The sequence below is a fragment of the Vidua macroura genome, chromosome Z (assembly GCF_024509145.1).
Source record: "Vidua macroura isolate BioBank_ID:100142 chromosome Z, ASM2450914v1, whole genome shotgun sequence".
NCBI classification, from domain to species: Eukaryota; Metazoa; Chordata; class Aves; order Passeriformes; family Viduidae; genus Vidua; species Vidua macroura.
The window spans coordinates 72,339,748-72,480,493 of NC_071611.1; the positions used below are offsets into that span (position 1 = coordinate 72,339,748).

Consider the following 140,746-nt stretch of genomic DNA (forward strand, 5'->3'; position numbering starts at 1 on the left):
GCAGCACATCAGCATCTGCTGTCGATTTGGTTGCATCAGAAGGGAAGAGGAAAGTAACCAGTTCAGAAACCTAACCAGTTCAGAAACCTGCCATTTTGGCCTCCAGCCGTGCCTGACATTTTTCACTTGATTTTTGAACAATGTTGGAGCTCTGTCTCTGAAGAAAAGGAATTTTTCAGTGGAATGGCTGGATGTGTGATAAATATCCTTCAAAATGGAGATTGAATCTTCCTAGTTTCAATTTTATAGAAAAAAGAAAAAAGAAAAAAAAGAGAATGGAAAAGGAAGAGGAAGAGAAAAGGGAAAAGAAAAAAAGAAAAAGTGAGAGAAAAAGGGAAAGGAAGAGGAAAAGGAAGAGAAAATAAAAAGAAAAAAAAGGAAAAGGAAAAAGGAAAAAAAGAAAGAAAAAAAGAAAAAGAATAAAAAGAAAAAGGAGGAAAAACCACCAAAGCAATGCCCAAGCAAGTTCTGCTTGCTTTTCCCTTCATTTACCACAGCACATCAATTTTCCTCCAAACTGTAGCATCTTTTCCCAATCCTGTGGGTCTTCAAAACTTTCAGGCTTTCAAATCATCTGTACATTGTTCAGTCTTGCGTGTGGGTGGCCTGGATAAGTTTAGGATGTGTTTTTCTCCGACTGCAGTTAGAATTGTACACTAAACTCCTGGCTGTTTCTGGGTACTTTAACAAGTTGATGAGCTTGCAGCCGGGTGCCCGGGGCTGGGATCCAACGTGGGCGGTTGACGCCGGTGCTGTGTTCCTTTACCACAGGAGCAGGGCCACCCCTGGCTTGCACAGTTCTAAGGACAGTGAGGACTCCAGCTCCCCACCATGTCCAGTGGCTGAGCTCAGCTGCAGAGAGACAGGATAAAACCCTCTTTGTGACCTCTGGGGGCGTGGGAAAAGCGAAGGAATTTTTCCTCTGGGTTGAAGAAGAAAGTAACAAAGTCTCTTTGGTCACCATCTTTTTCAGTGCCACCAGCACAGAGCTGTGACTATTGTGGTGGGCATTTTGATGGAGACTCCCAGGCCTCCTTCCATTGTTATTTCAGTCTATTTTAGATGGATTCTGCATCTGCATTTTTTTCAAGAGGAGAAAAAAACAAAAAACAAAAAAAAAAAACCTTGATGATTTTTGTTTCATGGAAGCTGTGCTAAAGGGACCAACAAGCACAGCAAAGATTCCTTTCATGTAATAATCCTTGGAAATAGTATGGATAGAACAAACTCCCCCTTCCAAATAGCCTGTCAGGCTGGTGCAAATCCTCAGAGAAGCAAAACGTGCTTTTGCTGATGTAGTTCCCACTAACTAGGTCAGTCAATGAAATCAGCTGCCAAGGCAAGATCTGCTGAATGCTGGAAAAGCTGTGGCTGCATCGGGGTTTGGGTTTTTGGTTGGTAAAGGAAAGTCATCTCTGGGTCTCTGCCAGGGCAGTTTCTGCAGAGTGGAGCTTAAACAATGGGATCTGGGAGAGCAGCTAAAGATGGGAAAGAAGCAGCTGGAGCCTTATGTTTCCTTTCTCCCCAGCCTCAACTCCTGATAGACATACGAGGGACACCAAAGCTGCAGCAGCCCAACTGATTCTCACCTTGCCTGCGTGACTTCCTGAGCTGCTGCCTGCTGAGAAACGAGGCACGGCGCTGGTCTGCCAAGGAGCTCCTGCAGGTAAAATGCAAAGGGGCTGCAGGTGAAAGAGTGTCTGAGGGATGGGCTCCTCCTCCACTGAGGTCCAAGGCATCAGATGAGCCCCCGTTCCTCCTCACCTCCACTCTTGGTGCTGTTCAAATGAAAACGGTGAGGAATTCTAGTCTGGGCTGGGCTGGGCTGGCAGGGCCCTGTGAAGGTCATCTGGTCCAAGTGTCCTGCAAAGAGCAGGGAGAGATCAGGTTGTTCAGAGCCCCTTCCCACTTGACCTGGAATGTTTGCCCTATCCCTACCCAGGATGGGGCACCTACCAGCTCTAAGGACAACCTGTGCCAGTGTGGCACCATGCTCCAAGTAAACAAGTTCTTCCTTAGACCTAATCTGACTCAATCCCCATTTTATATTATAAATATTATCCCACGTCCTATTGCAACGGAGCCTGTTAAAAAAGGTATTTCTTACTTCCTGAGAATCCCCTTTGAAGTACTGGAACTCAGCAATGAAGTCTCCCTGGGGCCAGTTCTCCTCCAGGCTGAATAGCTCCAGGTCTCTCAGCCTGTCCTCAGAAGAGAGGTGCTCTGTCCTCTGTTTCTGTCACCCTGTTTTGTAATTTGGTGGGGTGCTTCTTTTTATCGAATGGCAAAGGAACTGAAGTAGAGCAATGCAGGGTACAGAGCCATGAAATGGTGGTGGAGGAACCCAAGGAAGCCAGTCCTGGCAGAGCAGTCTGGAGAGATTTGGCTGTGGGCAGGAGGGCTGTGGGGGGCTCACTGTGAGCCTCTGAGGGGCCCTGGTTTGTGCCCCCCACCCCACCCTTAGAGGTTTCTGGCACGCAGACAGGGGCAGCTGAGAGGGACTTGTCCCAGCCCCATCTGCTGCCTGGCACGCTCAGGCAGAGGGGAACTGGCCCAGGCTTACTGCCAGGCTGTGTGGCAGAGAGGGAACTGCAGCAGCCAGCGCCACTCGGCTGGCCCTGCTGGGAAGGAAGGTGCCATCCAGCACAGGAGAGGCAGGGCATGGAAAGGTAGACACTGCTCTGTCTCCCTGTGGAAATTAGCACGGTGCCTGTCTCTCAAAGACAGGGACCTATGTGGGTCATTGGAGTTTCCTGAAAGGAAGAAACCCCAGGGACAGAAAGCACCATTTCTAGAGCACTGGCAGGGCAAAAATCCCAGCTAGATGAAGACAACACAATAAAGAGATGAATGGGATTCTGGGCCAGGTTTGCCTGTGATGGCAAGGTCCTGCACATAAAAGATGGAGGTGCAGATGGTCCCATTGGTCCTCTTTCTGCATCTTTCTAGGAGCCAGAGGAATCTTCTGAAATACTGAGCTTGGAAAGTCACGGTTCATTGGTTTTTCTTGTTTTTTTTTTTCTTTGGGCAGCATCCATTTGTAACACTTGCTGAGCCTGCGTCCAGCCTGGTGCCACTGATTGTTTCAGTGAAGAAGAGGAAGGAGACAAGAATGTGATAATCACATCAGGACCATTACCATTGACTTAGAGTAGGATTGTAGGTTAGGGTTAGGGTTAGGGTTATGATTAGGGTTAGGGTTAGGGTTAGGGTTATGATTAGGGTTAGGTTTAGGTTTAGGATTAGAGTTAGGGTTAGGGTTAGGGTTAGGGTAAAGTTAGGGTAGGATTGTCTAATCGGACTTGGAACAGTAGGATTGGAAATGAATAAAGTTTCTGAAACCACACCTCACCTTGAAGATTCCCTTCTTTCTCACTCTGTGAATACTCTCGAGATTTTCTTATGAATTGTCTGTTGTTTCCAAAAGGTGGAAAGTGATGTGGTAAATAACAGGGCCAGGAGACCTTGTGCTCCTTTCTTGATTTAGGCCTTTATTTAAAGAAGCAGCCTAAGGGGGCCGGGGTACGGGGTTCGCGCCGCCGCCGCTACTCCCTGGTGAGTCGACGTCCCAGAGGAGGGGTAGACGATCCTGTCAATTATGGCAGGGTCAGAGTCTCCACCCTCGGAGGATACGTCCAGAGACTCGATTATGGCTCGTTGGTCTAAGGTGGTGACTCGGTTCGGACCTCTCTCAGGTTACGACGACCAGCTTTAGGGATGTTGAAAGCCTTTTCTCCTCCTTTGAGACTTTCCTGTCCTGGGGATGTGGATTGTCGAACAGGTCCCACTTTGGTTTGTGATTTAGATCCATGTTTAGTCCTCTGCTGGGGTCCGGTACTCAATATGCAGCCCGCGCAAGGCCTCCTGGGAATCCGGAAGTCGTCTCAGGGAGCAGCGGCTAACTTGCCCGACGCCGTGGAGGGGACAAGGAGGGTTCAGTTTACCAGGAACAGGGGTACCAAAACTAGAAGAATACAACTGGAGCAAGGACCGGGGATAAGGACAGATGCATCGGGTAAGGAGAATACAAACAGGGGTGGAACCAGTGAATACATTCAAGCGAACTTTCGAACTACGAAATAAACAGACAAGAGGTTAACACACAAACCAACTGTTAAATCTTAGATTTATTCATAACAATCCCCCCTCTTTTACTTTGACCGGGCATGAGCCCGCGTCAATTAGCTGTTTCTGGCTCCTGATAGTAAAACTCCCTCAGTCTTTGGTATTTGTCGTACACTTCCCTGGCTGTCATTCTTTCGGTGCCCTCTAACCTCATCATTTTAGCCTTCTTGTTCCTTTTTCCTGAGGAGATGTCTAGAGAAGTGGGAATTATACTGCCTGATTGAATTGCAGATGCAACTATTTTCATCAGACATGGTATAAGACAGGGAAGGAATAGCAGCCCGGCTAACCCCGCTACTGCAATAAATGCCACCTTCTTCCACCAACTACTCTTCCATGACCAAAAATTATCCCACCAGTCTGTGTTAACAAGCGGAGTCCACTCCTGTGTTCCAACATAGGCAATTTTCCTTATCTCTTTAGATATGTTACGAATTACTTCACTTCTATCATCTATTTCAAGGCAACACTCTGTGGTGTTAAACTTTCCACATATTCCTCCCTCATCCGCTAGCAGATAGTCCACAGCCAGTCTTATCTGATAGACGACTGTGCGAGTTTGGGAAAGTTGGTCACTAACATGGTCTAAGGCTAGAGCAGTTCTATTTGAAATGGTTTCTATTACCGCTTGGAGTCTGATTATACGGTTTAACATGTATATAGGGGTCCGATACCCCCCACGAGCCATCCTGTGCCCAAGTAGCAGGTCCATAAGTCTTAATGATCTCCTCAGGAGTCCATGTTTTTCCCTTCCATTTCTGAGTTCCTCCCAATTCTATTAGGCTTCTTTTTCCCCTTTTCGAAGATGTTTTCAGATTATCATACAACGGAACTCCTAACCCGGGACCTGCTTCTTTGGGGAGTAGGAAAAAAGATGGCTTTATGATCCCTATGGTGCAACTGCCTGTCCAATCCCCTGGTAGATGAGTGTAAGCGGCTTTCCCACAAATCCAAAAAAGATCTCCCGGAGCCTTCCAGAACCCTTCCCCAATTTCATGTGGGAATTCCCAAAACTTCGATATAGATCTCGTTCCCCAAAAAGGGTTCATTCCTTTATCTGCACATTCAAACAAGTTGTAACCCTCATTATATACACACCCCCTTTCCCTTTTACTTATACTCCAATACCGGTTTGGTTCCTGAGGAACCCAACGCATGATGAATGGCGTTCCTTTTGTTATTAAATACCGCTTACAGGCCATCCGTCCCACTGGGGTGCGGAACTTGTTTCCCGTTCGTAAAATGCACTCTTCTCCAATCACGCTGTTCTTTAATTCCCACCTCTCCTTTCTCCTGTACTCTGGGGTCAATTGTTCCTCCTCTATCTGTTTGATCTCCAAAATATCTCTTGGTTTGAGACTTATGCCTTCCCAAGGCCACACATCTGACATCTGTGTGCTCCCACAAACCCAGCATCGAGTTATATTCAACTCCTTGCTGATCTTTTCTACCAAATCAATGAATAAGTTCTTCCCGCCTAGATCTTCCCATTCCTTATTACTAGTTTCCATATTCACCTTCTTTTCTTTAATCATGTCTACTTCCCCTTCACTTATATCTTTTTTCTCAAAGCATAACCAGTTTTGTCCCATCTTTCATGGGACAATTTCCTAGGAGTCTTTGCCTAAAAGAGGCCGTATTCCTCGTAATCCAGTAGACCTTCCCTCCCTCGTTACAGGTTTCCAATTGGGACTGATTATAACAGGAAGGACTCAAATTGGTATGTACTCTTACTAAAGACTCCAAGTTTTCCCCATCATACAAGGGATGGTAGCACTTAATACAGGAGTCTATTCCTCCTGTACTAGAGAGGCCCAAAACCATAATTAGCATCACTTTCATAAAGGGCCGTCCCACTTTCCTCAGGAGTCCGGTAGGAGTCATTCTCCTTTGACCTCCCCCGGTCTTGCCTCCTGGGATTCCCTTTCGCGTCTTCACTGCACGGGGGCACTGAGTCTTAAGGTCTTTAAACCTTGTCCTTCCTGTCTCCCTCCCCTCTTCCCCGTTTTGGAATTTGTTATTCCTAAGGGGTAATTGTCCCAGGAAAGATAGGTCTCGTACAGAAATAGAGCTATCCTCTAAGGGGGTCTAAGGTAACAGTTTCAACACATCCAGAAGACTTACAACTTATTCACCTGTAATGGTTACACCGTACCCATACCATGCAAACAACAAAACTGTTACCGGTACAGTTTAGCAACTGTATCAGTTCTTGGGAGTTTTCTTTAATTTCACCTTTAGGGCTCCAGTGGGTATGGCAGTCCAGGCTGGGGCACTGTCTGTTGATTCAGCCTCTTCCCTTGGAGGTTCCACAGGTCCTTTTACTCTGGAAATGTGCGTCCACCCTTTTTCCTTGGTCCTGACAGCTGTGTGTGTGGTAAGTAGGACTTGAAATGGTCCTTCAAATCGTGGGGTAAGAGGAGTAGTAGTCCAAGATCTAATTAGAACCCAATTTCCGGGACTGATGCTATGAGTGCTTACTTCTAACGGAGGAGTCTGGGGGAGATATCCCTTTTTCCTGAGTTCCTCTAGTGTTTTTAGGATTGTTTCTAAGTATCTCCGGGATGCTTCCTCTCCCTCTACATGTTGTGCAGTACTGTAAGGGGAGATTAGAAATGGAAGACCAGACAACATCTCATAAGGAGACACTCCCAGGTCTGCTCTGGGTTGAGTTCAAATCCGGAGTAATGCAAGAGGGAGACACTTTACCCAGTCTAAACCGGTTTCTAAAACCAATTTGGTGAGTGCCATCTTGATAGTCTTGTTCATCCTTTCTACCCTGCCAGAGCTTTGGGGATGCCATGGAGTATGTAACCTCCATTTAATTCCCAGAGCTTCAGTAGTGTCCTGAAGAATACGAGCTGTGAAATGGGGGCCCTGATCGGAATCAATATTATTAATTAGCCCATACCGGGGGACGATATTTTCTAATAAAATTTTTACTGCCGTCCCCGAGGTCTCATTTTGGGTGGGAAAAGCTTCCGGCCAATGAGTTAGATGGTCTACAATCACCAGGAGGTGTTTATATCCTCTTGCTGGGGGCATTTCTGTGAAGTCAATCTGCACATTTTGGAATGGTCGTTCAGCCAATTTTCTTCCTCCCGGTATTGGTTTTCTCATCACTTTTTGGTTTACTTTCTGACATGTTATACAACCTTGTGTTATTGCCCGGGCTATGTCGTATATTCCTACACATACATACTCTCTCAAAAATTGATCACACAGTCCCTGAGTCCCCCAGTGAGTAAGTTGGTGTATCTCAGCTAGAACTCTCCGTGCTAGAGCTTTACATATAAATTTCCTCCCATCTGGAAGAACCCACTCCCCTTGGGGCCCTTGTTGCAGGTTTAGTTCTTGTATCTCGCTCTGAGAATATCATGGGTTCCCCTAAGGCATCCCCTCCCCCATCAATACTAGTAGTAGCCGTTAATTTTAGAACTCTAACGGGTTCCTTTGGGTCTTGGGCCACTTTTTTCGCAACTAGGTCGGCCACTCGGTTCCCCCTCACTTCTAGGGTGTTACCTCTTTGATGCCCCCTCACATGGACTACTGCAATTTCTTCAGGTTTTAATAATGCCTCTAAGATGGATTTGACCATTTCCTGATGAGCTAAATCTTTGCCTTTTGAGTTCAGGTAGCCCCTTTCCTCCCAGATTTTTCCAAAGGTATGGACAATACCAAAGGCATACCGAGAATCGGTGTAAATTGTTCCACACTTCCCGTCTAGAAGCTCTAATCCTCTCCTCAGAGCATACACTTCACATAATTGGGCAGACCAATGTGCTGGTAGTTTTCCTTTCTCTTGGACCTCTAGATCTTTCTCATCCGATACTTTTATCACCGCATATCCTGACATTCGCTTCCCATTCACTACTCTTGATGAACCATCGCAAAAATATATTTCTCCTTGTCTGAGGGGTGTGTCACCTAAATCTGCTCTGACTTTTGTCTGTAAACTAATAGCTTCCACACAACAATGTTCCAAACCTGGGGCTGGTTCTCCGTTCAGAAATTGGGCTGGATTTATTAATTTGGTGGTAACTAATTCTAGATGTTCTGAGCTCATCAACATAATTTCATACTTTAATACTCGGGCATCGGAGAGCCACCTGTGTGCCCCCTGGCTAAGGATGCCCTTAATATCATGCGGAGTATATACTCTTATTCTTCCTTGAAATGTCAATTTCTGGGCCTCCTCAACTATAAGAGCTGTTGCAGCTATAGCCTGGAGGCATGTGGGCCATCCTCTGGCCACAGGATCTAGGAGTTTTGATAAATAAGCAATAGGCTTCTTGTGACTGGCCCATTCTTGAGTTAAAGCTCCATGTGCTATTCCTTCTTCTGCATTAACGAATAAATGGAATTCCTTCTTTAAATCGGGCAACCCAAGGACTGGTGCCGTGATAAGGGCTCCCTTGAGTCTTTCCAACCTTTCATCATCTTCTCTTGTCCATTCTATGGGGTCCGAGAGAACCAGCTTTTCATATAGAAATTTGACATTCCGGGTGTAATTTTCCAACCATAATTTGCAATAGCCAAATAAGCCTAATAATTTCCTGATGTCTCTTTTTGTTTTTGGGGGCGGAATTGATACAATCCCTGAGATCCTTTCAGGGTTCAGCTTTTTGTACCCGTGTCCGATCATGTGTCCCAGGTATATCACCTGAGGTTCCACAAACTGTAATTTGTCTTTTGATACTTTCAGTCCAATTCTCCCTAAATAGTTTAGTAATTCAATACTGGTTCTCCGAACTTGCTCCCGGTCCTTCCCCGAGATTAAGAGATCATCCACATATTGGAGTATCTGTACTCCCTCCTCGGGGGTGAAGTTCTCTAGAACCTTTTCCAGAGCCTGCCCAAACAGGTTAGGAGATTCACAAAAGCCCTGTGGCAACCGAGTCCACCTTAGTTGCATCCTCCTGTTTCCCTCCAGGTTTTCCCACTGAAAAGCAAACCAGTCCCTACATTCCTAATGGACAGGCCCAAAATGCATCCTTCAGATCTATGGTTGTGAACCATGCGTGGTGGTGAGAGATCTTACTTAGAAGGGTATAAGGATCTGGTACCGTAGGGTGTCTTGCTATAGTTCTTTTGTTGACCTCCCGGAGATCTTGTACTAAACGATATTTCCCTTCAGCCTTCCGGATTGCCAAAATAGGGGTATTATGTGGTGACATACACGGTTCTAAAATACCTTCGTCTAGCAAAGATTGGACAATGGGCTCTAAACCCCTTTTGTTCTCTAACGACAAGCGATATTGTTTGACCTGTATAGGAGGTCCTTCTGTCATCTGTACCTTTAAAGGGGGAATATCCAACTGTCCATATTTTCCCTTTTCAGCCCAAACCTCTTGACTTATTTCCCCCAAATCTATTTCAGTCAACCTCAGCATTTTAACCACCATCCTTCCCCCTTGAGGAATTATTCCTATACCTAACTGGACCTGGAGGTCTCTACCTAGCAGATTAGTATCTAACTCAGGGAGATAGACCAAGTCCACCCGACCCACCCGGGAATTCCCTTTTATTAGTATTTTTTTCAAAACTGGTGCCGAAAAGGGCCTACCCTCTGCCCCCACAACTTCACAAGTCTCAATTCCCATGGTTACTCCCAATGGAACTTGGTTAATACTAGAACGATCTGCACCAGTATCAACTAAAAACTCAAACTCTTGGAAATAGGGACCTACTTCTAAAGTTATCAAGGGCTCCATAGAATGGTGCATGAGGTCCCCTAACACATAGAGCCCCCGACACCCCTAGTCCTGTCCTCTTAATATTTTTTCCAGGGCCTCCTGCTCTCTCATGATGGCTTCATCTCGAGAGGCTTTTTTGCAATCCCTCTTAAAATGCCCCACCTCTCCACAATAATAACATCTTAAATCCTTGGACCGCCTGGGCCTCACTCGCCAAGCTGCCGCCTGACCTTTGTTAAGGGACATTTTCCCACCAGGTGGATTAGGGTTTTCCTTTCCTTCAGCCATTTCTTTCCCTACCCCCACGCTTTCTCTTGCCACTGCAATCATCATCCGTGCTTTGCTCTTGGCTTTCTCTTCTTCTCTACGCAAGTACACTCTTAAAGCCTCTCTTAACAAGTCATTGATTCCTTTTTCCTGCCAGTCTTCCAGTCTCTCTAGCTTTCTCCTAATGTCTGGCCATGCCTTGGATACAAACTGAACTTTTAGCAAAACCTGGCCCTCCTGGCTCTCGGGATCTATGTTTGAATATTGCTGAAAGTTCTTTTTCAACCGACCTAGCCAAGCAGCAGGGGTCTCATCCCTCTCTTGACAACAATCAAACGCCAGCTTAGAGTTGGTTCCCTTGGGGACCGCCTCTTTTATTCCTCTGATTATCAGAGTCCGATACTCTTCCATATTTCTCCTTCCTTGCGCCTGGTTGGGGTTCCAGCCTGGATCTTCTACAGGTAATTTACGGTCTGCAGGAACCCCAGTTTGATTCTCCCTTTCCCAAATTCTCATGGCAGCGGCCTGGACCAACTTCACTTCCTCGGGACTAAATAATATCTTTAAGATGGAGGTGAGCTCCCCCCAAGTATAAATATTAGGGCCGAGAAACTGGTCAAGTTGTTGCGATACCCCTACTGGGTCCTCTACTAGATTGCCCATTTCTCTTTTAAAGCCTCTTACCTCCGAGGAAGTGAGAGGTGCATTTACATATCCTACCCCCCCAAAAACTCCCCCCATCGGTACCTCTCTCAAGGGAAATAACCTATCTGCCCGCATAGTTCGAGATCTTGTGTTACAATACGGGCCCTCATCTAGCCTCTCTTGTGGGGTCTTATTATGAGGTGTAGAGGTTTGCCAATCCTCGGCTCCAATGGAATTATCCACCAAAGAGTGAGATTCCCCCCACTGATGAGGAGGCTTAGGGACCACCTTTGGTGACGGAGATACAAACATAGGGGTAGCAATTTTTGCTAACGGGTGTTCAGGATATACTAGAGAACTCAGGGTGCTTGGGGAAGAAGTAGGGATAGCGAGGGAGTCAGGGAGTTGGGATGGGGCAGAGATGGAAATCTGGGGCTGAGGGGCTTGCAAGGCACTGGAGGCATTAAGGACGGGGGTCTGTAGGGGCGACTGGATAGGGGTTAAGGGGATTACAGCCGCTGATGGGGTAGCAAGTGGGGGAGGCAGAGGAGACAACACCTGAGATGGAGGAGAATGTACTGAGACAAGAGGTTGTGGAAGGGGAGTCTGAGGAGTTGGAGAAGTAATTGAGGGCGATAGGTCAGACGAGGAGCTGATAGTTTGAGACAGGGAGGCTTGCGACACGGAGATAGAGTCAGGAGAAGAAGTAGGTAAGGGAGGAAGGGTTGGAGGAGGAGGGAGCAGTATAGAAGTAAAGTTTGGTGGAGGGGGTAATGGGATTGGAGTAAGTGGTGGTGGTATGGGTTCTGGGGGACCTATAGGGTGAAGAGGAGGCGGCAAGTGGTCTAGGGGATCCCATGGTCTACTCTTTCCTTCCTGTTCCCTGTCTGACTCCTCCTTGCATTCTTTTAACTTACAGATCCTAACAGACTTCCTCCCAGTCTTTTCTTGTCCCCAACAGGCAGCATATACCAGTTGTTCCTCATCTGGCTCGGGTCGACTGCGCAAATGCTGCATTAACTGGGCACACATCCAGGCATCCTCTGATCCGAACCACGGCCACTCAATATCTAACTTTGGCCAGATTTCCATACAAAGATAGATCATTTTAAGTTTATCCAAATCCCGGGTTGCCTTGTTTATTGCCCAGTCATCTAACATTCTCCCGAGGGGGCTGTTCGGGGGAATGTTCTTAACTCTCTTGGCCTTTCTACCACGGGAGCTTCCCTTGCTAGTACATTGACCCATTCTGAGGGTTTTACCGGAAAGACTCTTAACAGGCCTTGCCCAACCACAAACCAATTAACGGACCACACCAGTTAGACCAGACTAATTCACCCGCACAAACTATTACCTAATCTATCCAAATAAAACAAAAACTGTAGTCTCCCTTAATCCTTACTGCGCTCGACTCACACTTCCCCAGGGTCCCGAGCGCCCGGGTTAGCCTGAGGCCTGCAGGTCAACACACTAACAAGCTATCCTCCACCTGCCCGAAGGAACACCCTTCACACCACGCGCACACCTAGGGTCTGCAGGTCAACACCCCACGACTGTAAAACCCTTCTACCTGCCCAGAGGGTTGGACTGCGCTCGACTCACACTCCCCCAGGGTCCCGAGCGCCCGGGTTAGCCTGGGGTCTGCAGGTCAACTCACCGCCACTTAGAACCCTTCTACCTGCCCAGAGGGTCGGACAAACTAAACCAAACGCACACCTAAGAGAATAGGAGAACCACACCAACTAAAATAAAACCTAGGGGTCCCTCCCCACACTTTCTTCTTCCGATTGGGTTCCAACGGCCAACCCCTAGGGCGGGGAAGTTTTTGGAGTGAGGTCCTAGCAGGCTAATCCCTCCCTCAGTCCTTGACTCCCCCTTTCCCAGAAACCCAGAGCCTGGTCCCAACGGGGTAGCGCTATCCCCTTCCAGCACTCCTGGGTCCTGACCTAGAGGCCGGGTTCTAGCAGAGATCTCGGGGGCCCTCCCTGGCCCCTACTCCCTCCCCGTACCTCCCGTGAGGCTAGGTCCTAGCGGGGCCCGGGTCGTCCCTCCCTCAACCTCACAACGTAATCAGGGGAAGCTAATGTGCTAACCCCTGAGGGAGACGTCTCACTCGCTTCACCGGGCCTGTATTAGGCCTCTCTCGCTTCCCCCCGTTCCCAGCCGGCCCCCTTGCGGGAGTCCGGAACCGCGGTACTAGGGTTCCTCACTCGCCTCGGGGGTCCGAGCTGCCGGCCCCCGTCTCACTCACACACACACTCACTCGCCTCCCGTATCCCGCCGCCGGGGGTCTTACCAATCCGGCGCTCTTCAGCCATCGACTCTCCCCGTAGGCTGGTCCTTGCCGTCCGGATGTGGCCAGCTGACCACCGAAGGTCCGAGGCGGATGGCCAGTCCTCCTAGGTCCTCGTGGGCGTGGCCAATCCCGGACAAAGCCCCCAATTGTGGTAAATAACAGGGCCAGGAGACCTTGTGCTCCTTTCTTGATTTAGGCCTTTATTTAAAGAAGCAGCCTAAGGGGGCCGGGGTACGGGGTTTGCGCCGCCGCCGCTACTCCCTGGTGAGTCGACGTCCCAGAGGAGGGGTAGACGATCCTGTCAATTATGGCAGGGTCAGAGTCTCCACCCTCGGAGAATACGTCCAGAGACTCGATTATGGCTCGTTGGTCTAAGGTGGTGACTCGGTTCGGACCTCTCTCAGGTTACGACGACCAGCTTTAGGGATGTTGAAAGCCTTTTCTCCTCCTTTGAGACTTTCCTGTCCTGGGGATGTGGATTGTCGAACAGGTCCCACTTTGGTTTGTGATTTAGATCCATGTTTAGTCCTCTGCTGGGGTCCGGTACTCAATATGCAGCCCGCGCAAGGCCTCCTGGGAATCCGGAAGTCGTCTCAGGGAGCAGCGGCTAACTTGCCCGACGCCGTGGAGGGGACAAGGAGGGTTCAGTTTACCAGGAAAAGGGGTACCAAAACTAGAAGAATACAACTGGAGCAAGGACCGGGGATAAGGACAGATGCATCGGGTAAGGAGAATACAAACAGGGGTGGAACCAGTGAATACATTCAAGCGAACTTTCGAACTACGAAATAAACAGACAAGAGGTTAACACACAAACCAACTGTTAAATCTTAGATTTATTCATAACAGTGACACTTATGGAGTCTTTGGCACAGTGTGAAAGTGGGGAAGGCTCTTCATTCATCTTCTCCAGACCACACTGCCTTTGGAATACGGCCCACTGGTCTGTTTTTGCCCAGCTGTGGTACTTCTATCTGAGGCAGAAAGGGCAATGACATTTGCAGGAAAAACCAAAGGGGGAGTGGGGAAGCCAAACCATCCTGTGCTGATGCAGGCCTTCAGCTGTGACTCCAGAGCACTTGGGCGCTTGCCACTTGGATTTGTATCCCTAAGTGCAATGTCTTTGGCTGGAGGAGAGCCTTGCTCAGCTGAGAAAGCAGAAAGATCAGAGGGGGTGCTCTGAAAGGTCTCCAGCGGTGCAGAGCTGTCAGCGACTGTGAGGTGAGAGCGGGCCCGGCCTTGCCCGGGCTGGAGCCGCAGCAGAGCCCCGGCAGAGCCCGGAGCAGCCTGAGCCTCGGCAGAGGCAGGCTGCCAGGAGGCCCTTGTAGCTGCAGGAGGCAGCAGCCCGGCCCTGCGTGCCTCTTCCTGGCCCCGGGTGCATCCTCCGCTCTCAGAGGCCAAGCGGCAGCTGGCTGCTGCCGAGGGGAAGCGGAGCCCTGCTGGGCACAGCCCAGCCTGGAGGCATTGGCCGTCTGGAGTCTGCCCCGGGCGAGAGAAAGGGGAAGGGCAGCCGAGGGCCGGTGGCCTGGCTGAGCATTCCTACTCTTCTGCCGGCTGCCCTGTGACTCCTGGGAAAGGTTAGCAATATGTGCAGCACTCTGGGCACCGGGGGAGGGAGCCGGGCTGCTGGGCAGGCTGGAGCCCAGGGCAGCGTCCTTCAGGCACGGCACTTCTGCCAGGGGAGCCGAGGCCAGCGGGAGGCAGTGACAGCTTGTCAGCTCCCGTCTGCAGGAGCCGGTGCCTCACACAGCTCTGGGAGGAAGCGCCTGCAGTCCTGCAGTTCTGCACTGAGCCAGAGCAAAGGTGGGAAATGCAGAGTGTTTTGCAGAAATACTCAGGGCCAGCAGGCCAGCCTGCTTTGTGCTGTCTGGCGCACAGCAAGCGCTGTGCAACGCAGCTCTGAGCTGCTGGGAGAGAGGGAACTGGGGACGTGCCTGAGGGTTTTGCTTGAGTAGTCAACTGATTGGGAAGAGAGCAGAATAATTGCAGTTGGCAATCTGTGTTTTCTTCATTAATTTCTGAAAGAAAGTCACAATGTGTTGTGGGTATTGTCAAAGAAAAGCCTTATAAAAAAAATCAGGCTTTGCTCTGCTAAAAATGACCAGCTGGCCTGTTATGTCTTCTACATACAGCTAGCTAACTTCCCATGTGAAAAATCATAAAAATGACTGCAGTTATTACAGTTTGCATCTGGAATAAACAAGAAATCTGTCCCATGAGAGTCCACAAAGGAAAAATGTAAACACCTGAGTAAAAGAGAGAGTCTTAGCACTTCCACACAAAAACACCTTCTCAGCAATGAATTGTGTGGCAAGAAAACAAGCAGGCAATTGGAGTTGAACATGAGGTCTGTGAGAATGGTATATAAATGAGTTATGTGAATAAAGAGTTGGCTTTCCCTGCACGAAGAAACTGAATCCCGTCTACTTTATTGACACAGCAATGTGGTTTCACTCAGCAAGAGCAGTTGCAGGGTGTATTGATGAAAGGCTTGTGTTTGATTCCCAGAATGGGAAGGAGAGGCGCTAAGTGTAACAAATAGGGCTTAGTCTTGTGAATTCCTTTAGCTTTAACAGGCAGCACTGAACCCTGTATTGCCCCATTGCCGTGCTTAATGTGTGCAAGTGGCTGTTTTAGCCTTGAGAATAAAGAGAGCGGTCCTGCTAAGAAGGTAGCTGGAATGCATTCAAAGGGAAGGAAGTGTTTTTAGGAGGCTCTTGACCAGCAATGGAGAATTTGAGGAATGGAATATTTCCCAAACGCCTGAGTCAGGAACTGGAGTCGTGTCCAAGGCCCTGCCATATTTGATCCATCTTTGAGCAGGTTGACAAGACAATGAAGAAAAGTGTATTGTTTAATGGATGGTGTTATGGACAAATTCAACTGGGGAGGCCAGTTATAGATAAATCAATTAAGAAGAATTTATTAAGCAAGTGGTAATGAGCAAAACACAGCGCTGGGTGGACCGAGAGTCTCTGCTCTACCACGGCGTGCCCTCCCCCCTTGCTGTTTTTGTTTTTATAGTCCATTTTTTTTTTCTTCTTTCCAGTTGACGTATTTTCTCTCAATGCACTCTGTGCCTGTGCAATTGGTTGCTAGGGGGTCTTTTTTTTCTGCCCTTGGTGGTCGTAGGGATGAAGGCTCCTCATCTTCCTTGCAGATTGTCCTTGGCCTAAAAGTTAACTTGTATATAATTAGTTACACAGTCTTCTATGCTACTTGCATCTGCACAATTCTTAAGCAGGATACTTGCTGTTCCCTCAGCCCACCCCCCCCCTCCTTCTCCTCCCACATCTTGAAATTCCCTACTCAGTTCAAATTCTTATTTCCTTCAATGCTCGTTTTGATGAAGGAAGACCTTTTTATTTATTACAGGTGGGAACATGATCCTTGAAAGAGAAACAATGTATTGGTCAATGGGTGGGCAGTTAAGGTTTGAAAGGGGAACAATGCATAAGGGAGCTGTTGTTGGCATGGGGTCGGTATCGTGAGCCACCGCGGCTTCATCTCACGCGCCGGCCATGTGTGAGCTGATGCTGTAACTGGGAAAATTCCGCTCCTGCGCAGGAGATATAAGGCCTGGTTCTGGGCTGGAGGGGTGAGAAGGACGAGATGCACACCCTTTTGATCCAGGGGAGGTCCTGGAAGTGCACTGCCTACCTGCCCCCCCCACACCAAGCACCACGCTCCATCTCCCTCTCCTGCTCAGCGGATTTTTGGGAATCCAGGGGTTGGTATGTATTATTTGACACTGGAACTAATGGAATAAATTTGCTTTGCAAGCCCAGTTGTGTCTTAGATTATTTTGTGCATGAGTCTCCTCCTGAACCTGTGGCAATGACCACCAGGGACCTACAGGATACTCCTACCCTCCTGTCAATCAATTCTGAGAAATGATTTAAATATGTCAAAGAATTGGGAGTAATGTTTAGCCTGTGAGTTTCAGCAAAGTATTGACTCTGTCTTAGTTGCATGCATACAAACTAGTAAGTGAGATTGCTGGGTGTGCAGGTGCTAGGGAAGTGATTCCCTATGCACCGAGTACTGAAATAAACAAATGCCTCCTTTCTAAGCCTGAGCTGGCAGCAGGGATCAGGCCCTGCTTGGTAACTTTCATTTTGGCAACTTCTGTGAACAGGTCAGAAAGGTCAAAATGAAACCTTTTCCAGCTATTCCCCTCTGCTTCATCTTTTTAGGCACCAGAACTCTGTGCCACAGGTGGCTTGGCTGTGTGCAGAGCAATGCAGCCCCCACAAACCCCTTGATTTCCCCACAAGCTGCCATGCCTTGTTCCCAGGTGTGCCCAGCTCTGCCAGCAGAAAGAGCCCGCAGCGCAGTGGGCACCGTGCCCTGCCCAGCCAGGGCTCTCTGGCACAGAGCAGCAGCAGCAGCTCCAGCGCCTTTCAACCCACTCCTGCCTTGGCTTCTCCAGGGACACAGAAGCCTCTGGAAATCAGCATCGCCAGTCGCATTCCAGCTTGGAGCAGCTCCTGCGGGCAGGCAGATGCTGCCAGTTTGACTGCTTCCAAAGGGGAATAAAGGCAGCGATGTACATGCTCAGGAGCCCTGGGCATATCCAGTAAAGGTGTAAATATGTAGGAGATTTGTGAGGAATTATTTCAGCTGTTATGCCAACAGTGCCTTCTCTCCTGGTTCTGTGTGTTCTAGATGAGTAATGTAACAGTTGGCTCTCCCAATTAAGAGGTAGATAGTATGTGGATGTTACAATGTATAGTGATGTTATTGTAATATATCCTCCCATAGCCTTATTTGCCCTCCCCCTTGTAACAGCCTTGGTAGTCAGGGCTTTTGGGGAGGGCCGGCTTGTGACCAGGAGGCGCGGTGTAACAACACCTGACCTCCAATCAAGATGTAAGAAAGTAATCTCCACCAGTGGACAGCAGAGAAAGAGTTGACTGATAAAACTTTGGAGGGGCTAAGGGTATAAAAGGCAGAGCATCTGTTTTGTAGATGAGCTGCTCGTAATGGTCATAGAGACTCCCAGTGCTGCAATTTTTCCTTATTCAGTCCTTTGTTAAGGTTTATTAAACCTTTAACATTTTAAAAGTGAGGGTCATTTCTCAGATGTGCAGTGCTTTGGGCTATTCTCTTGGTCAGCTTTCCTTTGCTTGGGTCCCATCTCAGCGCTTCGTTGGGGTACAGGCTGTAGGTGCTTGGTGCGCTCTTGGAGATACTCTTGGATCCCTTGAACAGCAGGGTTTGGCCCACAAAGGGAATTTGTGCTACTTTATGACAGAGGAGAACTTCCCAGGCTATTTAGCGTTTGCTGTACAGATGGTTGGTTATTGCTTTGCATCAATTCACAGGCCAATATAGAGGGTTTGCATTGTGATGTCAGGGCATGGTTGCCATGCAGTCATGGTGACATCAGAAGGTTGCTGTGGTGCACAAAAGGCCTCAGCGTCAGAGCAGCCCTAGGCCTTGCTCAGTGCAGGATGCTCAGTGCATCCTCCTGGTTGAGGCACATGTCAGTGGGCAGCTGCACACTGACAAGAGCCTTGTTTTTTCTCGTGTTGGAGTGAATCTGCGCAGCAGTGCTACAATGATTGAGCAATTTGCTGCTGCATTTGTCACTGTTTACGGCGTTTCTTATTCCGCCTATTACCTGACTAACCTGGCACGTAAGTAGAGGTTTTCCCTGGGTGTAACCGAACCTAGCTTTTGTATGTCTTCCTGCTCTTAGTGACTGAGTTATTTTGAAACAGAAGGAGCATTAGGGTGCCACTGGTTTGGGAAAGCTCCTGTCAAGAGGTTCAGCTAAAAAGGGGGTGTCTGTAGGCACAGGGGCAGCATTTGCAAGGGAACCTGCAGGGGTTCTAGTCCTTCCACGGGAGAATCTGAGGCAGCAGAGTCTGTCATTTCCTCAGATTGCTGGGACAAGCAAGACAGCTTTGAAAATATAAACTGGAGAACTCCTTGGAAGGCCTTCTAAAAACTCTGCAGTTGTTCCCAGAATTCAGGGAAAGCTTCTTTCTTTCTACATTTTGTCATGAAAGGATTTGACTGCCTAACTTGACCCTTGACTGAGTGCTAAAATAGTGATTCCCTTTGCAATGAAATGCTAACTCCAAAGCAGTGAGTATCTGCTCCTGAACCCTGGAGCTGCTGCTGTGCTGCGTCACAATAGAGCTGCCACAGCTCAGTGGAATTTTGGGGAAGCTTTTCTGGGCAACTGTTTCCAGCAAGTTAATGAGAATTAGTGCATACAACTGATTAAAAAAAAAAAAACAACAACGTACTGGAAGGAGAGGATTTTAAAAGATGTGTAATGTGTTTGGTAGAACAGGAGCATTGAGTGTGAAAGAACAATTTGCATATTCTTGATCATGTTTATATTAATTTACTGGCTAAACAGGCCAAAGTGTAGGCACGACCAAGAATACGGTCCTGATCTCTTGCTGGTTGTGTGAATGAACTGTGTCTCCTGGAGGGATGTTGTGAAGTGGAAAATACTCTCTCTTTGCAATTCTTGTTCTGTGGGATTCACCAGCCCAGGCAGTTTTCTGACAGCATCTGCTTCATTTTTCCTTGCCCACTACAGGTCACCTGAAGCATGTATTCAGCGGTGCTGATGCTAAGGTGAGTGAGCAAGGAACATTTCATGTTGGTGGTGTTTAGGTATTGTAGAGAAAGCTGTGAGCTTAGCCAGAACAAGTAGACTGTTCAGGGCCAGCCATGCAGGCCAAAAGAAAATCCATTTTCATTCCCTCAACAACAAACACCAAGGCAAATCTGGATATTTCCTAATTTCCATCTCAGAGCCTTGAAGTCTTACAAACTAAGATTTGCAGAGAGAATATTGTTTGCTAACACCAAACACGGATGAACACCTAATAAACAGCAATTTCCTATAGAGTTCAATTAGCCCATTTTCATAAAGCCACAATGACTTAGATTTTATTCGTATCACACATCAGGAAACTTCCTAAAAAGATGCGGTTGTACAACAAGAAGGACAATTTAAAATTGTGGATACTGTATTTAAAGTCAAAGGGGCAACTTTGTGGTGGGGGAGCTGTGTGGGCCCAAAGGACCCAGGGGTGCCGGTCAAGAGCAGCTGAAGGTGGGCCAGCACATGCCAGGGAGCCAAGAAGGCCAAGGGTGTCCTGGCCTGTGTCAGCAAGAGTGGGGCAGCAGGAGCAGGGCAGTGAGCGTCCCCCTGGGCTGGGCAGCGCTGCGGCCACAGCTGGGAGTGCTGTGCCCAGTTGTGGGCCCCTGTGAAGCAGAAAGTCCTTGAGGGGCTGGAGCGTGTGCAGAGGAGGACACGGGAGCTGGGGAAGGCTGTGGAGCGCAAGGCCAAGGAGGAGGTGCTGAGGGAGCTTTAGCCTGGACAACGGGAGGCTCGTCAGGGCCCTTCAGGCACACTTCCATAGATCCATAGAGGACAGCGCTCACCCCAAGGCCTGCTTCCCTGCCAAACATCCCCGCTCTGCATGCAAGGGCTTTAGCCACCTGAGGAGGTGACACTTCCAATTTGTGGTTTCTTGGCTTGCTAGGAGGAGAAGCCCTGCTCATTTTCTCTCTTCCCAGCAAGCAAAGATGTTTCTGCTCAGGATTTCCTGCCCTTTCCGTGCACGGGATGGGATTCTGATCCACTTTTAGTTTTCCATGTCTGCCGCAGCAATAGCAAAGGCCTTGCTGGCTATTTCCTACTTTTCCATTTCACAGCTTTCAAGAGCTAAAAGCTCCCTTGTGCAGAGGCACTGTGCCTTGCAGATAGCAGCCAGGGAGGACTATCAAATTCCTAGGCAAACAGAGTTCTCTTGAATTAGCCCATTTCAATCTGGCCGGAGTGACTTAGAATGCCATTGCTAAGAATGCTGATGATTTCTCCTTCAAAGAGGTGGTTGTAGATGCCAGGAGAAAGGAGGTTCTAAACGATAGGTAACGGCCTGTCTCTCATGCTTCTCTCTTGTCACAGATAACCGAAGAAGCAGCAGTCTCTGCCCTGGCTCCCTCTGCTCCTGGAGAAGAAGCCAAAGAGGAGCAAAAGGAGCAAGACGACCACAAGCCTGCAGCTGTGGTCACAGCAGAGCCTGATGCTTCCAAGGGAGTAAGTGCCAGTTGTGGGTGGTGCTGTCTTTAGTGCAAGGCAGAGCTGCAAGTTTCTGAGCAGCCAGCACTTGCTGTTGCTGGCTGAGGATGCTGAGTGCTGGAATCCCGCAGGACGCGGCCATTTCCTGCAGGCAGGGACAGCTAGAAATTGGCCTTTGGCCTGTCACCTTGAGGCACCCAAGAGCTGGGGGCTGCGGCTCAGCTTCTGCCTGCTTGGCTCAGTGAAGCTCTGTCTCTGGGCTTCTGCAGGGCCGTGGCCAAGGGCACAGGTGCTCGTGCTGGAGGTCACAGGGCTTTCTTTAGTTGTTTTCCCTTTCTGCAAAGGTGTGTTTGGCTTGTGGAAGTGTTCTGCAGTTTTCTGCAGCAGTTCTTCACTTGTACACTCTCTTTTGGCTTTTGATAAGCTGCAAGGAGATGATTGCATTGTCCATGAAGCTGGGGTAGGCCATTCTTGTGGGGTGAGGCCAAAGAAAGCAAGTGCCTCGTAGGGAAGGCTTCTTGCTAGGCAAAAAGCAGAAGGGGCAAGTTTCTTTGGTTGCCTTTTGGGATGAAGCCTGCAGCTTTGGAAATGGCATTAGTGCCTCGGGTGGGGGTGAAGCTGCAAGTCCTTGACTGCTGTCTTGTGTTGCTGAGCAGAGGAAGGACATCTTGGAATTGTGGCTGCTGTCTTTGAAGTCAAAGGGGCAAGTTTGTGGTGGGGGAGCTGCGTGGGCCCAAAGGACCCAGGGGTGCCGGTCAAGAGCAGCTGAAGGTGGGCCAGCACATGCCAGGGAGCCAGGAAGGCCAAGGGTGTCCTGGCCTGTGTCAGCAAGAGTGGGGCAGCAGGAGCAGGGCAGGGAGCGTCCCCCTGGGCTGGGCAGCGCTGCGGCCACAGCTGGGAGTGCTGTGCCCAGTTGTGGGCCCCTGTGAAGCAGAAAGTCCTTGAGGGGCTGGAACGTGTGCAGAGGAGGACACGGGAGCTGGGGAAGGCTGTGGAGCGCAAGGCCAAGGAGGAGGTGCTGAGGGAGCTTTAGCCTGGACAACGGGAGGCTCGTCAGGGCCCTTCAGGCACACTTCCATAGATCCATAGAGGACAGCGCTCACCCCAAGGTCTGCTTCCCTGCCAAACATCCCCGCTCTGCATCCATGTGCTTTAGCCACCTGAGGAGGTGACACTTCCAATTTGTGGTTTCTTGGCTTGCTTGGAGGAGAAGCCCTGCTCATTTTCTCTCTTCCCAGCAAGCAAAGATGCTTCTGCACAAGCTTTCCTGCCCTTTTCCTGCACCAAATGGGATTCTGATCCACTTTTAGTTTTCCATGTCTGCCGCAGCAATAGCAAAGGCGTTGCTGGCTATTTCCTACTTTTCCATTTCACAGCTTTCAAGAGCTAAAAGCTCCCTTGTGCAGAGGCACTGTGCCTTGCAGATAGCAGCCAGGGAGGACTATCAAATTCCTAGGCAAACAGAGTTCTCTTGAATTAGCCCATTTTAATTTGGCCGGAGTGACTTAAAATGCCATTGCTAAGAATGCTGATGATTTCTCCTTCAAAGAGGTGGTTGTAGATGCCAGGAGAAAGGAGGTTCTAAACGATAGGTAACGGCCTGTCCCTCATGTTTCTCTCTTGCCACAGATGACAGAAGCAGCAGCAGTCTCTGCCCCGGTTCCCTCTGCTCCTGGAGAAGAAGCCAAAGAGGAGCAAAAGGAGCAAGACGACCACGAGCCTGCAGCTGTGGTCACAGCAGAGCCTGATGCTTCCAAGAGAGTAAGTGCCAGTTGTGGGTGGTGCTGTCTTTAGTGCAAGGCAGAGCTGCAAGTTTCTGAGCAGCCAGCACTTGCTGTTGCTGGCTGAGGATGCTGAGTGCTGGACTCCTGCAGGACGCGGCCATTTCCTGCAGGCAGGGAGAGCTAGAAATTGGCCTTTGGCCTGTCACCTTGAGGCACCCAAGAGCTGGGGGCTGCGGCTCAGCTTCTGCCTGCTTGGCTCAGTGAAGCTCTGTCTCTGGGCTTCTGCAGGGCCGTGGCCAAGGGCACAGGTGCTCGTGCTGGAGGTCACAGGGCTTTCTTTAGTTGTTTTCCCTTTCTGCAAAGGTGTGTTTGGCTTGTGGAAGTGTTCTGCAGTTTTCTGCAGCAGTTCTTCACTTGTACACTCTCTTTTGGCTTTTGATAAGCTGCAAGGAGATGATTGCGTTGTCCATGAAGCTGGGGTAGGCCATTCTTGTGGGGTGAGGCCAAAGCAAGCAAGTGCCTCGTAGGGAAGGCTTCTTGCCAGGCAAAAAGCAGAAGGGGCAAGTTTCTGTGGATGCGTTTTGGGATGAAGCCTGCAGCTTTGGAAATGGCATTAGTGCCTCGGGTGGGGGTGAAGCTGCAAGTCCTTGACTGCTGTCTTGTGTTGCTGAGCAGAGGAAGGACATCTTGGAATTGTGGCTGCTGTCTTTGAAGTCAAAGGGGCAAGTTTGTGGTGGGGGAGCTGCGTGGGCCCAAAGGACCCAGGGGTGCCGGTCAAGAGCAGCTGAAGGTGGGCCAGCACATGCCAGGGAGCCAGGAAGGCCAAGGGTGTCCTGGCCTGTGTCAGCAAGAGTGGGGCAGCAGGAGCAGGGCAGGGAGCGTCCCCCTGGGCTGGGCAGCGCTGCGGCCACAGCTGGGAGTGCTGTGCCCAGTTGTGGGCCCCTGTGAAGCAGAAAGTCCTTGAGGGGCTGGAACGTGTGCAGAGGAGGACACGGGAGCTGGGGAAGGCTGTGGAGCGCAAGGCCAAGGAGGAGGTGCTGAGGGAGCTTTAGCCTGGACAACGGGAGGCTCGTCAGGGCCCTTCAGGCACACTTCCATAGATCCATAGAGGACAGCGCTCACCCCAAGGTCTGCTTCCCTGCCAAACATCCCCGCTCTGCATCCATGTGCTTTAGCCACCTGAGGAGGTGACACTTCCAATTTGTGGTTTCTTGGCTTGCTTGGAGGAGAAGCCCTGCTCATTTTCTCTCTTCCCAGCAAGCAAAGATGCTTCTGCACAAGCTTTCCTGCCCTTTTCCTGCACCAAATGGGATTCTGATCCACTTTTAGTTTTCCATGTCTGCCGCAGCAATAGCAAAGGCGTTGCTGGCTATTTCCTACTTTTCCATTTCACAGCTTTCAAGAGCTAAAAGCTCCCTTGTGCAGAGGCACTGTGCCTTGCAGATAGCAGCCAGGGAGGACTATCAAATTCCTAGGCAAACAGAGTTCTCTTGAATTAGCCCATTTTAATTTGGCCGGAGTGACTTAAAATGCCATTGCTAAGAATGCTGATGATTTCTCCTTCAAAGAGGTGGTTGTAGATGCCAGGAGAAAGGAGGTTCTAAACGATAGGTAACGGCCTGTCCCTCATGTTTCTCTCTTGCCACAGATGACAGAAGCAGCAGCAGTCTCTGCCCCGGTTCCCTCTGCTCCTGGAGAAGAAGCCAAAGAGGAGCAAAAGGAGCAAGACGACCACGAGCCTGCAGCTGTGGTCACAGCAGAGCCTGATGCTTCCAAGAGAGTAAGTGCCAGTTGTGGGTGGTGCTGTCTTTAGTGCAAGGCAGAGCTGCAAGTTTCTGAGCAGCCAGCACTTGCTGTTGCTGGCTGAGGATGCTGAGTGCTGGACTCCTGCAGGACGCGGCCATTTCCTGCAGGCAGGGAGAGCTAGAAATTGGCCTTTGGCCTGTCACCTTGAGGCACCCAAGAGCTGGGGGCTGCGGCTCAGCTTCTGCCTGCTTGGCTCAGTGAAGCTCTGTCTCTGGGCTTCTGCAGGGCCGTGGCCAAGGGCACAGGTGCTCGTGCTGGAGGTCACAGGGCTTTCTTTAGTTGTTTTCCCTTTCTGCAAAGGTGTGTTTGGCTTGTGGAAGTGTTCTGCAGTTTTCTGCAGCAGTTCTTCACTTGTACACTCTCTTTTGGCTTTTGATAAGCTGCAAGGAGATGATTGCGTTGTCCATGAAGCTGGGGTAGGCCATTCTTGTGGGGTGAGGCCAAAGCAAGCAAGTGCCTCGTAGGGAAGGCTTCTTGCCAGGCAAAAAGCAGAAGGGGCAAGTTTCTGTGGATGCGTTTTGGGATGAAGCCTGCAGCTTTGGAAATGGCATTAGTGCCTCGCGTGGGGGTGAAGCTGCAAGTCCTTGACTGCTGTCTTGTGTTGCTGAGCAGAGGAAGGACATCTTGGAATTGTGGCTGCTGTCTTTGAAGTCAAAGGGGCAAGTTTGTGGTGGGGGAGCTGCGTGGGCCCAAAGGACCCAGGGGTGCCGGTCAAGAGCAGCTGAAGGTGGGCCAGCGCGTGGCCAGGGAGCCAGGAAGGCCAAGGGTGTCCTGGCCTGTGTCAGCAAGAGTGGGGCAGCAGGAGCAGGGCAGGGAGCGTCCCCCTGGGCTGGGCAGCGCTGCGGCCACAGCTGGGAGTGCTGTGCCCAGTTGTGGGCCCCTGTGAAGCAGAAAGTCCTTGAGGGGCTGGAGCGTGTGCAGAGGAGGACACGGGAGCTGGGGAAGGCTGTGGAGCGCAAGGCCAAGGAGGAGGTGCTGAGGGAGCTTTAGCCTGGACAACGGGAGGCTCGTCAGGGCCCTTCAGGCACACTTCCATAGATCCATAGAGGACAGCGCTCACCCCAAGGTCTGCTTCCCTGCCAAACATCCCCGCTCTGCATCCATGTGCTTTAGCCACCTGAGGAGGTGACACTTCCAATTTGTGGTTTCTTGGCTTGCTTGGAGGAGAAGCCCTGCTGATTTTCTCTCTTCCCAGCAAGCAAAGATGCTTCTGCACAAGCTTTCCTGCCCTTTTCCTGCACCGGATGGGATTCTGATCCACTTTTACTTTTCCATGTCTGCCGCAGCAATAGCAAAGGCCTTGCTGGCTATTTCCTACTTTTCCATTTCACAGCTTTCAAGAGCTAAAAGCTCCCTTGTGCAGAGGCACTGTGCCTTGCAGATAGCAGCCAGGGAGGACTATCAAATTCCTAGGCAAACAGAGTTCTCTTGAATTAGCCCATTTTAATCTGGCCGGAGTGACTTAGAATGCCATTGCTAAGAATGCTGATGATTTCTCCTTCAAAGAGGTGGTTGTAGATGCCAGGAGAAAGGAGGTTCTAAACGATAGGTAACGGCCTGTCCCTCATGTTTCTCTCTTGCCACAGATGACAGAAGCAGCAGCAGTCTCTGCCCCGGTTCCCTCTGCTCCTGGAGAAGAAGCCAAAGAGGAGCAAAAGGAGCAAGACAACCACAAGCCTGCAGCTGTGGTCACAGCAGAGCCTGATGCTTCCAAGGGAGTAAGTGCCAGTTGTGGGTGGTGCTGTCTTTAGTGCAAGGCAGAGCTGCAAGTTTCTGAGCAGCCAGCACTTGCTGTTGCTGGCTGAGGATGCTGAGTGCTGGACTCCTGCAGGACGCGGCCATTTCCTGCAGGCAGGGAGAGCTAGAAATTGGCCTTTGGCCTGTCACCTTGAGGCACCCAAGAGCTGGGGGCTGCGGCTCAGCTTCTGCCTGCTTGGCTCAGTGAAGCTCTGTCTCTGGGCTTCTGCAGGGCCGTGGCCAAGGGCACAGGTGCTCGTGCTGGAGGTCACAGGGCTTTCTTTAGTTGTTTTCCCTTTCTGCAAAGGTGTGTTTGGCTTGTGGAAGTGTTCTGCAGTTTTCTGCAGCAGTTCTTCACTTGTACACTCTCTTTTGGCTTTTGATAAGCTGCAAGGAGATGATTGCGTTGTCCATGAAGCTGGGGTAGGCCATTCTTGTGGGGTGAGGCCAAAGCAAGCAAGTGCCTCGTAGGGAAGGCTTCTTGCCAGGCAAAAAGCAGAAGGGGCAAGTTTCTGTGGATGCGTTTTGGGATGAAGCCTGCAGCTTTGGAAATGGCATTAGTGCCTCGCGTGGGGGTGAAGCTGCAAGTCCTTGACTGCTGTCTTGTGTTGCTGAGCAGAGGAAGGACATCTTGGAATTGTGGCTGCTGTCTTTGAAGTCAAAGGGGCAAGTTTGTGGTGGGGGAGATGCGTGGGCCCAAAGGACCCAGGGGTGCCGGTCAAGAGCAGCTGAAGGTGGGCCAGCGCGTGGCCAGGGAGCCAGGAAGACCAAGGGTGTCCTGGCCTGTGTCAGCAAGAGTGGGGCAGCAGGAGCAGGGCAGTGAGCGTCCCCCTGGGCTGGGCAGCGCTGCGGCCACAGCTGGGAGTGCTGTGCCCAGTTGTGGGCCCCTGTGAAGCAGAAAGTCCTTGAGGGGCTGGAGCGTGTGCAGAGGAGGACACGGGAGCTGGGGAAGGCTGTGGAGCGCAAGGCCAAGGAGGAGGTGCTGAGGGAGCTTTAGCCTGGACAACGGGAGGCTCGTCAGGGCCCTTCAGGCACACTTCCATAGATCCATAGAGGACAGCGCTCACCCCAAGGTCTGCTTCCCTGCCAAACATCCCCGCTCTGCATCCATGTGCTTTAGCCACCTGAGGAGGTGACACTTCCAATTTGTGGTTTCTTGGCTTGCTTGGAGGAGAAGCCCTGCTGATTTTCTCTCTTCCCAGCAAGCAAAGATGCTTCTGCACAAGCTTTCCTGCCCTTTTCCTGCACCAAATGGGATTCTGATCCACTTTTAGTTTTCCATGTCTGCCGCAGCAATAGCAAAGGCCTTGCTGGCTATTTCCTACTTTTCCATTTCACAGCTTTCAAGAGCTAAAAGCTCCCTTGTGCAGAGGCACTGTGCCTTGCAGATAGCAGCCAGGGAGGACTATCAAATTCCTAGGCAAACAGAGTTCTCTTGAATTAGCCCATTTTAATCTGGCCAGAGTGACTTAGAATGCCATTGCTAAGAATGCTGATGATTTCTCCTTCAAAGAGGTGGTTGTAGATGCCAGGAGAAAGGAGGTTCTAAACGATAGGTAACGGCCTGTCCCTCATGTTTCTCTCTTGCCACAGATGACAGAAGCAGCAGCAGTCTCTGCCCCGGTTCCCTCTGCTCCTGGAGAAGAAGCCAAAGAGGAGCAAAAGGAGCAAGACAACCACAAGCCTGCAGCTGTGGTCACAGCAGAGCATGATGCTTCCAAGAGAGTAAGTGCCAGTTGTGGGTGGTGCTGTCTTTAGTGCAAGGCAGAGCTGCAAGTTTCTGAGCAGCCAGCACTTGCTGTTGCTGGCTGAGGATGCTGAGTGCTGGACTCCTGCAGGACGCGGCCATTTCCTGCAGGCAGGGAGAGCTAGAAATTGGCCTTTGGCCTGTCACCTTGAGGCACCCAAGAGCTGGGGGCTGCGGCTCAGCTTCTGCCTGCTTGGCTCAGTGAAGCTCTGTCTCTGGGCTTCTGCAGGGCCGTGGCCAAGGGCACAGGTGCTCGTGCTGGAGGTCACAGGGCTTTCTTTAGTTGTTTTCCCTTTCTGCAAAGGTGTGTTTGGCTTGTGGAAGTGTTCTGCAGTTTTCTGCAGCAGTTCTTCACTTGTACACTCTCTTTTGGCTTTTGATAAGCTGCAAGGAGATGATTGCGTTGTCCATGAAGCTGGGGTAGGCCATTCTTGTGGGGTGAGGCCAAAGGAAGCAAGTGCCTCGTAGGGAAGGCTTCTTGCCAGGCAAAAAGCAGAAGGGGCAAGTTTCTGTGGATGCGTTTTGGGATGAAGCCTGCAGCTTTGGAAATGGCATTAGTGCCTCGCGTGGGGGTGAAGCTGCAAGTCCTTGACTGCTGTCTTGTGTTGCTGAGCAGAGGAAGGACATCTTGGAATTGTGGCTGCTGTCTTTGAAGTCAAAGGGGCAAGTTTGTGGTGGGGGAGCTGCGTGGGCCCAAAGGACCCAGGGGTGCCGGTCAAGAGCAGCTGAAGGTGGGCCAGCGCGTGGCCAGGGAGCCAGGAAGGCCAAGGGTGTCCTGGCCTGTGTCAGCAAGAGTGGGGCAGCAGGAGCAGGGCAGTGAGCGTCCCCCTGGGCTGGGCAGCGCTGCGGCCACAGCTGGGAGTGCTGTGCCCAGTTGTGGGCCCCTGTGAAGCAGAAAGTCCTTGAGGGGCTGGAGCGTGTGCAGAGGAGGACACGGGAGCTGGGGAAGGCTGTGGAGTGCAAGGCCAAGGAGGAGGTGCTGAGGGAGCTTTAGCCTGGACAACGGGAGGCTCGTCAGGGCCCTTCAGGCACACTTCCATAGATCCATAGAGGACAGCGCTCACCCCAAGGTCTGCTTCCCTGCCAAACATCCCCGCTCTGCATCCATGTGCTTTAGCCACCTGAGGAGGTGACACTTCCAATTTGTGGTTTCTTGGCTTGCTTGGAGGAGAAGCCCTGCTGATTTTCTCTCTTCCCAGCAAGCAAAGATGCTTCTGCACAAGCTTTCCTGCCCTTTTCCTGCACCGGATGGGATTCTGATCCACTTTTACTTTTCCATGTCTGCCGCAGCAATAGCAAAGGCCTTGCTGGCTATTTCCTACTTTTCCATTTCACAGCTTTCAAGAGCTAAAAGCTCCCTTGTGCAGAGGCACTGTGCCTTGCAGATAGCAGCCAGGGAGGACTATCAAATTCCTAGGCAAACAGAGTTCTCTTGAATTAGCCCATTTTAATCTGGCCGGAGTGACTTAGAATGCCATTGCTAAGAATGCTGATGATTTCTCCTTCAAAGAGGTGGTTGTAGATGCCAGGAGAAAGGAGGTTCTAAACGATAGGTAACGGCCTGTCCCTCATGTTTCTCTCTTGCCACAGATGACAGAAGCAGCAGCAGTCTCTGCCCCGGTTCCCTCTGCTCCTGGAGAAGAAGCCAAAGAGGAGCAAAAGGAGCAAGACAACCACAAGCCTGCAGCTGTGGTCACAGCAGAGCCTGATGGTTCCAAGAGAGTAAGTGCCAGTTGTGGGTGGTGCTGTCTTTAGTGCAAGGCAGAGCTGCAAGTTTCTGAGCAGCCAGCACTTGCTGTTGCTGGCTGAGGATGCTGAGTGCTGGACTCCTGCAGGACGCGGCCATTTCCTGCAGGCAGGGAGAGCTAGAAATTGGCCTTTGGCCTGTCACCTTGAGGCACCCAAGAGCTGGGGGCTGCGGCTCAGCTTCTGCCTGCTTGGCTCAGTGAAGCTCTGTCTCTGGGCTTCTGCAGGGCCGTGGCCAAGGGCACAGGTGCTCGTGCTGGAGGTCACAGGGCTTTCTTTAGTTGTTTTCCCTTTCTGCAAAGGTGTGTTTGGCTTGTGGAAGTGTTCTGCAGTTTTCTGCAGCAGTTCTTCACTTGTACACTCTCTTTTGGCTTTTGATAAGCTGCAAGGAGATGATTGCGTTGTCCATGAAGCTGGGGTAGGCCATTCTTGTGGGGTGAGGCCAAAGGAAGCAAGTGCCTCGTAGGGAAGGCTTCTTGCCAGGCAAAAAGCAGAAGGGGCAAGTTTCTGTGGATGCGTTTTGGGATGAAGCCTGCAGCTTTGGAAATGGCATTAGTGCCTCGCGTGGGGGTGAAGCTGCAAGTCCTTGACTGCTGTCTTGTGTTGCTGAGCAGAGGAAGGACATCTTGGAATTGTGGCTGCTGTCTTTGAAGTCAAAGGGGCAAGTTTGTGGTGGGGGAGCTGCGTGGGCCCAAAGGACCCAGGGGTGCCGGTCAAGAGCAGCTGAAGGTGGGCCAGCGCGTGGCCAGGGAGCCAGGAAGGCCAAGGGTGTCCTGGCCTGTGTCAGCAAGAGTGGGGCAGCAGGAGCAGGGCAGGGAGCGTCCCCCTGGGCTGGGCAGCGCTGCGGCCACAGCTGGGAGTGCTGTGCCCAGTTGTGGGCCCCTGTGAAGCAGAAAGTCCTTGAGGGGCTGGAGCGTGTGCAGAGGAGGACACGGGAGCTGGGGAAGGCTGTGGAGCGCAAGGCCAAGGAGGAGGTGCTGAGGGAGCTTTAGCCTGGACAACGGGAGGCTCGTCAGGGCCCTTCAGGCACACTTCCATAGATCCATAGAGGACAGCGCTCACCCCAAGGTCTGCTTCCCTGCCAAACATCCCCGCTCTGCATCCATGTGCTTTAGCCACCTGAGGAGGTGACACTTCCAATTTGTGGTTTCTTGGCTTGCTTGGAGGAGAAGCCCTGCTGATTTTCTCTCTTCCCAGCAAGCAAAGATGCTTCTGCACAAGCTTTCCTGCCCTTTTCCTGCACCAAATGGGATTCTGATCCACTTTTAGTTTTCCATGTCTGCCGCAGCAATAGCAAAGGCCTTGCTGGCTATTTCCTACTTTTCCATTTCACAGCTTTCAAGAGCTAAAAGCTCCCTTGTGCAGAGGCACTGTGCCTTGCAGATAGCAGCCAGGGAGGACTATCAAATTCCTAGGCAAACAGAGTTCTCTTGAATTAGCCCATTTTAATCTGGCCAGAGTGACTTAGAATGCCATTGCTAAGAATGCTGATGATTTCTCCTTCAAAGAGGTGGTTGTAGATGCCAGGAGAAAGGAGGTTCTAAACGATAGGTAACGGCCTGTCCCTCATGTTTCTCTCTTGCCACAGATGACAGAAGCAGCAGCAGTCTCTGCCCCGGTTCCCTCTGCTCCTGGAGAAGAAGCCAAAGAGGAGCAAAAGGAGCAAGACAACCACAAGCCTGCAGCTGTGGTCACAGCAGAGCATGATGCTTCCAAGAGAGTAAGTGCCAGTTGTGGGTGGTGCTGTCTTTAGTGCAAGGCAGAGCTGCAAGTTTCTGAGCAGCCAGCACTTGCTGTTGCTGGCTGAGGATGCTGAGTGCTGGACTCCTGCAGGACGCGGCCATTTCCTGCAGGCAGGGAGAGCTAGAAATTGGCCTTTGGCCTGTCACCTTGAGGCACCCAAGAGCTGGGGGCTGCGGCTCAGCTTCTGCCTGCTTGGCTCAGTGAAGCTCTGTCTCTGGGCTTCTGCAGGGCCGTGGCCAAGGGCACAGGTGCTCGTGCTGGAGGTCACAGGGCTTTCTTTAGTTGTTTTCCCTTTCTGCAAAGGTGTGTTTGGCTTGTGGAAGTGTTCTGCAGTTTTCTGCAGCAGTTCTTCACTTGTACACTCTCTTTTGGCTTTTGATAAGCTGCAAGGAGATGATTGCGTTGTCCATGAAGCTGGGGTAGGCCATTCTTGTGGGGTGAGGCCAAAGGAAGCAAGTGCCTCGTAGGGAAGGCTTCTTGCCAGGCAAAAAGCAGAAGGGGCAAGTTTCTGTGGATGCGTTTTGGGATGAAGCCTGCAGCTTTGGAAATGGCATTAGTGCCTCGCGTGGGGGTGAAGCTGCAAGTCCTTGACTGCTGTCTTGTGTTGCTGAGCAGAGGAAGGACATCTTGGAATTGTGGCTGCTGTCTTTGAAGTCAAAGGGGCAAGTTTGTGGTGGGGGAGCTGCGTGGGCCCAAAGGACCCAGGGGTGCCGGTCAAGAGCAGCTGAAGGTGGGCCAGCGCGTGGCCAGGGAGCCAGGAAGGCCAAGGGTATCCTGGCCTGTGTCAGCAAGAGTGGGGCAGCAGGAGCAGGGCAGTGAGCGTCCCCCTGGGCTGGGCAGCGCTGCGGCCACAGCTGGGAGTGCTGTGCCCAGTTGTGGGCCCCTGTGAAGCAGAAAGTCCTTGAGGGGCTGGAGCGTGTGCAGAGGAGGACACGGGAGCTGGGGAAGGCTGTGGAGTGCAAGGCCAAGGAGGAGGTGCTGAGGGAGCTTTAGCCTGGACAACGGGAGGCTCGTCAGGGCCCTTCAGGCACACTTCCATAGATCCATAGAGGACAGCGCTCACCCCAAGGTCTGCTTCCCTGCCAAACATCCCCGCTCTGCATGCAAGGGCTTTAGCCACCTGAGGAGGTGACACTTCCAATTTGTGGTTTCTTGGCTTGCTTGGAGGAGAAGCCCTGCTCATTTTCTCTCTTCCCAGCACGCAAAGATGCTTCTGCACAAGCTTTCCTGCCCTTTTCCTGCACCGGATGGGATTCTGATCCACTTTTACTTTTCCATGTCTGCCGCAGCAATAGCAAAGGCCTTGCTGGCTATTTCCTACTTTTCCATTTCACAGCTTTCAAGAGCTAAAAGCTCCCTTGTGCAGAGGCACTGTGCCTTGCAGATAGCAGCCAGGGAGGACTATCAAATTCCTAGGCAAACAGAGTTCTCTTGAATTAGCCCATTTTAATCTGGCCAGAGTGACTTAGAATGCCATTGCTAAGAATGCTGATGATTTCTCCTTCAAAGAGGTGGTTGTAGATGCCAGGAGAAAGGAGGTTCTAAACGATAGGTAACGGCCTGTCCCTCATGTTTCTCTCTTGCCACAGATGACAGAAGCAGCAGCAGTCTCTGCCCCGGTTCCCTCTGCTCCTGGAGAAGAAGCCAAAGAGGAGCAAAAGGAGCAAGACAACCACAAGCCTGCAGCTGTGGTCACAGCAGAGCCTGATGGTTCCAAGAGAGTAAGTGCCAGTTGTGGGTGGTGCTGTCTTTAGTGCAAGGCAGAGCTGCAAGTTTCTGAGCAGCCAGCACTTGCTGTTGCTGGCTGAGGATGCTGAGTGCTGGAATCCCGCAGGACGCGGCCATTTCCTGCAGGCAGGGACAGCTAGAAATTGGCCTTTGGCCTGTCACCTTGAGGCACCCAAGAGCTGGGGGCTGCGGCTCAGCTTCTGCCTGCTTGGCTCAGTGAAGCTCTGTCTCTGGGCTTCTGCAGGGCCGTGGCCAAGGGCACAGGTGCTCGTGCTGGAGGTCACAGGGCTTTCTTTAGTTGTTTTCCCTTTCTGCAAAGGTGTGTTTGGCTTGTGGAAGTGTTCTGCAGTTTTCTGCAGCAGTTCTTCACTTGTACACTCTCTTTTGGCTTTTGATAAGCTGCAAGGAGATGATTGCGTTGTCCATGAAGCTGGGGTAGGCCATTCTTGTGGGGTGAGGCCAAAGGAAGCAAGTGCCTCGTAGGGAAGGCTTCTTGCTAGGCAAAAAGCAGAAGGGGCAAGTTTCTGTGGATGCGTTTTGGGATGAAGCCTGCAGCTTTGGAAATGGCATTAGTGCCTCGCGTGGGGGTGAAGCTGCAAGTCCTTGACTGCTGTCTTGTGTTGCTGAGCAGAGGAAGGACATCTTGGAATTGTGGCTGCTGTCTTTGAAGTCAAAGGGGCAAGTTTGTGGTGGGGGAGCTGCGTGGGCCCAAAGGACCCAGGGGTGCCGGTCAAGAGCAGCTGAAGGTGGGCCAGCGCGTGGCCAGGGAGCCAGGAAGGCCAAGGGTATCCTGGCCTGTGTCAGCAAGAGTGGGGCAGCAGGAGCAGGGCAGGGAGCCTCCCCCTGGGCTGGGCAGCGCTGCGGCCACAGCTGGGAGTGCTGTGCCCAGTTGTGGGCCCCTGTGAAGCAGAAAGTCCTTGAGGGGCTGGAGCGTGTGCAGAGGAGGACACGGGAGCTGGGGAAGGCTGTGGAGCGCAAGGCCAAGGAGGAGGTGCTGAGGGAGCTTTAGCCTGGACAACGGGAGGCTCGTCAGGGCCCTTCAGGCACACTTCCATAGATCCATAGAGGACAGCGCTCACCCCAAGGTCTGCTTCCCTGCCAAACATCCCCGCTCTGCATCCATGTGCTTTAGCCACCTGAGGAGGTGACACTTCCAATTTGTGGTTTCTTGTCTTGCTTGGAGGAGAAGCCCTGCTGATTTTCTCTCTTCCCAGCAAGCAAAGATGCTTCTGCACAAGCTTTCCTGCCCTTTTCCTGCACCAAATGGGATTCTGATCCACTTTTAGTTTTCCATGTCTGCCGCAGCAATAGCAAAGGCCTTGCTGGCTATTTCCTACTTTTCCATTTCACAGCTTTCAAGAGCTAAAAGCTCCCTTGTGCAGAGGCACTGTGCCTTGCAGATAGCAGCCAGGGAGGACTATCAAATTCCTAGGCAAACAGAGTTCTCTTGAATTAGCCCATTTTAATCTGGCCAGAGTGACTTAGAATGCCATTGCTAAGAATGCTGATGATTTCTCCTTCAAAGAGGTGGTTGTAGATGCCAGGAGAAAGGAGGTTCTAAACGATAGGTAACGGCCTGTCCCTCATGTTTCTCTCTTGCCACAGATGACAGAAGCAGCAGCAGTCTCTGCCCCGGTTCCCTCTGCTCCTGGAGAAGAAGCCAAAGAGGAGCAAAAGGAGCAAGACAACCACAAGCCTGCAGCTGTGGTCACAGCAGAGCCTGATGGTTCCAAGGGAGTAAGTGCCAGTTGTGGGTGGTGCTGTCTTTAGTGCAAGGCAGAGCTGCAAGTTTCTGAGCAGCCAGCACTTGCTGTTGCTGGCTGAGGATGCTGAGTGCTGGACTCCTGCAGGACGCGGCCATTTCCTGCAGGCAGGGAGAGCTAGAAATTGGCCTTTGGCCTGTCACCTTGAGGCACCCAAGAGCTGGGGGCTGCGGCTCAGCTTCTGCCTGCTTGGCTCAGTGAAGCTCTGTCTCTGGGCTTCTGCAGGGCCGTGGCCAAGGGCACAGGTGCTCGTGCTGGAGGTCACAGGGCTTTCTTTAGTTGTTTTCCCTTTCTGCAAAGGTGTGTTTGGCTTGTGGAAGTGTTCTGCAGTTTTCTGCAGCAGTTCTTCACTTGTACACTCTCTTTTGGCTTTTGATAAGCTGCAAGGAGATGATTGCGTTGTCCATGAAGCTGGGGTAGGCCATTCTTGTGGGGTGAGGCCAAAGGAAGCAAGTGACTCGTAGGGAAGGCTTCTTGCTAGGCAAAAAGCAGAAGGGGCAAGTTTCTGTGGATGCGTTTTGGGATGAAGCCTGCAGCTTTGGAAATGGCATTAGTGCCTCGCGTGGGGGTGAAGCTGCAAGTCCTTGACTGCTGTCTTGTGTTGCTGAGCAGAGGAAGGACATCTTGGAATTGTGGCTGCTGTCTTTGAAGTCAAAGGGGCAAGTTTGTGGTGGGGGAGCTGCGTGGGCCCAAAGGACCCAGGGGTGCCGGTCAAGAGCAGCTGAAGGTGGGCCAGCGCGTGGCCAGGGAGCCAGGAAGGCCAAGGGTGTCCTGGCCTGTGTCAGCAAGAGTGGGGCAGCAGGAGCAGGGCAGTGAGCGTCCCCCTGGGCTGGGCAGCGCTGCGGCCACAGCTGGGAGTGCTGTGCCCAGTTGTGGGCCCCTGTGAAGCAGAAAGTCCTTGAGGGGCTGGAGCGTGTGCAGAGGAGGACACGGGAGCTGGGGAAGGCTGTGGAGTGCAAGGCCAAGGAGGAGGTGCTGAGGGAGCTTTAGCCTGGACAACGGGAGGCTCGTCAGGGCCCTTCAGGCACACTTCCATAGATCCATAGAGGACAGCGCTCACCCCAAGGCCTGCTTCCCTGCCAAACATCCCCGCTCTGCATGCAAGGGCTTTAGCCACCTGAGGAGGTGACACTTCCAATTTGTGGTTTCTTGGCTTGCTTGGAGGAGAAGCCCTGCTCATTTTCTCTCTTCCCAGCACGCAAAGATGCTTCTGCACAAGCTTTCCTGCCCTTTTCCTGCACCAAATGGGATTCTGATCCACTTTTACTTTTCCATGTCTGCCGCAGCAATAGCAAAGGCCTTGCTGGCTATTTCCTACTTTTCCATTTCACAGCTTTCAAGAGCTAAAAGCTCCCTTGTGCAGAGGCACTGTGCCTTGCAGATAGCAGCCAGGGAGGACTATCAAATTCCTAGGCAAACAGAGTTCTCTTGAATTAGCCCATTTTAATCTGGCCAGAGTGACTTAGAATGCCATTGCTAAGAATGCTGATGATTTCTCCTTCAAAGAGGTGGTTGTAGATGCCAGGAGAAAGGAGGTTCTAAACGATAGGTAACGGCCTGTCCCTCATGTTTCTCTCTTGCCACAGATGACAGAAGCAGCAGCAGTCTCTGCCCCGGTTCCCTCTGCTCCTGGAGAAGAAGCCAAAGAGGAGCAAAAGGAGCAAGACGACCACAAGCCTGCAGCTGTGGTCACAGCAGAGCCTGATGCTTCCAAGAGAGTAAGTGCCAGTTGTGGGTGGTGCTGTCTTTAGTGCAAGGCAGAGCTGCAAGTTTCTGAGCAGCCAGCACTTGCTGTTGCTGGCTGAGGATGCTGAGTGCTGGAATCCCGCAGGACGCGGCCATTTCCTGCAGGCAGGGACAGCTAGAAATTGGCCTTTGGCCTGTCACCTTCAGGCACCCAAGAGCTGGGGGCTGCGGCTCAGCTTCTGCCTGCTTGGCTCAGTGAAGCTCTGTCTCTGGGCTTCTGCAGGGCCGTGGCCAAGGGCACAGGTGCTCGTGCTGGAGGTCACAGGGCTTTCTTTAGTTGTTTTCCCTTTCTGCAAAGGTGTGTTTGGCTTGTGGAAGTGTTCTGCAGTTTTCTGCAGCAGTTCTTCACTTGTACACTCTCTTTTGGCTTTTGATAAGCTGCAAGGAGATGATTGCGTTGTCCATGAAGCTGGGGTAGGCCATTCTTGTGGGGTGAGGCCAAAGGAAGCAAGTGCCTCGTAGGGAAGGCTTCTTGCCAGGCAAAAAGCAGAAGGGGCAAGTTTCTGTGGATGCGTTTTGGGATGAAGCCTGCAGCTTTGGAAATGGCATTAGTGCCTCGCGTGGGGGTGAAGCTGCAAGTCCTTGACTGCTGTCTTGTGTTGCTGAGCAGAGGAAGGACATCTTGGAATTGTGGCTGCTGTCTTTGAAGTCAAAGGGGCAAGTTTGTGGTGGGGGAGCTGCGTGGGCCCAAAGGACCCAGGGGTGCCGGTCAAGAGCAGCTGAAGGTGGGCCAGCGCGTGGCCAGGGAGCCAGGAAGGCCAAGGGTGTCCTGGCCTGTGTCAGCAAGAGTGGGGCAGCAGGAGCAGGGCAGGGAGCGTCCCCCTGGGCTGGGCAGCGCTGCGGCCACAGCTGGGAGTGCTGTGCCCAGTTGTGGGCCCCTGTGAAGCAGAAAGTCCTTGAGGGGCTGGAGCGTGTGCAGAGGAGGACACGGGAGCTGGGGAAGGCTGTGGAGTGCAAGGCCAAGGAGGAGGTGCTGAGGGAGCTTTAGCCTGGACAACGGGAGGCTCGTCAGGGCCCTTCAGGCACACTTCCATAGATCCATAGAGGACAGCGCTCACCCCAAGGTCTGCTTCCCTGCCAAACATCCCCGCTCTGCATCCATGTGCTTTAGCCACCTGAGGAGGTGACACTTCCAATTTGTGGTTTCTTGGCTTGCTTGGAGGAGAAGCCCTGCTGATTTTCTCTCTTCCCAGCAAGCAAAGATGCTTCTGCACAAGCTTTCCTGCCCTTTTCCTGCACCAAATGGGATTCTGATCCACTTTTAGTTTTCCATGTCTGCCGCAGCAATAGCAAAGGCCTTGCTGGCTATTTCCTACTTTTCCATTTCACAGCTTTCAAGAGCTAAAAGCTCCCTTGTGCAGAGGCACTGTGCCTTGCAGATAGCAGCCAGGGAGGACTATCAAATTCCTAGGCAAACAGAGTTCTCTTGAATTAGCCCATTTTAATCTGGCCAGAGTGACTTAGAATGCCATTGCTAAGAATGCTGATGATTTCTCCTTCAAAGAGGTGGTTGTAGATGCCAGGAGAAAGGAGGTTCTAAACGATAGGTAACGGCCTGTCCCTCATGTTTCTCTCTTGCCACAGATGACAGAAGCAGCAGCAGTCTCTGCCCCGGTTCCCTCTGCTCCTGGAGAAGAAGCCAAAGAGGAGCAAAAGGAGCAAGACGACCACAAGCCTGCAGCTGTGGTCACAGCAGAGCCTGATGCTTCCAAGAGAGTAAGTGCCAGTTGTGGGTGGTGCTGTCTTTAGTGCAAGGCAGAGCTGCAAGTTTCTGAGCAGCCAGCACTTGCTGTTGCTGGCTGAGGATGCTGAGTGCTGGACTCCTGCAGGACGCGGCCATTTCCTGCAGGCAGGGACAGCTAGAAATTGGCCTTTGGCCTGTCACCTTGAGGCACCCAAGAGCTGGGGGCTGCGGCTCAGCTTCTGCCTGCTTGGCTCAGTGAAGCTCTGTCTCTGGGCTTCTGCAGGGCCGTGGCCAAGGGCACAGGTGCTCGTGCTGGAGGTCACAGGGCTTTCTTTAGTTGTTTTCCCTTTCTGCAAAGGTGTGTTTGGCTTGTGGAAGTGTTCTGCAGTTTTCTGCAGCAGTTCTTCACTTGTACACTCTCTTTTGGCTTTTGATAAGCTGCAAGGAGATGATTGCGTTGTCCATGAAGCTGGGGTAGGCCATTCTTGTGGGGTGAGGCCAAAGGAAGCAAGTGCCTCGTAGGGAAGGCTTCTTGCTAGGCAAAAAGCAGAAGGGGCAAGTTTCTGTGGATGCGTTTTGGGATGAAGCCTGCAGCTTTGGAAATGGCATTAGTGCCTCGCGTGGGGGTGAAGCTGCAAGTCCTTGACTGCTGTCTTGTGTTGCTGAGCAGAGGAAGGACATCTTGGAATTGTGGCTGCTGTCTTTGAAGTCAAAGGGGCAAGTTTGTGGTGGGGGAGCTGCGTGGGCCCAAAGGACCCAGGGGTGCCGGTCAAGAGCAGCTGAAGGTGGGCCAGCGCGTGGCCAGGGAGCCAGGAAGGCCAAGGGTGTCCTGGCCTGTGTCAGCAAGAGTGGGGCAGCAGGAGCAGGGCAGTGAGCGTCCCCCTGGGCTGGGCAGCGCTGCGGCCACAGCTGGGAGTGCTGTGCCCAGTTGTGGGCCCCTGTGAAGCAGAAAGTCCTTGAGGGGCTGGAGCGTGTGCAGAGGAGGACACGGGAGCTGGGGAAGGCTGTGGAGTGCAAGGCCAAGGAGGAGGTGCTGAGGGAGCTTTAGCCTGGACAACGGGAGGCTCGTCAGGGCCCTTCAGGCACACTTCCATAGATCCATAGAGGACAGCGCTCACCCCAAGGTCTGCTTCCCTGCCAAACATCCCCGCTCTGCATGCAAGGGCTTTAGCCACCTGAGGAGGTGACACTTCCAATTTGTGGTTTCTTGGCTTGCTTGGAGGAGAAGCCCTGCTCATTTTCTCTCTTCCCAGCACGCAAAGATGCTTCTGCACAAGCTTTCCTGCCCTTTTCCTGCACCAAATGGGATTCTGATCCACTTTTACTTTTCCATGTCTGCCGCAGCAATAGCAAAGGCCTTGCTGGCTATTTCCTACTTTTCCATTTCACAGCTTTCAAGAGCTAAAAGCTCCCTTGTGCAGAGGCACTGTGCCTTGCAGATAGCAGCCAGGGAGGACTATCAAATTCCTAGGCAAACAGAGTTCTCTTGAATTAGCCCATTTTAATCTGGCCGGAGTGACTTAGAATGCCATTGCTAAGAATGCTGATGATTTCTCCTTCAAAGAGGTGGTTGTAGATGCCAGGAGAAAGGAGGTTCTAAACGATAGGTAACGGCCTGTCCCTCATGTTTCTCTCTTGCCACAGATGACAGAAGCAGCAGCAGTCTCTGCCCCGGTTCCCTCTGCTCCTGGAGAAGAAGCCAAAGAGGAGCAAAAGGAGCAAGACGACCACAAGCCTGCAGCTGTGGTCACAGCAGAGCCTGATGCTTCCAAGAGAGTAAGTGCCAGTTGTGGGTGGTGCTGTCTTTAGTGCAAGGCAGAGCTGCAAGTTTCTGAGCAGCCAGCACTTGCTGTTGCTGGCTGAGGATGCTGAGTGCTGGACTCCTGCAGGACGCGGCCATTTCCTGCAGGCAGGGAGAGCTAGAAATTGGCCTTTGGCCTGTCACCTTGAGGCACCCAAGAGCTGGGGGCTGCGGCTCAGCTTCTGCCTGCTTGGCTCAGTGAAGCTCTGTCTCTGGGCTTCTGCAGGGCCGTGGCCAAGGGCACAGGTGCTCGTGCTGGAGGTCACAGGGCTTTCTTTAGTTGTTTTCCCTTTCTGCAAAGGTGTGTTTGGCTTGTGGAAGTGTTCTGCAGTTTTCTGCAGCAGTTCTTCACTTGTACACTCTCTTTTGGCTTTTGATAAGCTGCAAGGAGATGATTGCGTTGTCCATGAAGCTGGGGTAGGCCATTCTTGTGGGGTGAGGCCAAAGCAAGCAAGTGCCTCGTAGGGAAGGCTTCTTGCCAGGCAAAAAGCAGAAGGGGCAAGTTTCTGTGGATGCGTTTTGGGATGAAGCCTGCAGCTTTGGAAATGGCATTAGTGCCTCGCGTGGGGGTGAAGCTGCAAGTCCTTGACTGCTGTCTTGTGTTGCTGAGCAGAGGAAGGACATCTTGGAATTGTGGCTGCTGTCTTTGAAGTCAAAGGGGCAAGTTTGTGGTGGGGGAGATGCGTGGGCCCAAAGGACCCAGGGGTGCCGGTCAAGAGCAGCTGAAGGTGGGCCAGCGCGTGGCCAGGGAGCCAGGAAGGCCAAGGGTATCCTGGCCTGTGTCAGCAAGAGTGGGGCAGCAGGAGCAGGGCAGGGAGCGTCCCCCTGGGCTGGGCAGCGCTGCGGCCACAGCTGGGAGTGCTGTGCCCAGTTGTGGGCCCCTGTGAAGCAGAAAGTCCTTGAGGGGCTGGAGCGTGTGCAGAGGAGGACACGGGAGCTGGGGAAGGCTGTGGAGCGCAAGGCCAAGGAGGAGGTGCTGAGGGAGCTTTAGCCTGGACAACGGGAGGCTCGTCAGGGCCCTTCAGGCACACTTCCATAGATCCATAGAGGACAGCGCTCACCCCAAGGTCTGCTTCCCTGCCAAACATCCGCGCTCTGCATCCATGTGCTTTAGCCACCTGAGGAGGTGACACTTCCAATTTGTGGTTTCTTGGCTTGCTTGGAGGAGAAGCCCTGCTGATTTTCTCTCTTCCCAGCAAGCAAAGATGCTTCTGCACAAGCTTTCCTGCCCTTTTCCTGCACCAAATGGGATTCTGATCCACTTTTAGTTTTCCATGTCTGCCGCAGCAATAGCAAAGGCCTTGCTGGCTATTTCCTACTTTTCCATTTCACAGCTTTCAAGAGCTAAAAGCTCCCTTGTGCAGAGGCACTGTGCCTTGCAGATAGCAGCCAGGGAGGACTATCAAATTCCTAGGCAAACAGAGTTCTCTTGAATTAGCCCATTTTAATCTGGCTGGAGTGACTTAGAATGCCATTGCTAAGAATGCTGATGATTTCTCCTTCAAAGAGGTGGTTGTAGATGCCAGGAGAAAGGAGGTTCTAAACGATAGGTAACGGCCTGTCCCTCATGTTTCTCTCTTGCCACAGATGACAGAAGCAGCAGCAGTCTCTGCCCCGGTTCCCTCTGCTCCTGGAGAAGAAGCCAAAGAGGAGCAAAAGGAGCAAGACGACCACAAGCCTGCAGCTGTGGTCACAGCAGAGCCTGATGCTTCCAAGAGAGTAAGTGCCAGTTGTGGGTGGTGCTGTCTTTAGTGCAAGGCAGAGCTGCAAGTTTCTGAGCAGCCAGCACTTGCTGTTGCTGGCTGAGGATGCTGAGTGCTGGACTCCTGCAGGACGCGGCCATTTCCTGCAGGCAGGGAGAGCTAGAAATTGGCCTTTGGCCTGTCACCTTGAGGCACCCAAGAGCTGGGGGCTGCGGCTCAGCTTCTGCCTGCTTGGCTCAGTGAAGCTCTGTCTCTGGGCTTCTGCAGGGCCGTGGCCAAGGGCACAGGTGCTCGTGCTGGAGGTCACAGGGCTTTCTTTAGTTGTTTTCCCTTTCTGCAAAGGTGTGTTTGGCTTGTGGAAGTGTTCTGCAGTTTTCTGCAGCAGTTCTTCACTTGTACACTCTCTTTTGGCTTTTGATAAGCTGCAAGGAGATGATTGCGTTGTCCATGAAGCTGGGGTAGGCCATTCTTGTGGGGTGAGGCCAAAGCAAGCAAGTGCCTCGTAGGGAAGGCTTCTTGCCAGGCAAAAAGCAGAAGGGGCAAGTTTCTGTGGATGCGTTTTGGGATGAAGCCTGCAGCTTTGGAAATGGCATTAGTGCCTCGCGTGGGGGTGAAGCTGCAAGTCCTTGACTGCTGTCTTGTGTTGCTGAGCAGAGGAAGGACATCTTGGAATTGTGGCTGCTGTCTTTGAAGTCAAAGGGGCAAGTTTGTGGTGGGGGAGATGCGTGGGCCCAAAGGACCCAGGGGTGCCGGTCAAGAGCAGCTGAAGGTGGGCCAGCGCGTGGCCAGGGAGCCAGGAAGGCCAAGGGTATCCTGGCCTGTGTCAGCAAGAGTGGGGCAGCAGGAGCAGGGCAGGGAGCGTCCCCCTGGGCTGGGCAGCGCTGCGGCCACAGCTGGGAGTGCTGTGCCCAGTTGTGGGCCCCTGTGAAGCAGAAAGTCCTTGAGGGGCTGGAGCGTGTGCAGAGGAGGACACGGGAGCTGGGGAAGGCTGTGGAGCGCAAGGCCAAGGAGGAGGTGCTGAGGGAGCTTTAGCCTGGACAACGGGAGGCTCGTCAGGGCCCTTCAGGCACACTTCCATAGATCCATAGAGGACAGCGCTCACCCCAAGGTCTGCTTCCCTGCCAAACATCCGCGCTCTGCATCCATGTGCTTTAGCCACCTGAGGAGGTGACACTTCCAATTTGTGGTTTCTTGGCTTGCTTGGAGGAGAAGCCCTGCTGATTTTCTCTCTTCCCAGCAAGCAAAGATGCTTCTGCACAAGCTTTCCTGCCCTTTTCCTGCACCAAATGGGATTCTGATCCACTTTTAGTTTTCCATGTCTGCCGCAGCAATAGCAAAGGCCTTGCTGGCTATTTCCTACTTTTCCATTTCACAGCTTTCAAGAGCTAAAAGCTCCCTTGTGCAGAGGCACTGTGCCTTGCAGATAGCAGCCAGGGAGGACTATCAAATTCCTAGGCAAACAGAGTTCTCTTGAATTAGCCCATTTTAATCTGGCTGGAGTGACTTAGAATGCCATTGCTAAGAATGCTGATGATTTCTCCTTCAAAGAGGTGGTTGTAGATGCCAGGAGAAAGGAGGTTCTAAACGATAGGTAACGGCCTGTCCCTCATGTTTCTCTCTTGCCACAGATGACAGAAGCAGCAGCAGTCTCTGCCCCGGTTCCCTCTGCTCCTGGAGAAGAAGCCAAAGAGGAGCAAAAGGAGCAAGACGACCACAAGCCTGCAGCTGTGGTCACAGCAGAGCCTGATGCTTCCAAGAGAGTAAGTGCCAGTTGTGGGTGGTGCTGTCTTTAGTGCAAGGCAGAGCTGCAAGTTTCTGAGCAGCCAGCACTTGCTGTTGCTGGCTGAGGATGCTGAGTGCTGGACTCCTGCAGGACGCGGCCATTTCCTGCAGGCAGGGAGAGCTAGAAATTGGCCTTTGGCCTGTCACCTTGAGGCACCCAAGAGCTGGGGGCTGCGGCTCAGCTTCTGCCTGCTTGGCTCAGTGAAGCTCTGTCTCTGGGCTTCTGCAGGGCCGTGGCCAAGGGCACAGGTGCTCGTGCTGGAGGTCACAGGGCTTTCTTTAGTTGTTTTCCCTTTCTGCAAAGGTGTGTTTGGCTTGTGGAAGTGTTCTGCAGTTTTCTGCAGCAGTTCTTCACTTGTACACTCTCTTTTGGCTTTTGATAAGCTGCAAGGAGATGATTGCGTTGTCCATGAAGCTGGGGTAGGCCATTCTTGTGGGGTGAGGCCAAAGGAAGCAAGTGCCTCGTAGGGAAGGCTTCTTGCTAGGCAAAAAGCAGAAGGGGCAAGTTTCTGTGGATGCGTTTTGGGATGAAGCCTGCAGCTTTGGAAATGGCATTAGTGCCTCGCGTGGGGGTGAAGCTGCAAGTCCTTGACTGCTGTCTTGTGTTGCTGAGCAGAGGAAGGACATCTTGGAATTGTGGCTGCTGTCTTTGAAGTCAAAGGGGCAAGTTTGTGGTGGGGGAGCTGCGTGGGCCCAAAGGACCCCGGGGTGCCGGTCAAGAGCAGCTGAAGGTGGGCCAGCGCGTGGCCAGGGAGCCAGGAAGGCCAAGGGTATCCTGGCCTGTGTCAGCAAGAGTGGGGCAGCAGGAGCAGGGCAGGGAGCCTCCCCCTGGGCTGGGCAGCGCTGCGGCCACAGCTGGGAGTGCTGTGCCCAGTTGTGGGCCCCTGTGAAGCAGAAAGTCCTTGAGGGGCTGGAGCGTGTGCAGAGGAGGACACGGGAGCTGGGGAAGGCTGTGGAGTGCAAGGCCAAGGAGGAGGTGCTGAGGGAGCTTTAGCCTGGACAACGGGAGGCTCGTCAGGGCCCTTCAGGCACACTTCCATAGATCCATAGAGGACAGCGCTCACCCCAAGGTCTGCTTCCCTGCCAAACATCCGCGCTCTGCATCCATGTGCTTTAGCCACCTGAGGAGGTGACACTTCCAATTTGTGGTTTCTTGGCTTGCTTGGAGGAGAAGCCCTGCTCATTTTCTCTCTTCCCAGCACGCAAAGATGCTTCTGCACAAGCTTTCCTGCCCTTTTCCTGCACCGGATGGGATTCTGATCCACTTTTACTTTTCCATGTCTGCCGCAGCAATAGCAAAGGCCTTGCTGGCTATTTCCTACTTTTCCATTTCACAGCTTTCAAGAGCTAAAAGCTCCCTTGTGCAGAGGCACTGTGCCTTGCAGATAGCAGCCAGGGAGGACTATCAAATTCCTAGGCAAACAGAGTTCTCTTGAATTAGCCCATTTTAATCTGGCCAGAGTGACTTAGAATGCCATTGCTAAGAATGCTGATGATTTCTCCTTCAAAGAGGTGGTTGTAGATGCCAGGAGAAAGGAGGTTCTAAACGATAGGTAACGGCCTGTCCCTCATGTTTCTCTCTTGCCACAGATGACAGAAGCAGCAGCAGTCTCTGCCCCGGTTCCCTCTGCTCCTGGAGAAGAAGCCAAAGAGGAGCAAAAGGAGCAAGACGACCACAAGCCTGCAGCTGTGGTCACAGCAGAGCCTGATGGTTCCAAGAGAGTAAGTGCCAGTTGTGGGTGGTGCTGTCTTTAGTGCAAGGCAGAGCTGCAAGTTTCTGAGCAGCCAGCACTTGCTGTTGCTGGCTGAGGATGCTGAGTGCTGGAATCCCGCAGGACGCGGCCATTTCCTGCAGGCAGGGACAGCTAGAAATTGGCCTTTGGCCTGTCACCTTGAGGCACCCAAGAGCTGGGGGCTGCGGCTCAGCTTCTGCCTGCTTGGCTCAGTGAAGCTCTGTCTCTGGGCTTCTGCAGGGCCGTGGCCAAGGGCACAGGTGCTCGTGCTGGAGGTCACAGGGCTTTCTTTAGTTGTTTTCCCTTTCTGCAAAGGTGTGTTTGGCTTGTGGAAGTGTTCTGCAGTTTTCTGCAGCAGTTCTTCACTTGTACACTCTCTTTTGGCTTTTGATAAGCTGCAAGGAGATGATTGCGTTGTCCATGAAGCTGGGGTAGGCCATTCTTGTGGGGTGAGGCCAAAGGAAGCAAGTGCCTCGTAGGGAAGGCTTCTTGCCAGGCAAAAAGCAGAAGGGGCAAGTTTCTGTGGATGTGTTTTGGGATGAAGCCTGCAGCTTTGGAAATGGCATTAGTGCCTCGCGTGGGGGTGAAGCTGCAAGTCCTTGACTGCTGTCTTGTGTTGCTGAGCAGAGGAAGGACATCTTGGAATTGTGGCTGCTGTCTTTGAAGTCAAAGGGGCAAGTTTGTGGTGGGGGAGCTGCGTGGGCCCAAAGGACCCAGGGGTGCCGGTCAAGAGCAGCTGAAGGTGGGCCAGCGCGTGGCCAGGGAGCCAGGAAGGCCAAGGGTGTCCTGGCCTGTGTCAGCAAGAGTGGGGCAGCAGGAGCAGGGCAGGGAGCGTCCCCCTGGGCTGGGCAGCGCTGCGGCCACAGCTGGGAGTGCTGTGCCCAGTTGTGGGCCCCTGTGAAGCAGAAAGTCCTTGAGGGGCTGGAGCGTGTGCAGAGGAGGACACGGGAGCTGGGGAAGGCTGTGGAGCGCAAGGCCAAGGAGGAGGTGCTGAGACAGCTTTAGCCTGGACAACGGGAGGTTCGTCAGTGACCTCCAGGCAGAGTTCCATAAATCCGTGCAAGATAGTGCTCACTACAAATGCTATTTCTTCTATAAATACCATCTCCCTGCATCCAAGTGTTTTTGACACTTCATTTGGTGACTCTTTGATATTGTGGTTTCTTCCTTTGTTAGGAGGAGAATTCCTGTTCAGTTTCTCATTTCTCATCAAGGCGAGGCTATTTTCCTCAAACTTTTCTGCCCTTTTCCAGCACTTGTTTAGATTCTGCTTGCATTTTCTTTTGTAAGGTGATGTTTTTGGAGGATGCAGTATTTTTGCATGGGAACACATTTTTTGGGGCAGCGAGCTTGGTGCAGAAGGAGCTGTACTGGTGCCAGGCCAGTCAACAGGGCCTTGCACTTCGCATTCATATTGACAGTACCTCTGCCTTTTTGCAGCCCAGGGAATCAGTATATGTGGTGTTTGGGAATTGAGCAGGAAATCAGTGGTCTTGCATTCCAGCTTGTCCTCAGAGATCAGAGGAGCTGGAAGGGGCTGGGCTTTATTTCTGATTACAGCCCCTTTAGCACTCTCAGTGTAGTCAAGTCCAAGAGAAGCACTTGGCCAAGCACAGGTGCTGCAAGAGTGCCATTCCCAGTGCAATGCTCTGGATCTGATTGCATTCCATAAGGACCTAAGTGCTCCAGATTCCCCGGGAGTGTGGTTTATTGAAGCAACAGGAGAGCAATCTCAGGATTGCTGCTGATCAGGGCAATGGCTACCAAGTGTGTGTAGCAACAGAAATTATAGGAAAGAGAGATTATAAGAGTGAGTACTATATTTCTATCTATCTATCTATCTATCTATCTATCTATCTATCTATCTGTCATTTGCATAATTGAATCTTCTTGGCTCTGGTCCAAAGCAGTTGGAGGTGCAAACTTCACCTAAAGCATCCCTTTCAGGAGAGGATTAGAGACACGTTCTGTTGACCGATTCTGAGCAGGCAGAGCTGTTTCCCCCTCCAGATATGGTGGTTTTTTTCCCCTCAGAGCTGTTTTCCTCCTCCAGCCTCTTTGTCCTGAGGCCCCCAGTTAATTCTTTAATTTTCTGCCTGTCCCAGAGAGGTGGAAGAATTCCATGTTTTAGGTGGTGAAGAGAACATGAACTCCAGAAGTGTCTCTCATAAAGGGAGAGCTCACCCAGGAAGCCACCTGCAGAGGCAGGATGGAGCTGTGGGACTGGGCTGGGTGTCAGTCACTACTGAAAGACAAACAGGACATAGCAGGAGCAGAGGGAGGCCCTCACCAGACCCCTGAGAAATGCCACACCTTCCCTGTCAGCTGCCTGAGAGGCTGTTGGAGCTTCAGCCCCCGATGGCCCCTGATTGTAGTGCCAGGGTCACTTTGGAATCTGTGCCTCCCCACGGGCAGAGAATGACCCAGGAGAGCAGCAGCACAGTGCTCTGGGAACGTGTGAGCCCATCAGTCCTTGAGTCTTGGCCCACAAATGTCCTATGGAAAGTTGAAACCCATCTTCTCTTGCTTTCTGTGCAGATCCTTCCAGAGAAAGAGCAGGAGCAGATTGCCTTATCAGAGATGCCATGCCAGACTCAGGGAGAGCTGAGAGCCCGAGAGCAGGAAGAGCAGCTCAGGCAGCAGGTGGAAGAGCCACAGGAGAATGGCCAGGTAAGCCTGACTCGCCAGGTGTCAGAGGGAAAGGGCAGGAAGAGGGGCATAAAACAGAGCTCTTGGGACTGAGGAGGCCAGGAGTCCCAGAGGCACTGAAAGCACAGAGCCTTGGAATCTGCAGGGATCAGCACTGGGACAAGAGGGTTCCATTGGAAGCAGGTGTGGGTAGGGAAGCAGAAAGAAGTGGCTGAATAAATGTGATTTTGAGGCTGCAAGAGGAAAAAGCTGAGCCTTATGGCAGCTCCCAGTCACTTGCTCTGCATTTGTGTGTACAGAATATCAAGGCAGAGCCACAAGCAGAGCTGCCCGAAGCTCAGAGTGCCATCATGGAAGTAAAGAAGAGGAACCAGGAAGAGACAAGAAGAATTCAAGAGGAGATGAATCTCCATCAGCAGAGGGGCGATCAACAAAACCAGGTGAGTGAAAGAGTGGCAGCCACTCCACTCATGAAAGATCCTCTCTCTCGTATTTTACAGAACTTGAAGGAACAGCTGGACACAGACTTTCAGAAAGCTCACGCTAAGATCAAGGCAAGGGAGAAGAGGCAGGAGGAAGAAATTAAAATCATCAGAGAAAAACTTAATCCCCTCCCTCAGGCTCTACAAAAGCAAGTGAGTGAAAGAGGGATAGCCACGGCAGTCACCAAACTGGTGGTTTCTGCCCTTCTGGCCTTCCCAGTGCAGAGCAGCAGGGAGCGGGGTGATGCCTCTGAGTGCCATCCTGCTCTAGTGTGTATCACAGTCACTCAGAAGGACATTTCCTGGTGTGCTGAATCTCAACTGCTGCCCTGGACAGTGGGACTTGTCCTTTGGCCTTTTGGCCAGCAGTCATCCAAATTGATTCCTGCTGGCCTGTTCCTGCTCTCCTTTTTTCTTGAGGTGTTTTTTACAGGGGAATATGGTGACCCAGATGGAGGATTGAAACAAGCTGTCTGTATCCCTTGTAAATCTGTTCTTTCCTCACAGTCAGTGACTCCTGACTGACAGGGACAAGCTGTAGTCTCTGACTGCTTTGTTCTGTTTGACTTGAGGTGCAAGTGTTGACATCTCACCGGGCAGCCGGCAAAGACTTCCGGCAAATGAGTGGCAATGAAGAGCCCCGAGGCTGGCGTGAGGCACAGGAACTGTCCCCACCTAAGGTGCTACAGGTTGGGCATGACCTGAAGATGGTGCAGGAAAAGAGGACAGAGTGGGGGGAGGCCGAACACTTGAACAAGGAGCTGCAAGTGTGTCTGAAGCCCTTGGAGGGGGAAAGGAATCCTTGAGAGGAAGTAGAATGGTCATTGTGGCAGTGATCCTTCAGAAAATCCATGAAAATGGACCATGAATCTGGCCATCCACTCGAGTAGAACTAGCCTTTGGTTTTGACCCATCCAGTCTGAGAAGTGGACATCAGAAAAAACCCACTTAAGAGCCCTGCATGTTGCTGACAGCACCTTCCTAAGGGCTTGCATTTGAAATGGAATCTCAGGCTAATCTCTGCCAGCCACCTTTCTGACATAAACTCATTTCTTGTCCCAGATCTACAAGGGCTTTGTCACCAAACCTGCTGCAGCAACAGCATGGTCTAAAGGAGCCTTTGCTCTCCAACCTGAGAAGTGGAGCCGGGGCGGTTTGTTCATCTCCAGTGCTGACTCAGCTGCTGCTCAGCAACAGGAGATCAAGGATGACTCCCTGGAGCTACTGAGTACGTCTGCTGTATTTCTTGTCTGAGGAACAGTCTATTGTGTGCAGGTGCCAGCATAGCTGTACCAAATGTTTTTCCTGAGTTTGGTGTCCCAGGGACATTTAGAGACATTTCCCCACAGGAACTGCTGTAGAAAAGCAGTCTCTGTGCTGGCCACCTGTGCCGCAGAGCTGTCTGCCTGGTTGTTGTTGTTACCCAGCCAACCACAAAGGGTTCAAAGCTCCAGGCTCTGGGTCTGCCTTTTGAATCTCCTGGAAGCTGGGATCTCTGCTTTAAAGTGAGCATCTTGCATTTTGTTTCCCTCAGGGAAAATAGTGAACATGGAAAATCCTGTGATGAAATACACGGAACTGGAATATATTGGCAGAGGGTGAGTCCAACCACAGTTACTTCTACATAACCATGGGCCAGGTGTTTTTCTGGTGGAATATCTATGCAGTGTGAAGTCAGAGCAGCTGCAAACAGACATCTATCCCCATGTTCAGACACTGGGGATAGATTGTCCCATCTCTCAGTGCTGCTCCGAATTCGTGAGTGTGCCCAGAAGGCATTGGCAGAGACACCTCCGTGCTGCCAAGTTCTTGCCTGCAGCAAGGAACAGGACCTGGAAAATCTCCTTGTCTCTCAAGTGTGGGACAGTTCTGTGTTAATTTCCTGAGCATTTTTGTATATCTCCAAATCATACAGCCACACTAATAAAAGGGGAAGAAACGTGCTTGCCTGAAAGAGCAACCTACTCCCTGATAGCTGTCAGATAACAGTTCTCAGGAACATTTCCTTCCAAAAGATTGCTGAAGGAAATACCCCATGGTCAGGATAAAAACTGCACAGTTTAGAACCTGAAACCCAAGATGAAAGAAGGAGCTCTCCTTAGGAGCTGAGGCAGTAAACAGCAACGCTTCAGGGACAGGCCCAGTGCCCATGCACTTGAGAGGAAAATGCATCATCTGCCTTTGGGCAGAGCCCGCCTGCATCCGGCAGGTTTTAGGCATTTGCAGCAGAGATCTCCTCTGTGGGCTGGCTTTCACTGCAAGATCTGAATGTCTTCTCCTTTCTTTGCTGCTTTTTTGTTTCTAGGACTTTTGGAGATGTTTGCAGAGCACTTGACAATGCCACAGGAGGGCAGGTAAATGTCAACATCTCCCGCAGGTCCTCTGGTGTGAGCAGCTGTGGCTGGAGCTTTGAGTAGAGCTGTGCTGAAAAGGCACAAGAAGCACAGACTGCTACCAGCCTGCAAAATACATTTGGGACAGTCTTTGTCCTTCTCAGCTGCCAGAAGGAAGGCAAGGAGGGCAGCAGTTCCTTTCAGAGAAGGATGTGCTCATTCGCTCTCCATTGCTAAAACAAAGGTGGTGCCTTTGAGCATCTCACTGCTCTTTGGGGCTACGGCTTCAGAGTCCTGAATTCTCACTTCTGGCTGCCAGCAAATGTATCTGAAAGTTACTGGTAGTTCCTTAGCCACCTGCAGTGCTGCACTGGGGAACTGCACGTAGGGAGAGACCTGCACGGTGTCCCTAAAAGCCCTAAGTCCTGCCCATAGCCCAAAATATATCCACAGAGTATTAAGGCATGGATTACTTCTTCTGAATCCCAGACAAAGCAGCAGGGAGTGTGCTCAGAGATTTGTGGGTGATAGTTGAGACACCACAGTTACCAAGTGGACAAGGCAAAACCTCAGTGGCCACGTGTCCTGTAAGTGGCCTCCGAGGGAGCAGAGAAATGGGCTGTTGCAATGTCAGTTCCTAATTACTGCAATGCCCAATCACAAGGCAGTTTGGCACAGCTCGGCTGTGGCATTGCAAAATCACTCGCTCCATGTGCCTTGTGGTCTTGTGCCGCCAACTTCTCAAGTTACTCATTTTCAATGTCATTTTAGGTGGCCATAAAGAAAATAAATCTCCAAGGACCGAGGAAGAAGGAACTAAAAGTCAATGAATTCATGCTCATGAAGACAAATAAGAATCCCAACTTGGTCAACTATTTAGACAGGTGAGTTGTTGTGAATGTTTGTTTACATATTGCAAACATGCATGGTAAAATTCCACTTTGTTCACTGGCAGAAAATAGAGCTGTAATTATTGGTTAATTATTATTGCTCTGCTCATCTCCAGTGGATGGGAAGAGAGTGCATCTTGTCCGCATGAGTCTTCCCTGGTACACACAGTTTGAAGATTATTCAAAAACCTGCATCACTCATATCTTACTGAATCAATAGCCTGTAAGTTCACAGCCACCACATTGTTTTGGGGATTGATTTTTTTTCAAGGGTCCTCTTACATCCAGGTAAACTGACATGGATTTCCCTTGGATTGTGTCCCCTCTTTTCCATTACTTTGCATGCCAGGAAGACTAGGTGCTTATTTCCAAAAACATGCAGTTTGACAGGTTTTTGATCTGTTCCTAACCTGCAGTTTTTACTTGCTAGCAATTGAAGACATCTCCTTTTTTCACAGCTGTGCCTTTCTTCTTGAGACAGATTGTAAACAATGCACAGCCTAGAGGGAATGTCTATTCCTTTCATTCTGTCCTTGTCACAAAGGGACTTGGAAACAAGAATCAATCAAGAAAACAACCTAGCCATGCATGTTTATCTCCATGCTCTTGTTTCCTTCTTTCAGCTACCTTGTGGATGGGCAGCTCTGGCTGGTCATGGAGTACATGGACGGAGGCACTCTGAGCAATGTCATCAGCGAGACCTACCTGTCTGAAGACGAGATGGCAGCCATCAGTAGGGAGGTCAGCAATCCCACCTGTGCTGCCCAGGGCTTGGGCAGGATTGTCTGGGAAACAGGGCTCCGACCTGGAGTGATTTCATGTGCTTTGTTTCTGTGTTGCTGGTATGCTATGGGCAAGCAAAAGCATCTCAAGTGAAATGCCTGCCAGTGCCCCTGCACTCACAGTACTCAGTTCTTGTACTCATATCTCCTACTGTTGTATTCTCACTGTCCCTTGTATCTGTATTTGCTGCTCTCCACCTTGCCTCCCTAAACTTTTATCTCCAGCCTGTCTGCACTGCATTCCTTGCCTGTAAAAGCAATGGTGCTGGTGGCAGCATTTGAAATGATCAGCAAAGAAAAAAGACTCATTTCTCATAGTCCTTAACTGAAAAGGACAGTAGTGCAGCCAAAATGCTCTTTGCTTCGGGAAGGTGACTGTTGTGATACTTCAAGCCTGTGCTGAGGCCAGCAACAAAACCTGTGTCATGCAGCCTCCCACCCAAAGTGATCCACTTCACACCAAAGGGAGGGACTTTTTCTTTCTTGGCAAAACCCCTCACTTGTCCTCTGCATGGAGAAAGCACATCCACAGCAGCAGCAGTCATCCTGGCTGATTTGCAGGGGACAGTCTACAACAACAGCAGGTGCTGCTGCTTTTTCAAAAGCTGACATGCCTTTTCCTTAGAAAGATCCTGCTCTGCAAGTGGTGGAGCAGCAAGCTCTTCCTCGCAATGGCACTCTGTTCTGCCATTACTCACCATTCCCCTGCAGAGGGAATCTTTTAGAGCTCTTTCCTTTCTTGTGTAATGAAATGACATCACTAATTTTTGCCCTCCTGTTTCTGTTTTCTCTCTCAGTGCCTGCAAGGCCTGGATTTTCTTCACTCGAACCATGTGATCCACCGATATGTGAAGAGCAGCAACATCCTTCTCAGAACCGACGGCTCTGTCAAGCTGGGTCAGTGTATTCTTGGTCAGGTGCAGCATTCCAGGGATGTGGGCTGTGGGGCTGCTTTGAGTGACTGCCAGCTCCCCAAAAATGGTGCTGGTGGCAGTGCAGGGCCCCTCACTGTGAGCTGATGACACAGTTGCAACGTGCACAGAGGTATAAGGAACCACGAGAAGTCAAGAGTGGCATTGCTCTGTGTGTGTCTCTTCCAGAGGGAGGGAGCTACAATGTAAAGCTTCAGGGGAATGAAGGCCACTGCTGTGAGCAGCCTTAAAACACCTGGGTTTTTTTGGAAGTGGTCAATACCATACTTCCTTGGCTAAAGCCCCAAGGAAACCAAGTGTGGACAGTTCTCCAGGAGACTCAACAGCACATTCTTAGACTGAGAGTGGGGAATTCTTTTGCTTGATTTCCTAACTTGAGCTGGCTTTCATGGTATGTTTTTTTCTCCACAGCTGACTCTGGCCTGTTTGTTCAGCTCACCCCTGAGCAGAGTCGACGGAGCTCAGTGGCCGGCACTTCTGGGTGGATGGCGCCTGAAGTGGCGACAGGTCAACCATGTGGCCCCAAAGTGGACATATGGTCTCTTGGAATCGTGGGCATCGAAATGGTGGAACGAGAAGTTCCTTACCAGTATGAAACTCCTGTTTCGGTAAGGTGCAAATACTCACTGATCCTGCTTGTCTTTCTCACCTGTCCCATGGTCAGTGTGCCATTGGACAAAATCCCATTGCCATCTGCTGGCACCACTTCCACCAAGGTCCCCTTCTGAAAATGTCCCTGCAGCACATCAGCATCTGCTGTCGATTTGGTTGCATCAGAAGGGAAGAGGAAGGTAACCAGTTCAGAAACCTAACCAGTTCAGAAACCTGCCATTTTGGCCTCCAGCCATGCCTGAAATTTCTCATTTGCTTTTTGAACCCTGCTGGAGCTCGGTCTCTGAAGGACAAGAATTTTTTCAGTGGAGAGATTAGACATGTGGTAAATAGCCTGAGAAATGGTGGTTAGACCTTCCCAGTTTCAATTTTATAGAAAAACAAAAAGCAAAAAAGAAATAGAAAAAGAAAAAAAGAAAAAGAAAAAGAAAAAGAAAAAGAAAAAGAAAAAGAAAAAGAAAAAGAAAAAGAAAAAGAAAAAGAAAAAGAAAAAGAAAAAGAAAAAGAAAAAGAAAAAGAAAAAGAAAAAGAAAAAGAAAAAGAAAAAACGAAACAACCACCAAAGCTATGCCCAAGTAGTTTTGTGTAGGAGCGATGGTGGGTAGGACAGTCAGGGTGGACAGAGACAAGAGAACTTTGAAGCCAGGTCTTGGAACTTTCGGTTTATTGCAAAGGGCGTGGCTGCAGGGGCCCTGTTTGGAGCTGCCAGCCACAGCTCGGAGCAGGCCCAAAAGAGGAGCCCAAAAGAGAGACCTGAAAGAGCAACGAAGTTCTGGTTACAGCCCACTAAATCTTCTTCTGTGCTGAATATTCTAATTGTCACTAACCAATCTAGTACAAGATACAGATCCTATAGCATTTACCTACAGCCTATAGGAATCATTACATTACCATACTGTGTTACATTTTAAACCCTAAAAACTACTCTTTGCACCCCTTCTGCCAAGCTAGTAGGGTCTGCTCTGACCCTTGGACCTGTCTGCAACCAGAGGGTTTTGTTTAATCAAAAGGGGATTACCTTCAGCCAGCCATACCATTGTTTTCCAGTTGCTCAGTAACTAAGGCTAGTAACTATCTCAAAGCTTACTTTCATTTCAATCTCGCTTATAGTTTCCATATTCTAAAAATCTTTTGACAGGCAATCATATTTAGAAGGTTTTCCTGTTTCATCTTCCCCAACAGTTTTGCTTTCTTGTTCTTTTTTTAACCACAGCACATCAATTTTCCTCCAAACTGTAGCATCTTTTCCCAACCCTGTTGGCCTTCAAAATTTTCAGGCTTTCAAATCATCTGTACATTGTTCAGTCTTGCGTGTGGGTGGCCTGGATAAGTTTAGGATGTGTTTTTCTCCGACTGCAGTTAGAATTGTACACTAAACTCTTGGCTGTTTCTGGGTACTTTAACAAGTTGATGAGCTTGCAGCCAGGTGCCCGGGGCTGGGATCCAACGTGGGCGGTTGACGCCGGTGCTGTGTTCCTGTACCACAGGAGCAGGGCCACCCCTGGCTTGCACAGTTCTAAGGACAGTGAGGACTCCAGCTCCCCACCATGTCCAGTGGCTGAGCACAGCTGCAGAGAGACAGGATAAAACCCTCTTTGTGACCTCTGGGGCTGTGGGAAAAGGAAAGAAAGCTGCCATAATTATTTATACTCAAGGGGAGTGTGTTTGCTGTTTTAGGCTTGGAAATTTTCCTCTGGCTTGAAGAGGATAATAACAAAGTCTTTTTGGTCACCATCTATTTCAGGGCCACCAGCACAGAGCTGTTAGTATTGTGATGGGCATCTTTATGGAGACCAGGCCACAGCCTGGTGCCATGGAGAGCCAGCCAAAACCTCCCATTTCTTACCCGACACTTTCTGCGATAGGGACACCATTAATGCATTGCTTGAGTATCCAAATGAGCAGAGGGTGACCATAGGGATGGCACTTCTTCCGATTTGACCTTGAAAAGTTTTCCTTTTGCCACTTAAAGAAGCTGAAACTTGCAGCTGAGAGACAGAGCTGCAGGTGGCTCGTGTGTGCCCAAGCAGGCATTTTCATCCCAATACATTTGTGCAGGCATCTTAAACTGTCTGTGTTGAATATGAGATTCCAAATGTTTGTTTCCTTACCTGGCGGATTTCCTTTTTTGCCTTCCACGTACCGCTGTTTTCTAGAAGAGGACAAGAAGCTCGATGAGTTTTGGTTTATGACCACTGTGCTTAAGGGACCAACAAGCACTGCAGAGATGCCTTTCATGTACTAATCCTTGGAAATAGTAGAGTTAGTTAGTGTAGCAGAGTCTGTCTTCTCAAAAGCCTGTCAAGCTGGTGCAAATCCTCCAAGAAGGAAACATGCTTTGCTGATGTAGTTCCCACTAACTAGGTCAGTCAATGAAATCAGCTGCCAAGGCAAGATCTGCTGAATGCTGGAAAAGCTGTGGCTGCATTGGGGTTTGGGTATTTGGTTGGTAAAGGAAAGTCATCTCTGGGTCTCTGCCAGGGCAGAAACTGCCCTGCAGAGTGGAGCTTAAACAATGGGATCTGAGAGAGCAGTTACAGATGGGAAAGAAGCTGGAGCCTGGTGTTTCCTTTTCCTGCAGGCTCAACTCCTGATAGCCAGAGGAGGGAGACCAAAGCTGCGGCAGCCCAACCGATGCTCGTCTTGCCTGCGTGACTTCCTGAGCTGCTGCCTGCAGACAGACGAGGCACGGCGCTGGTCTGCCAAGAAGCTCCTGCAGGTAAAATGCAAAGGGGCTGCAGGTGAAAGAGTGTCTGAGGGATGGGCTCCTCCTCCACTGAGGTCCAAGGCATCAGATGAGCCCCCGTTCCTCCTCACCTCCACTCTTGGTGCTGTTCAAATGAAAACAGTGAAGAATCCTAGACTGGGCTGGGCTGGCAGGGCCCTGTGAAGGTCATCTGGTCCAAGTGTCCTGCAATGAGCAGGGACATCTTCAAAGAGATCAGGTTGCTCAGAGCCCTTTCCCACCTGACCTGGAATACCTGCAGGAATGGGGCACCTACAAGCTCTTGGGACAACCTGTGCCGGTGTTGCACCATGCTCCGAGTAAACAAGTTCTTCCTCAGACTTACTCTAACTTGATCCCCATTTTGTTATTAAAAATATTTGCCTGCATTCAATTGTTAACTGGCCCTGATAAAAAAGATGTCCCCCATTTTCTTCAAAGCCACTCTGAAGTCTTGGAAAGTGGCAATAAAGTCTCCCTGGGGCCTGTTCTTCACGAAGCTGAATAACTCCACCTCTCTCCGCATTTCCTGAGAGGACAGGTGCACTGTTTTCTGGCTGTTTCTGTCACTCTGTTTTGTAATTTGGTGGTGTGTTCCATTTTATCTAATGGCAAAAGAACTGAAGTAGAGCAATGCAGGGTACAGTGCCATGGAACTGCAGCAGCCAGCGCCACTCGGCTGGCCCTGCTGGGAAGGAAGGTGCCATCCAGCACAGGAGGGGCAGGGCATGGAAAGGTAGACACTGCTCGGTCTCCCTGTGGAAATTAGCACGGTGCCTGTCTCTCAAAGACAGGGACCTATGTGAGTCATTGGAGTTTCCTGAAAGGAAGAAACCCCAGGGACAGAAAGCACCATTTCTAGAGCACTGGCAGGGCAAAAATCCCAGCTAGATGAAGACAACACAATACAGAGATGAATGGGATTCTGGGCCAGGTTTGCCTGTGATGGCAAGGTCCAGCAAAGGATGACAGGGGAGCAGATGTCCCCGTCACTCCTCTTTCTGGGTCTTTCTAAGTACCAAAGGAATCCTGAAGCACTGATCTTGGAAAGTCATGGTTCATTGCTCTTTGTTTTTTTTTTTTTTATCCTGCGGACAGCATCCATTTGTAACATCAGCCAAGCCAGCGTCCACCCTGGTACCACTCATCAACTCAGTGAAGAAGGAGAAGAAGAAGACAAGAAGAGTCAAGATATTATCTCCATAACCAAGTTAGAGTAGGATTGTAGAGTAGGACTCTAGAGTAGGATTGTTGAGTAGTTTTGTAGTATAGGTTTATAGAGTAGGATTGGAATTAAATAAAGTTTCTGAAGCATCAACTCATTTGGAAGATTCCCCTCCTTCTGACCCCTTCAGAAAACTCAACATTTCCTTCTGAATTGCCAGGTGTTTTTTCTTGGTGCTAAGACACGCTTATGGCTTCTTTGGTATGGTTTGTAAGTGGAGAAGGCTCTTCTTCATTCATTCTCTCCAGACCACACTGCCTTTGGAATACAGCCCACTGGTCCCTTTTGGCACATCTGGGGCACTTCTAGTTGAGGCAGAAATGGCAATGGCATTAGCAGGAAAAACCAAAGGGGAAGAGGGGAAGCCAAACCATCCTGTGCTGATGCAGGCCTTCAGCTGTGACTCCAGAGCACTTGGGCGCTTGCCACTTGGATTTGTATCCCTAAGTGCAATGTTTCTGGCTGGAGGAGAGCCTTGCTCAGCTGAGAAAGCAGCAAGATCAGAGGGGGTGCTCTGAAAGGTCTCCTGCGGTGCAGAGCTGTCAGCGACTGTGAGGTGAGAGCGGGCCCGGCCTTGCCTGGGCTGGAGCCGCAGCAGAGCCCCGGCAGAGCCCGGAGCAGCCTGAGCCTCGGCAGAGGCAGGCTGCCAGGAGGCCCTTGTAGCTGCAGGAGGCAGCAGCCCGGCCCTGCGTGCCTCTTCCTGGTGTCATGAATGAGGTGCCATATGTCAAGTTCAATAAACTGCAAGATTTAAACTTTAGCAGCAATTTTAATGGAGGTATAAAAACATATAAAATAATAATAAAATCAAATATAATGAAGTAGTTACAAAGAGAAATTTGGCAGTGGTTCTGATAAAGCATAAACAAAACCAACCAGGGTACGGGGGGGGACCTCTCACCCTGCCGCACGTACAAAAGGCAAAAGAATCCAAGCACAACTTTTATACTGTATGCTAATACATATTCATCAATAGTTCCTGTAAATCTCCTCCCAGTTTTGATTCTTGAAGTCTACGTCACCATATTACACAGCGCATGTTCCTGTTGTTGCTGGGGGGTCTTCTGGACTCTTCAGGGGTCTTCTTGGATGAAGGCCGATGGTCTTCCTGGCTGTCCTCTGAATAACCTGGCAGGTTGCGCATGCACATGGAGCTTGGTGTTACATAAGTAAGCATTATGTTCCTGTTTTGGGTCCTCTATCTGGAATTATATCCACTGCTTTGTCTTCAAGGCTGTTCTTGCCTAAGAAGAAGTTTCCCGGACTATTATTTGTCTCAATGTCGATTCCACTCTTGGAGGTTTTCCCAACTTTGTCCTTCCCAAGGCTGTTTGTGCTAAAATATCTCAATACTCTATCCTGGATCTTATGAACATCTGCGAACATCTGTTTTGTGATGCTAATGACATATCGCTTTCCCCTATTACTTTTTAACAAATATTTTCTAAAATATCAATATAGTTACAATTATTAGCACAAATCATCTTCATTTATCACATCTCCATCTGGCTGTGTTTGAAGGTAGAGGGTCAAAGCAAACTCCCTTGGTTCCTCCCTGAGCCCTGCCCAAGAGGAGGATGAAACCAGATGTGCCCGCACTAGAAGTTAGGGTAGCTTGTTTATTCAACAGTATAAAATCTGGGCCCTCTCACAGCAAAGTTGGCAGCCTGGCCTGAGGGTGGGCGAACCACATAGGAATTCCCCGTTACTGGGAGTGCTTCTCCAATCCTTTGGTGTGACAGGGCATCCCCAGCTGACGTGTGTGTCAGGACAATGGTCAAGTATTAGGGTAACTAGTGATGTGTCTTTCTTCATCCCTACAGGCAATCTTTTGTAGCAATAATCGGGTGCATTGCTTAGCTTAACCTTCTGTACTTCTTTGCTGCTTTGCCCTACAGGAAATGACACTTCTTCCTTAAGTTGATGTGGGTGTCTTTGGTGCTGACCCTGCCAGCAAGCCATTCCCTTCAGAATTGGACTCGGTGGATCCCTTCCAACACAGAACACTCTGTGATTCTGTGATCACTTCTACAAAGTTTGCTCAGAATGACTTTCAGCTAAAACACTTGAAATTATTTGCTGAAATTAGAGTTGGTAGATAGTTCTTGTTGGTAAACAATGGAGGGAGAGAACAGCTTCATGTGGTTTTTTGGGGCATTGCTCCAGTTTTGTGGGTTCCTCCCTCCATTTTGGGATATCGCACCTCCGTTTTGGGGGTCTCCACCCAGCGATTTTGGCTTCCACTCCTTCCACTTTGAGGCCCCCTCTTGAATTTTGTGCACCCCATCCCCATGTTCCACCCATGCCCAGCGTCCCCAGTGTGCACTGAATGGCCAGCAAGGGACTGGGGAATGCTGGGACCCACAGTGATGTCAGCCATCCCTCCTGGTTACACACAGGACTCCTCGGCCCTTTTTGGGCTGCCCTGGAGTGCCAAGGCCACGGTGAGGAAATGTCTTTGCTGCCATGCTGTGCAGGATCTTGCTTGGCTCATTATGGCCTCATGTCCCCTGTGAAAAGAAGTGATACAGCACCAGCACCAACCTGTGTTATCTCTAACTGGAAACAGCTATTCTGAAACAGTCTACAACAGCATTTCAGTTTACATAACACATTATGTTTCTTACTCCATCATGTCACATGATTAATTTGGGTGAACTAAGTTTTTTCCTAACCTATTTCTGTGTTTGAAAAAAAAAGACCTTGATATTAAGGACATATGAGTTTCCCTCATAGCATCAGGTATTACTCCTTTCCTATTAATGAAGTCTTTGAAGATATCCAGTTCATGCCACAAAACATCTTGATCTTCCTTGTTGCTGTCAGGGATTAATGAATATATAAATCCAGCAAAGTTATCACACTTGTTGCACAGTGCCTTTAAAGTACATTAACTGATGGCAACAGTTCTAATTGTTAATATTTATTGTACCTTGATTACGTAAGTCATTACAAGGTAAAGAGTTCCTCTGGCATTTTATTAACTAAAACTGCTTGCAAGTTAAGCATGCATACACTCACTGGTCTCATATGGTCTCAGTCTCTGCAGATTTCCAAATTACATCGCTCACATTAGTTCTTGCTGGATGACCAGGGCACTGTAGTATGGAGCCAACACACTTCCATACTCTTCCAAGGCATTTAAAGCAGAAAATATTGCACCTATCCTTTCAGATGCTGTCTGCTAAGCCTCACAGTTGGCCAGTTCTCACAATTTTTAAACTAATCTCCCACTTCTCGTCTAATCTAGATAACACTTTATCTTTTGTTCTCATCTTAGATGCATGCTGCACACACTAGCTTTCTTTCTGGATCAGAAATTCACCCATTCCTTATCTTCTCCCTGCTCATTGTGAACAATTTTTGGTTTGGTTGAATTGAATTTTTCCTGCTATCTTTTCCTTCTGGGCATCAGCTGTAGTTAACTTTTTTTGTATTTGTACCAGTCCCAAGAAAACCTGGTGCAGTGGTTTCTGACTTTCCCTGATAACAAAGCAAAGAATGTGAATTGCAGATGGCAAAACCCCCACATTTAAAAGACAAACTATGCTGTGCAGCAGAAAGTACAATTCCACCTGAAGCATCCCTGGTGGGAGGGGTATGTGGTGCCTAGAGAGTTGTGAGGAGGGCAAGGAGTGAGAGTTCTGTACTGCTGTGAGTAGCAAAATAGATTTGATATTTCTCAAAAGAAATACTAAAAAAGTTTGTATGGTTTCTGTTTAAGACTGGGGGTTTTAACTGTCAAGCCGTTGGGTATTTCTCTTCTTATGTAAGTTAAATAAATCTTTCGTTTTTCAATGTAATTTATAATGCACAATATAAAATTTCCATAATGCCCTGATTTCTAAATTCAAATAAGCATATACAAGACAGTCAATGCCAACGTTAATAACAATGCTGTAGCACTACTAGCTGCACTTAATCTCCAACATTGATATACCCAAAATCAGACATCTCTGAAAGATGAGCAGGAGACACCTGATTTCCAGAGATGCTGGACTTTTCAGAGTTTTCACCAAATCAACAGGACACCTAAGTTCTTGTGATCTCTGAAAGCCAAGTCTACCTCAAATCAGATGTTGAACAATAGAAAAAGAAAAGCACTGTAAACCTCTCCAAATTTACCTAGAAGTGGTTTTGCAGTAGAAAACTGCTTAAGTCACTGCATAAAAAGATGCCAAATGACCAAAATCAACTGACCAAAAAAATGGAAGAACTTCCTTCTAGATAACATTCAGCCCTAGCATTTTCAATTAATCTCTTTCAAAACCCACTAACAAAACAGTAAGTTAATTTGCAAGCAGAAGTTTTAATTTAGTAATATTCCTTTGAGCAAGGTAGCCAGGGTGTGCAATGCAGAACTTTCTCAGCATCCAGAGCCCAACTGTCCAGAATACCATCTCTTTCAATTTCCTAAATACTACATCCAGCCCTTTTCACACACTTGCTAAAAAGTTCCCTGTTGCTCCATGAGGTTCTGGTTAATAGACATGTCAGTGTTATCCGAGTGACACTGTCACCCAGCACAGATGGGTTCTCTTGGGGATATTGGCAGAGTGAGGATAGCACTAAACCATAGGTACAATTCAAACTTTGTTTTCTTCACAGGATGTTATGATTGATATAGAAGAGAATTTATTATTAGAATGGCACAGGATTTCTACAAGCAGAGTCAACATAGTACAATCTGTAACTAGGACGGTAGGGAATTTATAATACAATTTAACTTATAATTTCTCATCACCTGAATCTCTGCAGCTGAGGTCAGATCCCAATCCATGGTTTTTGTATCAGTATTACAATGACAATCTCAAGGGGCTGGGGAGCCAGAACTTGCAGGGGCTGCCTGGGAAGTCAGAGCAGGGCCTGGCAGCCAGGACCACCCAGCCATGGCAGCCAGATCAGCCCAGGGTATCAGACACTTCCCTGGGACAACAAAGGGCAGGCTGGGACACGGGACCAGGGTGGAGCTGGCTTGGCCACCAGGCACTCACATAACGTGACTCTGCACACGTATACCAAGCTACTAAGATGCAGGTATGCTCAGATCTGAATCTGTGCCTAGCCTATATAAAGCATGCCCAGGTAATATAAGGGCTAAATAGAAGTAACTTCCTATGTAAACATATTTTTTTTTATTTTTTTTTTTTATTAGGGAAATGAAATTAAAAACATAATTTATTTTCTATAATGCAACTTACAAACCACATATTTTGTGATGTTGCTGTAAGATAGATGGGAGAGTTAGGTATTCTAATTGCTGCCACTGCTTAGGTATTCAGACTGAAGATTTTTATGTACACTATGATCAAAAGCAATGCCTGATGGTCTCAAAGGAGAGATTATACCGTGTTTCAGTTGGCTTCAGATAAAGACCATCTTTGTTTACTGACCTTCATTGTAAAAAGATTTTTAAGATGTTCAAGATTTTCAGTAACAGACATATAATGTGAGTTCAAATTAATGTTATAGAAAACATCACTGTGTACAGCAAACTGCATCTGCTGCCAACAGAGTAATGGTTAAGTTAAATCCTCATCAAAATCTTGTGTCTGAAGTCAGTGTATTACCCTCTTCACATTAGTTTGTTTAGATCCACTTCTCATCACAGATCTATGATTTAAAGCTCCATCTAGAAATATAAGTCTTGTGCAGCCTTTGCTGTGGAATTCTTAGCAAGTAGAGCTGTTTGAAAACTCTTACAACAGTATATTCAAAAGAATTTTTTTTTTTCATTCTAGGATTAAAACACTTTAGAGAGAATATTAATTTTTAGATAGAATATTAATGCCTCTTTTGAGAAGCTTCCTAATAATTTTTCACCTTTATAAATGCTCAACCACCTTGTAAAACTGTTCTGAAAAGTGTACTTTTTTGTGATGATGATGATTAATAGAAATGAGAACAGATTTGCCCCTTTTTCCAAAAATATCCTAAACTGCTCTCCTACTCAGACAGGTTCCTATTCCTGGATCTTACATAAGGATCCACATTTTGGATACAGAAAGTTAGAAGTTCATTTCCTCATTTCTTGTATATACATGTAAACAAAGATATTGAATAGTCCCACTATTTTTTTCCCAAAGTATGTTATTTGAAGCTGTATTTCTGTTAACAAAATACCACTTTGGTCAAAAAAAGTGGGGGCACATGTCAAGATAAATGGTCTTTTTGTAGACTGTGACTAGGAAGTAACCTCAAAACCTTTTGCTGCAAGCTACTGATGACTGCGATAGGTACATGTGTTCTGTGCTCCAGAAAATTTCTGCAACATAGGTTTTGTTTTCATCAAAATATTTCAATGAAACAGTATTCTAGTAGGAAATTGCATTCTGGATAAATTAATCTCCCTAGGGAGCACATCAGTTCCCGTTTCAGCAAAGACACAAGCACATGAATGACGGGGATGAAATCCTTCTGCCTTCAGTCGACTCCTAAGCTCACAAGACATGGGATCCCTGCAGTTTTCATGCTGCCTTGATAACATGTTGTAGACACAGAAAGATCTGTTAGCACAGGATCATTCAACTCTCCCTCCTGTCCTCTGTCATTTGCTCACCCTGGAAACTAGAGTTTCTCAATTTAGTGAGTGAGGAGTGAGGAGTAGTGGAGAAAGCTGTGGGAAGACCTGGGGCATATCTGACCCTGTTTGGAATCACGCTCTTCCCAGCCTTCGTCCTGGAGTCGTTGCTGAACTCTCTGGATGCCTTGAGGGCACTGAAGGGTTGCGGCTCAGTTCAGTTCAGCAGTGATGTGGGAAATGGATTTGTAGAGACAAAGACCAAGTTCTGCACTGTGGCAAGTGAGCACCTGAGAGAGGTTGTTTTACAAGGACAGAACTGATCAAAAGGCTTTTTCCTTGATGTCTCAAAAATCAATAAGAACTGAAGTAAGGGAAGTGGAAAAGACAGAGAAGTAAGGAATGATGTGTCAGTAGATGATAGGAGAGGTTCCAGAAATGGGGCAGAGGCAATCACCCGCATCAGCAGCCAAAGGTCTGGGGAACTATCAATGGATCAGTGTATCCAGGAGTGTGCAGTAGAGCAAGAAATGCCCATTTTCACTGCAGTTAATTTATTAAACAAATATCTCTCAACAGAATTAGACATCAGTCTTACTTCCCTAAATGTGTATAAATACATAACTTACTTCATGGCAACATTAATGATCACAGCAGCCAACAGCTGTCTGCTTACAAATTTACTATAATGCTTAAACCCCTACATACTGGAATTCCTTTTTTTTTTTTTTTTTTCTTTTTTAATAATCAAGGAACTGAAAAGAGAAATAAATCTTGTGCTCTTTCATTAACTTGGTCTTGAAGAATTGGCTCACCAGTGATCCTTGCATCATATTTCAACAGCTAAGAAGTCTTACAGCACTTAAAATCTTTAAAAAATCCCAAACAAACAAAAACCAGAAAGACTAATTATTTTGCAGTCAAACCTGACACAATCTAACACAGTACAGAATGGATAATACTGTTTCACTAACTTCCTTTGCAGTTCTTTTTCTGATAGAACTGGCATCTTTTGTGGAACATAAGAGTGTTTACAAGAGAGAAAATGTTCTGCAAACTGAAAAGTCCCTTGCTGGCCATTCAGTGCACACTGGGGACGCTGGGCATGTGTGGAACATGGGGATAGGGTGCACACAATTAAAGGGGGGCCCGGCGGGGCTGCGGGGGACTGGGCTGCCGGCGCCGCGGGGCGCGCCCGGGCCGAGGCCCTCAGGGAGGTCGGCGTGGACGAGGTGGTGGAAATGGCGGTGCAGCTCGCCCTGGAGCGGTTCCGGAGCGGGGACGAGGCGGGTGCGCGGCACAGCCCGGCCCGGGGGCAGCCTGCGGCTGTTGGGAGGGCGCTGGCAGCGGGTCAGGGAGGGGATCCTGCCCCTCTGCCCGGCCCTAGTGAGGCACGGCTGGGGTGCTGTGTCCAGCTCTGGGCTCCCCAGCACAGAGACAGGGAGCCACTGCAGGGGTCCGGCAGAGACCACCGAGATGAGAGGTCTGGAGCATCTCTTATCAGGAGAGGTGTGGGAGTTGGTCCTGTTAAGCCTAGAGGAGACCGAGAGGGGATCTCACTAATGCATATGAAGATCTTCAAGATGAGTCCCAGGAAGGCGGTGCAGACTTTTTGGTGACAGGACAAGGAGCAGTGGCCATAACTTAAAACACAAGAAGTTCCACCTGAACATGAGGGAGAACTTCTTTCCTTTGAGAGTGGCAGAGCACTGAAACTGCTGCCCAGGGAAAGCGCTGAGTTTGCCCCTCTGGAGACATCCCAAACCCTAGATGTGTTCCTCTGTCAGCTGCTCCAGGTGACCCTGCAGGGGGTTGCACTGGCTGGTCTCCCTTCCAATCCTAGCAATTCTGTGGTTCTGTAACACTGAGTTGTCAAGATTAGTGCCTGTTGCATTGTTACTGTTTTCTCATTATTATTTATCATTCTAGAGATGGAATTTCCTTCTAGTTTCACTAGTACTGAAAGAGCATTTGTTCACCGTCTCTGTCAGTCTCTTGGACTGGTATCTAAAAGCAAAGGGTGAGTCAGGGTACAATTTTCAGTTTTTTGGTGCAGACCAATAGAATTTCAAGACTAATGATAACCTGACTGATGTTTTCAACATACTCAACTGTGTTGCAAGGAATAGTATTAGAGAAAAAAGTGTAAAAGAGAAATGAGCATCTGTGTTCATTGCTGTATGCATGCTTGGAAAAGCTTGTGACATGCCTTTTGGGACAGCTTGCTTTTATACTTTGTGGATTTAATGGCTCCATTAAAAAAGCTGCTCACTGTGATTTCTGTTTTTTTTCCCAAAGATTTTGCATAGCATCTCCTACCTTGACAGATCAAAGTCAACCTAGAGTAGGTTCCTTTTTCCTAAAATATGTTTTCTTCTCCCGCCGACAGAAAAGGAGCCAATCGCTACCTGACTGTAAGGAAGAAGGATGTATCAGAGGCACACGCAGGCATGACTTGTGGCTTGGCTCTCCGTACGAAACACGCTGTTCGGAGTCTGATTCAGCGCTTTCCCGTCACAAATAAGGAAGGCACGGAACTCCTGCCAAGGACAGAGCGAGGAAATGCCTGTGCTGTTGAATCTGGTACGTTGGGCGTGTGTTCTGCTTTGGACTTGTCCATCGCCACCACTTGGAAAAACCACCTGCAGCCCAAAGACAAAAGAAACCTCTTTGTGTTCTGTCCCCTCTCGTGTCCTAACAGACACCTTCTTGCAAACGCATTAATTTTCCTTACTTTTAAGGTCTTTTGGAACTGGTGCTGTGAGGAACTTGGGAAGTCATATCATGCACATGGTGATGTCCACCTTGTGTTGTGTTACTTTAGAATCTTTGAGCCAGTTCCAGCCAAATCTTTTTGGAAGCACATTTTGAAATGTGGCTCCATAAAAGCTCTAGGAGGTGGGATTGAAGAGTCAGTGTTCCCCTGCTGCTGTAAGAACACCCATATGAGAAAATGAAGTTGTCTGTTCTGCTTGTAGAAATTAATGTCCTTGATAAATGAAGAATTTTAATTTTTATTTCTTCATCTCTACAAAATAGATTTGGTCCTTAAGAGACTACTGTCCAGACTTCTTGATTTCTTGAATATGGAAGAGTTCACTGAAAGACAAACTTCTGATAAAATGTTGGGGTTTTTTTAAAAAAAAGAAGCAAGGTTTTAATCTAGATTATTGCTTTAGCAGCTACAAGTGGAAGAGTTACAGTGTGTTTCTGTGTGCAGAGATGGGTGTAGTGAACAGAAAACACTTGTACCAATATGCCTTGTTTAATGGCATGGTTCTGATACGTGGTGTCTGTTCTTGAAGTGCTTCCTTTGCTATTATTTCCAATTGTTTCAGTTGTTTAATAGGATTGTTTAATGAACAGAGGGAAGCTATAATGCAAGGACTGAAATGCAATGTCTTAGGAATGTAAGGAATAAGTTAATGAGCAGTGTAATATTTGCCTTTCTCCGCATCTCAAGAATGTATTTTTAGTTCTCCCGATCTCTTAGTCTGTGTTTGTCTTGGTACAACAGAGCTTGAAATTTAGGATATGAATCTGTGAATGACATTAAATATGTATAATTGAGTTTACAGCAAGCTTTTCATTCTTCTGGAAAATAATTCTCAAGGAATTAGAGAGTAGCACTTGCACTGATGGATGTGAAGTAGCTGCCTCAGAAGATGTGCCCGTTTGTTGGCTACTTATGCACTGCTTTGTAACACATCACACTGCTGTGTGGGGGCCAGGACTCTTGATACAGCATGCTTGCATTAGTATGATTTCAGGCAAAGGCGTGGAATAGCTTCAAGGTTTACCCCTGGAAGTGTGTATTTCTAGGGAGAACTGCAGGTGTGAAATGTGGGCGCAGATACAAGGGCCACCAAAATCCACCGGGCTGTGTTCTCTGGTTTAGTTTCTGTTTCTCCTTTTGCTCTTTGTGGGCTTTTTTGACTTGGAGCAATGCTCTGGAAGAGTCTGGTTTTGTTCAAAATAGCTATGAAAGTAATAACTGTTTTGAAAGAGATTTATTCCAAGCACTGCAGGAGGACATGTTGCTATAAATATGACTTCTAAATGTGTGATGGGTTTGTCACTTTACCCACAGGGATGCATCAAAAGTCAGCAATGTTAATTTTTCAGTACAGTTTTTGAGCAGTGTTTTTCTGTGACCTTCCTCTGTATCTGCATAAATAAACTTTTACCTTGTCTTCACAGAAAACAAAGAAGTAAACAAGATAACTTTTCGACTTAATGATGGTATCCCCCAGGTCCCAGGGAAAAGAGGGGAATCAGAGTTTGATTCCTTCAGGCAGTCACTACCAGTTCTTGAAAAACAGGAAGAAATTGTCCAAATAATAAAGGACAATAAAATTGTTCTGATCATAGGAGAGACTGGATCAGGAAAAACTACGCAAGTATGTTTCTTCAATTAAATAAAAACTAGAACAGTATTTATGACAATTGTGTAATATTTGTGATACGGGATATTTTGATGCTATTGTAAGGCTTTTCTTTTCCTGTATGATTGAAAATCTTGTTCCAATTCACTTTCTTGCTTTTGAAACACTAAGCCAGTAGATAGGTACTAAAAGCATAAATGATTCCTCACAATTTTCTGGTAGATACAATTTTTTCATTAAAATAGTACAAAATATTGAAGGGAAAGTAGCTGTGATGTTTGTATAGCCCTTTTTCTTCTAAGGTAGTTCTGTTCTTAGTACCCAGAGTGTTTTTTGTGTTAAAATGAGAGATTATCTACAGGAGTTTTTTTTTTTAGATTTCTCTGAAGCAGGAGGGAGACACTGCAAGTTTTTTCTTAAAAAAAACCTAAAGAGGTTATACTTAGAAATTTATTTTCCACTGCTTCGGGTATGCTTGCCATGATAATCCTAATGAAAAGTCTTTTGCAATGTGTAACACTGAGATGCAGTTAAATTGTTTCCCTGTGCTAACAAAGCTGTGGCTGTCTCAAAAAGTAAATTTGAACCACTTCTTTACAGATCCCTCAATTTATCCTTGATGACTGCTACAAGAATGGAACTGCCTGTCGTGTGTTCTGTACTCAGCCCAGACGTTTAGCAGCTGTTGCTGTGGCTGAAAGAGTGGCAGCAGAAAGAAGAGAGAAGATTGGCCAGACAATTGGTTACCAGATCCGGTTAGAAAGCAGGTCCTAATGGTATTTCTGAGTGCCAGTTGATCTTGTGTTGGTCTTGTGCATCTTGTGCACAGGTAAACTGCAGTGTGTTTGGGTTGCAGCCTCCCAGGTGGGATATGTTACTGCAGGTAAGGAATACGTAAGAGGGAAAAGGATGGCTTTCTTGCTGTGTTTTGCAGTTTCATGTAGTAGGTTGTCTTATAGAACTGAATCTCAGGTATTTTCTGTTGACTTCTTCTGCGGAGTGTATGCATGGAAATCCTTGTCTGATTTTCAGATCAAGTCTACACTTTTTAAATTTTTTTTTCTTCCCCCCTCTCTACTTGTAACAAGTGTGGATCCAAAAGTTCCGCAAGCTTTGAAGGTAGGTGTGAAGACCAGCATGCTGTAAGAAATGTTATGTAGTGTGAGTTGATAGGAGTCATAAAAGGGAAAACAACAAAATTGGAAAGTGACTGATGGAGATGAGCATTATTGATCAGTCTAGTTTGGGCTAAATTTACTCTTCTTCAGCTTCTGTGTTTAAAACATGAAGTGAAGTAAAAGCAGAGATTTCAGTACCACTTGATGAATTTGTCTGTAAAGCAGAGCATGAATGGATTGTGTGGGGTTTTTACATCTTTGCACCGTGTAGCCAAATGACATTTCAGGGAAGGGCCAGCAGTTGGGATATGAGTGACCAGAAGATGGCAAAAGGTTGTGTTGCTTGAGTGAACAAAGATAACACACAGCTGATGAAAATGAATGTGCTTGAACAACAAAGCCGCAGTAAGAATTCAAATGTGTGTACGAAAGCTCACAAGGATATAAAGAGATTAGAAGAGCTGGTGAAGATGTATCACAAATAAGCTGGGTGATTAATATATGAAAGTACTGTGCTGGCAGAAGAAGAGCAAAGTCAGGTGAAAATGGAAGAATTGCTGGAAGCAGTGCAGGAAATCCAGCTTGAGAGGAATCAATACAATTGCTGCAGAGAAACACTAAAAGGGAGAAATAACAATATTTTGAGCTGTGGACAAAAAAAAAAATCTGGAATGGAGATGTTTAGAGGTGTTTATAGTAACACAGAAGTATAATTTTTAAGGTTTTCTGAACTGTCTTCCAGAGAAGAGCTGTAGAGTACAGTAGAAAGGAACTTTTCAGCTCCTTGAGGATGGCAGTACCAGAGGGCGTAGTGACAATTGCTGTTTTTATTGGGACAGCTTCTCTCAGTATAGAATTGTAACATTTCAGTAGTTTGAGCTTCTGAAGGAGCAGAGGATGAAGCAGATGACTTTGTGATTTAGTCAGCTGTACTGTATTGTGTCCTCAAGGCAAGGCTTTGGGAGCTGTGGGGAGGCTTCTGTGAGGAGGTGCCAGAAGCCTCTCCCGTGTGTGACAGAGCCGGTGCCAGCCAAGACAGACCTGCCTGTGGCCGAGGCTGAGCCCATCTGTGATGGTGGCAGTGCCTCTGGGACAGTGGGGAACAGGGGAGGAAAACCTGCACAACAGAGGCAGCAGTTCAAGAAGAGCAGTGAGAGCATGCAGAATTTCTTCATGCTTCTCTTTTACTTCCTTATTTATTAAAATCTGAATCTTATTTTTTCAATTAATCCGTTGTCCAAAGTTTTGGGGCGCAAGCACTACAAATTGTTAGGAAATGTGTGGGAAAAGGCATAGGTTAAAAACAAGTGGTGTGCAGGAGTCTTTTGGGGAGAGAACTGTAATTCCTCTTGTGGTCAGCAGCTGCTTTAATTTTTGATCCCTGGAAAGCTAGCTGCCTTTAAATGGTGCAAAGCCCCTGAGCTGTCTGTGTGATGTGTTCCATAGGGTTTCTCCAAAGACACTGGTAACATTCTGCACTAATGACATGCTCCTTGGCACGCTGATGGCAGGAGACAGCACCCTCTCCACCGTGACCCATGTTATTGTGGTGAGCATCCTGTGGTCTTTCATGTGGGGTGGGGCAATATGTATTGCCTTGGAAAATGAGGTCCTCATTTGTTTTATTTAGATTTGCTGAGCACTTCAGGTGTTTTTGTTTGGTAGAAGATGAATCAGCTTCAGAGACTTTCTGAGTCCTTAGAGTAGCATGCATGTTTTGTGGATTTTGGTGTTTTTCTGCGTGTTTGTGTTTTTTCCTGTAAAAATAGTTTATTTTCATGCCAATGATTAATTGCGGAATCAGGAGGAGTGGAGAAAGACAGAAGTGTAAATTTTTCTGAACTTCCCCTGTCAGCAGCAAATCCTTAGGGAGGCTTACATGGATGTGGTTCAATGTGCTTGTCTCAGAATTTCTGTTATCATTTCTTTTAGCATTACCAGGTTTTCAGTCCATTTGTTTGCCCAGAGTTTTCTAGATAATGTGGAGTCTAATGGCTAACAAATTATTCAGATGTATTCATTTATGAGTATGCTAATATTCCTATTGTGGAATTTAATAAGGAAGGGGAACTAGAATGCTTATGGCAAGATTGAAGTCCTGAAGATTAAAAGGTAAGTTTAGGTGCCTGCCTGTTTATCAAAGTTAAAAAGGCATGAGAATGATCTATACATTCTTGATGTCAGCCTACAAACCTTGTATTTTGAGTCCTTGTTTCCTTCATTCATAATAGAAATCAAAACAGAAGAATGACAAAGATGATGAATCAGTTAGGTGCCTTAATTTATAGGCTTTGTGTGGCTTTGACTTGTCTAAGCAATCTGTCTGTTTTTCTGATTATGTGGTGTCATCCATTTCTTTAAATGCTCATCAGTGGTGAAGTGAGAATTTATGAAAATAAGATTTGTAGGATTTGTGGTTTGGGGCGTTTTCTTGAAATTTGGCTTCAAATACAAAATCAGAGAGGTCTCAGATATTCACTTTAGCCTCTAAAGTTAAGGTGTGTACAGCTTCAGCATGGCAAGGCACTCAGCGCTGATAAAAACTTTTTGAAGTGGTTTTTTTTGCTTATGGATAGTTTTAAAATAAAACCCTATTACTTAAACTAGACTTACACATTTTAAGGCCTCTGTAATGTGCCACCAAATCATGTATTTTATTTTTCTAGAAAAGTTTGTTTTTGTCAGAAGTTGTGATCCTGAATCTATGATGGTTTTTTATCTCCTTTTTTTTTCCTTTTGTTACAGGATGAAGTACATGAGAGGGATAGGTTCAGCGACTTCTTGCTAATAAAACTGAGAGATGTGCTGCAAAACCAGCATCATTTAAAACTAATTCTTTCTGGTGCTGCTCTAGATACAAATCTCTTTATTAGGTATTTTGGAAGCTGCCCAGTAATACATAGTAAGTCTTGATCTTAACTCTTAAATCTGAGTATACCTGCCCTGAGACTCAGAGATCTTAGTAAACTGTAGCAAACTATTCTGAGTAAAGGCAGGTGCTGAATACACTGAGAGTTCCAGGAATCCTTGTTCTTTGTGTATTCAGGTTTCTTGTTTCTTGACTATTTGCACCTCGTTCAGAGTGAAGTGTTTTAGTCACTGGGAGTTCTGTACATGCAGGTACATCCTGCCCCCCTCCACTATTAACTGAAGAACTAGGAAGAGGTTATTGAAGTGCTGTCTTCATGCTGATACAGGACTTAGGAGCTACATGAGTGTGATACATATTAATACATTCCAGTAGAATCTCACTCTTCAGGCTTGGTGAAGGTTGTTACTGGTTACTGGATGAAACACAGCTAACTGTAGCTGTTCAGCTCAGAAATACAGGCTCAGGCAGATCGGGTTTCACATGAAAAAAGAAACACATGATTCTTTGATTTAAAGAAGATTAGTAGCCCTTCATCTAGGTGAATATTCAGAAAAGGCATCCAGTTTCTCTTAGTTTGTGTTCAGACTCAGTTACCTGCAGTTAGATTACATTCAAATGCAAAGAAAAGTTACCATTATTGCTGTTTTAATTTCATGTGACTGATCTTTAGTAGAGGCAAAATATAAATGTGTGGGAGATGGGGGGGTTTTGTGGGTTTGCATTTTTTTCCCCACTCTCCTGGCTTGAAGGTTTCCCCCCTTTTTTTTTTTTTTTTCTTTTTTTGAGAATTTAAGAATTAAAAGAAGCATCTTTGTCTGTTCATGTAATGTAAAAGGTTTGATTCGCCTTCAGCATTATGGCTGACAAAATCCTGACCACAGAAACCAACATTTTGTAACTGTGGATTGCTGTAGTACACAGAGCTTGTGCTCAGTGTTGGAAGGCTTCCTCTGTGACAGCTTCTAAAAGTATGTGAATTGTGGATTGTTCTTTCTGAAGGAAAATCCGGAGTGATCCTGAGTCAGTTTAAGGGACAAGAAATCAAAATGCAGAGATTTGAATTCTTCATGCAAAAAGCATCCTTTAATGTCCACAGATAAGGTCTAGAAAACAGTCTTGTTGAAAAAGAAATCAGGATAAATTATGAGAAGGGAGAGGCCACTGGGATGTCTCATGTGTCAAGAAGTATTCAGTAAAGAAAGCTCAGCTTTGCTGAATAAGTTGAGGACATGGAGATAAGAATCTCTTCTCACATACTTCTGATGAAAAGAAAGTAGTTCAGTACAAAGATGTACTGTCTCCGTGTGGAACCTTGCAAAAAGCTGTATTAATTGCTTATTAATTCATGAAATTTTAAATCCAGGTGGCAGACTTACATGGCGAGTTCTTGTTTGTAACCCTAAACAAAAACGGCTGTTCTCTTTTTCTCATTAAAAACAAATTAATAACTGTCAGTCTTATGAACATCTCTTGCTGTAACACTTGATAAAATTGAAGAGGTTGAAGAGAAACAAGGTGGCATTTTACTTTGGAAATGTTTTGTTTTGTATAATTCTGAGAAAAATAAACTCCAGTGAAGATAGTTTTTGAAAAAATGAATGCTGTAAGTGAAGCTAGTGAATATATAACCTTTTATGGATTTTTTTCTGTTTTAGTCCAAGGGAGGCCTTTTGAAGTTAAAGAGTTGTTTCTGGAGGACATTTTACGAAGCACTGGGTATACAAACAAAGAGATGGTGAAGTACAAAGAAGAGAAGCAGCAAGGTCGGTGGACTTGTTAATTGTAAGGGTTGACAATGAGAATCATTGATTGATTGAACAAACAATTAACAGGATACTTTTCTGTTAAAATTCCAAAGTCAGGAGATTAAATGAGATGTGATTAGATGACAGCAAGTATTTTTAAGCTCTCAGTATTTACATTACTGAAATAGTTTATGCAATTAATTTAAAAAATCACTTTGATTTAGTGGTTGCATTCTTTTTTCTTTCAGTTGACAAATGTCATCTGTTTTCTAATTATTACGCTGTAGAGTTATAGAGAACTGGGGGCTGTGCCCACATGAATACTAAAGAAGCATAGGATGCTCTGTACCTTTGGGTGCAAATTAAAGTGCAGCTATTAAAGCAGGCAGGATTTTGTACAATCTTGCACTAAATGGACAAGTTGTTGCCTTCAGTAACATTTTTCACTGCTTTCTTCAGGCATGGATGTATTTTTTGTGTTAACACTCTTGAGCTAAACATCATTGGTTTTCAGTTGATTAAGTAGATACTGCTTCAGAAGTTTTCCTGGCACCTGAAAGTAATGATCCCAGTGATTATTTAAAGAAAAAAAAAAAAAAATGCCAACCCATAGCTATAACATACAGTCCTAACTGGATATTTATCACAGTGCTCATCTCTAATCACTGGGGACAGAAAAGTTCAGTTAAGACACTGGTGTTTTCTAATGTTTCTTCCACTTGTGTAGAAAAATAAGTTGTTACGTGCAGGGACTGTATCGCTTGTCTTCAGCATTCCATTTCTGGAAAAAGATCTGGGCTGAGATTGTGTGGAAGGTGATTACTTAAGGAAGACCCTTTGAATGCAGTAGTTTGAAATAATGGAGGCTTGGGGGGTTCAACACCAAAGTGGTGGGTTTTACCTCGTTCTTATAGCCCTTGTTTGCAGTGTGCACTTTGGGTACCCTTAAACATGTCATTTACGTTGGACTGGTAGTAGCATTCTAGATTAAATAAAAGAGGTTGAATAGGTAAAACTTGGACCTGCTGGAACTGTCTTTTTTAGTAGAAAACAATGGATAATAAAGATGACTCAAACTTTCTTGGGGAATATTTTGCATTCTAGAAGAGAAACAGAAGTACACTCTTGCTGAGTGGTGTTCAGCTCAAGGCAACAGTAACAAAAGGACATCTCGGGGACAAAAATCAGTTCCAAGGGCAAATGAGGAGTACAAATGGTTGGATGATGGTGGTGACACAGTGTTTAATCAACTGGTAAGTTTTTTCTTTAGTTGGAAGAGACATTTATATTTGTGTTGTATTACTAGCCATTTAAAATCTGTTTTCTACAGGTAGTTCTGTAGAGTCTTTGGGGATATTAACCTATTTTAAAGATTACTTGATTGGGGTGAACTGCTGTAGCTGAAGTGTGCTCTTCAGTTAGGGTGGTTGTACACAGCTTTTCCTCAGATCAAATGGCTCGACTGCCATTGTGTTAGTACTTGCATCTGACAAAATCAATGCATTGATACCTGAGTGCTGGATTTCTGGTTGCTGCTGGGAAAAATTACCATTCAAATTCTTTGTGGGTAATGTATGAGAATGAAGACAACTCTTGGAAGAGATTAATCTTTCAGTATTGTTTTTTATCTTCAGACTGAAAAAGATGTGAATTGCCTTGAACCGTGGATAGTAAAAGAAATGGATTCCTGTCTTTCTGACATCTGGTTGCATAAAGATACTGATTCATTTGCTCAGGTGTTAAATCTTATTTTAACTGAAAATGTCAGTGGTAAGTTTCACGTGCTATTACATAAGAAAAAAGCAACCTCAACTTTACTTTGATTTTTATGGCTACTTTTATCTCCAGTTTCAAATGTTGTTACCTTTACATTCTGATGCCTACTGAAAAAATGGATAGGGCTAGCAGAATTAATGAGTTGTTTAGTTAGTTGATGATGTTGTTTTCAAGTATTGACAGAAGTGTGTTTCTAAAAGAGTGTGGAATTGACATGAAGTGACTGCAGAGATAAAGTGAGGAAACAAATTCTCTTTGGGCTGGAATTTGAAAGCAATATTTGTACTATATTTAGATGAAGAAATAAGATTTCTATGGGGTTTGCTGGATTTTTTTGTTTTACTTCTCAGTTGATTATAGGCACAGTGAAACTGGTGCGACTGCTCTGATGATTTCTTCAGGGAGAGGCTTTTTGAGTCAAGTAGAAGAGTTGATCAGCATGGGAGCAAGTATCCACTGCAAATCATCTAATGGCTGGTAAAAACAGAGAAACCAAAAGATAGATTTATTTGTCAATACAGGAGAAAGAAAGAAAATTCTTTAACATCTAAATTAATTTGCTAACTTATCACACTGCTGTAAGAACTTTTGACTATAAGATTTTGACAGCCTAAACAGTTTTTAACTCCTGTTAATCACATTGTTTTCTGTAAATTCTAAATTGCATTCTTAATTACATGGTCTTGATTATGAGCTATAAACTTTGTTTCAGGAGGTCTTATTTAAGACACTGCTTAGCAGAACAACTGTAATCTACTGAATTGGACCAAAATGTTTGGCAGTTTGTATTTTCATGGAGTTACCTATATCAGAAGATCTTTCTGTTATGTTTCTAAATATGTTGTAGCATGTAAAAATATTTGTGAATCTGTAGAAGCTCAGGTCTTGTGGTCATGGAGTATGTCGTCATCTAAGCAGGGAAGTACAGTTTGTAACTGTAGTATGGAATGACAAGAATTAGGATTCCAGGGGTCTGATATCTGGTACTAACATTTGAAAAACTTGGGAAGAAATGCAGTTTAAAGGTGTAAAACAGTGAAGTGCATTGTGAGGAGGACAGCTTCTGAAAGACCTGAAATAGCCAGATGTTAAGCCTGGGGTGTGACTTTTGGAGATGACTTCAAGGGTACTGCAAACAGGCAGGTCTGATCTCTGCACGTTGTTGTGGGCTTTTTAAAGGAATGGCACCTCCTTCCTCCTCATTTCCTTGTGCATGTTTGCCGGTGCTCCTGTGTACAAGGACATTCTTTTGTGGTAAAGAACTGTAGTTACCTAAAAGTCAGATAGCTGTTAACACCTATTTCAAATGGGAAGTTGAAGATCCAGCAATAACTGAGAGATAACTGAGAGAAATGGGTACAAAAGTCTGGTGTCAATTGCCTCACCTGATGTGCTCTTCATCTTCATCTTTTGAAGTGAAAAATCTAATAAAACTACTTGTGCAACTCTTTCAGGATGGCTGTGGACTGGGCTAGGCACTTTGGACAGACAGAGGTTGTTGATCTGTTGGAATCCTACAGGTAAGCTGTAGCTGTTTTGCAGAAGGAGTTGTATATGATAGTGGTGGGGAATTTGAGGTTTGTGTTCTTTTAATCAGAACAGGTTTTAGCTTTTCATGCTGTAAAATCTGGACTGAATAGCAATACCTTTTTTTTTAAGAATAAGAATTTCAAAACCAAACAAGTTTGTACTCAGTATCGTATTGTTTATGTTTGCACAACTTGCTAATTGTATGCTATGTGCCATTTTCTTTTCTCATGCTTACTTTGCAAACAAATCTGTCATGTGTTTTTATCTGTATATTTTTTATACGCAATAGGCATGTTAAAGAAAATTGACAGAAGTAATGTGTACACTAGGCCATTCAAGAATGCTTTTCTGATTAACTTACAGTTATCATAGTTGAGGTAGTGTTTTGTAAAGATTATATTTATTATAATTTCTCTTAGTGCAGTTTGTGCTAGTGGGAAATTTTTGGAGAATACGTATCTCTTAAATATTTTTCCTTGAACAGATGAACGAGAAGTATCTTTACACTTTCATTTGCTTATGGTTGTGTTTCAATGAAGTTGAAGAAACCTAAAGTTAGCACTAATAAATGAAGGGGCATCCTTTGTTGGGTTAACATTGAAATCAGTGAACAGCAATAGTATGGTGATTCCCTTCTGCTACACTTCAGCATTAGAATTCAAGACCAATAGTCGTGTTGGTCTTGATCTAAGTTTGAGCTGATGGCTCAATGCAAACCCGAAGGGGCAGCCTTGACTCTGGTGTATTTTTCTGTTACAGCGCTTCATTTGCATTTGGAAATCTGGATGAAAGTTCCCTGGTCCAAAATAGTGGTAGTGACCTTAGTGCAGAGGACAGAGAACTACTGGCAGCTTATCATCACAGTTTTGATGATGAAAAAGTGGATCTGGATCTGATAATGCACTTACTTCACAGCATCTGTCATAGTTGTGATGCAGGTAGGTAAATACCCAACCAGCTGTTGTGGCTTTGGCTTCTGATGAATCGTGCTCTTCTTTCAGCAATCCCCAAACGTTAAAACCTTCTGAGTGCTAGTCGACATGTATTTGAATTTTCTGCTTAACTTTGCAAACCCACTTCCTTTTTTAGGAGCAGTTCTAATATTTCTTCCTGGGTATGATGAGATAGTGAGCCTCAGGGACCGCATTCTTTTGGATGACAAGAGATTTGCTGCTAATGCTCACAGGTAAAACCTTTAGTTGCTGTGGCTTTTCATTGCTTCTTTTCAAGATCCTTAAAATGTTCCTTTTGTCTTTCATTGGATACCAAGTTTTCATGCTTCATTCAAGTGTGCAGACTTTGGATCAGAAGAAAGTGCTTGAAACTCCACCTTTTGCCATCCGCAAAATTGCAAGTATTAGAGGACTTTGTCCGATGCTACAATGATCTGTTTTGCCTTTGCTTTTACAGTGACTCTAGTTTTGGTAGTTTTGTTTTTTTTTTTTTGCAGATTCTTTCTACTAATATTGCAGAAACCAGCATAACAGTCAATGATGTGGTGTTTGTCATTGACTCAGGCAAGGTGAAAGAGGTAGGATTGCCTTAAATTTTCCTAGTGCAATTCTAAAACACACAGTGCATAAACTTTGGGGAACTTGTTTTTTTTTCTTTTTACTTTACATGAAAATGAAAAAAAGCTTTTACTAGCTGAGAGCTACTGCCTGTCAGGCAACAGTCCTCGCTGAAAAGTTTCAACATCCATTTGTTTGAAGACAAATACTGTAAATAGCTAGCTGTCTAAAAAACCTTGTAAAAGCTAATCTAGGTTGATGTATTAATGGATCTTTCTCTTTTGCAATTTAGTATTTCTGCTGGATTTTTAAAACAAGTCCTCAGTTTAGACCACCACCTTCCTGAGACTTAGAGAGCACTGGGAGTTCCTTTTGTCCTACTATTGTATCAAGTCCAAAAATAATCCATGAAGTTTTTAAGCATTTTTTTTTGCTGTGTTCAGTGCCCATTCCTCATTACTTGTTCAAGAAAAGTGAGAACACACAATGAGGCAATTTAAGACCTAGTGTACAGCTTTGAAAATGAAATTGGATTTCATAGGTGATATGCACACCAAATTTCTGAGGTTCTCATAAAGTGTTTTTTTTTGTAATTGTACATCAGTCTTAAGAAAATAAGTAGGTAATTTCCAAGTGAGATAAAAAGGAAAACTTTATTTGGTATAATAATGTAGTTTTACCTGCTTTGTGATATCTCAGAACACAGATTTGACATAGCTTTTACTGACTTGCAATTACCTATTGACTAGAAAATGTTGACTTTCACAAACTGTGGAGCATTAAGGTACTACAAAGGAGATACCATCATAAATTCACTTGAAACTGAGAAGGTACCTTTGTTGCAGAAGCTACTGTATATCTATTAGTGTTTCATACTTTTTAGAAAACTTCTGTTGGTAATCTAAATAACTAGTAACTTTTATTTCATGTACCCTATTGAGTTTTCAGTTTATATTCCTTTCTTATGTTTTTCTAGAAGTCTTTTGATGTACTGAGTCGTGTTCCAGTGCTAAAAATGGGGTGGATTTCAAAAGCCAGTGCTGTCCAGAGAAAAGGCAGGTAAGAAATGCCTCATACTGGTTTCCATTTTGCAGATATCCACAATCTGTGTTTCGAATAAAGCACACAATGTAGTAACTGTTTCTAGCCTAGTCCAGTGTGTAGGGTCAGTATGTATTTCCTTGGAATAATTTCCCAAGTTGTAGAAGAGTGATGCTCAGGCATTTCCCAAAGGTCTGGGTTGTTTTCCCCCCATTAATTTGTTCTCCTTCCTCTTTCTCCCATGTAGCACCAGCAGTCACAGTGTCCAGTGGGGTGTTTTCACATCTTGTCTGTGGGCAGAGGACTGCCTGTTTCACTTTCTCCAAGCTATCCATGACTTAACAGGCCATGATTATATTCTTCCCAACACTGTGGGTGAGGGCTCAGAAGTTTATGTAGCAACAAATGCCTGTTTAATCAGTCATACTGGCATTAAGCTGCACATTTGCACATAGATGTATATCAATGAGAGAACTGGCTGTCTCTCATTCACTCACAAGTTATTTAATCTTTATTCTGCCTTTTACTCCAAGCATCACTTCTGTTTGGGGGATGTGAGAGGAAGAAATAAAGTTTGCAACTGATTCCTTACAACAAAGGATGATTGAGATTTGGACTGGTCTTAAGTTAGCAAAAAACCCCACAGCACTTTACATTAGATAAGCCTTGTTTTTCTTTCTCCAGATTTCTCAGTGTTGGGTTAAAATTACCATAAAAAATTGCCACACTCTCAAAGATAATTCACGATTGGAAAACTCTCACTTTGCGTGTGACTGACAACACTGTCTTCATAGAACTGCTTCTTCTTTTCCATTCTGAGTTTCTGTGTCTCTTTGTTGGCTTTAGGTTTTGTTTTTAGAAAGAAATCCTCATTTTCACCACTTCCCATATTTTATTTTCAAGGGCTGGGCGCTGTCAGCCTGGAGTCTGCTTTCGTCTCTTCAGCAGGCTGCGATTTCAGAATATGTTGGAATTTCAGTCTCCAGAACTTCTAAGAATGCCGCTTCAGGTGCATGTTCAGTTAGAAACTGTAACTTTAAAAAATACAATGTCCTCAAACCATACTATTAATTGCAACAAATCATGGGTTTGGGGTTGTTTCCAAATCTTGGTAATCTTTTTTGTTCTGCCTTTTACCTTGCAGGAGATTTGTTTGTACACAAAACTTCTGACTCCAATTAATTGTCCAGTTGTAGACTTCCTTATGAAAGCTCCTGATCCTCCGCCTGCTGTAACTGTGAGAAATGCTGTGCATATGCTTAAGGTCAGAGAAGGAATAGGTTTAGATGGTAATTGTGTTTGATCCCAAATTTGTGGTGTAGCAGTCTGTCTTACTGACTTCAGTTTGTACTGAAGCCATTTTTAATTACCTAAGGATGTTCTGAGTTTTTGTTTATTGTCTGTTTTCATTTTGTGTGTGGGGATGTGGTTTTCCATGTCAAGGGAAGAGAGTGCTTTGAAGTCTTGTCTCTGTTAATAGTTTCACTTGCTTTTTTAGTGTTTGGAAACAAGTCTAGTTAATGTCCAGTATTCACATCCTTTCTGCTTTCTCTGTAAAGTGATTTTGTCCACCCTACCCGTCCCCCTCTCCTTTGTTTGTTTGTTTGTTTATAAACAGACCATAGATGCCATGGACCCTTGGGAAGATCTCACTGAGCTTGGTTATCACCTCACTGAATTGCCTGTAGAGCCACACCTCGGTAAAATGGTGTTGTATGCTGTAGTTCTGAAGTGCCTGGACCCCGTTCTGACCATTGCCTGTGCTCTTGCCTGCCAAGACCCTTTTGTGCTGCCCACGCTGGCCTCCCAAAAGCGAGCAGCCGTGCTGTGCAGGAAGCGTTTTGCTGCCGGGACGTTCAGTGACCACATGGCCCTGCTCAGGGCTTTCCAGGTAGAATTTCATTTCAGAGAGTTCTGATCACAGCACACCAGCCAAGCAATGCAAATGTACCAAGCCACTTGGATGTAGAGTGGTGGACTGTGCTTAAGTCCTCGGAGAAGACTTTCTTTTTGCCTAGTGGCTTTCCTGGGTATTGGACTCATAAATTTGTGAGGGAACCCTTTTTGTAGTATGTTTTGTTGATATTTTCAAACCTTATAAAATTCTAAATGTTCTAACCATGTGCCTCTTTATATCCTACTACACTGAACTTCAAATCATGATCTTAATGTAATGATCTTTATTTCTTGCTTTAACTTGACATAATCATCATTCTAGTGAACACGTAAAGAGAATCTAATTCTTGAACAGAAAAAAGTATCTGGTTTGATACATTAACTTTTGGAGTGGGTTTTGCATTTTATTGACATAAATGTAATCTCTTTTTAAAAATGCACTTTTAGTTTAAGCCCTTCAAATTAATAGGCAAATGTAAAAACGTTGTCAGGCATGGCAGAAGGCCCGCAGTGACGGCTGGGAGAGAGCCTTCTGTGAAAAGAACTTCGTATCCCAAGCCACAATGGAAATCATTGCAGGAATGAGAACACAGTTGCTTGGCCAGCTTAGAGCCTCAGGTAAAGAAGTTGGAAACAATTTTAACCTTGTTTTAAAGTCAGGCATTTAGAAATTGTAACAAAAGTCATGTTCACTGGTGTAATTTTCCTTACTTAATTTGAAATACACCTCCATGTACACATTCATGCAGGGTATGGTGTAGATGAGGAAGTGTGGCTGATCTAACTGAAAGCACCCTCATCTCCACATGCCACTGCATTTCATGTTTTAATAAATTATTCCCAGAGGAAATGTCTTTAAATTGTAGAAAATAGTGATATTCTGTGTTAGTATGAAACCCCTTATCAGGAAGGATTTCAGTGTAATGGTTTCTTCTTGCTGCTGTTAAGGTTGGCAGTGGTGAAAAATGAAACAAATAAGTCATTTATTTCACCTTTAGTTTCTAACTCCTTTTGAGAACCAAAAGAAGCTAACGTGGCGCTGTTTTGTCTTTTTCATTTGTCAGGTTTTGTGAGAGCCAGAGGAGGAGCTGATATTAGAGATGTTAATGCTAACTCTGAGAACTGGGCTGTGATTAAAGCTGCCTTAGTGGCCGGGATGTATCCCAATCTGGTGCATGTAGACAGAGAAAGCCTGCTGTTGACTGAACCAAAGGAGAAGAAAGTGCGATTTCATCCTACCTCTGTTCTTGGCCAGTCTCAGTGTAAAAAGGTAAAATCACTTGGAATTCATAGTTCAAAAAACACGGCACTAAAATCTCTCCCATGTTTTAGAAATCTCTTTTCCTAGTTTTCAGTACGTTAAAAGCACTATGGGCATTTAACACTACAGCTTTAGAAAATACTGTTCTACTCAGCCTAGAGAATTGGAGTTGTTTCATTTTTCCATTGTTTCAATTAGTCCTTTCTCTAGATGGAACAAGGCAAAATGGCAAAAAAAAGGTCCCAATTATAAAATTGTTTTAAAGATATAATGATCCCTACTCTTAAAAGCAAGGTTTTATCTGAAACTTTTTTTTTAACATTTCTTTTTAAAGCAAAATATTTTGTTTTATCATGGTAGGATAATTTGTGAATCTGGTTGAATTCTCTCACGCTTTTTTATTTGCATGTATATTTTTATATGTATCTAATTATACATGTATTTATTTCTCAAAATACAGAATCATAGAATGGTTTGGGTTGGAAGGGGCCGTAAAGCTCATCTCATTCCAACCCCTGCCACGGGCAGGGACACCTTCCACTAGTCCAGGTTGCTCAGAGCCCCCCCAGCCTGGCCGTGAACACTGCCAGGTTGAGGCATGCACAATGTCTGTGGATAAAATGAGAGATACGTTCAAATTTACATTCATTACAGGTAGAGGGTATAATAGCCTGGTCTTACCTGCTCTTGCACAGATTGCCCCAGCAAATGGACAAGCTGCAGCCATCCAGGCCCTCCCTACAGACTGGCTTATATACGATGAAATGACGGCAGCTCACAGGACAGCAAACATCAGGTGCTGCTCTGTTGTGACACCTGTCACCGTGTCCCTCTTCTGTGGACCAGCCAGACTGCCAAGTAATGCCTTGCAGGCATCTTCATCCTTTCGAGGTACACCGGAGTCTTGATTTGGAATGTTTCCGTTGGTGTCCATCAGTGTGTGACATGGAAAGCTTACTTTTCAGTAATATTTAATACATATATTGGCTGATTCTGGAAACAGCGCTGTTATAATTCCTGTAGTTATTCAGGAAGAGTTTGTCGGTCCTGTAAGAAATCTCTCCGTTTTGGGATTCCTTACATATTCAAGTGCATAAATGACACAGTTCCAGGGTATCAGAAACTGCAGTATAGTTCATAAGGAAAGAATGCAGCCACAATGTCTAATGATCATACTGGTACTGAGAAGTGTAGTATGTGTGTTCTTTTTCTACAGACCACTTTATTTGATACATTGAACCAGATTATTGAAATGGCAAGAATAATTTAGAAACAATGAATATGGCAAACAAGTCATGTTGCTTCTAGCTGACACATACATTTTCAAGATAGGTTCTATTGATAATTTTTAATGTCAGGTAACTGCACTATTAACTGTAAGTAATGGAGAAGATATAGAAATTTCCCTTTTTTTTCCTCATTTCAATTGAGTCCTGCTGGAATGGAAGCAAAAATAACTGCTGCTAGTTGTCATAGTTTGAATCAAACTAAAAGTCCAACTTATTTCTGAAGCTTTCCTGTCTTGCTTTTAAACTGTGAACCTTAGAGTAGTGTTTATGCTGATTGAATTGCATTTTAGAAAAATCAGGAATCCTAATTAATAGCCATATCTGTATATATATATTTCCTTACTAGGTCTTTAAATCTGCTGCTTTACTAGGAAATAGAGCCACGTGTGGTTTTGCAAACAGCTTTAGGCAAAAGTTGGATAGTGGCCTGTGAATACTGGGGAAGGTACATGAGTTGAGTCACATCATATCAGTACAGGTTTTTACATAGCAGGACTTTCAGCAGGTCTGGCTACTTGATTGCTGCTATCTGGAGCAAAGACTTTCCAGTGTATTTGCAGAAAAGAAGAGGTAGTTTTACAAATGGTTACATTTAAAAGTCAATTTTAGAAGGAAAAATATTATTGCTGGTAACACAGTAGTATGCAGGTTTTTGTGTGTAAGCAGAAATAATATAGAGATGCTAATGCACCTTTTGTCTTTAATTCAGGGGGATGGGTATCTAATGATAGCAGTGACAGTGAGATGGAGGACAAAACAGCTGCTGATCTGCCACTGCTGAAGCTGGATGAATGGCTCCATCTCAAACTGGACCCTGAAGTAAGAAAGAAATTAGTCCTGGGCTTGCTTCATGTAGAAGAATTGTAAAAAGATGTGAAAAGGTGTTTGTAACATTTGAGTAGCCCAGAATTTTCTCCAAGAACGTCATGGTCCATTTGGGTCTCTCAAACCATGTGCTCTGTGATTTAACCTTTACCTGACGAGCTCGTCAGGAATTGAAGGGCTTCAATCCCCTTTGGCACAGTGTTGTCTGTCACGTGAATTCGTGTATTCAACATCCGGGCTGCAATGCTTCATCACCTATCACCCATACCTTTCTGTTCTTTTACCTGTGAGCAAAAAGAAAGAAAATAATTAGTCACCTAAGTCAACAGTGAGAGTGCTCACCCCTCTTCCTCCCTCTTGGTGTGGGTGTCCTGTCTCTCACACAAGGGAGCAGGAAAGCCTCTGCAGTCCAGATGCTGTTGGATCTGCTTCACAAACTTTCTGGGCAGTGCACTGTTTTATATGTCTGAGCTTGGCAGTTTTGTCCCTTTCCATAGGTCAGCAGATTCTGAAGAGATTCTGCCAGACAAAAGATAATGGCTGCAAGGGACAGCAAGCTGCAGGTGACAGTGGCTGCGTAAGGGCCCTTCTGCTCCTTCTGGCCTCCTGTCCTGCCTGCATGGTGCTCCATCAGGCCATAGCATGAGCTGGGATAGCCAAAATCTGAACAAGAGCTGAGAGAACAGCCACATTGGCATATTGTGCTCTTCTTTCTCTGAGAGAATAACCAAAATCAGATCAAAAAAGGAGCACTTGAAGCTGGAGTTGCTGAAAGAAAGTTGCTGTCAGATTTTGGAAGGAGAAATTTCAAAACCTCTTTGAAATAGAAGTCTTTATGTCATTGAGGAGCTGTGGCGATGGTAGGAGGTAGTCTATGGGTCATGAAACATACAACTTTACCAGCTCTAATAATAACACTGTCTCTCCTAGATGTGTCCAAAACAGTAATTTTTAAAAACTGATTTCAATGCAAGCATTCCTGATAACATGGGAATTAGTCTATAGTCTTCTGAACTTAGTCATCACACTTGAGCAGGTGTCTCTTTAAGAAAAATGTCACTTAGAGCTCTTTTCCCTCAAGTATGACTGAAGAGTGCATGAGTAGAGACTGATTTGAGAGGAAGGGCATAAAGCATGAAAGGATTGGGTTTTCTCAGAAGATAAAAAGGAAAAAATAAGTCTGTGGGTTTACAGTACAAAGCTAAGTTTAGTACTTAGAGCTAAATGAAATGTTTCAAAAATTACCTTCCACCCAAAGAAAAGAAAGTAAGTCAGCATCTTAGTTTAAATATGGATTATTCCCCTTCCCCAAGACCTTAGTCTTGCCTTTCATTGTGGGCCCTGTTTATATTAGAATGCCAGGTGCTGCCTGCTGTGAAAAAGACAGGGTCCTCTTACCTGTGTGATCTAATTTTCATCAGTATTTAACAGAACTGGAATTCACTGCAGGCTGCTGGTATGCTGCTGCAACTCAGGCAGAAGTGGCACAGCTTGTTCCTGCGTCGTATGCGAGCTCCTTCTAAGCCGTGGTCTCAGGCTGATGAAACAACTGTAAGAGCAATTACAGCTGTTCTGAGTGCTGAAGAACAGTCTGCAGGTCTGCAGCAGCCTTCAGGAATTGGCCAGAGACCAAGACCTGTGACTTGTGAAGAGCTTCCTTTGGCATCTACATGGAAGTCAACCAACAGCAGAAAAAGCTCAACAGAAACTGAATTGTCTGCCTCCTCTCATGCTGAAAAGTAAGATGTTGAGGTCTTCCTCTCACTGTAGGTTGCAATTGATGTATACAAGCTCCACTTAAATTTCTGCTAGTCATAGGAGGTGGAAACCGTGGAAGTACAGTTGAAAGGTGTTATACTGTTGTGTGCTGCTTTGTAATCCCATAAAGAAGTGTTTCATACCTGGGCCTGCTGTTTGAGAGAGCTGTCAGGAATATTGTCCATGAATTGTGATGCTTGAGAAGTAGCAGAAGAGGTTTAACAGTAGCATTAAAAAGCAATGCATGATCAGTATGGGATTTTTAGTTAGGGTTTAATAGATTTTGTAGTTGCTGTAATACGTGTGGTCATGCAGTAGCTGACAGGTCGATGTAAAATGTTCAGTGACTGCCTGTGAAACTCAAGGTATGTCCTTTTTAGGGTTTCAGTGAAATCTGCTTCTCCTGCACTCCGCCAGCCAAAGAAGTACAAAGAAAAAGACATTTTGCTGTCCAGACGATCCTCAGCTGACAAACCAGCTCAGTCCTCAGTGAAGCCTGCAGAGAGCAGTAGCTGTTCCAGCCCCTGTGCTAGTCCTCCTTCTCCAGTGTCTGGAAAGGTAGAGTTCTCTAACATATCACCCTGCTCTTCCAAAGTAATAGAATTTCTTGCTGATCTCATTCTGCAATTAGGTATTTTACTGATAAATTAGGAACCTAACTTAACTTTCCATTTATAACAGCTGCATAATACTTCCTTCTGGAACTTAAAATCTAGACTAAATATCCTTGTTTCACTAGTTTAATACAGCAAAAATAATTTGTGGACTGCTGAGGTAAAGCTATGCAAAGTAGAAAAAATGAGATTTTAAAACAAAACTTGTTCTAATAAACGTGTATTAGTTTTTTTCCAACCAAATAAGTATATTATGCACACACTTTGAAGTTTTTGGATTCTGCCTTTCTCGGCTTCTCTAATAGATTTTCAGTATCAATACTGATTCTGTCTTATCTGCCTTACTATGACTGATTGGGGTTTTGGTGATGGTTATTTTAACAAAGCACACATTTTTAATGAGATTATTGTGGTAGTTGTCCCTGTATACTTGAATAGTAGACTGCAGTAGCACTAAAGAGATCATTGAGAGGAAACTTCATGGACTCGTTGGAGGATTTAGTAATTCCTCTTGAGTCTTTCAGCTTTTCAATTAAGACAGTGTAAAAGAAAGAAACTATGTTTCCTGAATGCAGAAATGCGGGTAGTGGGCTGTAGGCTGCACTCTAGAATGATTAATTTTGGTGTCATCTCAAGGTGTGTCAGACTTAAACCAAGTTTAATTAATCACCAGACTTTTTAATCCTATTCTGTTCTACTTGTTTTCTGCCCCTCATGGATGAATTACTGCGGAAGGGGCTAACGGCGGGCCTGTCAGCTAAAGGAGCGAGGAGAAGCTGAGAAGCAAGAAGCTGATAAGGAGCTCTCTCCAAGGCTGTTACCAAGGAGACCGAGAGAAGAGAGGAATTGAAGAAAGATAAGGAGAGAACTTCGTAGCTGGACAACGTAGTTTTAGAAAGTTAGCTGAAGTCACTGTTACTTTTCACCAGTGGTGTTATGTTGATTTATTGATGCCAATAGTTGGGGCAGAAGAAGTATAAACAATTAGAAAGTATATAAAAGGTCAGCCACTGTCGATAATAAAGAGTTGCCATCTGAGACTGCGTGTGGTCTCTGCTTTGTGTCGCGACCACCTCGACAGCGACATGTGGTGATCAGCGAGTGGAACAGCCCAGTGTGAGTGCTCAATCGAATCCATTTACAAGCAGTGCTTGAAATAATGTCAAATCAAACTCTGACCATGGATCTCTTAAACAGCAGCAACAGCAAACACGATCAGTAATTTACCAGATTCGATTGGCAGTAGACTACCTCCTCACAGAGGAAGGAGGGATCTGTGGAAAATTTAATACTTCAGAATGCTGCCTAGAGATCGATGACCACAGTCATGTAATTAAAAATGTTACTCAAAATATTAGAAAACTAACCTGTGTTGGAACACTTGTTTGGAGAATCTGATTAGTGGGACAACTCGTTCACCTGGAATGGCAAATTGTGGAAGAAATTGGTCTTCTTTGTGGTGTGTGCACTAGCAAGTGTAATATTTCTACCATGTGTAATTCCATGTCTAGTCCAGATAGTAACCAGCATTGTCCAAAGCAGCATCATGCTGCAAGGTAACGTGGAAGGGAAAAATGGTGAAAAAGTAACCGTAATAAAAGAACAGAGTGATCAGAATGCCAGAGATATGCTTGAACATCTCATTTTCCACAAGCAACTGAGAAAAGTAGAAGTGGAACTTTAAAAGGTTGATGCAGGCTAGAAGCCTGATCAAATAGTTAGAGGGAGGAATTGTTAACAATAGGTTAGAAAGGGTTGTAAAATAGTTGATAATTGTTAAGCAGGTGCTGTTAGTTTGGTTATGGTAAAAGGGGTTAAAAGGGTATTTATAAGAAACTCGGTACTCAACATACTGTATTACACCTGTGAAAAACGCCAACCACTTGTGTTAAAATTTTAGAAGTTTAATAGTAAAGAATAGTAATAAAAACAGGACAATAAGAATTTGGAGAATCAAAGTTAGGACAACAAAAGACAATAAGAAGCAAAGAATAACAGACATCCGTATGCTCTTGGGCACTAAGCCACAAAAGCATACCTCGCTAACAAAGGATTAACCCTTCAAACCCAATATGCCTGTTGCATATTCATCTATCTCATACATGATTCACAAATTCTTTCCAAACAAAGGGTATTTTATGGTTATTGTCAACTTCCCCCCTCATCTTGTAAATCAGTGTTTTGGCTCCAAGAAGTCTGAAAGAAGTCTGGTTCTTCCTGATAAGGAGGCAATAATTCTTCTTTTGAAATTTTGGTGTCTTGTTGCTGTTATTTCTGTGCAAAGAATTTCTTGATGATCTTATCCATTTCTTGAGCTAGTTAAAAAAAGTATTTTACATCGCATCGTTTCTATTTTAATATTATCTTAGAGCCTAAAACTATATTTACCACACTACTTAAAAGGATTAATACAGCACTACAAAAATTAATACAAAATTAATAAGTTCATTAACATAACTTTCCAACATAACATGTATAGTATTCGTTTTGATATTTGTGAAAAGACAATCACATAATATGCATTTTTCACACACCTAAGTAAAGTGCACCACCCCCCAAGTGAAACCAGCCAGCCTGGACAGAACTGTAATGGGCCAATGAAGCACCTTAAACTTTCATGCAAATGAAGGATCCAAAAAGAAACAAATCCAAAGAGACAAAAAACAGGATAAAAAGGGGCATCTGGCCCACTGAATTCGTGCCGCTCCACCTGGAACATTGAGGACATGGCTGTTCAAGAAGACCCAGTGCCAGCGCCGCGGCATCCTCAACGGGAACGCTCCTGCTCGGCCTGCGGGCCCCCTTGCTTTAGGCCTCTTTATTATAATAAATGCTGAAATCATTTTTAGTACCGGGAGTGTGGTCCCATTTTTAACTGTACTATATCAAAAGAATTTACTAAAGCCAATAATAGTGAAAGTCAAGAACTACATCAATTATTCATAACAATCAGTTAACAAATGTTTTCTGAATATGGGACTGTGAAGGCAGTGGACTTGGATGGGCGTCCTGGTTGGGAATGGGAGGAAATTCAGGGAAGTGATGCAAAGCTTTTTTGTAAGTGACAGTCTGTTGAACCACTGAGAAGCTGGACACGGCTCTGTGAAACACGCATGTTAAAGACAAAAAAACCCGGGAACTGTCTCTTGCGATGGGTGAGGAGGTGGAGGGCCCTGGCCCCCGTCTCGGCCAGGCCGGGCCGGGCGGTCCTGCCGCGAGCCAGGCCCCTTTCCCCCTCCCCGGCCACCCGCCGGTCGCCTCATTGGCTCCGCCCTGGCCAGGCCAGTTTTGGATTGTTTTATGGGACTTTTTCTATGTTTGTCCCCATTTATGAAGGGATTAAACCAAAGCGTAAACATAAATGTTAAAAACAGGCAAAATGAGGCTAGGATCTTTTAAAAAGCTCCGGCCTATTTATGAAAAATCAAAGCAACTGAAGACGAGAGCCCAGGGTAAGCCTGTGGCCTACGCAGCAAGTCAGAGATACAAGTGTCAGCCTGTAGGCAGCACAGGCTGCTTCCTTGGACACTGGCTCCGCAGAAAGACCCAGGCGCTCAGCACCCGGGGGTTTTAAAGTCTCTTAAAGCTGCCGGATTGGTGCGCTCTTGATCCTTTCATAGATTGGCCTTTTTCCGGTCACCGGTTGGTCCAATTTGCGGTGCGTTCCTGGCCAGTCATTCTGGGATGCTTCGATGTCACTGGCTGGCTCGTTGTCCGATTACAGTCCGGGCTGCTGTCATCAGGCCGTGAGGTAACCTTCTGGAAAGTTCTTACCACCCTCCTCTAGCGGGCACATGCTCATGCTACAGTACATTTAACTTCAGAACTTACTGCATTAATTAGGCATAACAATTCATTACATTCATTAACAATTCATAACAAGATGACATCATTAACAATTTATAACCCCACCTACGAAAGCCAATTTTATTTATAACAATAACGTTGAAAGAAAGGGGGGAAAAAGGTTCTCTAGACCAGACTGCAGTCCTACAAGGGGATATTGTGAAAAACACCAATCACTTGTTTTTTAAAATCTTAAAAGTTTATTAGTAATAAAATAGTTATAAATAAATAGTAATAAAATTAGCGTAATAAAAATTTGGACAATGAGGATTAGGACACTATGAGACAATAAAATAAAATAAAATATTAAAAATTAAATTTAATTAAATAAAAATAAAAATAAAAATAAAAATAAAAATAAAAATAAAAATAAAAATAAAAATTAAAAAATAAAAAGCAAAGAATTACGGACGTCCAGATCTTTTTGGACACTAAACTGCCAAAAATATGCCTTGCGAACAAAGGAATAGCCCTTAAAAGCAACAGCCTGTTGCATATTCATATATCTCATACATGATGCAGAAATTCCTTGCAGATTAAGAATTTTTCTGGGTTTTGTCAACTCCTCCCCCTTAATCCTGGTGGCTCCATAAAGATGGAGAGAAGGTGGAAGAATGTTTGTCTTTTCCCATAAGGAGGCAGTAACTCATTAGGTGTCCTGTTGCTGTTATCTCTGTGCGAAGAGCTTCTTGATTATCTTATCCCTTTCTTGAGCTAGTAAAAAATATCTTACATCGCAGAGTTTCTATTTTACCATTATGTTGTAACCTAAGACTATATTTAACACACTACTTAGAAAGGATTAATACAGTATTACAAAATAACCCTCCATAATACATATAGCATTCAATTCAATATTTGCGAAGAGCCAATTATAAAATACGCATTTTTCACAGATATTTACTCTGTGACCACTGAGTTCTGTATAATGGAAGTCTCTACGGCACTATATGGGATCTTGCACGTTTGCCTGATTATCAGCACAAGAGACAAATTGTGTAACTCAGCACACAAACTCTTAAACAGAGGAAGACAGGCAAGGAAGTCCTACCAGTGTAGAAAACATACCAGACTCAAAAAAGTGTCATCCCTCATGCATAGGTGTCTAAGCTACTTTTTAAGAATGCCACAACCTCCATGTGTGCTCTGTCCTAGCACTTCACTGTTCTCTTCTGCAAGTTTCCTAATTTCAATTTTCCCAGATACAATTCGGATTGCTACTTCAAAAAGGAAGTTAACACACTGTTTTCTGCCATTACAGTGGGTAAGAAAAACAGTCTTTACATATTTAAAGCCCAGAATGAGATTTTCCACCTTCTTTTGAGTAAAGAAACCCATGTTTTGTATCTCAAATCATCATAAGCTGCTCTTGTCTTTCTCTAAATGATCCACCAACTGAATGGATGACAGCACACAGAACTAGACACCAGCTTAAAGCATACACTGAAAAAAGACTGGAAGGCAAAAGCAGAAGTCCCGCTCTGCAACAGCACAATTCTGTTAATTCAAGTTTAACTTGAGAACCACGATAAATCTCATAAAGTTTTTCATCCAGCTCACATCCTGTATGTCTACCACCAAATGTGCTAATGTCTGCTTATCCCTACTTTATGTCACTTGATTTTTTTCAAGCAACAGCTTCATCTGTCAGCACCAATTGTGACTCTTATCCCACAGCAAGCCTCCAATTTTCCCTAGATTGATGTCATCTCAGATTTAAGAAAGTTTCCCCCTTATTATGTCATCCAGATCATGAATCCTTTGGTGGTTGCATTCTTTTCTCTTTCAGTTGATAAATGTCATCTGTTTTCTAGTTATTACGCTGTAGAGTTATAGAGAACTGGGGGCTGTGCCCACATGAATACTAAAGAAGCATAGGATGCTCTGTACCTTTGGGTGCAAATTAAAGTGCAGCTATTAAAGCAGGCAGGATTTTGTACAGTCTTGCACTAAATGGACAAGTTGTTGCCTTCAGTAACATTTTTCACTGCTTTCTTCAGGCATGGATGTATTTTTTGTGTTAACACTCTTGAGCTAAACATCATTGGTTTTCAGTTGATTAAGTAGAGAGGTGCCAGCTGTGTCAAGGTTCAGTAACAACTAGAAGTCATGACTGGCCATGCCTCCACAGACGTGTCTCTGGGGTTTGCAGGATAGCAGTGGCATCAGAAAATTATAAAAAGGGCCCGCCAGAAACTGCTGCAGCCTGCAAATGCCTCAGGCATCTGTCTGGGACAAAGCTGTAGCATCCCATCAACTCTCCTCTCTCAGTCAATTCCCAAGTCTTCTGCCCTGGCCATGGCAGTGACTAGCTAGCATAGAGTAGTCCTCCTGGGAGTAAAAGACAGATTCCCCCATGGACTTCTGGCTCTTTGACCCCTGGTTTCTCCTTTCCCTCTTCCCTCATGGGTTGGATATATTGTTGCCCGTCTACTAATTGTAAAATATCAAAGATGATATTTTTACTAATTTCTTTACTTACATTCATACCAATACCTTACTTTGCCTGATCTCCTTTTCCCTTTTCTCCTAGTTTCACTCAGTTTTAGCCTTCCATATGTTTTCCCCTGACCCCTTCCTTGTTTTGTTAAACTAATAAAATGGGGAAAGCGGAGTGGAGGAAGGGGGAACAGGGGAAAGTGGAATAGAGGCATGCACATAGAAAAGGGGAGAGAGAGGGATTAATATAATTGTTACAATAAATAAGGTGCCTTATTTATTGTAACAATTTTTAGGTTACAGCCCAGTACCCGGACAAACATCAAGATGCTCTCCAGCATGATTGTGTGGCTGCCCTGGATCATTGTCGGCACCAGCACTGCCTGGATCATCCAACAGCCCAAGCAAAATATATGGGTCACTCTTGTGAAGTCTTTACAACAGGACAGTTTCTGCATGGCCATGGGCAGCGTGGAAGAGCCTTTATCCCCATGCCTGCTGGGAATCCCTTTGGCATCCAAAGATTATCCCTATACAGGTAAGAGGCCCAACCCTGTGGGCACCTGGGATGAGTGGACAAAGATTTTACCACATGCACCACAAGAAGCCCAAGAACTGGGGTCTTCCAAAGCAACATTGTGTGTTCAGTTTTACTATAAGCAATCTAATCAGCTATGGTCTAAAGCCACGCAGGCCCAATTAATTCCTAGAAAAGATGTGACACCAATTTGAAAAGAACATAATTCGGCCAGCTGGTGCAATTACACCAGTCCCATATTGTCTACGTCCTCTCCATACCCCAGAGTGCTCCCCAGGGGAGTGTTTCTTATCTGTGGGGATGGAGTGTGGGCAGGGTTCCCCTCACGACTCCAAGGGCAGCAGTGCCCACCATCCACCTCCCCCATTTTTAGTGGTTCCCTTACTAAATCAGGTATTTATTGCCTTCGATGGGTTTGTATTTTTCCCAAAGCTGTTTGTATTTGTTTGGGAAGCAGGAGTGCCTGTATGTGATCCTGTTTACTCCATTGAGACAGCTTTGATTTTGCCTCCCAAAATGAAAAAGCAGAAGACTGTAGCAGGAACTAAGTATAGGTAACATTTAATATATTGCTGTTGGTCTTTGCTATACCCGTGCCAAAATTGTGTGAAAATGTCAGTGTGTTCTTTTCCCTTCATTTTCACTTCCTGCTTTCCTGACCTATACAGTATTTTTTCATCTTGTATACCACTTTTATGCTCCCTGAATATGTTCTTTCCACTCTAGTCTGAGAATCTTATCTTGATCTCTGACTGTACTGATACGGTGGTTTACATACTTTGTCCTCATGGCATTTGAGAAACAGCTTTCTATTAGCTTAATCAAAGTTTCTAAGTCACTTGTATGTTCTAAAATTATGAAGAATTGAATTTCTACTGCATGCTGTTGTAGCTGAAATTTATTTATAACCTGAATCCATTTATTCTGCCACTGATTTAAATCACTGTAAAGCAATGAGACATGGCTTGTGGAGTTTGACTGATGGAGCTGTAGGCCTGTTTTGGCCAGCTATTTAATCGTATATAATCCATGCAAAACCAATTTTTAAACAAATTCAGAGTGTGTTGTGCTGCCCAGCCAACTGGACCGTTTTCTGTGTGCTGTGCAGTTGTGTGGGGGCACAGTTTGAATGCACCTCACAGTATTAACAAGGGAGAATGAATTGCATCCACTAAGAGCACGGAAATTTTTATCTGTGCCAGGTCACGGCTGTGGCCCTGACAGCACTGGGATTTATTCACATACTTTATAGACATACTGTGTCTAATTAGATAAATTTTGTGAAATCTCTTTTCTTACTCTGCTGTAAGATTATGCAATATTATGGCTGCAATCATTAGAAATGAACTGAGAAATTTTGTAAATCTATGAGAATGTGTTGCAGTGTGCAGCTATGCAAACGGAGCAAAAGGGCTTTGTGAATTTGAGATGGGAGTTTCTATTTCCTAAACCTAAAGCTGGAGTTTCTATTCTGTAATTTTACGTGTATTCATCCTTCCCCCTGGAGTTATTCCCATTGGATTTTACCTATAATGTATTCACACTGGGCATTGTTCTATTGGTCTCACCTTATCTCTTATTTTTCCCTATAAAACCTTTGTCTGGACCCGAGATTGGAGTCACTTGTACGTGCGGCGATCGGGCAAATACAACCTACTTTGGACTGCACAACAAGTGTCCACTCTCCTAAGTCTCTTTATCCCCGTCTTGCTCGCGCTCTCTAAACAGCTGTGTCCGTATCAAACGAACCTGCAAAGGTGTTTGTCGCTTCTCTCTCTCTCTGGCAGCTCCCGGAAGCGCCGGGCCAGCACTCCGGGAAAGCGGATCGGGTGAAAACAAGGAAGTCGGAGAGAGAAGAAAAGAACAAAAAGCGACAAGAATGAACTTTGAGGGCTTGTTTTCAACTGCATGCAGCACCGCTACTGCACATATGATGCATCTCTTTTGATTTTAGCATTGCCCAGCTACAGCAATTAATTTTTCTTTGTGTTCCAGAGGGTGCTGTCCATCCTCCTAAACTTATACCAGAGCATGGCAAACGCCCATGTGCCTGCCAAACATTCAGACGTTGCCCTGGAAGAGTTACCTTGGACAGGGCTTTGTGCACTCTTGCGTGAGAATGTTGAAGCCCTGATCTTGAACTTCCACAAGGCTAACGGGAGGCTGAGTGTCCCCAGGCATCAGCTGCCTCTGCTGAGCTCAGGGACATTTGTGCACACTGCAGTCTCGTTACAGAGAAGAAGGAGTGGTATTCATCCCCCCAAGAGGATTTGGACATTAACAAATGAACACCATTAATTATGGCTGGTCCACTGCTCAGTTTGATGCTGTTGCTGTGAGCATTTAGATGGGACTGGAGTGTGCATCAAGTCTCTCAGCTCCACTTTCTGTGCAGGACATTCTGAAAGGACTGTCTGATACCCGCCACAGGCACCTAATTCAAGGATAATAAATTCATCTTACTGATGAAGAAACTCACAGAATGTAGTCATTTCCAGTCATAAAGCAAGTCTTTATTTTACCATAATCCATAGGCAAAATACACTTTCTCCAGGAATACCATCTTTAAATGATGTGTTTATGACTCAGATGCACTATTTGAAAGATTGCCAGTCTGGGGTTTTCTGTTTAATTGCAACTTTCGGATTATGGCATTTTTATTCAGAAACACAATAGAAATACCTATTCTAAAACATGTCAGTATTTGTGTGAAGGAGGAGCTGTACTTTTCTGAGTGGTATTAATGCAAGTGAGCTTACGTGGCCTTTCTTCCCAGAAAACCTTGTATTTTTAGGAAAAAAAAAAAACAACCCTTTCTAAATAGATCAGCTGGGTCCAGAGACTAAGCTAAGAGTGGCTAAGCCACTCTTCAGGGTTCCACTTTGTTTTCTGGTTTATTTCCCTTTTGAAGTAAAAGAGGAAAGGGAGAAGGAAAGACATGGGAAGGGAAGGAGATGGATATTGTTGGCAGTGTTTGTGGGGATTGTGTCTTACTGTTCTTGCTTTTTGATTAAGCCTTGTTACTGAGACTGATTGTGAGGTCTCTAGAGTGAATCCCTTCATGCTTGTTGAAAACACAACGTAAACTTATGAGCTACTTGTAAGGAAAACATTCTCTATGCTAGAATTCCCTGAAATTGTTTCAAAACTTAATAATAATCTGGAATGTCTTGGCTTTTCAACAAAACAAACAAAACAAAAAACAAACAAAAAACAAACAAACAAAAAACAAACAAAAACCCACAAATAAAACAAAAAAATAAACGCTGTTTTTTAATTATTGCTTGCAATCATCACAAATTTCTAAAGGATATACTTGGATTACTAATTTACGAATATACTAAATTTTAATACAGTTGTTTAAAAAAATGTTCGAAGTGTCTGGCTTAGGTTTCCTACAAAGAAGGTGACAAATATCTGCAAGGTGTTAAAAGGATGGCAGAACCCAAACCAAATAAAATATTTTGTTTCAAAATATATTTCAGTTTTGTTTTGAGAACCAAGTAATTCATCTGCTGTGCAAGGGTTTTACTTAGTTTTAATGAAAATTTTGAAGAAATTACAGTTTAGATTTTATGCTGGAATAGTCTGTGCTTGACTCAAAGTGAAAAGGTAAATAAGAATTTCTTTTTAAATTCTTGTCACACAGATATCCCACCTAGAATACATTTGCAAGCACAAGACTGACACTATGAACAAACTTCAGCAGAAGCAGGAGGAGGCTTTTGAGAAAATGTCTGAACAGTTAAAAGCACAGGAACATTGCAGGCAGAAAGAAAAGCAATATCTTGAAGAGCAGGACTCAAATATCCTTGCAGAAGTTCATGCAAGAGCACAGGTATGGTGCTGGGAACTTCTAATTTTTTTTCTTGTACCAATTATTGGATTCTTTCAGTAGTTTAACACCCTTAGCAGTTTAAGGTCACTTGGGAATGTTAGTATATTTTTAAAGTGAAAAAAAAACCCAAACAGCAAACCAAGCCATCACTGTGCTGATATTAACATCATTTAAAATAAGGCCTGAGGGTGTATAGGACTTTTATTGTGAGTCCAGCTCCAAGCTGCCTTTGGAGGAAGTAATCCTGAAGTGGTCCTGGTCATCTCTTCTGCTTCCTCGATTGCTTCACTGCAAGTTTCCTTCCTTATCATTGAAAAGTCCTTAGAGTTGGGATTTAGATGGCAGGGGCCCATGTGATCTGTAGAAAGAATAATAGAAGTACAAACAGTCATAGAAACAACAGCAGTATGAAACCAGCCCTACAGCCAATCAATTTCTCTGAAGTATTTTGTCTCCAAAGACTGGTGACAAGTCTGGAGTCTAAAGGGAATCTAGGAAGCCAAGTGTTCTGATCAGTGTGGCCAGACTAGCACACACACCTTCTCTGAGTCATTGGCGAGGTCACAGCCATCTGCTGCTCCCAAAACAATCCCTGCTTTTGTCTTTCCTGTAGAGGGAAGCTCAGGCAAAGCCCACCCACTGCCAGCTGCCCTCAAAGGCAAAAGGAATGCCCCAAGTGCTCCCTGCCTGCATCCAAGCGCAACAGTGGCTTCTGTAGGGAGTCCAAAATGTCTCTCCCAACACCAAAGGAGGAGGAACGTGTGTTACAGCCCGTGCTGAGGCACACACACTATAATACACTGCTCGATTGGACAAGGAATGCACAGGACGTACTCAGCAGCTTCAGGCACCTCCTCAGCAGCCTGACAGCCAGCCCTCTCCCACAGCTCCAGCCTGGCTCTGCAGGGGCTTCCCGTGGCACCTCCCTCCTTCTGAGGGAAGCTCTGGGCTTCCCTTTCTCTTTGGGCCTGCAGCGCCATTCCTGCCTTCCTCAAACCTGCGCTCTGGTAGCCTCTCACCAGACGCTCCCTGAAGACACAAAAATCTCTCCAGCACTGTTTGCCAAGGGCCAGCTAAGAGACAATGCCACCCAGACAGACAGTGTCCAGAGAAACAGTGCCCATAAGGAGCCCAGAGGAGTCCAAAACAACACACAAACTCTCTTTTCACACTCTGTGCCTCTTGACTCTCTCTGGTTCTTATCTTTTCTCGTCCAGGCTGCATGATGGCAATTTACTGCTTCATCTCAAGCAGCCTGTTCTCCTGCTCCTTCTGTACCTCTGCCAGGAAATTTTCCCCTTGTGCCAGCAGCTGCTGTGCCTCCAGACACTGCCGTTCTGACTCCTGGTGAGGGGAGGAAGACACTTCCACATGAAGTGCCAGCCAAGCTCCCCAAATAATCAGTGGACGCTTCATGCCTCGCACCACCCCCCACCTGAAAAGTGCACGTCAGTAGTGACTTTGTGCCCTCCAGCAATGCCGTCCCAGGCAGAAATTCAAAAGCAGGATCAGCAGGTGTGAGGAAAAGGAGATGCCACCTTCCTTTCCTGCTCTGATGGCTGCCTGTTTCCTGGCCCCTCTCCCCTCAGGATTTCTACCTGTTCTCACAGGTTCAGTTCTCCAAGTGCTCAAGTGGTCCTTGTCATCTCCTTTGCTTCCTGCATGACTTGGCTGCAGGGATGACAGCGATCAGGCTGTCAGAAGAGGCTTAAGAGAGGCTCCGCTGACTGGAGAAATGGATGCTGCCCAAAGGGGAAAAGGAACAAACCAAACCAAATTAAAAGAGACAAAGGAAAAAGGAACCATTCTTTTCCAAACTGACTTCCTAACAGGGTCAAGCTGGATTCCTCTAGCCCCCAGAAATACACAAACATAGGCTGCCTGAGGGCACCATCAGCACATGAGCCTTCATGTCCAGGATGCTGCTAGCACAGGCAAACATGGCCCAGAACTGCACTAGTCCGTTCCTCAAGGTGTCATCACTTGCTGGCATTTTTGTCCTGACAGCACTGTGGGATTGCTGCTTGCTGTCCAAAGGTTTTGTTCCTTTCAGGAAACTCAACACACTTATTCCAGCTCCTCTTTTCTACAGACATGGGCTATTTGAGTGCCCAAAGGAGATGTGGGGCATTGGGCAGTCCTCAAGAGACTCCCAAGGGCTCTGAAATTATTGACCGCACGTGTTGTTCTCAGGACCGCTGGACACACAGGTTTTCAGCAGCAAGCCAGGAGCAAGGACACAAGCAGCAGGGCACAGATGGGCTGAGCTCTGGCTTGCAGGAAGAGCAGTGTCTGCCTTGGCATGCCCCCCGCTCCTGTGCTGGCTGCCATCTTCCTTCTCAGCAGGAACAGCCAAGGAAATGGCCTGGTCACCAGCTCCTTGTCTGCCACAAAACCTGGCAGCAAAGCCGCAGCAATTCTCATCTACTTGAGTGGGCCAGGCAGCACATGGGGCTGGCACAACTCCTGCTCAGCTGTCCCCGTCTGGCTGGCAGAAACCTCTAAGGCTGGGGCAGGAGGGACAAGCTGAGTGGCCTCAGATGCTCACAGTGAGCTCCCCCACAGCCCCTGCCTTCCCACGGACCAATCTAGAACCGCTTGGTTCTAGACTGCTTTTGTTGTGTTCTTCAAGCCCCCGTCCCTGGCATTGCAATACTTCAATTCCTTTGCTACCAGGTAAACATGAATACACCACCTGAGAACAAAAGAGGGTCACAGAAATGACCAGAAGCTGGGAGCTCTCCTCTGAGGAACGGCTAGGAGAGTTGTGCTTGTTTAGCCTGGAGAAGAGCAAGCCCCAAGGAGACCTTTCAATATTTGTAGGGCCTTCTAAGAAAGATGGGGACAAATCTTTTCATAGGGCCAATTGTAAGAGGACAAGGGTGAATGGTTTTAAGTTACAAGACACTCGATTGGCTCTAAGGAAGAAAGTGTTTACGAGGAGAGTGCTGAAACACTGGCACAGGCTGCCCAGAGAGCTGGGAGGAGCCCCAGGCCTGGCAACATTCAAGGTCAGCTTGGATGGGACCCTGAGCAACCTGATCCACTTGAAGATGTCTTTGCCAGTGACTGGGGTTTTGGACTAGATGACCTTCACTGGTCCCTTCTAATCTCAATCAGTCTTGGATCCTGCTTGGTTTTCATTGGAAAAGCACCCAGAGTGGATATTACTATGTGGGGGGGCCCATTGGAAGCCCTGGAGTTTGGCCGAGGAACAAACCCTGACAGGGAACAGCTCTTTGGGCTGCAGCCGCTTTGCCTTGTACCTGCAGAAGTTCCTTGGCAGAGCCTCGCCTGTCCACATCCATCTGCAGGCAGCAGCCCAGAAATTCACACAAGCCAGAGGGCAGCCTGAGCATGTGCAGGTCTGGTACGCCTTGCTTGCCTATCAGGTAGTTAGTCTGAAGCCAAAGGAAACATGAGACTCTACGTGACTCTTCCATATCCTTCAGTGCTCACCTAGACCCCATCTTTTAAGCTCCAGGCTGCAGTGGCAATTTCTTGCCTAGCAGATGCTTAGAGATGAGCTTTCCCTCCCAAAGGAAAAAAGGCTCCAGTGCAGCCCCAGCTCTTCCAAGCTGCAACAGGTCTTGCCTTGACAGCTGATGCCAGCCCCAAGGACGTTTTCAGAAGTGGGCCTTGGTGGAAGCACTTTAAGCTGTGGGCATGGGATTTTGTCTAATGGACACACAGGAGAAGGACACCGCTCTCTGAGCATATTTGCACCTTACCCTCTCACTGGTTTCCCAAATATAAGGAGCCTCTCCTTTGGCCATTTCTATTCCCACGATGCCAAGGGACCAGATGTCCACTTTGGGGCCCTATGGCTCTCTTCTCACCACCTCGGGTGCCATCCAGCAAGTGGTCCCGACCATTGACCTCCGTTTACTCTGCTCAGGGCTGAGCGGAGAACAGAGGCCAAAATCGGCTGAGGAGAAAAACAAACACTGCTTCAAGTAGGGAAACAAGGAAAAGGCTTCCTCACTCTACGTCTCAGAATGCAGTGCTGAATCGAGCTGGAAAAGCAGCTGGGCTCTCATTCCTCAGGGCTGCAGCCAAGGACATGGGCAATTGTCCACTTAGCAACCTCCCCCAGGATTCCCACCCTGGCTTTTCCTCAGGCACCGGAACGTTTACACTGTAACTCTCTCCCTTTGGAAGGAACACACACACAAACCAAAGTTACTCTTGCTACCTTCTTGCTCTCTAGACCACTCAGCCCCTTACAGCTGCGCCCTGGGCTCCCAGAGTGCTCCCTGCCCTCTCACCAGCGCCACTGCTGGGCACCCGGCAGCCGCTCAAAAGCAGCCCCACACCGCCTCCCCGGAGCGCTGCGCCTGACCCAGAACACCCACCCAGCTTGACGGAGCCATCCCGGCCCAGAAGGATGTTGTCACTTTTGATGTCTCTGTGGATCACCTGGTTGGCATGAAGGAAAGCCAGGCCTTGCAGGCACTGGGAGAGAAAAAAGAAGCAGGAGGCCAAAAGTTAGCCTGATCTGATTTCATCACACCCAAAAGGACACTGCTCCTGAAGATTCACAGATCTCAAAGGAGCAGTGAGCGCTGGCAAGAGGAAGTGCTTGCTGCTGCAACACTAGGAGGAGAGCAGGATCTTTCCAAGGCAAGGCATATTAGCGCTTGAGAGGGAAACATCAGTCCTTGCTCAAGACTGTCCCCTGCAAAGCCAGTCAGAGTGATCCCTGCTGCACTGGATGCGCTCTCCCTGTCTGGAGGACAAGCAATGGTTTGCCAAAAGAGGAAAAGTTCCTGCCTTGGGTACCAAGGGGATCACTGTCGGGTGGGAGGCTGGAGGACAAGGGTTATAGGGCTTCCTCGACAGCAGACTTGGAAGGAGCTCATTTGTCAGTTTTCAGTAGCAAGCAGCATGGTGGGTGCCATGCCATCCTTTGAAGTTGGGACTGTGACAGATGAGTCTCTCTTTGGCTTTGCCGCTGGTTTAAAACTTGGACACCAGCACCTTTGCACTTACAGGCAAAGAAGGCAATGCAGAAAGGTTTTGGGCAAAGGCTTGGAGAGGCAAAGTGCAGAACAGAAAATACAAATGAAAACGAGACAGGGAGTTCAACAATGGTCTAGAAGAGTAAAGAACAGACTATAGTAAGGGCAGGGACACTGGCAGGCAGTTCACTCCCAATGCTCTTTCTTCTCCAAAGCATAAGAGCAACACAGAAAGAAAGCTCTGAACATGGAATCACTCGCTTTGCAGCGCTTTTGAGGGACGAGCCTGTCCAAGCCATCCCAAGCACAAGCAGGACCCCTTACCTCCCGACACACTGTTGCTATGTGTCCTACAGCCATCCTTTTCATGCTGACCACATCAGCTAAGGAGCCTCCATCCATATACTCCAACACCACCAGGACATCCTCATTGACAAGGTAGCTGCAAGATGAAAGCAACAGCGTGGAGTTGAATGTGCACAGCTGAAGTGCCGGATGAAGGAAAGACTGCAGCTGAGTTTTGTTTCCAGGTCACTGGTAAATGAAGACGGAATCAAATGAAGACACACTCCACCCAGGCTATCCACTGCTTGCCATCTGTGCCGTCTGAACGAGGAAGGCACATCCGTGGAAAAGGAGGCTGTGGGTATTCTCAGCTCAGTCAGAGAGAAAGAGAAAGGTTTTCTAATCAGGCAAGAGCCTGGGAAACATGCTGATGGCTTAGTAAGAGAGACAGGTTTCTGAGATCGATCTCCAAGCTATTTCTGCCAGGAAGCATTCATGGGGACAAAATGCAATCTCCTCCCATGCCTTGTGCAGGACTAGATTGATGTTAATTGAAAGATCCATTTTCTGCCAGAATATTTACCTTTCTAGGTAGGTGACAATATTGGGGTTCTTATATTCCTTCATGACCAGGATTTCCTTCAACACATCCTCGCAGCCCTGGTGCTGGAGATTAAGTTGCTTTACGGCCACCTACAATGACATTGAAAAGCCATCAGGAGCGGACATTACGAGAGCCTCTTTCTCCGTGCTCTCACGGGCCTGGATGCCTTGTCACCTCGGTAGAAATGGACGCTAAACCATCAACCACAAAGCGCTAACAGCACTCTCTGCACCTGCAGACTTCTCAAACAGACTTTGTTTATCACTACTATTATCATTTACACATGTTTTGCAAGCCAAAAGTAATTTTGCTCCTGTGAAGGTAAATTGAAACCACTGGAAATACGTTAGCATTTCTAGGGGCTTTCACCAGCCTTTTGGAGATGGCTGCCATTCTTGACTGGGTGCCAAAGGAAACACACACCTACATGACGGGGAACATGCTGTCCAAAAAAGAACTCCAAGGCGACTCAAAGTAAAGTTACAATCCTAGCACATCCTAACTTCTTCAGTTTGGGCTTCGCAACTCTGAAGAACAATCTTGAACACGGTTTACACCGTGGAATTATTGTCATTTGTAATTCTTTAGTGGCTTTAAGAATGAATAACCCTTTATGTGGTACCCTATGGATGCATGGCAGGTCATAAGCAGGGCTTCGGGCTTTCGGACGCCTCCTCCACCTCCCTCCAAGTGCAGTTCCTGAGCGCAGCACTGCAGGTGGATAATGAACTACCAGAAAGCTGCAGTTGTATTTGCCGAGAGCCAAAAACAAGAATCAAGGACTATGAACTTATCGTCCCAAAGAGCAGCGGCACTCTCCAAGACACCATGTCTTCAACACAGGATCAACACAAGGTTGTATTATTTAAGGCTCTTCATCGATTTCTTCTCATTGATCTGTGCGTGCATGTGTGTGTGTGTGTGTGTGTGTGTGTGTGTGATCTAGGTTCCCTAGGACTGAAAGGCAAAACTGTGCTCCAGGCAAGATCTCTCCTTCTTTAGGATTTGCATTATATTTTCAAACTGAACCACGTGATGGAAAACAATGGGAAATCCTATCTGTGTCTGAACCTGGGCTTAAGAGGAATTGGGCTGGAATGACGGCTCTTGCCATCTGCTAATCTATGCATGTTTATCCAGGAAGTCCAAGCCAGCGTGTCCTTCTCTGAAAGGCACCACCGCCATCCTTGCATTCATTCAGGTAGGGAGGGAGGACAAAATCTGTCCCAAATGCATTTTGCAGCCTGCCTCTGGACAGGCTGCTTCTGTGGGACAGCCTTTGCAGCAAAGAGTCAGGCGGCCCAAAGCTTTGGCCACGGATCACATCACAAGGGAAAGCACTCAAGGGCTGCAAAATCTGAATGGGCTGTTGGCACTTACCGCTCGTCCTGTGGCAGAGTTGAAGGCCTTATAAACGGTTCCAAACCCCCTGGAAACAGAACAGTGGCAAGAACAGAGAAGTTGGTCAGTGCTGAGAAGCAAAAGGCAGCCCAGGCAGGAGCTCTCTGCTTCCTGCAGTGTCTCAAAACCACCGGGCTTTGTCTACTCTTCAGCCAAAGGCACAGCAGCCCAGCAGCCCTCTGCCATGCAGAGTGTCCAAGGGAAAAGCTGGGTGCAACCAGAAGAGAAAGGGCTGCTACAAATCTCAAATGTACACGCTAGACTGTGCATGCGGGTGTTTTCTTCACCTTTTCCTTCTGGCATCTGTGCCTGTGGCGTGCCTTTCCAGGCAATGAAACATACAGTCCTGCTGGGCCTTCTCACCACTCTCTTTTCATCCTACCTGCCAAACTCAGGCAACACCACACAGCCTTCCTTATTTTCCTGACCACGGAATGTTGTTTTCAGCAAAATACTACTAAGAAATGCTACTGACAGCTGCTATCTGACAGCTATCAGGTGGGACATTGCTCTCTCAGGTTCTTCTTCCTTCATGAGTGTGGCCAAATTACTTTGAATCAATCAAAACCATGTCTCCTGGGAAAATAGGCTAACTGGTGCCACATGTTTGAGGGACAGGAAGGCTTCCAGGTCCTGCTCCTTGAGGCAGGCAAGATGTCGTCAGCATCCAGTGATCTTTCATGATGCCTTGTACTGCCTCAGCACTGAGACAGGGACAGACTAAAGCCAGGGGCTGAAGATGCTTGCAGCTTGCCTGACTTCCCATGTGATATTGCAGCACCAAAATACCTGGCCCATGGTTCTGTAGAAGTAAGCGTGGCTGCACTCACCCACTGCCAATAGGTTTCCATCCAGTGTACTTCTTTTCTGGATCTCCCACACTCACCACACGCCCTGAAAAACAAAATGCAAGAAGCACACTTCAAAACAGAGATCCTGACTTCCGGGAGATCTGAAACCCAGCTCCACTCACATCAACAAGAACAACAACAGCAGCCCCAGCAAGACAGGCAGCTCTGTAGCACACCTGGCCTGCACAGAGCCTGATTCTCCACACTCCATTGAAGGGTTACCTTGAGAAGAAACTAAGCTCATGCAAAAAGCATCAGAGCAGACAGAGACCAGAAAAGGACAGGCACCAAGGCAGAAAGAATATTGCAAAGTGAATTCCGGGAGAGGAGGGCACCTTCTCTACCTCTCAGCAGTTTGCCTAAAGAATGCCTTGACATTTTTAGAGAGCAGCAGCTCATGCTATAACCAAGAACAATGGCTCTAAGAATTAGGACCCTCTTCATTGATGAGCAGGCTAAGTTCTGAAGATGACTTTGCCCATTCCCCATTTAGTGAAGAACTACAAGTCCTTGTCTTCAGCCTGGCGTGCAGCAGTCACTGGCACTGGACTCAGCCCCTTGAACACCACCCACGTGCCCCATCTTCCCAAATGGGCACAGCCCAGACGGGGAACAAGGACAGCGCCGCTCCTCAGGCGCTGCCGTGACACAGACACCTGCACAAATGAGATGCTGATCCTTTCATCAGTCCAGGCAAAGCTGCAGCAACGGGATGGCAGCTGCAACCTCACAGCTAAGGAAGGCTCCAGCCTCTGCAGTCACACCAGCTGTCAGTGGCAGGGCAGGTATGACAAAAAGCTCGGCAAAGCCCACAAATGGCCACTGACAGCCACTGTGAAGAAGCCAGAGCCAGACTGAGCCCCGTTACAAGCTGCTGACCTCACTCAAGACAGAACATGATTGTCTTTGACTTCAGACCCACGGAGCAGTAGATCAATCCACCTTTTGTCCCTACAGCTGGTGGCAGACGCTGAGTAAACTGGGCTCTGTTCTGTACCTGACCGCTTATTCTCTGACAGCACTGCACTGGCAGCTATTACCAGTGGCAAGAAGCAACTCAGTTGTACTGCAGAATCAGCAAGGCCTTGGTGTGCTTTCCTAGAGTACGATCTGTGCAGGGATTGAGGCCAATGCTTAGTATTCCAGGAGTATTTACCAGCGGCAGTAGCGGTACAGCGTGTCTGGTACCAGAGGAACATGCAGCAGAGGCTTCCTTCTTTGATGCATCTTCCTAAGCATACAACTAAGGTATCAAAGAGGGACTGTAAAAAGAGTATCCTGTTTTGCTTCTTTTGGGGCACTTTGAAAAGAACTCTTCCTCTCTGATTCCTCAAGATTCTTCTAAGAATATAATTTTTTAACTTTTAGGGCATACTGAAAAGACCTCTTCCTCTCTTAATTGTGCTGTCACCTGATGTTCATTTCAAGGAGGCCAGGCTAACGAAAATGGAGGATTCTTATCAAAACCAACTGAAGTAGGAATAGGAGAAGTACTAAGAGTCATAAAAACAACACCAGCATCAAACAAGCCCCACAGACAATCAAATTCACTGATGTATTCTGTCTCCAATGACTGGTGACAAGTCAGGAGTCTAAAGGGAATCTAGGAAGCCAACTGTTCTGATCCGTTTGGCCAGACTAGCACACACGTGTTCACTCGGTCACTGCATAGGTTGCAGGCTACTGCGGCTCAGGACACAATCCCTGCTTTTGTCTTTATTGCACAGGGAAGCTCAGGCAAAGCCCACCCACGCCCAGCTGCCCTCAAAGGCAAAAGGAACGCCCCAAATGCTCCCTGGCTGCCTCCGAGCACAACAATGGCTTCTGTAGGGAGTGCAAAAGGTCTGTCTGACACCACAGCGAGGAAGAACATGTGCTACAGCTCATGCTGAGGCACACACTATAATGCGCTGCTCGATGGCACAAGAAATCCCCAGGACGTACTCAGCAGCTTCAGGAACTGCTTCTCTTTCTCCCGGCTTGAGAGGGCCGAACTGCTCACGCTCGGGTTTTCGGGCTGCGGAGAGGAGGCTTCTTCGGAGGATGCTGCTGCAGCGGCAGCTTTGATGGCAGATCCTGCGTCCATCTGGGACAAGAAATTTGTTTGTGTCAGAAAGGTGCCTGGCAGAGATGCCCCAGACAGAGCATTTCAAAGGCAAGCCCTTAGGAACAGCACTGGTGCTGTTAGGCTGCAAGCTGAGCTGCCAACTCTTCCACCTCCAGTCAAACCCAAACGAGCAGTCAGAGACCACAGCTTGTCACAGTCAGCCGTAGTCGAGAGTGCAAAAGGGAAAGAACAACTTCACACTTCACCCCGTTCTGAGGACTGCATTCACCATGGACAGGGACAACTTGCTCAGAATCTGTGTGGGTCACCATGCTCGCCTGAGCAAACCCCTCAAAAAACAAAGCCAGCACTAAGAGGCCAGCAGAAATACATTCAGAGGATTGCTGGCCCACCGGCCAAAGCACTAGCCCTGCTGCCCAGGGCAGCAGCTGAGATTCAGCGGCCCAGTAAGTGTCCTTCTGACCAGCTGCCATGGAGACCACAGAGCATGGCGGTCAGAGACATTGCCCCCATCCACCTGCTGCTCTGCAGGGGAAAGGCAGCAAGGGCAGAGACCACTTGTTGCACGACTGCAGTGCCTCCTGCTCTTTCACTCACCTGCTTTTCTTCAGCTGGGCTGTACTGCAGCAGGACCTTATGCATCCTTTCCATTTCTTCTTTGTGCCTCTTCTCCATGGCCTTCATCTTCCTCTGAGCGTCCTGCAGCTCTGCCTGCAGCTTGATATTCTGTCAAGAGGAATCTTACTGGCATCTGCAATCTCGCTCAGGTTTCCTCTTTTGCAGTCTAAAAAGCACTTGTGTTCAGCCACTTCCTTCTGCTTCTCTACCCAGCTCTAACCCTTCCATCCTAGCTCTTCTGCCTGCTGCTCAGCACTGGAGCCTGCCAGGCTCTGTGCTTCCAGTGCCTGATGAGGGGAAGACACACTTCCAGATGAAGTCCCAGCAATGCTCCCCAAAGAAAAAAATGGAAGCTTCATCCCTGCAACAACCCCCGTACCTGAAGAGTGCACACTAGTGACTTTGTGCCCTCCAGCACTCCTGCCCTAACAATCAACGTAGGAGGAGGCCCAACACGTTTAAGGAAAGGAGAGGTCACCTTCCTTCCCTGCTCTGATGGCTGCCTGTTTCCTGGCCCCCCTCTCTTCAGGATTTCTGTCTGTTCTCAGAGACTCTGTGCTCAAATTCCCCCTGCCCTTTGATCAAGGAAAAGCTGCAGATGGACTGCAGGACGAGGACGAGGCCAGCACCTCGATGACCCAGTCACAAGACAGGCCACCAGCTGAAATACCAGCAACACGGGGCCTGTTGCAACTGCTTCAGGCTCAAAGGGAAGACTTCTGTCCACTGTGGAAGGACAGAAAGCAAGGAAGCCAGTTGCTGGCACTGCACTTGGCAGCAAGGTCAGCAGCAGTCTGCTGCATGGCACGAGGCTGTGGGGAAGACGCTGCCCCTTCGCTGCCATGCTTTGGGTGGCGACCACCCAGCCTCCTGGGGAACTTGGCTTATGCCCATGCTCAACCTGTGGCTGCATATACTGTCCCAGCATTGTCCTCTGGGTCTTCACAGGCCTTCAAGTAGGAGCCCTTGAAGCCCTCTGCTGCCCAGCCCAGCAACATGTAGCCTACAGCAGATGCTTGTGACCATGTCACAGACTCAGGCTGCTCTTCTGCTAAGCCAGCCCTCCAAACTTGCCTGAAAACTTCAGGGATGTATTGTTTCTTACCAGTTCTTCCTTCGCTTCCTCAGCAGATTGCCAGAGTCTCACAGCCTTGCTGCACTGTTCTTCTGCCCAGCGGAGCTGTTGAGCCATGTCTTCACATTGCTGCTTGCTGAGAGATCTTACAGCCAGCAGCTCACGACGAAGGCCCCTCACATCCTCTGCAAACATGACACACGGCAACAGTCAGAGACTACACAAGCAGAGGAATCTGCTGACCTTAAGCCCTTTCAGTTTCAGGCCAGGAGGAACCTGCCCTCAGCTCCTTCACTCCTCAGAAGCCCTGCAGACAGAGCTGGCTTCGCAGCAGCTGCACTAGGCAGGGCGATCCCCAGAAACAAAGCGCACCAGCCTCTCACCCAGTATCGCCTCCTTGGCCTGCGTGGCTGTGCGCACTTGGGCTTCCACACGGCTCCTGGCTATCTCCAGCTCTGATACGTGCTGCTGAGCCTCCAGCAGGCTGCTTTGCAGGCTCTCCTTCTCTGACCTACAAGTTGTGAAGACGAAGAGCAATTGTTCCTGGCACACAGGGGCAGTTTCTCCAGTATGATGTGCCTTAAGAACCCTACACCTTAGTATGGAAAACAGCTTGCATGGAAACTCAGGTATAGCAGGACAATTTTACCACTTCAAATAGCAAAGCAAGCCCCTCCAGGTAACTGGGCAGCCTTTCCTCATGATCTAGCCCAGCACAGAAAGCCCAGCTGAGTTTGAGCTCAGCGGACAAAGCTCAGATTGCTGTTGCCTGACTTATCACACACGGGTGGCTGTGCCCACAAAGTCTCTGCCAACGAGCAAAAGCCCAGCCTCTGCTCACAGCCCTCAGCTCATCAGCACTTCCAAGTCCCTCTGCAGGGGGACAGAACAGTGTTCTCCTGGCTGACCCGTCAATGTTTCATGCTATCCACAGTGTACGTATAGGTACTTTGTTTGCAGGCACTCTCTAAGTAAAAGGGACTGAAGGAATTCACCAAACAACCTGCTGCACACACAGCACACTGCTGCTGCACAATCACAGCACCTCAAAGAAGCCTTTGGGGCCTGTGACTCACTTCTGGCAGCTTTCTTGGGCACACATCTGGGAGTCACAGAGATCTGACTCTAATGGACGCACAGAAAGAAGGAACAGGAAATCAAATCCCAGTGCGGGACACCGGAGAAGCTGGTGGGGGGAGGAAACCAATGTGGCAAAATGGGCAAGTCCCACCGAAAAAGGAGGAGACCCTGAGGCAGAGACCAAATAGCTCAGCTGGTGGGCACACCTTAGGAAGGCAGGCTCAGAAAAACAGAGCAACCACAAGCCTTCCAAAGTTCAGAAGCTTCCTTCCAGGCTGCATATTGTCCTGATGCAAATTTCCTCTGTGTGTCAGACTGGAAGTCAGGACAATTCTCAAGAAATGACTGATTTGATGACGAATCCCTTTGCATCTACAGACACCACATTTGCACCTTCCTAGTGTCTGAATCCCAAAGCTTTAAAATGTTGGTGGGTGACCCTCATTTCCTCAGGGCTAGAGATCAGGGAGTAGTTTCAAGCATGCACTTCTTACAGAACAGTCCACAGAGCTATGCATACCGTTTTCTGCCCACCATTCACAAAACACTGCTGTTTCCTCAAATGAAAGCAACAGAAAGCTCTGGCAGCCTGCCCCCACCCCAAGAGTTTCCAGCCAATTTTTTCCTCTACTTTCTACGTCCTATGTCTTAGCAAAAGTGCTTTCTGCCAGCACAGTGAACTGGAGACAGACCATTTGTTCATGTGAACAGCACGGGTTGGTGCTCCAGCCTGAGAGCTGGAACACAGGAGCTTGGGCAACTGAGCTTTGAGATGCAACTGAGCCAGAGAACGAAGCTGGCGGTGACTGCTTGGGGAGGAAAGTGGCCCAGCAATGGTACTGCACACAAGCTGTGGAGGAGGCACTCACTATCAGCATGACAGCCCTCATAATAGCACACAAACCCCCATAGTTTTACACATGTATGTCTATACTGCTGCCTTTATAACCTTTTGGAAGCAGTCAGAGATAGCAGGATTCACCCAGCATCAGGAGCCGATGCAGCCTGGGAACCTGCTGATTTATGGAGGCTTCTGGCTTCCCAGGTGAAGCCAAGGCAAGCCCTGCTGCTGCTGCTGCTGCTGCTGCTCTGCCAGAGAGCTCCGGCTGGGCAGGGATGGCACCACTGTGCCGCGGGCTGTTTCTCCTTCCAGAGCTGGGCGCTGCTTTTGAGCCAGTAGTGGCAGCTGGTGGGAGAACAAATGGGCCTTTTCCTGCGTCAGCACTTATGGACGCACTAGGCCCACCTTCAGGGGAGACTTTCGGCCCCCTCAAAGGAAAGCAGAGGGACACAGTTGGAAAAGGCTTCCTTTCAAGCCGCGCTCGCTCTTGGAAAAGGGAGCCGAGCGCCAGGACGAGCAGCAGGGCCCGATCCCGCCCCCGTGCCTGCAGTGAGGGGCGGCTGCCGCTGGGGGGCGCCATGGGAAGGGAGCGCCCCTGCGCGGGCCGGGCGGGGCGGGGCAGCCGCCAGGGGGCGCCTGGGGCGGGGCGGGGCCCCTCTGTGAGGGGGGAGAGCCTCGGGCAGCTGCGAAGCAGCGCGGAGCCACAAACGGGACTGACCGTCCGCAAGGCACAGCGCCAGGGCAATGGACAGCGCCCGGGCACAGCACAGCTTAAGCGCAGGCTGACCGGGAAGGCAATCTTCCCATGCACTGCAGGATTTAGGCGTTTTGATTCCACAGCCCTGCCACGAGCTGGCTGGGCACAAAGCCGCCCCGAGCACCGGTGCCTCCTCTCCAGGCTTGCCAAGGTACGAAGTGTTCTTGTTCACAAATTTCCAATTATTTAAATGGCAGGATATCTGTCCATCTCTCCTTTTCCTACACAGTTCTTGTTCAGATAAAAACCTGGTTCTGGTTTCCTACTCATGTTGCTAGAAGCTGGAGGTTTCACTCCAATAATATTGTTTAGTGAATTCCTTCAGTCCCTTTTACTTAGAGAGTGCCTGGCAAACAAAGTACCTATAGGTACACCTATAGGTCACTGCTATCATTAGATACCCATCCCCCTGAATTAAAGACAAAAGGTGCATTAGCATCTCTATATTATTTCTGCTTACACACAAAAACCTGCATACTACTGTGTTACCAGCAATAATATTTTTCCTTCTAAAATTGACTTTTAAATGTAACCATTTGTAAAACTACCTCTTCTTTTCTGCAAATACACTGGAAAGTCTTTGCTCCAGATAGCAGCAATCAAGTAGCCAGACCTGCTGAAAGTCCTGCTATGTAAAAACCTGTACTGATATGATGTGACTCAACTCATGTACCTTCCCCAGTATTCACAGGCCACTATCTAACTTTTGCCTAAAGCTGTTTGCAAAACCACACGTGGCTCTATTTCCTAGTAAAGCAGCAGATTTAAAGACCTAGTAAGGAAATATATATATACAGATATGGCTATTAATTAGGATTCCTGATTTTTCTAAAATGCAATTCAATCAGCATAAACACTACTCTAAGGTTCACAGTTTAAAAGCAAGACAGGAAAGCTTCAGAAATAAGTTGGACTTTTAGTTTGATTCAAACTATGACAATTAGCTGCAGTTATTTTTGCTTCCATTCCAGCAGGACTCAATTAAAATGAGGAAAAAAAAAGGGAAATTTCTATATCTTCTCCATTACTTACAGTTAATAGTGCAGTTACCTGACATTAAAAATTATCAATAGAACCTATCTTGAAAATGTATGTGTCAGCTAGAAGCAACATGACTTGTTTGCCATATTCATTGTTTCTAAATTATTCTTGCAGTTTCAATAATCTGGTTCAATGTATCAAATAAAGTGGTCTGTAGAAAAAGAACACACATACTACACTTCTCAGTACCAGTATGATCATTAGACATTGTGGCTGCATTCTTTCCTTATGAACTATACTGCAGTTTCTGATACCCTGGAACTGTGTCATTTATGCACTTGAATATGTAAGGAATCCCAAAACGGAGAGATTTCTTACAGGACCGACAAACTCTTCCTGAATAACTACAGGAATTATAACAGCGCTGTTTCCAGAATCAGCCAATATATGTATTAAATATTACTGAAAAGTAAGCTTTCCATGTCACACACTGATGGACACCAACGGAAACATTCCAAATCAAGACTCCGGTGTACCTCGAAAGGATGAAGATGCCTGCAAGGCATTACTTGGCAGTCTGGCTGGTCCACAGAAGAGGGACACGGTGACAGGTGTCACAACAGAGCAGCACCTGATGTTTGCTGTCCTGTGAGCTGCCGTCATTTCATCGTATATAAGCCAGTCTGTAGGGAGGGCCTGGATGGCTGCAGCTTGTCCATTTGCTGGGGCAATCTGTGCAAGAGCAGGTAAGACCAGGCTATTATACCCTCTACCTGTAATGAATGTAAATTTGAACGTATCTCTCATTTTATCCACATACATTGTGCATGCCTCAACCTGGCAGTGTTCACGGCCAGGCTGGGGGGGCTCTGAGCAACCTGGACTAGTGGAAGGTGTCCCTGCCCGTGGCAGGGGTTGGAATGAGATGAGCTTTACGGCCCCTTCCAACCCAAACCATTCTATGATTCTGTATTTTGAGAAATAAATACATGTATAATTAGATACATATAAAAATATACATGCAAATAAAAAAGCGTGAGAGAATTCAACCAGATTCACAAATTATCCTACCATGATAAAACAAAATATTTTGCTTTAAAAAGAAATGTTAAAAAAAAAGTTTCAGATAAAACCTTGCTTTTAAGAGTAGGGATCATTATATCTTTAAAACAATTTTATAATTGGGACCTTTTTTTTGCCATTTTGCCTTGTTCCATCTAGAGAAAGGACTAATTGAAACAATGGAAAAATGAAACAACTCCAATTCTCTAGGCTGAGTAGAACAGTATTTTCTAAAGCTGTAGTGTTAAATGCCCATAGTGCTTTTAACGTACTGAAAACTAGGAAAAGAGATTTCTAAAACATGGGAGAGATTTTAGTGCCGTGTTTTTTGAACTATGAATTCCAAGTGATTTTACCTTTTTACACTGAGACTGGCCAAGAACAGAGGTAGGATGAAATCGCACTTTCTTCTCCTTTGGTTCAGTCAACAGCAGGCTTTCTCTGTCTACATGCACCAGATTGGGATACATCCCGGCCACTAAGGCAGCTTTAATCACAGCCCAGTTCTCAGAGTTAGCATTAACATCTCTAATATCAGCTCCTCCTCTGGCTCTCACAAAACCTGACAAATGAAAAAGACAAAACAGCGCCACGTTAGCTTCTTTTGGTTCTCAAAAGGAGTTAGAAACTAAAGGTGAAATAAATGACTTATTTGTTTCATTTTTCACCACTGCCAACCTTAACAGCAGCAAGAAGAAACCATTACACTGAAATCCTTCCTGATAAGGGGTTTCATACTAACACAGAATATCACTATTTTCTACAATTTAAAGACATTTCCTCTGGGAATAATTTATTAAAACATGAAATGCAGTGGCATGTGGAGATGAGGGTGCTTTCAGTTAGATCAGCCACACTTCCTCATCTACACCATACCCTGCATGAATGTGTACATGGAGGTGTATTTCAAATTAAGTAAGGAAAATTACACCAGTGAACATGACTTTTGTTACAATTTCTAAATGCCTGACTTTAAAACAAGGTTAAAATTGTTTCCAACTTCTTTACCTGAGGCTCTAAGCTGGCCAAGCAACTGTGTTCTCATTCCTGCAATGATTTCCATTGTGGCTTGGGATACGAAGTTCTTTTCACAGAAGGCTCTCTCCCAGCCGTCACTGCGGGCCTTCTGCCATGCCTGACAACGTTTTTACATTTGCCTATTAATTTGAAGGGCTTAAACTAAAAGTGCATTTTTAAAAAGAGATTACATTTATGTCAATAAAATGCAAAACCCACTCCAAAAGTTAATGTATCAAACCAGATACTTTTTTCTGTTCAAGAATTAGATTCTCTTTACGTGTTCACTAGAATGATGATTATGTCAAGTTAAAGCAAGAAATAAAGATCATTACATTAAGATCATGATTTGAAGTTCAGTGTAGTAGGATATAAAGAGGCACATGGTTAGAACATTTAGAATTTTATAAGGTTTGAAAATATCAACAAAACATACTACAAAAAGGGTTCCCTCACAAATTTATGAGTCCAATACCCAGGAAAGCCACTAGGCAAAAAGAAAGTCTTCTCCGAGGACTTAAGCACAGTCCACCACTCTACATCCAAGTGGCTTGGTACATTTGCATTGCTTGGCTGGTGTGCTGTGATCAGAACTCTCTGAAATGAAATTCTACCTGGAAAGCCCTGAGCAGGGCCATGTGGTCACTGAACGTCCCGGCAGCAAAACGCTTCCTGCACAGCACGGCTGCTCGCTTTTGGGAGGCCAGCGTGGGCAGCACAAAAGGGTCTTGGCAGGCAAGAGCACAGGCAATGGTCAGAACGGGGTCCAGGCACTTCAGAACTACAGCATACAACACCATTTTACCGAGGTGTGGCTCTACAGGCAATTCAGTGAGGTGATAACCAAGCTCAGTGAGATCTTCCCAAGGGTCCATGGCATCTATGGTCTGTTTATAAACAAACAAACAAACAAAGGAGAGGGGGACGGGTAGGGTGGACAAAATCACTTTACAGAGAAAGCAGAAAGGATGTGAATACTGGACATTAACTAGACTTGTTTCCAAACACTAAAAAAGCAAGTGAAACTATTAACAGAGACAAGACTTCAAAGCACTCTCTTCCCTTGACATGGAAAACCACATCCCCACACACAAAATGAAAACAGACAATAAACAAAAACTCAGAACATCCTTAGGTAATTAAAAATGGCTTCAGTACAAACTGAAGTCAGTAAGACAGACTGCTACACCACAAATTTGGGATCAAACACAATTACCATCTAAACCTATTCCTTCTCTGACCTTAAGCATATGCACAGCATTTCTCACAGTTACAGCAGGCGGAGGATCAGGAGCTTTCATAAGGAAGTCTACAACTGGACAATTAATTGGAGTCAGAAGTTTTGTGTACAAACAAATCTCCTGCAAGGTAAAAGGCAGAACAAAAAAGATTACCAAGATTTGGAAACAACCCCAAACCCATGATTTGTTGCAATTAATAGTATGGTTTGAGGACATTGTATTTTTTAAAGTTACAGTTTCTAACTGAACATGCACCTGAAGCGGCATTCTTAGAAGTTCTGGAGACTGAAATTCCAACATATTCTGAAATCGCAGCCTGCTGAAGAGACGAAAGCAGACTCCAGGCTGACAGCGCCCAGCCCTTGAAAATAAAATATGGGAAGTGGTGAAAATGAGGATTTCTTTCTAAAAACAAAACCTAAAGCCAACAAAGAGACACAGAAACTCAGAATGGAAAAGAAGAAGCAGTTCTATGAAGACAGTGTTGTCAGTCACACGCAAAGTGAGAGTTTTCCAATCGTGAATTATCTTTGAGAGTGTGGCAATTTTTTATGGTAATTTTAACCCAACACTGAGAAATCTGGAGAAAGAAAAACAAGGCTTATCTAATGTAAAGTGCTGTGGGGTTTTTTGCTAACTTAAGACCAGTCCAAATCTCAATCATCCTTTGTTGTAAGGAATCAGTTGCAAACTTTATTTCTTCCTCTCACATCCCCCAAACAGAAGTGATGCTTGGAGTAAAAGGCAGAATAAAGATTAAATAACTTGTGAGTGAATGAGAGACAGCCAGTTCTCTCATTGATATACATCTATGTGCAAATGTGCAGCTTAATGCCAGTATGACTGATTAAACAGGCATTTGTTGCTACATAAACTTCTGAGCCCTCACCCACAGTGTTGGGAAGAATATAATCATGGCCTGTTAAGTCATGGATAGCTTGGAGAAAGTGAAACAGGCAGTCCTCTGCCCACAGACAAGATGTGAAAACACCCCACTGGACACTGTGACTGCTGGTGCTACATGGGAGAAAGAGGAAGGAGAACAAATTAATGGGGGGAAAACAACCCAGACCTTTGGGAAATGCCTGAGCATCACTCTTCTACAACTTGGGAAATTATTCCAAGGAAATACATACTGACCCTACACACTGGACTAGGCTAGAAACAGTTACTACATTGTGTGCTTTATTCGAAACACAGATTGTGGATATCTGCAAAATGGAAACCAGTATGAGGCATTTCTTACCTGCCTTTTCTCTGGACAGCACTGGCTTTTGAAATCCACCCCATTTTTAGCACTGGAACACGACTCAGTACATCAAAAGACTTCTAGAAAAACATAAGAAAGGAATATAAACTGAAAACTCAATAGGGTACATGAAATAAAAGTTACTAGTTATTTAGATTACCAACAGAAGTTTTCTAAAAAGTATGAAACACTAATAGATATACAGTAGCTTCTGCAACAAAGGTACCTTCTCAGTTTCAAGTGAATTTATGATGGTATCTCCTTTGTAGTACCTTAATGCTCCACAGTTTGTGAAAGTCAACATTTTCTAGTCAATAGGTAATTGCAAGTCAGTAAAAGCTATGTCAAATCTGTGTTCTGAGATATCACAAAGCAGGTAAAACTACATTATTATACCAAATAAAGTTTTCCTTTTTATCTCACTTGGAAATTACCTACTTATTTTCTTAAGACTGATGTACAATTACAAAAAAAAACACTTTATGAGAACCTCAGAAATTTGGTGTGCATATCACCTATGAAATCCAATTTCATTTTCAAAGCTGTACACTAGGTCTTAAATTGCCTCATTGTGTGTTCTCACTTTTCTTGAACAAGTAATGAGGAATGGGCACTGAACACAGCAAAAAAAAATGCTTAAAAACTTCATGGATTATTTTTGGACTTGATACAATAGTAGGACAAAAGGAACTCCCAGTGCTCTCTAAGTCTCAGGAAGGTGGTGGTCTAAACTGAGGACTTGTTTTAAAAATCCAGCAGAAATACTAAATTGCAAAAGAGAAAGATCCATTAATACATCAACCTAGATTAGCTTTTACAAGGTTTTTTAGACAGCTAGCTATTTACAGTATTTGTCTTCAAACAAATGGATGTTGAAACTTTTCAGCGAGGACTGTTGCCTGACAGGCAGTAGCTCTCAGCTAGTAAAAGCTTTTTTTCATTTTCATGTAAAGTAAAAAGAAAAAAAAACAAGTTCCCCAAAGTTTATGCACTGTGTGTTTTAGAATTGCACTAGGAAAATTTAAGGCAATCCTACCTCTTTCACCTTGCCTGAGTCAATGACAAACACCACATCATTGACTGTTATGCTGGTTTCTGCAATATTAGTAGAAAGAATCTGCAAAAAAAAAAAAACAAAACTACCAAAACTAGAGTCACTGTAAAAGCAAAGGCAAAACAGATCATTGTAGCATCGGACAAAGTCCTCTAATACTTGCAATTTTGCGGATGGCAAAAGGTGGAGTTTCAAGCACTTTCTTCTGATCCAAAGTCTGCACACTTGAATGAAGCATGAAAACTTGGTATCCAATGAAAGACAAAAGGAACATTTTAAGGATCTTGAAAAGAAGCAATGAAAAGCCACAGCAACTAAAGGTTTTACCTGTGAGCATTAGCAGCAAATCTCTTGTCATCCAAAAGAATGCGGTCCCTGAGGCTCACTATCTCATCATACCCAGGAAGAAATATTAGAACTGCTCCTAAAAAAGGAAGTGGGTTTGCAAAGTTAAGCAGAAAATTCAAATACATGTCGACTAGCACTCAGAAGGTTTTAACGTTTGGGGATTGCTGAAAGAAGAGCACGATTCATCAGAAGCCAAAGCCACAACAGCTGGTTGGGTATTTACCTACCTGCATCACAACTATGACAGATGCTGTGAAGTAAGTGCATTATCAGATCCAGATCCACTTTTTCATCATCAAAACTGTGATGATAAGCTGCCAGTAGTTCTCTGTCCTCTGCACTAAGGTCACTACCACTATTTTGGACCAGGGAACTTTCATCCAGATTTCCAAATGCAAATGAAGCGCTGTAACAGAAAAATACACCAGAGTCAAGGCTGCCCCTTCGGGTTTGCATTGAGCCATCAGCTCAAACTTAGATCAAGACCAACACGACTATTGGTCTTGAATTCTAATGCTGAAGTGTAGCAGAAGGGAATCACCATACTATTGCTGTTCACTGATTTCAATGTTAACCCAACAAAGGATGCCCCTTCATTTATTAGTGCTAACTTTAGGTTTCTTCAACTTCATTGAAACACAACCATAAGCAAATGAAAGTGTAAAGATACTTCTCGTTCATCTGTTCAAGGAAAAATATTTAAGAGATACGTATTCTCCAAAAATTTCCCACTAGCACAAACTGCACTAAGAGAAATTATAATAAATATAATCTTTACAAAACACTACCTCAACTATGATAACTGTAAGTTAATCAGAAAAGCATTCTTGAATGGCCTAGTGTACACATTACTTCTGTCAATTTTCTTTAACATGCCTATTGCGTATAAAAAATATACAGATAAAAACACATGACAGATTTGTTTGCAAAGTAAGCATGAGAAAAGAAAATGGCACATAGCATACAATTAGCAAGTTGTGCAAACATAAACAATACGATACTGAGTACAAACTTGTTTGGTTTTGAAATTCTTATTCTTAAAAAAAAAGGTATTGCTATTCAGTCCAGATTTTACAGCATGAAAAGCTAAAACCTGTTCTGATTAAGAGAACACAAACCTCAAATTCCCCATCACTATCATATACAACTCCTTCTGCAAAACAGCTACAGCTTACCTGTAGGATTCCAACAGATCAACAACCTCTGTCTGTCCAAAGTGCCTAGCCCAGTCCACAGCCATCCTGAAAGAGTTGCACAAGTAGTTTTATTAGATTTTTCACTTCAAAAGATGAAGATGAAGAGCACATCAGGTGAGGCAATTGACACCAGACTTTTGTACCCATTTCTCTCAGTTATCTCTCAGTTATTGCTGGATCTTCAACTTCCCATTTGAAATAGGTGTTAACAGCTATCTGACTTTTAGGTAACTACAGTTCTTTACCACAAAAGAATGTCCTTGTACACAGGAGCACCGGCAAACATGCACAAGGAAATGAGGAGGAAGGAGGTGCCATTCCTTTAAAAAGCCCACAACAACGTGCAGAGATCAGACCTGCCTGTTTGCAGTACCTTTGAAGTCATCTCCAAAAGTCACACCCCAGGCTTAACATTTGGCTATTTCAGGTCTTTCAGAAGCTGTCCTCCTCACAATGCACTTCACTGTTTTACACCTTTAAACTGAATTTCTTCCCAAGTTTTTCAAATGTTAGTACCAGATATCAGACCCCTGGAATCCTAATTCTTATCATTCCATACTACAGTTACAAACTGTACTTCCCTGCTTAGATGAAGACATACTCCATGACCACAAAACCTGAGCTTCTACAGATTCGCAAATATTTTTACATGCTACAACATATTTAGAAACGTAACAGAAAGATCTTCTGATATAGGTAACTCCATGAAAATACAAACTGCCAAACATTTTGGTCCAATTCAGTAGATTACAGTTGTTCTGCTAAGCAGTGTCTTAAATAAGACCTCCTGAAACAAAGTTTATAGCTCATAATCAAGACCATGTAATTAAGAATGCAATTTAGAATTTACAGAAAACAATGTGATTAACAGGAGTTAAAAACTGTTTAGGCTGTCAAAATCTTATAGTCAAAAGTTCTTACAGCAGTGTGATAAGTTAGCAAATTAATTTAGATGTTAAAGAATTTTCTTTCTTTCTCCTGTATTGACAAATAAATCTATCTTTTGGTTTCTCTGTTTTTACCAGCCATTAGATGATTTGCAGTGGATACTTGCTCCCATGCTGATCAACTCTTCTACTTGACTCAAAAAGCCTCTCCCTGAAGAAATCATCAGAGCAGTCGCACCAGTTTCACTGTGCCTATAATCAACTGAGAAGTAAAACAAAAAAATCCAGCAAACCCCATAGAAATCTTATTTCTTCATCTAAATATAGTACAAATATTGCTTTCAAATTCCAGCCCAAAGAGAATTTGTTTCCTCACTTTATCTCTGCAGTCACTTCATGTCAATTCCACACTCTTTTAGAAACACACTTCTGTCAATACTTGAAAACAACATCATCAACTAACTAAACAACTCATTAATTCTGCTAGCCCTATCCAATTTTTCAGTAGGCATCAGAATGTAAAGGTAACAACATTTGAAACTGGAGAGAAAAGTAGCCATAAAAATCAAAGTAAAGTTGAGGTTGCTTTTTTCTTATGTAATAGCACGTGAAACTTACCACTGACATTTTCAGTTAAAGTAAGATTTAACACCTGAGCAAACGAATCAGTATCTTTATGCAACCAGATGTCAGAAAGACAGGAATCCATTTCTTTTACTATCCACGGTTCAAGGCAATTCACATCTTTTTCAGTCTGAAGATAAAAAACAATACTGAAAGATTAATCTCTTCCAAGAGTTGTCTTCATTCTCATACATTACCCACAAAGAATTTGAATGGTAATTTTTCCCAGCAGCAACCAGAAATCCAGCACTCAGGTATCAATGCATTGATTTTGTCAGATGCAAGTACTAACACAATGGCAGTCGAGCCATTTGATCTGAGGAAAAGCTGTGTACAACCACCCTAACTGAAGAGCACACTTCAGCTACAGCAGTTCACCCCAATCAAGTAATCTTTAAAATAGGTTAATATCCCCAAAGACTCTACAGAACTACCTGTAGAAAACAGATTTTAAATGGCTAGTAATACAACACAAATATAAATGTCTCTTCCAACTAAAGAAAAAACTTACCAGTTGATTAAATACTGTGTCACCACCATCATCCAACCATTTGTACTCCTCATTTGCCCTTGGAACCGATTTTTGTCTCCGAGATGTCCTTTTGTTACTGTTGCCTTGAGCTGAACACCACTCAGCAAGAGTGTACTTCTGTTTCTCTTCTAGAATGCAAAATATTCCCCAAGAAAGTTTGAGTCATCTTTATTATCCATTGTTTTCTACTAAAAAAGACAGTTCCAGCAGGTCCAAGTTTTACCTATTCAACCTCTTTTATTTAATCTAGAATGCTACTACCAGTCCAACATAAATGACATGTTTAAGGATACCCAAAGTGCACACTGCAAACAAGGGCTATAAGAACGAGGTAAAACCCACCACTTTGGTGTTGAACCCCCCCAAGCCTCCATTATTCCAAACTACTGCATTCAAAGGGTCTTCCTTAAGTAATCACCTTGCACACAATCTCAGCCCAGATCTTTTTCCAGAAATGGAATGCTGAAGACACGTGATACAGTCCCTGCACGTAACAACTTATTTTTCTACACAAGTGGAAGAAACATTCAAAAACACCAGTCTCTTAACTGAACTTTTCTGTCCCCAGTGATTAGAGATGAGCACTGTGATAAATATCCAGTTAGGACTGTATGTTATAGCTTTGGGGTTTGCTTTTTTTTTTTTTTTTTAATTTCTTTAAATAATCACTGGGATCATTACTTTCAGGTGCCAGGAAAACTTCTGAAGCAGTATCTGCTTAATCAACTGAAAACCAATGATGTTTAGCTCAAGAGTGTTAACACAAAAAATACATCCATGCCTGAAGAAAGCAGTGAAAAATGTTACTGAAGGCAACAACTTGTCCATTTTGTGCAAGATTGTACAAAATCCTGCCTGCTTTAATAGCTACACTTTAATTTGCACCCAAAGGTACAGAGCATCCTATGCTTCTTTAGTATTCATGTGGGCACAGCCCCCAGTTCTCTATAACTCTACAGTGTAATAATTAGAAAACAGATGACATTTATCAACTGAAAGAAAAAAGAATGCAACCACCAAATCAACGTGATTTTTTCCATTAATTGCATAAACTATTTCAGTAATGTAAATACTGAGAGCTTAAAAATACTTGCTGTCATCTAATCACATCTCATTTAATCTCCTGACTTTGGAATTTTAACAGAAAAGTATCCTGTTAATTGTTTGTTCAATCAATCAATGATTCTCATTGTCAACCCTTACAATTAACAAGTCCACCGACCTTGCTGCTTCTCTTCTTTGTACTTCACCATCTCTTTGTTTGTATACCCAGTGCTTCGTAAAATGTCCTCCAGAAACAACTCTTTAACTTCAAAAGGCCTGCCTTGGACTAAAATAGAAAAAAATCCATAAAAGATTATATATTCACTAGCTTCACTTACAGCATTCATTTTTTCAAAAACTATCTTCACTGGAGTTTATTTTTCTCAGAATTATACAAAACAAAACATTTCCAAAGTAAAATGCCACTTTGTTTCTCTTCAACCTCTTCAATTTTATCAAGTGTTACAGCAAGAGATGTTCATAAGACTGACAGTTATTAATTTGTTTTTAATGAGAAAAAGAGAACAGCCGTTTTTGTTTAGGGTTACAAACAAGAACTTGCCATGTAAGTCTGACACCTGGATTTAAAATTTCATGAATTAATAAGCAATTAATACAGCTTTTTGCAAGGTTCCACACGGAGACAGTACATCTTTGTACTGAACTACTTTCTTTTCATCAGAAGTATGTGAGAAGAGATTCTTATCTCCATGTCCTCAACTTATTCAGCAAAGCTGAGCTTTCTTACTGAATACTTCTTGACAGATGAGACATCCCAGTGGCCCTTCCCTTCTCATAATTTATCCTGATTTCTTTTTCAACATGACTGTTTTCTAGACCTTATCTGTGGACATTAAAGGATGCTTTTTTGCATGAAGAATTAAAATCTCTGCATTTTGATTTCTTGTCCCTTAAACTGACTCAGGATCACTCCGGATTTTCCTTCAGAAAGAACAATCCACAATTCACATACTTTTAGAAGCTGTCACAGAGGAAGCCTTCCAACACTGAGCACAAGCTTTGTGTACTACAGCAATCCACAGCTACAAAATGTTGGTTTCTGTGGTCAGGATTTTGTCAGCCATAATGCTGATGGAGAATCAAACCTTTTACATTACATTAACAGACAAAGATGCTTCTTTTAGTTCTTAAATTCTCAAAAAAAAGGAAAAAAAAAATAAAAGGGGGGGAAACCATCTTTTCAATTGTTATTGGCCTGTTACATAACCAGCACAAGCACTGTGGTAAACTGGAGAGATTGCCATCAGAATTTCCAACACAAATTGACTGATCTGAAAGAACAGGAAGCTGCAAAAAGAGTAAACTGGAAAGCCACACAACAATCACAACTGAGGCTCTCGCTTGCAAAAAAAATTCAGAAAACATGAAAGCATATGTAGTTTCCTGATTCCTGTCTCCAACAAGTTGCAAGCCTTATTTTACTAGGCAGAAATTCAAAACTGGGAACTAAACACTTCCAGCTGTAAAAAAAAAGAAATAGGAAAAAGAGGTTTGCTCTCACAAACATTTGTTAAAATAAACCAGTAAGCAATCCCACTTCCTAAAACTGTTGAGATTTTTTTAAAAAAGGCTGACATGCAGAGCGTCTACCTGATTGTCAAATAAAGCATTTATCTTAAAAGCTACTTTACATTAAGTAAAGTAATGTAAGCTTAAAAGCTTACATTAAGTATACAAATGTATACTTAAAAGCTTACATTAAACTTGGATATTATTGTTGAAAAAGTAAGAGGATTGCAAGGTGCCAGAGGAGGTTGCCCATGCAGAAAACCTTCAAGCCAGGAGCATGGGGAAAAAAACTCAAACCCACAAAACCCCCCCATCTCCCACACATTTATATTTTGCCTCTACTAAAGATTAGTCGCATGAAATTAAAACAGCAATAATGGTAACTTTTCTTTGCATTTGAATGTAATCTAACTGCAGGTAACTGAGTCTGAACACAAACTAAGAGAAACTGGATGCCTTTTCTGAATATTCACCTAGATGAAGGGCTACTAATTTCCTTTAAATCAAAGAATCATGTGTTTCTTTTTTCATGTGAAACCCGATCTGCCTGAGCCTGTATTTCTGAGCTGAACAGCTACAGTTAGCTGTGTTTCATCCAGTAACCAGTAACAACCTTCACCAAGCCTGAAGAGTGAGATTCTACTGGAATGTATTAATATGTATCACACTCATGTAGCTCCTAAGTCCTGTATCAGCATGAAGACAGCACTTCAATAACCTCTTCCTAGTTCTTCAGTTAATAGTGGAGGGGGGCAGGATGTACCTGCATGTACAGAACTCCCAGTGACTAAAACACTTCACTCTGAACGAGGTGCAAATAGTCAAGAAACAAGAAACCTGAATACACAAAGAACAAGGATTCCTGGAACTCTCAGTGTATTCACCATGTGCTTTTACTCAGAATAGTTTGTAAGATCTGTGAGTCTCAGGGCAGGTATACTCAGATTTAAGAGTTAAGATCAAGACTTACTATGTATTACTGGGCAGCTTCCAAAATACCTAATAAAGAGATTTGTATCTAGAGCAGCACCAGAAAGAATTAGTTTCAAATTATGCTGGTTTTGCAGCACATCTCTCAGTTTTATTAGCAAGAAGTCGCTGAACCTATCCCTCTCATGTACTTCATCCTGTAACAAAAGGAAAAAAAAAGAGATAAAAAACCATCATAGATTCAGGATCACAGCTTCTGACAAAAACAAACTTTTCTAAAAAAATAAAATACATGATTTGGTGGCACATTACAGAGGCTTTAAAATGTGTAAGTCTAGTTTAAGTAATAGGGTTTTATTTAAAAACTATCCATAAGCAAAAAAAAAAAACCACTTCAAAAAGATTTTATCAGCGCTGAGTGCATTGCAATGCTGAAGCTGTACGCACCTTAACTTTAGAGGCTAAAGTGAATATCTGAAACCTCTCTGATTTTGTATTTGAAGCCAAATTTCAAGAAAACGCCCCAAACCACAAATCCTACAAATCTTATTTTCATAAATTCTCACTTCACCACTGATGAGCATTTAAAGAAATGGATGACACCACATAATCAGAAAAACAGACAGATTGCTTAGACAAGTCAAAGCCACACAAAGCCTATAAATTAAGGCACCTAACTGATTCATCATCTTTGTCATTCTTCTGTTTTGATTTCTATTATGAATGAAGGAAACAAGGACTCAAAATACAAGGTTTGTAGGCTGACATCAAGAATGTATAGATCATTCTCATGCCTTTTTAACTTTGATAAACAGGCAGGCACCTAAACTTACCTTTTAATCTTCAGGACTTCAATCTTGCCATAAGCATTCTAGTTCCCCTTCCTTATTAAATTCCACAATAGGAATATTAGCATACTCATAAATGAATACATCTGAATAATTTGTTAGCCATTAGACTCCACATTATCTAGAAAACTCTGGGCAAACAAATGGACTGAAAACCTGGTAATGCTAAAAGAAATGATAACAGAAATTCTGAGACAAGCACATTGAACCTCATCCATGTAAGCCTCCCTAAGGATTTGCTGCTGACAGGGGAAGTTCAGAAAAATTTACACTTCTGTCTTTCTCCACTCCTCCTGATTCCGCAATTAATCATTGGCATGAAAATAAACTATTTTTACAGGAAAAAACACAAACACGCAGAAAAACACCAAAATCCACAAAACATGCATGCTACTCTAAGGACTCAGAAAGTCTCTGAAGCTGATTCATCTTCTACCAAACAAAAACACCTGAAGTGCTCAGCAAATCTAAATAAAACAAATGAGGACCTCATTTTCCAAGGCAATACATATTGCCCCACCCCACATGAAAGACCACAGGATGCTCACCACAATAACATGGGTCACGGTGGAGAGGGTGCTGTCTCCTGCCATCAGCGTGCCAAGGAGCATGTCATTAGTGCAGAATGTTACCAGTGTCTTTGGAGAAACCCTATGGAACACATCACACAGACAGCTCAGGGGCTTTGCACCATTTAAAGGCAGCTAGCTTTCCAGGGATCAAAAATTAAAGCAGCTGCTGACCACAAGAGGAATTACAGTTCTCTCCCCAAAAGACTCCTGCACACCACTTGTTTTTAACCTATGCCTTTTCCCACACATTTCCTAACAATTTGTAGTGCTTGCGCCCCAAAACTTTGGACAATGGATTAATTGAAAAAATAAGATTCAGATTTTAATAAATAAGGAAGTAAAAGAGAAGCATGAAGAAATTCTGCATGCTCTCACTGCTCTTCTTGAACTGCTGCCTCTGTTGTGCAGGTTTTCCTCCCCTGTTCCCCACTGTCCCAGAGGCACTGCCACCATCACAGATGGGCTCAGCCTCGGCCACAGGCAGGTCTGTCTTGGCTGGCACCGGCTCTGTCACACACGGGAGAGGCTTCTGGCACCTCCTCACAGAAGCCTCCCCACAGCTCCCAAAGCCTTGCCTTGAGGACACAATACAGTACAGCTGCCTAAATCACAAAGTCATCTGCTTGATCCTCTGCTCCTTCAGAAGGTCAAACTACTGAAATGTTACAATTCTATACTGAGAGAAGCTGTCCCAATAAAAACAGCAATTGTCACTACGCCCTCTGGTACTGCCATCCTCAAGGAGCTGAAAAGTTCCTTTCTACTGTACTCTACAGCTCTTCTCTGGAAGACAGTTCAGAAAACCTTAAAAATTATACTTCTGTGTTACTATAAACACCTCTAAACATCTCCATTCCAGATTTTTTTTTTTGTCCACAGCTCAAAATATTGTTATTTCTCCCTTTTAGTGTTTCTCTGCAGCAATTGTATTGATTCCTCTCAAGCTGGATTTCCTGCACTGCTTCCAGCAATTCTTCCATTTTCACCTGACTTTGCTCTTCTTCTGCCAGCACAGTACTTTCATATATTAATCACCCAGCTTATTTGTGATACATCTTCACCAGCTCTTCTAATCTCTTTATATCCTTGTGAGCTTTCGTACACACATTTGAATTCTTACTGCGGCTTTGTTGTTCAAGCACATTCATTTTCATCAGCTGTGTGTTATCTTTGTTCACTCAAGCAACACAACCTTTTGCCATCTTCTGGTCACTCATATCCCACTGCTGGCCCTTCCTTCCCTGAAATGTCATTTGGCTACACGGTGCAAAGATGTAAAAACCCCACACAATCCATTCATGCTCTGCTTTACAGACAAATTCATCAAGTGGTACTGAAATCTCTGCTTTTACTTCACTTCATGTTTTAAACACAGAAGCTGAAGAAGAGTAAATTTAGCCCAAACTAGACTGATAAATAATGCTCATCTCCATCAGTCACTTTCCAATTTTGTTGTTTTCCCTTTTATGACTCCTATCAACTCACACTACATAACATTTCTTACAGCATGCTGGTCTTCACACCTACCTTCAAAGCTTGCGGAACTTTTGGATCCACACTTGTTACAAGTAGAGAGGGGGGAAGAAAAAAAAATTTAAAAAGTGTAGACTTGATCTGAAAATCAGACAAGGATTTCCATGCATACACTCCGCAGAAGAAGTCAACAGAAAATACCTGAGATTCAGTTCTATAAGACAACCTACTACATGAAACTGCAAAACACAGCAAGAAAGCCATCCTTTTCCCTCTTACGTATTCCTTACCTGCAGTAACATATCCCACCTGGGAGGCTGCAACCCAAACACACTGCAGTTTACCTGTGCACAAGATGCACAAGACCAACACAAGATCAACTGGCACTCAGAAATACCATTAGGACCTGCTTTCTAACCGGATCTGGTAACCAATTGTCTGGCCAATCTTCTCTCTTCTTTCTGCTGCCACTCTTTCAGCCACAGCAACAGCTGCTAAACGTCTGGGCTGAGTACAGAACACACGACAGGCAGTTCCATTCTTGTAGCAGTCATCAAGGATAAATTGAGGGATCTGTAAAGAAGTGGTTCAAATTTACTTTTTGAGACAGCCACAGCTTTGTTAGCACAGGGAAACAATTTAACTGCATCTCAGTGTTACACATTGCAAAAGACTTTTCATTAGGATTATCATGGCAAGCATACCCGAAGCAGTGGAAAATAAATTTCTAAGTATAACCTCTTTAGGTTTTTTTTAAGAAAAAACTTGCAGTGTCTCCCTCCTGCTTCAGAGAAATCTAAAAAAAAAAATCTCCTGTAGATAATCTCTCATTTTAACACAAAAAACACTCTGGGTACTAAGAACAGAACTACCTTAGAAGAAAAAGGCCTATACAAACATCACAGCTACTTTCCCTTCAATATTTTGTACTATTTTAATGAAAAAATTGTATCTACCAGAAAATTGTGAGGAATCATTTATGCTTTTAGTACCTATCTACTGGCTTAGTGTTTCAAAAGCAAGAAAGTGAATTGGAACAAGATTTTCAATCATACAGGAAAAGAAAAGCCTTAAAATAGCATCAAAATATCCCGTATCACAAATATTACACAATTGTCATAAATACTGTTCTAGTTTTTATTTAATTGAAGAAACATACTTGCGTAGTTTTTCCTGATCCAGTCTCTCCTATGATCAGAACAATTTTATTGTCCTTTATTATTTGGACAATTTCTTCCTGTTTTTCAAGAACTGGTAGTGACTGCCTGAAGGAATCAAACTCTGATTCCCCTCTTTTCCCTGGGACCTGGGGGATACCATCATTAAGTCGAAAAGTTATCTTGTTTACTTCTTTGTTTTCTGTGAAGACAAGGTAAAAGTTTATTTATGCAGATACAGAGGAAGGTCACAGAAAAACACTGCTCAAAAACTGTACTGAAAAATTAACATTGCTGACTTTTGATGCATCCCTGTGGGTAAAGTGACAAACCCATCACACATTTAGAAGTCATATTTATAGCAACATGTCCTCCTGCAGTGCTTGAAATAAATATCTTTCAAAACAGTTATTACTTTCATAGCTATTTTGAACAAAACCAGACTCTTCCAGAGCATTGCTCCAAGTCAAAAAAGCCCACAAAGAGCAAAAGGAGAAACAGAAACTAAACCAGAGAACACAGCCCGGTGGATTTTGGTGGCCCTTGTATCTGCGCCCACATTTCACACCTGCAGTTCTCCCTAGAAATACACACTTCCAGGGGTAAGCCTTGAAGCTATTCCACGCCTTTGCCTGAAATCATACTAATGCAAGCATGCTGTATCAAGAGTCCTGGCCCCCACACAGCAGTGTGATGTGTTACAAAGCAGTGCCTAAGTAGCCAACAAACGGGCACATCTTCTGAGGCAGCTACTTCACATCCATCATTGCAAGTGCTACTCTCTAATTCCTTGAGAATTATTTTCCAGAAGAATGAAAAGCTTGCTGTAAACTCAATGATACATATGTAATGTCAGTAACAGATTCATATACTAAATTTCAACCTCTGTTGTACCAAGATAAACACAGACTAAGAGATCGGGAGAACTAAAAATACATTCTTGAGATGCGGAGAAAGGCAAATATTACACTGCTCATTAACGTATCCCTTACATTCCTAAGACATTGCATTTCAGTCCTTGCATTATAGCTTCCCTCTGTTCATTAAACAATCCTATTAAACAACTGAAACTATTGGAAATAACAGCAAAGGAAACACTTCAAGAACAGACACCACCTATCAGAACCATGCCATTAAACAAGGCATATTGGTACAAGTGTTTTCTGTTCACTACACCCATCTCTGCACACAGAAACACACTGTAACTCTTCCACTTGTAGCTGCTAAAGCAATAATCTAGATTAAAACCTTGCTTTTTTTAAAAAAAAACCCCAACATTTTATCAGAAGTTTGTCTTTCAGTGAACTCTTCCATATTCAAGAAATCAAGAAGTCTGGACAGTAGTCTCTTAAGGACCAAATCTATTTTGTAGAGATGAAGAAATAAAAATTGAAATTCTTCATTTATCAAGGACATTAATTTCTACAAGCAGAACAGACAACTTCATTTTCTCATATGGGTGTTCTTACAGCAGCAGGGGAACACTGACTCTTCAATCCCACCTCCTAGAACTTTTATGGAGCCACATTTCAAAATGTGCTTCCAAAAAGGTTTGGCTGGAACTGGCTCAAAGATTCTAAAGTAACACAACACAAGGTGGACATCACCACGTGCATGATATGACTTCCCAAGTTCTTCACAGCACCAGTTCTAAAAGACCTTAAAAGTAAGGAAAATTAATGCGTTTGCAAGAAGGTGTCTGTTAGGACACGAGAGGGGACAGAACAGAAAGAGGTTTCTTTTGTCTTTGGGCTGCAGGTGGTTTTTCCAAGTGGTGGCGATGGACAAGTCCAAAGCAGAACACACGCCCAACGTACCAGATTCAACAGCACAGGCATTTCCTCGCTCTGTCCTTGGCAGGAGTTCCGTGCCTTCCTTATTTGTGACGGGAAAGCGCTGAATCAGACTCCGAACAGCGTGTTTCGTACGGAGAGCCAAGCCACAAGTCATGCCTGCGTGTGCCTCTGATACATCCTTCTTCCTTACAGTCAGGTAGCGATTGGCTCCTTTTCTGTCGGCGGGAGAAGAAAACATATTTTAGGAAAAAGGAACCTACTCTAGGTTGACTTTGATCTGTCAAGGTAGGAGATGCTATGCAAAATCTTTGGGAAAAAAAACAGAAATCACAGTGAGCAGCTTTTTTAATGGAGCCATTAAATCCACAAAGTATAAAAGCAAGCTGTCCCAAAAGGCATGTCACAAGCTTTTCCAAGCATGCATACAGCAATGAACACAGATGCTCACTTCTCTTTTACACTTTTTTCTCTAATACTATTCCTTGCAACACAGTTGAGTATGTTGAAAACATCAGTCAGGTTATCATTAGTCTTGAAATTCTATTGGTCTGCACCAAAAAACTGAAAATTGTACCCTGACTCACCCTTTGCTTTTAGATACCAGTCCAAGAGACTGACAGAGACGGTGAACAAATGCTCTTTCAGTACTAGTGAAACTAGAAGGAAATTCCATCTCTAGAATGATAAATAATAATGAGAAAACAGTAACAATGCAACAGGCACTAATCTTGACAACTCAGTGTTACAGAACCACAGAATTGCTAGGATTGGAAGGGAGACCAGCCAGTGCAACCCCCTGCAGGGTCACCTGGAGCAGCTGACAGAGGAACACATCTAGGGTTTGGGATGTCTCCAGAGGGGCAAACTCAGCACTTTCCCTGGGCAGCAGTTTCAGTGCTCTGCCACTCTCAAAGGAAAGAAGTTCTCCCTCATGTTCAGGTGGAACTTCTTGTGTTTTAAGTTATGGCCACTGCTCCTTGTCCTGTCACCAAAAAGTCTGCACCGCCTTCCTGGGACTCATCTTGAAGATCTTCGTATGCATTAGTGAGATCCCCTCTCGGTCTCCTCTAGGCTTAACAGGACCAACTCCCACACCTCTCCTGATAAGAGATGCTCCAGACCTCTCATCTCATCTCGGTGGTCTCTGCCGGACCCCTGCAGTGGCTCCCTGTCTCTGTGCTGGGGAGCCCAGAGCCGGACACAGCACCCCAGCCGTGCCTCACTAGGGCCGGGCAGAGGGGCAGGATCCCCTCCCTGACCCGCTGCCAGCGCCCTCCCAACAGCCGCAGGCTGCCCCCGGGCCGGGCTGTGCCGCGCACCCGCCTCGTCCCCGCTCCGGAACCGCTCCAGGGCGAGCTGCACCGCCATTTCCACCACCTCGTCCACGCCGACCTCCCTGAGGGCCTCGGCCCGGGCGCGCCCCGCGGCGCCGGCAGCCCAGTCCCCCGCAGCCCCGCCGGGCTGCCGCCGCAGAACCCGCCTGTGTCGCGACATGGCCCCGACACGGCCCCACACGGCCCCACACGGATCGGGGGCCGCAGCTGCTCGGCCCGAGGGGCGGCGCTGGCGGCGGGCGGGGCCTGCGTGGAGTCACCCACAGCCCCGTCGGCCCGAAGGGAAGGAAATTGGCTCTTTTCCCGACGGTAGGGCCAAGCCTGCCTAGTACCGAGGTATGTGTATGGCTGTGGCCAAAACGTGGCACTGGTGCCCTGTCCGGTCATAAATTACGTGCTTTAATTGCATGGTATTAAACGTAGCTGTGGCGAGGGTCATCTCGGCCCTCGGCCTCCTCACTCTGTAAAGTGTTACTTGCCCTTGGTTTTGGATCGTCTTTTCCTGCTGTCCTTTGACTCTACGCTGAGGACACGAGGTAGAAACTAAACCCAATCCTCTTGGGCTTGACGCAGGGCTCGGGATTGAAGGCTGCTGCTTTGGAAACATCATCGGTCAGAAGGAGAGTACTTGGAAGAAGAACAAACTACTCCTCCGTTTGAACAAACATCCTCAGTTGTGAACTGAAGTGAGCAATTAAATAAATAGAAGATAAACACTCACTGTCTGATGCAGCTGACTGAAAAACAGCTCTTAAGCGACCTCTACCAAAGCTTTTACAAGACTAACTTCAGCATAATTCTGCACTGAGAGATCACACTGGAGCGGAACAATTGATCTGTTCTAAGGTTATTTTTAATTTTTTTTTTCAGTTTTCAGTTCAGCTATCTGACTATGTATCTTTAATCAAAGTACATAATGCAAGGTCCTCATAGCTGTTCCTGTGACATTCAGTACTGCCACCGCAAAGCAGATCACAGTTATTATGGAAAATTAAACACTTCAGCGGAATAAGATGAGCATTCCTCTTATCATCCTTGGTATCAACAGTAAAAAATGAGAGTTCATAACTAATTTGAAAGAGTCGCATCAGAAATCTTTAATTATGAACCCAGATCTCTTAACAGTTTTTGCCTCTTAACAGCATCATCTTGCCTTCCTATAGACAAAAAGCCCCATGATTCTGAAAAATGATTCCTCAGATTCCTCAGTTTGCAGAACATTTTCTCTCTTATAAACACTCTTATGTTCCACAAAAGATGCCAGTTCTACCAGAAAAAGAACTGCAAAGGAAGTTAGTGAAACAGTATTATCAATTCTGTACTGTGTTCGATTGTGTCAGGTTTGACTGACAAAATAATTAGTCTTTCTGGTTTTTGTTTGTTTGGGATTTTTTAAAGATTTTAAGTGCTGTAAGACTTCTTAGCTGTTGAAATATGATGCAAGGATCACTGGTGAGCCAATTCTTCAAGTTAATGAAAGAGCACAAGATTTATTTCTCTTTTCAGCTCCTTAATTATTAAAAAAAGAAAAAAAAAAGAATTCCCGTATGTAGGGGTTTAAGCATTATAGTAAATTTGTAAGCAGACAGCTGTTGGCTGCTGTGATCATTAATGTTGCCATGAAGTAAGTTATGTATTTATACACATTTAGGGAAGTAAGACTGATGTCAAATTCTATTGAGAGATATTTGTTTAATAAATTAACTGCAGTGAAAATGGGCATTTCTTGCTCTACGGCACACTCCTGGATACACTGATCCATTGATAGTTCCCCAGACCTTTGGCTGCTGATGCGGGTGATTGCCTCTGCCCCATTTCTGGAACCTCTCCTGTCATCTACTGACACATCATTCCTTACTTCTCTGTCTTTTCCACTTCCCTTACTTCAGTTCTTATTGATTTTTGAGACATCAAGGAAAAAGCCTTTTGATCAGTTCTGTCCTTGTAAAACAACCTCTCTCAGGTGCTCACTTGCCACAGTGCAGAACTTGGTCTTTGTCTCTACAAATCCATTTCCCACATCACTGCTGAACTGAACTGAGCCGCACCCTTCAGTGCCCTCAAGGCATCCAGAGAGTTCAGCAAGGACTCCAGAAGGAAGGCTGGGAAGAGCGTGATTCCCAACAGGATCAGATATGCCCCAGGTCTTCCCACAGCTTTCTCCACTACTCCTCACTCCTAAATTGAGAAACTCTAGTTTCCAGGGTGAGCAAATGACAGAGGACAGGAGGGAGAGTTGAATGATCCTGTGCTAGCAGATCTTTCTGTGTCTACAACATGTTATCAAGGCAGCATGAAAACTGCAGGGATCCCATGTCTTGTGAGCTTAGGAGCCGACTGAAGGCAGAAGGATTTCATCCCCGTCATTCATGTGCTTGTGTCTTTGCTGAAACGGGAACTGATGTGCTCCCTAGGGAGATTAATTTATCCAGAATGTAATTTCCTACTAGAATACTGTTTCACTGAAATATTTTGATGAAAACAAAACCTATGTTGCAGAAATTGTCTGGAGCACAGAACACATTTACCTATTGCAGTCATCAGTAGCTTGCAGCAAAAGGTTTTGAGGTTACTTCCTAGTCACAGTCTACAAAAAGACCATTTATCTTTACATATGCCCCCACTTTTTTTGACCAAAGTGGTATTTTGTTAACAGAAATACAGCTTCAAATAACATACTTTGGCAAAAAAATAGTGGGACTATTTAATATCTTTGTTTACATGTATATACAAGAAATGAGGAAATGAACTTCTAACTTTCTGTATCCAAAATGTGGATCCTTATGTAAGATCCAGGAATAGGAACCTGTCTGAGTAGGAGAGCAGTTTAGGATATTTTTGGAAAAAGGGGCAAATCTGTTCTCATTTCTATTAATCATCATCATCACAAAAAAGTACACTTTTCAGAACAGTTTTACAAGGTGGTTGAGCATTTATAAAGGTGAAAAATTATTAGGAAGCTTCTCAAAAGAGGCATTAATATTCTATCTAAACATTAAATTCTCTCTAAAGTATTTTTAATCCTAGATTGAAAAAAAATTCTTTTGAATATACTGTTGTAAGAGTTTTCAAACAGCTCTACTTGCTAAGAATTCCACAGCAAAGGCTGCACAAGACTTATATTTCTAGATGGAGCTTTAAATCATAGATCTGTGATGAGAAGTGGATCTAAACAAACTAATGTGAAGAAGGTAATACACTGACTTCAGACACAAGATTTTGATGAGGATTTAACCTAGCAATTTCCTAGCTAAACCATTACTCTGTTGGCAGCAGATGCAGTTTGCTGTACACAGTGATGTTTTCTATAACATTAATTTGAACTCACATTATATGTCTGTTACTTAAAATCTTTTTACAGTGAAGGTCAGTAAACAAAGATGGTCTTTATCTGAAGCCAGCTGAAACATGGTATAATCTCTCCTTTGACACCATCAGGCATTGCTTTTGATCATAGCGTACATAAAAATCTTCAGTCTGAATACCTAAGCAGTGGCAGCACTTAGAATACCTAACTCTCCCATCTATCTTACAGCAACATCAAAAAATATGTGGTTTGTAAGTTGCATTATAGAAAATAAATTATATTTTTAATTTCATTTCCCTAAAAAAAAAAAAGAAAAGAAAAAAAAAGAAAAAGTAGGTTTACATAGGAAATTACTTCTATTTAGCCCTTATATTACCTGGGCATGCTTTATATAGGCTAGGCACAGATTCAGATCTGAGCATACCTGCATCTTAGTAGCTTGAGATACGTGTGCAAAGTCACGTTATGTGAGTGCCTGGTGGCCAAGCCAGCTCCACCCTGGTCCCATGTCCCAGCCTGCCCTTTGTTGTCCCAGGGAAGTGTCTGATACCCTGGGCTGATCTGGCTGCCATGGCTGGGTGGTCCTGGCTGCCAGGCCCTGCTCTGACTTCCCAGGCAGCCCCTGCAAGTTCTGGCTCCCCAGCCCCTCGAGATTGTCATTGTAATACTGATACAGCAAACCATGGATTGGGATCTGACCTGAGCTGCAGAGATTCAGGTGATGAGAAATTATAAGTTAAATTGTATTATAAATTCCCTACCGTCCTAGTTACAGATTGTACTATGTTGACTCTGCTTGTAGAAATCCTGTGCCATTCTAATAATAAATTCTCTTCTATATCAATCATAACATCCTGTGAAGAAAACAAAGTTTGAATTGTACCTATGGTTTAGTGCTATCCTCACTCTGCCAATATCCCCAAGAGAACCCATCTGTGCTGGGTGACAGTGTCACTCGGATAACACTGACATGTCTATTAACCGAGAACCTCATGGAGCAACAGGGAACTTTTTAGCAAGTGTGTGAAAAGGGCTGGATGTAGTATTTAGGAAATTGAAAGAGATGGTATTCTGGACAGTTGGGCTCTGGATGCTGAGAAAGTTCTGCATTGCACACCCTGGCTACCTTGCTCAAAGGAATATTACTAAATTAAAACTTCTGCTTGCAAATTAACTTACTGTTTTATTAGTGGGTTTTGAAAGAGGTTAATTGAAAATGCTAGGGCTGAATGTTAGCTAGAAGGAAGTTCTTACCTTTTTTTTGGTCAGTTGATTTTGGTCATTTGGCATCTTTTTATGCAGTGACTTAAGCAGTTTTCTACTGCAAAACCACTTCTAGGTAAATTTGGAGAGGTTTACAGTGCTTTTCTTTTTCTATTGTTCAACATCTGATTTGAACTAGACTTGACTTTCAGAGATCACAAGAACTTAGGTGTCCTGTTGATTTGGTGAAAACTCTGAAAAGTCCAGCATCTCTGGAAATCAGGTGTCTCCTGCTCAACTTTCAGAGATGTCTGATTTTGGGTATATCAATGTTGGAGATTAAGTGCAGCTAGTAGTGCTACAGCATTGTTATTAACGTTGGCATTGACTGTCTTGTATATGCTTATTTGAATTTAGAAATCAGGACATTATGGAAAATGTATCTTGTGCATTATAAATTATATTGAAAAACTAAAGATTTATTTAACTTACATAAGAAGAGAAATATACCCAACGGCTTGACAGTTAAAACCCCCAGTCTTAAACAGAAAACATACAAACTTTTAAATATTTATTTTGAGAAATATCAAATCTATTTTGCTACTCACAGCAGTACAGAACTCTCACTCCTTGCCCTCCTTCCTTGTTCTCTTCACAACTCTCTAGGCACCACATACCCCTCCCACCAGGGATGCTTCAGGCGGAATTGTACTTTCTGCTGCACAGCATAGTTTGTCTTTTAAATGTGGGGGTTTTGCCATCTGAAATTCACATTTTTTGCTTTGTTATCAGGGAAAGTCAGAAACCACTGCACCAGGTTTTCTTGGGACTGGTACAAATGCAAAAAAAAGTTAACTACAGCTGATGCCCAGAAGGAAAAGATAGCAGGAAAAAAATCAATTCAACCAAACCAAAAATTGGTCACAATGAGCAGGGAGAAGTTAAGGAATGGGTGAATTTCTGATCCAGAAAGAAAGCTAGTGTGTGCAGCATGCATCTAAGATGAGAACAAAAGATAAAGTGTTATCTAGATTAGACAAGAAGTGGGAGATTAGTTTAAAAATTGTGAGAACTGGCCAACTGTGAGGCTTAGCAGACAGCATCTGAAAGGATAGGTGCAATATTTTCTGCTTTAAATGCCTTGGAAGAGTATGGAAGTGTGTTGGCTCCATACTACAGTGCCCTGGTCATCCAGCAAGAACTAATGTGAGCGATGTAATTTGGAAATCTGCAGAGCCTGAGACCATATGAGACCAGTGAGTGTATGCATGCTTAACTTGCAAGCAGTTTTAGTTAATAAAATGCCAGAGGAACTCTTTACCTTGTAATGACTTACGTAATCAAGGTACAATAAATATTAACAATTAGAACTGTTGCCATCAGTTAATGTACTTTAAAGGCACTGTGCAACAAGTGTGATAACTTTGCTGGATTTATATATTCATTAATCCCTGACAGCAACAACGAAGATCAAGATGTTTTGTGGCATGAACTGGATATCTTCAAAGACTTCATTAATAGGAAAGGAATAATACCTGATGGTATGAGGGAAACGTATGTCCTTAATATCAAGGTCTTTTTTTTTCAAACACAGAAATAGGTTAGGAAAAAACTTAGTTCACCCAAATTAATCATGTGACATGATGGAGTAAGAAACATAATGTGTTATGTAAACTGAAATGCTGTTGTAGACTGTTTCAGAATAGCTGTTTCCAGTTACAGAGAAAACAGGTTGGTGCTGGTGCTGTATCACTTCTTTTCACAGGGGACATGAGGCCATAATGAGCCAAGCAAGATCCTGCACAGCATGGCAGCAAAGACATGTCCTCACCGTGGCCTTGGCACTCCAGGGCAGCCCAA

General features: G+C 45.7%; 3 protein-coding genes across 4 annotated transcripts; 2 read left to right on the top strand and 1 right to left on the bottom strand.

The window, feature by feature from the left end:
* The first annotated feature begins 36,671 nt into the window (after positions 1–36,671).
* LOC128822332 (uncharacterized) lies at positions 36,672–58,251 on the top strand. Its single transcript, XM_054004027.1, has 17 exons — positions 36,672–36,797; positions 38,410–38,541; positions 40,154–40,285; positions 41,898–42,029; positions 43,642–43,773; positions 48,067–48,198; positions 48,477–48,812; positions 49,232–49,339; positions 49,722–49,887; positions 50,194–50,257; positions 50,965–51,013; positions 51,764–51,876; positions 52,506–52,615; positions 53,472–53,561; positions 54,008–54,204; positions 56,790–56,927; positions 58,032–58,251. Exons 2-17 carry the CDS (start codon positions 38,410–38,412, stop codon positions 58,137–58,139), a joined length of 2,139 nt encoding a protein of 712 aa, XP_053860002.1. The 5' UTR covers positions 36,672–36,797; the 3' UTR covers positions 58,140–58,251.
* A 6,130-nt stretch (positions 58,252–64,381) lies between these two features.
* On the top strand, positions 64,382–88,559 carry LOC128822333 (3'-5' RNA helicase YTHDC2-like). The gene is made up of 28 exons (XM_054004028.1): positions 64,382–64,394; positions 64,829–64,960; positions 65,822–65,968; positions 66,608–66,698; positions 67,068–67,261; positions 68,879–69,078; positions 69,664–69,830; positions 71,628–71,730; positions 72,927–73,083; positions 74,709–74,816; positions 75,903–76,051; positions 76,433–76,568; positions 76,925–77,051; positions 78,029–78,094; positions 78,864–79,042; positions 79,194–79,289; positions 79,366–79,454; positions 79,555–79,635; positions 80,592–80,674; positions 81,560–81,665; positions 81,801–81,920; positions 82,275–82,547; positions 83,044–83,170; positions 83,617–83,822; positions 84,509–84,704; positions 85,812–85,921; positions 87,377–87,666; positions 88,066–88,559. The coding sequence occupies exons 1-28, from the start codon at positions 64,382–64,384 to the stop codon at positions 88,334–88,336; spliced, it is 4,017 nt and encodes a 1,338-aa protein (XP_053860003.1). The 3' UTR covers positions 88,337–88,559.
* A 44,992-nt stretch (positions 88,560–133,551) lies between these two features.
* LOC128822613 (3'-5' RNA helicase YTHDC2-like) lies at positions 133,552–134,885 on the bottom strand. Of its 2 annotated transcripts, none has more exons than XM_054004378.1 (2): positions 134,164–134,885; positions 133,552–133,717 (listed from the first exon to the last, which is right to left on the bottom strand). In XM_054004378.1, the coding sequence occupies exons 1-2, from the start codon at positions 134,534–134,536 to the stop codon at positions 133,623–133,625; spliced, it is 468 nt and encodes a 155-aa protein (XP_053860353.1). In that variant the 5' UTR covers positions 134,537–134,885; the 3' UTR covers positions 133,552–133,622. The 2 variants fall into 2 exon arrangements, with proteins under 2 accessions (XP_053860353.1, XP_053860354.1); XM_054004379.1 differs by having other exon boundaries at positions 133,557–133,717; positions 134,362–134,885.
* Positions 134,886–140,746: the final 5,861 nt, after the last annotated feature.

What these genes read in the sequence shown, in the direction of transcription:
- LOC128822332 (XM_054004027.1), top strand. Translation starts at nt 38,410, where the DNA reads ATGACAGAAGCAGCAGCAGTCTCTGCCCCGGTTCCCTCTGCTCCTGGA. An exon ending in AGCCTGATGCTTCCAAGAGA is followed by an intron (nt 40,286 to 41,897) that starts GTAAGTGCCAGT and finishes CTCTTGCCACAG; the next exon opens with ATGACAGAAGCAGCAGCAGT. An exon ending in AGCCTGATGCTTCCAAGAGA is followed by an intron (nt 43,774 to 48,066) that starts GTAAGTGCCAGT and finishes CTTTCTGTGCAG; the next exon opens with ATCCTTCCAGAGAAAGAGCA.
- LOC128822333 (XM_054004028.1), top strand. An exon ending in TGCCTGTGCTGTTGAATCTG is followed by an intron (nt 67,262 to 68,878) that starts GTACGTTGGGCG and finishes TTGTCTTCACAG; the next exon opens with AAAACAAAGAAGTAAACAAG. An exon ending in CCCTGCTCAGGGCTTTCCAG is followed by an intron (nt 82,548 to 83,043) that starts GTAGAATTTCAT and finishes AAACGTTGTCAG; the next exon opens with GCATGGCAGAAGGCCCGCAG.
- LOC128822613 (XM_054004378.1), bottom strand. Translation starts at nt 134,536, where the DNA reads ATGTCGCGACACAGGCGGGTTCTGCGGCGGCAGCCCGGCGGGGCTGCG. An exon ending in CCACCGAGATGAGATGAGAG is followed by an intron (nt 133,718 to 134,163) that starts GTCTGGAGCATC and finishes TTATCATTCTAG; the next exon opens with AGATGGAATTTCCTTCTAGT.